Source organism: Canis lupus, chromosome 28 (genome assembly GCF_003254725.2).
Source record: "Canis lupus dingo isolate Sandy chromosome 28, ASM325472v2, whole genome shotgun sequence".
NCBI classification, from domain to species: Eukaryota; Metazoa; Chordata; class Mammalia; order Carnivora; family Canidae; genus Canis; species Canis lupus.
In genome coordinates this window covers 17,980,511-18,124,689 of record NC_064270.1, presented here as the reverse complement: position 1 = coordinate 18,124,689, position 144,179 = coordinate 17,980,511, and the positions used below count along the sequence as shown (strand labels likewise).

The 144,179-nt window shown below is 38.0% G+C and overlaps 1 protein-coding gene and 1 long non-coding RNA gene across 10 annotated transcripts; both read right to left on the bottom strand.

Annotated features, from left to right (window-relative positions):
* Positions 1-54,869: 54,869 nt before the first annotated feature.
* Positions 54,870-55,318, bottom strand: LOC112672303 (peptidyl-prolyl cis-trans isomerase NIMA-interacting 4-like). Its single transcript, XM_035707950.2, has one exon. The coding sequence runs from the start codon at positions 55,268-55,270 to the stop codon at positions 54,875-54,877; it is 396 nt and encodes a 131-aa protein (XP_035563843.1). The 5' UTR covers positions 55,271-55,318; the 3' UTR covers positions 54,870-54,874.
* A 13,652-nt stretch (positions 55,319-68,970) lies between these two features.
* Positions 68,971-134,586, bottom strand: LOC112672304 (uncharacterized). Of its 9 annotated transcripts, none has more exons than XR_007406819.1 (6): positions 134,363-134,586; positions 131,246-131,311; positions 90,254-90,353; positions 87,367-87,612; positions 86,181-86,311; positions 68,971-69,113 (listed from the first exon to the last, which is right to left on the bottom strand). It is a non-coding gene; the product is annotated as an uncharacterized LOC112672304 (long non-coding RNA). The 9 variants fall into 9 exon arrangements; XR_007406820.1 differs by having other exon boundaries at positions 87,367-87,592; XR_003144173.3 differs by lacking the exon at positions 131,246-131,311 and adding an exon at positions 90,902-91,001.
* Between the last annotated feature and the right edge of the window lie 9,593 nt (positions 134,587-144,179).

Below are 144,179 nucleotides of genomic sequence, written 5' to 3'. Positions count from 1 at the left end.
GCTTGAAGTGGCTCTTGATAGATGGATATGGTTCAAATTTGCAGATTTCTATTCAGCAAGATCATTGTGTCATGGCATTAGAGGAAATGCCATGTACCCCAATTTGGGGATTTCCATAGAGGAAATCTCCAGTACCCCAATTTGTTCCCTTGTACTGCCTTCAGGGCAGTATCCAGACACCCACAAAATATCATGACTCCTATAACATAGAATGGTTTTACCTATTCTTCACCTTCATACACAAGGAATCATAGAAAAAGAATCACAGACATAGGTACCTTTTTGTATCTAACTTCTTTCATGCATTCCGTGCCTATGAGAAACATCTTCATCATGTCACATAGCTCTAGATTGTTCAATTTAATTATTTTATAGTGTCTAATTGAATAAGCCAAAATTTATTTATCTACTCTCTTGATGATAGATATTTAGATTGCTTTTTTTCTAGTTTGCATCTATTGTGACCATTTTTGTAATTGTCCTTCAGCCATCTGCTTTTATTTATTGAGAGTATACTTAGAAATGGACCTACTGAATTATAAGGTAAGCTTGTTTTACTTTAATTGAAAATACTTGTTTTCCAAAATAGTTACAAAAATTTGCTTTCATAGCATCAATGTGTGAGATGAGATTTCCAGGACCCCATATCTTCATCAACAGTATTGTTAGTCTTTTGAATTTTAACAAATTTAGAATTGTCATATCTTCCTGATGGATTGACCCCTTTGTCTTTATAAAACATCCTTCTATAATTCTAGTTATATGTAGTGTGTTAATGTTTGTGATTAATGAATTGGATTAATGAAGTAATGATTAATTAATGAATTAATTAACATGCCTCAAATTAGTTACTAGTATTAGCTTTTTAAAAATATTTTATTTATTTATTAATTTATGAGAAACACAGAGAGAGAGAGGAAGAGACATAGGCAGAGGGAGAAGCAGGCTCCATGCAGGGATCCCTATGTGGGATTCGATCCCGTCATGCCCTGAGCCAAAGGCAGATGCTCAACTGTTGAGCGACCCAGGCATCCCACTAATATTAGTTATTAGTATAACTGGCCAGATTTCTTTTGGTTAGTGTTTATAAGGTCTTATGTTTTTCAATCTTCTGCTTTTTCACTAAGATGATTCTTGTGTAAACATCATTGCTTTCATCCTACCTGAAAGTCTATGTCCTTCAAATTCATTTATGTTCAATGCAATTGTTAGTATTTTGAAGTTTAAATTTGTAGTATGTCTACTTTTCCCATTTGCTCTTTGTTCTTTTTATTTGCTTTGGCTCCTTTTTTCTTGCTTTTGTTTATATTAATTATTATTATCATCATAAAATACTCCATAACTAGAGTGATGTGTTTTTAATTTAGGATTATCTGAGACATTACATCACCACACATAAAAAAAATATTATTTTAATTCTAATGTAAATTTTGAAAACCCTGGAAAATGAAATAAACTTATAAAATGTTAATTTCATTCACTTCCTTCATACTAATGTGCTATTGCTGTCCTGTACTTTAATTTCAAATTTAAATCACACAAAGTGGGATGCCTGGGTGGCTCAGTGGTTGGGTGCCTGCCTTTGGCTCATGTCATGATCCCGGGATCTGGGATTGAGACCCACGTCGGGCTCCCGGTGCATGGAGCCTGCTTCTCCCTCTGCCTGTATCTGCCTCTCTCCTCTCTCTCTTTGTGTGACTCTCATAAATAAATAAATAAATAAATCTTTTTTAAAAAATCACACAAAGCATTTTAATTATTGTGTATGTAACTAATATTACTTGCATTCACTCACAAATACATTCATGTACTGCTTTTCATTACCTCTTGCATTACCATACTTCCATTTATATCATTTCTACAATGAAGAATCTGGTTTACTATCTTGAATGGGGATAGGACTGTTGGCATAAAATTCCTGTTTTTATTTTCCTCAAAATATTTATTCTACCCTAAGTTTTGGAAGAATATTTCTGCTAAATATAGAACTTAAAGCTGGAAGCTATATTCTTTTAAATCATTCAAGGTAACATTTTATTTTTTCTTGCATTGTCTCATTCACAAATCAATTGTCTATGTTTTGTTGTATTATAAATGGAAATAGTTTTCCATTTCACTTAAAAATTTTTAAGTTGGCTTTTAATTTAATTTTTTTCAATTAAAAAATTATCATGTTCCTATGTATATTTTTTCTTTGATTACTTTGTTTTCTTTGATTACCCAGTCATCAATTGGAAACTTTTGGCTAACAGCTTTTTAAATATTGTGTCTGCCCCATTCTTTTTTTTCTCCATCAAAACTATAAAATGCATTAAACTATAAACTATAAAATTTATTAAATATTTTGACCATGGTCCGTGGGTCATTTCATTCTTTTTTCAATACTTTCCATCCATTTTGTATCTTCATGCTTTAGTATGGATATTTTGTTCTGACTTATTTTCCATTTCATTAATCTTCTATTCTCCTGTGTCTAATATGCTATTAAACACATTTTTTAATTTTACTTATGATACTTTTAGTTCAATAATTTACATTTGATTGTTTTTATAGGCTGTAGTTTTTGGTGCAATTCTTTATCTTACCTCTTTTTAAAAAAATTAAATCTCAATTATTTAAAAACCTATATCTGAAAACTCTAAATCTCAATCTATTTTTATTGTGGGGTTGGTTTGGTTCTTTGGGGTTTTTTCTCCTACTTTATTGGATTTTGATCTTCGTCCTTTCTCCAAGTGTATCTGCTATTTTTATTATAAATTCAATTCGGTCCACATGGACAAGAGCTTTCAGAATCTCTGGGATGTTATCTTTATCCAGAGAGGGACTGATGTTCCCTTGGCAAACAATTCATGTAAGAGAAGATGGCCTTATTCCAGTTAGCTTTTCAAATGGCTCAGGATTGGTGAAGGCTGGTCTATATGGAATGCTATTACTGTTTCAGAGCAGCCTTCTAACTCTCACAACTAAAAATCTGGGTTTTGCCAAAGGTCCAAATTCTTATTGCTCTCTGCTCCAATTTTTGTCCTCTTAGCACTGTTAGATAATCAGCTTACCTTTTTAATTTCTTTACTTTCACTTTCTGCAGTCTTATAGTCCTCTTGCTTCATGAAGATTCAGAACCAAATAATACCTGAGAAGGAAAGTGATGGTAATTACCAGGCTTCCTTCTCCAGTTTCCCTATTCTCCAAAATTTTGGCCTTGATCATACCAATTTTTAATTTTCATATTCCCTTCCTTGGAGACTTCTGAAACTCAAAATCACCAATTTTGAGTATCCTTGCAGCCCAATGATGTTTAAGAATGGCAAAAGTGTTAAGGAGAAAAGTGATGGAGAAAGTCTGACTTACTTCATTGTGCTGCCAATTTCTTGGCAGTTGCCAATTTGATGGCTCATGACCCCTCAAATCGTGACCTTCTCAATTGCTTTCTAATGCCTTCAGACAGGTGTTTGGTATTTCTTTCAACTTTAATAGTTGCTCTCTGTAGAATGGTTTGACAAAAGCTACTCTGTCTTAGCTGAAAGCATAAGTCACTTGCAAGGTTTTTAATTTTGTCAACAAATCAGACATCATGGTGGTCAATTAGGAAAAGAGGCCAAACTGAATATATCAATCAACCTGCTATTCATTTACTATGACACTATAAGCAAGAGGCAAAAAGAAGAACTGGCTCTCCAATGTTCCATTGATTTCCATAGAACAGTACTAGGAATGAGTCAAGTAGAAGTAGCAGTTGGGGGAATCATTTCACTATGAAGGCACCCGAAATGAAAGGATCTTGTCTCTCTGTAGACACATGGACAGAAGGGAAGGAGGCGGGGAGGACTAGAAATAAAAAAGCACTGAGTCTAAGTGGAGGAAATATGCCTCACTCAATAATGTGATCTATGTAGTGGTATCAAGAAAGTGCCTCACTTGAGGCCCTCATAAAAAGGTTTCTGAATGGAAGACACAGATTTTGAATTCAGCATCCTCCAGGAAACTGCTATGAACACGCTATACACCAAGTCTGGTGTCTTGCCAGGTGAATCCTTGAAAAGTCCTATGAATAGGTCTGAAGGATCACACATAAGCCTAGAACCAAGCTCATCCACAAGGATGTAGTTTATGCCTCAGCTTCCTCTACTCTCACTTCTGTTATTTTTGTTGTTATTATGCACTTTAGTATAGCCCACTTGGCTAAGTACATTCCATTACCTTCTGATTCATTAGTCATGTCTCTCTATACAGATAACTCTGTGCATGGATAATCCAGGCCCTATTTGTAGAATTGGTTAGCTTCAACCAAAATCGGTTTCTTTATGGACATTAAATATTAGTATTCTGCATGTGTTTGTACAAAATATGCTATATGTATATACTACATACACATATGTATGTATATATTATGTGATATATATACTATCATTTGTTATCTGTATGTGTATATACTGATAAATATATATGTAACATATATATATACATATACACATGATTTGATGGATGCTTTTCTGTGAGAAATTCCATAGACAGACTATAGATTATTTTAATAATCTAGTGGAATGTTGGAGAAATAAAGTTTATAAACTTGTTTTTTATCATTACCCGGGGTATCCCTGGGTGGCTCAACGGTTTCGCGCCTGCCTTTGGCCCAGGGCGTGATCCTGGAGTCCCGGGATCGAGTCCCATGCTGGGCTCCCTGCAGGGAGCCTGCTTCTCCCTCTGCCTGTATCTCTGCCTCTCTCTCTCTCTCTCTCTGTGTGTCTCTCATGAATAAATAAATAAAATCTTTTTAAAAAATCTTTACCCTCTTCTTCTTGTAAAAGGAGAAAGTGCTGGAATCAGGTGTCTGTCTCTGGATGATACTGAGGATCTTCTATCCAAAAGCATGAGTATTCTCCTAACTTCTTTTTATATCTTAGGAGATATAGTCAGCCCAGGAATCTAACTCAGTACATCAACTCTACAGTGTGATATAGCAACCAGTGGTGGTGTAGCATAGCTCTTTTTCTGGACATGAAACAAGAAAAAAATATTTTTTAACAAAGAAATGCTATGCAACAGAAATACAGTATGTTGTTGCATCCCATCTGCTACTCTGTGCAGAGAAGGGCTTCCCCCCAATCCATTTCTGTTAGTGCTGTATTATCATCATTGCTCCTGAATCAGATTACTAGTATATATACAGTATGAGGAAATAATGACATTTGGAGTTTCTATTGATCATACCACAGCTAAACCTCCCTGACCTAGTATTTCTCAAATTCTTCGTATATTTTAACACTTCAACAAAATAAAAATGGCTCACTTGCCCCCCACCCACCACCTCCACCACAGCACACAAACCCACTACCTGGTTTAGTCAGGAGCCAGGGCTGTATGCCACCATTAAACAAAGGAGAAAAAGGATACAGCAAGCTATGGGGATGTCTTCAGCCTGCATATCAACATTGGTTGCTGTCATTGCAGCCTTGTTGGTAGCTACAAACATACCTGGACAATATCATGAATGTGGAAGACAAGATTAAATGTACCAGGCCTGGGCCTTTATCTTAGCGCCAACCCTTCCCCTGTATTGGATCACTGGTTCTGAGAACCAAGGTCTGTTCAATGATCTTAGTGTCCCCACAACCTATGAAATAAGGCAGAGTAAATGTGCTAAATGAAGATTCTCCATAAAATTCAAGGTGTGTGTACATGAGGGGTGGCAAGTAAATGTCGGCAAGAGCATCTTGAATTTCTCTTGCAGGCCCTAAAATGAGGCTGATTTCTACATGACATGTTGCATAAGTAAAAAATCCTGAAGTTCAACTTAGTAGAAGGCAAGATGTTTCTTTGTCTCTCAAAACTAGTACGATTATCTTGTGAGTCTCCTGGGATCAGAGGGTATTTCCACCATATCGGTTGAGTCTTTCCTCCTATACTCACAGTGTTTTGCAGGAATGATTGCATAAAAGGAATTTAATTTTTCTTTTTGAGTGAAAGATTTGTAAATATGCCCCAGCCTTGACTCCTGCTTATAGGAATACAGAGGTCATGGAAGTGGGAGTTCTCCTGCAGGCCCATCCTAAGGATTTTTGAATTATCTCCTCTGTTTTTCTTGGACATGGAATGACTTGAAGATAACTTGGCACTTTATTGCCATGCAATACTTGGCTAGGCCCACATTTCCCATTTTTTCCTGAGCATGTACAGCTCAGCTGTAAATCTCAGGCCACTCTGTATGCAGTCTGTTTAGCAGCACAACAGAGAAAACATTTGCAAATAAAGCATCTGTCCTCTCAAAAATCAATCCATGTGCCCAGAGCTGACAAATCATACAGTATGTAAACACAAGCAGTGCTATATGAAACAGACATGGGCTCTAACCATAGCAGAGGGTTATTTTTATGAAACTTTTTAGCAAGAATTACTGAAGTGCAAATAATTTCAGGGTTTTTCTTTGGTTGTTTTTTTAAAGTATGTATTCCCTTGAAATAAAATCCATATGGTTACAAAAAAAGTACACAAATCAAATTTACAGCCAAACAAATTTTCAAAAAGGAAAAATACTCCTCCAACATACACACAGATCAAGAAACAAAAATTACCACTTCAGAAGTTCCCTCCCATTTCCCCTTCCAATTATTTGTTACCGCTCCCCCTGGACAACTAGAATCCTGAACTTCAAACATCATACATTAATTTTTATACAAAATTTTATACAAAAAATTTTAAAAAGGAATCATGTAATATGCCTTTTTTTGCACATTATTTTGCTCAACATTGTGAGGTTCGTGTATATTTTTGGTTTCATAGTTTATACTCAATTAAGTCTAGTTTCTATTACCTGAATATACCACAATGTATCCATTCTACTTTTAGACATTTGGGTTGTCTTCAGTTTGGGGGCTTTTAAGGATAGTGTTGGTGTGAACGGTCTTGCTTTTTTATTTGGCAAACATGCATTTTGACTTGTTAGGCACATAGGAATGCATTTCTGGGTAAAAGTTTATGGATATAATCAGCTTTTCTAGTTCATGACAAATAATTTTCAAAAATAATTGTACAGATATATTCTCCTTCAGAAGAGTATATAACTCCCAGCTGCCTTGTGTCTTCACAAACACTTGGTACTGCCTGTTACATTTTACCATCCTGGCAGGTATACAGTTGCACTGCATGGTGTTGTTGTTTTTTTTTTTAATTTTTATTTATTTATGAGAGTCACACAGAGAGACAGAGAGAGGCAGAGACACAGGCAGAGGGAGAAGCAGGCTCCATGCACTGGGAGCCCGACGTGGGATTCGATTCCAGGTCTCCAGGATCGCGCCCTGGGCCAAAGGTAGGCGCTAAACCACTGCGCCACCCAGGGATCCCCTGCATGGTGGTTTTAATACACACTTCCCTGATGATAGAGGAAGCTGAAAAACTTTTCAATGTATGTTGGTCATTTGAAGATCCTTTTCTGTGAAGTGTCTGTTTAAGTTGTTTGCTCATTTTTAATTGATTTCTTTTCCCCATCTGATTTGTACTGTTTCATGTGTGTGTGTGTGTGTGTGTGTTGTGTGTGTGTGTGTGTGTGTATCTTTTGCTATACCAACTCCAGTTTATGACTTGCCATGGTATATTTTGATTAACAAAAATTCTTAAGGTTAAATTCTTCATTTTATTACCTCATCAGGAGCACATTTTGTATCCTGTTCATGAATGGTCACTAATCATCGTCATGAAAATACTGTTTTTGTAAAAGTTTTATTGTTCATCTGTTATAACTACTGTCTATCTAGAATTGGTTTTATAAAGAGTGGGAGATAGGGAGTCAAGATTTTTTTTTACCCTATATATGTCTAATTAATCTAGCACTATTTATTGAAAAGACTGTCGTTTGCATCACAACACAGCAGTATTGCTTTTTTTATAAACTAAGTAGGTTTGAGAATCTCTATCTCATTATGCTGATTTATTTCTTTATCCTTGGACCAGTAACATACTGTCTTCATTACTATAGCTTTGTAATAAGCCTTGATATTTGGCAAAATAATATTCCATATTTATTGTTCTTCTTCAAGTTTATCTTGGCTATTCTTGAGCTTTGTATTTCCATACAAATATTAGAATCACTTTGTCAATCTCCAAAAAAAATAGTGATAGTTTTATTGAAATTCTTTCAAATCTATAGAGCAATCTAGTATGAAATGACATTTTTATACTATTAAATTTTCAATTCATAACATGATATATCCCTCCATTTATTTAGGTCTTGTCTAATTTTTCATAGTAATATTTGTAACTTTCAGTACAGAAGTCTTGCACATCTTTTATGAGGTTTATATCTATGTTTGGTTGTTTTTTGAAGCTGTTGTTATGGGTACAGTTTCAATCTAAGAAATCATGGGGGCACCTGGGTGGCTCAGTGGTTGAGCATCTGCCTTTGGCTCAGGTCATGTTCTCAGGTCCTGGGATCAGTTCTGCATCAGGCTACCCATGGAGAGCCTGATTTTCCTCTGCTTATGTCTCTGCCTCTCTGTCTGTGTCTCTGATGAATAAATAAAACATTTTTTAAAAATCTAAGAATTGTGAGCTACCCCATATGTTCTGAGAAAGACATTAACAAACAAGAGTCAAACAGTGAGAGATTCATCTATTCACTAACAGGTCATTCTAAATATCTAGTATGGACAGTTAGATGCGCAAGTAGAATTGGGATTCTGGAATTAGATGGCTAGAATTTGAGTGTTTACCATTAAGAAATGTGCAATATTGGACATTTCATTAATATTTCTGCGCATCTACTTTACCTAGAAAGTGTGAATAATAGGGGTGCCTGGGTGGCACAGTTGGTTAAGTGTCCAAATTTTGGTCTCTACTCAGGTCATGATCTCAAGATGGTGGGATTGAACCCCACATGGGGCCCCTGAACTCAGTGTGGAATTCTCTCTCCCCTCTTCCTCAGCCCCTCCTCCCTACACTCTCTCTCCAATAAATAAATAAATCTTAAAAATATAGGAATAATAATAATATATAACTCATTATGTATTAAGAGGCTTGGAGATAGTGCATGTCAAACATCTAACACAGATCCTGGCATATAGTAAGTGCTGAATAGATGCTGCTGCTGCTGCTGCTGCTGATGATGATGACGACGACAGTAGTGGTGATGACAGTGTTGACCACCATCATATATTTGTGAGTCTTGAGACAAGTTTTCCCCTCAAACAGCCACTGATATTGTTCAGAACTCATCATGTATGTTCCAAGGGCCTTGGGTTATCTTTATCTGCTATATTCATATTTGCATAGGTACTGAAGACATGCATGTGTTTTTTCTCTGGCAAACCAGCAATTCACTAAACACCTCCTTGACAGTCATGTTAATTAAAATACTATATTGATACATTTAAACCAAATAACATGATTTAGGAAGAAGATCTTTATATATTTACTACAAAAGTGTGAGGCTTGATTCAGATTGGAAACGACTAACCCTTGGAGTACATAGAAATCATTGTGGAAAGTTGGAGTGCATTGGAATTATCTTGGAAAGGGTAAGGAAACAGGCATATCTGTCTTGTTTATTTTTCCTTTATGGACTTATTTTTTTTCTGTATGTACAAAAGCATTTCTCTGAATGCACAATCTTTTATAGATTACTGATTTACTTATTTTTTAAAGTAGTTTGATAGCTATTGAAAGTCTGATTCTACTTGCATTTTTAAATATCCTCTTAAGAATTTCTTCTGCTTCAACCAAGCTTTTATATACAATACTACATGTAATAAAGCAAAAACCCTTGCACCTCTTTGCATTTGTTCCTGTTGCCCCCTCTTCCCAGACTGAATTGCTCCATCCTCATGCACTGTGTCTGGCAAAGAATGCCACACCAATCACAAGCCCTACCTCATCTCTACAGTCTTGCCTGAATTAAGGTGTTTTTTTCCTCTCCTAAAACCTTATACATCTGATTATGCTTATACAGGTTTAGGCTATATGCTTGTGCAATAATAATTGCAGTAAAAAAAAAACACTCTAAAATATGTTGATTCTTTACAATGTGGCAAGCACTATCTTAACTATTTTACAGATAATATCCTATTCAGTCCTCTACAAAAGCTTCGCAGGACAGACACCATTATCCCATTTTACATATGATTAAACAGAGGCACAAAACGCATCGGTACTGTTTAATGGGAATGAGTGCTATTTTCAGGATGTAGCTTAAAGAAAGTGTGTGGCTCTCACATTCTTTCGTCTCTTCCTCAGTGGAGTGTCAAGAGAAACAGAGAGAAATTAGAGTGGAAATCTCTTATAAATAAAGATATTTTCCAACAGATCGGTAAAATGTGCATATCTGAGAGCATATCTGTGTGACACACACAGGCTCGCCCGGGAAATCTTTATTACTTTTGTTGTTTGCCTGTTAATCTCTTGAATCTCTTGGCTTTTCACTCCCACAGACTCTCATTCCCACAAGAGGCAGTCTCAATGACTATATTAGTCACAAAATGTGGTACACCGCTTTTGGGATTTCTTTCTGGCTTAAGCGCCCCTTAATTATGAAAAAAAATTCCCTGTAAGGGGGCCTCTGTCACTTTTGAGGTATCAGGCACTGACTCAGTGCGGGACCAAGGCAATTTATTCTGGGAATTTAGAAGCAGGATTCAGAGGCGCTAGTAAGTTTTGGCAGCTTGTAGAATTGAGAAGTTAAATTATGAAATCAGAATAAGAGTGGCCACATTTGGCAGAGTCACGCTTAGCAGAGACAGCCAGTTTAGAGAGAGGAGATGATTCTATTTCACTGAAACAAATCAGAGACTAGAGGCCTTATATCTCTAAAGAAAGTGAAATAATAGCTTTTCCTCCTAACTTTTGATTTGTTGGTTCAATTCCCCAATGACCTAATATTTACGGATTTATCCTGGAGTATCTGAAGCATTCCCTAGATCCTTCTAACATACCAACCCCCCCCCCCTTCCTTCTATCACTTTTTTTTTTTTTTTAATTTTATTTTTGGTATGTCAACCTGATGCTTTTCTGTTACTTGCAGCCAAAACCAGTCTTAAATACATCACAAGACCATTCTTTTTTTTTTTTTTAAGATTTTATTTTATTTATTCATGAAAGACACATTGAGAGAGAGAGAGAGGCAGAGACACAGGCAGAGGGAGAAGCAGGCTCCATGCAGGGAGCCTGATGTGGGACTCGATCCCCGGTCTCCAGGATCACTCCCTGGCTGAAGGCGGCGCTGAACCACTGAGCCACCCGGGCTGCCCACAAGGCCATTATTAAGAGAGTTGTCTTTTGTCCCTCCCTCACCTTGGAGCCCTCCCCAGACTGTCCTTTGGCAAAACTATGGAACAGAGGAGGCAAAACCATGTAAAATCTGTCGCCCCAATCTTTCTGCTTTTTTCATATCTTTTACTTCCATCTGTCTCATCTTAAATGTACTCAGTACACTCATGCTTCAAGTTTAAACGCTACTATTCTCGGGAAATGTGCATGTTAAAACAGAAATCTAGGGATCCCTGGGTGGCTCAGTGGCTGAGCTTCTGCCTTCGGCTTAGGTCCTTGATCCCGGGGTCCTGGGATGGAGTCCCACATCAGGCTCCTGCAAGGAGCCTGCTTCTCCCTCTGCCTGTGTCCCTGCCTCTCTCTGTGTGTCTCTCATGAATAAATAAAATCTTTAAAAGCAGAACACAACAAACAGAAATATGAAGATGCTATCTAATACAAATAAACCACTACAAATATAATCCATATAATAATGTTTTCTCATATTTATATAGGATGATATAAGCATATACCTTACCTCATATGACTTGCAAAGCAATCCTGACATGAATATTTTTCTTGGCTTTTTGTTGTTTGTTCATTTCCGATGCTGGCGTTATGGTTTCAAGCACAGAGTTGACAATGCTCACCTCCACTCCCACATAAAGACCAGAGTGTGGACAGTGTAGCAGTTGTGAGGCTACCAGCTATTGTCCCTATTTAACCGAGGAACATTAATGCAAAGAAAAATGACATGATTTGCTCCCAGAAATATACATAGAAAACCAGTGTATGAGTTTGACCCATTCTTCAAAGTCAGTGCCTTTATGACACTGTTGCTTTCTCCAGCTATTACGGTAATCTCGCTCTGCTCTGAAATTTATATAGCTTGAAGCACATTGTTCAGGTCTCAATTCTAGATCAGTTTCCCCTAAGTGTTTTTTTATTTTTTAAAGATTTTATTTATTCATTCATGAGAGACACAAAGAGACAGAGAGAGAGAGAGAGGCAGAGACACAGGCAGAGGGAGAAGCAGGCTGCATGCAGGGAGCCCGATGCGGGACTCGATCCTGGGTCCCTAGGATCATGCCCTGAGTTGAAGGCAGAGTTAAACTGCTGAGCCACCTGGGCTGCCCTCCCCTAAGTGGTTGTTTTTTTTTTTTTTTTTCAGGAATAGTATTTATAAGAACGTTAGGTGATGGGGGGGAAAGGTGTGTGTGTGTGTGTGTGTGTGTGTGTGTGTGTTGCAAATGTAAGTTATCCCCTCATATGAGCCAAGAAAGACAGACTTAAACAAATTGCATTTATTTACTGCAGGACATCTCAGAGGCTTTCATGTGTTAACATGCCCTTATGGATTTACTTTTTTTTAAAAAGCCAATACTATCAGGTGTTTACTAGACCCCGGAATTGGGAAAGGGCAGGGGTAGCCTATCTATCATGATTTCTTAAAACATCATTCCTATAAATATAGTCCAGGAAATGCTGGTCAAGCTACTTTCATTATTCTTTCCTCAAATTACCTTTATTGGTGTGTCTGTGTTTAGCCATACCATATAAAAAATTTAGAAAAATGATCAAAGTTACCCTAGCCCTTAATAATCCTTATGTGCAAGGTTTCTAGAAAAGTGCTCAAAGACTCACAGAATTAAGGGACTTATAGGGAGCTTAGAAAATTATTTCCCTAATGTTTTACATATGGTAGTCATAGAGTAATATACCAAGTCTAGAAATGGTAAGCAACTTGGCCCAAATTACTCTTGGAGTTAGTGATTGAAGAAGGGTGAGAATCTAGCTCCTGACACTGGCAGCTCATTCATCTTTCTGTCACCCCACAGGACTGCTCACACTGTATTGTCTAGAAAGGAATTGCCTTCTGGGGCCAAGATCTCTTAAAAACCTCCAGGATATATGCCACATAGTCAGAATTGAGCCATGAATGAATCAGGTCACCCTTCCCTCCCTCTCTTCTGAGAATAAGAGAAAGTCATACTGCTTCTTTCCCCATGGATATCAACAAGTTAAAATTATAATTGGAAAATGAAATTTAATTTATGCTTTAGGACCACAGAGTGCAGGTTAATAAACAGTTATTGCTATGTGGGTATTAGCATCATCCCAAAAACAAAACAAAAAAACAATACAATCAATGAACAAAGAAAAAAATCCCAGCAGCTTTACAAAATATAGAGCAGGAATAGGGGTAGGTAGATTTCTGGAATGATAAGTAGCTAAGAAGTGAATTCTGAACCCCATTCAAATAAATATTATCCTGTGTAAAAATGTTTAAAGATGGATGGGAGACTACTTGATTCTCTATTCTTAAAATAAAAATAACAGGATCCACACAAAGAGTTTCAGGAAGAAAGATTAAAATAAATGAAGAATTTGGGAAGGTAGAAAGAGAGTAACCACGGTTTCTCACTGAAAACAAGAAATCAGATGGTGTGTATTTAGACAGACATATAATGTATTGATTAATGGCTAAATGGCATCACTGTGTGAGACAAACATTTTTTAGTACTCTTATTTAGATTCTCTTATTAATCCTCACAGTATCACTAAGCTAGAGATCTTGGTGTGATCCCAGATCAGCACAATCAGCAGCACATGGCAGCCAGTTAGACCTGTAAATTCTTGGTCCCCACCCTAGTATTTGAGTAACAGAAACTCAGCAATGGGCACCCTGAACAGAGCTCTCCAGCTGATTCTCACACACACTGAAGTTCGACTATATCCTCACCATGTCCATTCTAAAGATGGGAACACCAAGAATGAGGCACAGGATGTAATTTGCCCCAATATCACTCAGCTTGCATGCGGTGCATGGGACATTTGGACTCAGGTCTTTCTTTTTTTTTTTTTTTTTTTTTAAGATTTTATTTATTTATTCATGAGGGACACAGAGAGAAGGAGAGGCAGAGAGACACAGGCAGAGGGAAAAGCAGGCTCCACGCAGATGTGGGACTCGATCCCGGGTCTCCAGGATCAGGCCCTGGGCTGAAGGTGGCACTAAACCGCTGAGCCACCTGGGCTGCCCGGACTCAGGTCTTTCTAACACTAAAACCCATGCTCTGAACCAACAGGCTCTGAAAACAATACAACCAATACAATCTATAACCCTTCTTTGATACGGTGTTTGTATTTCTGGCTTCCATGGAGATTTGGCTTCTAAGCAAATAAGGTATTAGGATGGAAACTGAATTCTCCCAGGAAAGGGAACAAGGGAAAGAAGGTAATAAAGCCTTCCTACCAGGCCACAGAAAGAGACAGCTGCAGAATCTATTCACCTCCATGAAACGACTCACCAAGAGGGAGGCGTTCAGCAAGGCAATTGGGGTGAAAGCCCTGAAAAATGCCCCAGTCTTTCCTTGCCGGGTTTATGAACCGCTTTGGCAGGCTAACAGCAGCACATTATATGTAATTGCTGGTTTACCCTACCTTGTCTGCCTTTTATTTTCACAAGGAATCCTTGTTATTCGGTGGAATTAGTAAAGGAATCCATTACATGCTGGCTACAAAGACTGCACAGTATTTATTCCAGTAATAAAAAGTCTAATTTTGCAATAACATGGCAATCTTTGGAAAGCGCTGGCTGATGGAATCCAAGTCTGGCAAAATCAGCCTCTTTTGGTGGTGCTTATTATTACGGTGCCTGTGAGAAGGGGTGCATGGGGGGCTTGCTTGCCAAGTAAGCACTTTTACCAAACAAAACAAATTCTCTTTCACAGAATCCTAAAATGGGAAAAATGGGGAAACTGCCATCAGGCTGAGAGAGCAGAAACACCAAGGGGGTGGGCTTGTAATTAATGTGGCTGAGGCTCACTGCATTTAGTGTCCTTGGCAAATGCACTGACTGGTTTGCCACCTGGTCCTATTCCTCCCTTCCTGAGCCATCGGCAGGTGTCTCGTGCCATCAACAGGCCTGTGGTCTCCCAGCACCTGTTGGTGATTCGTGAAAACCGACCCGCACCAAGCAATTTATAGAATATCAGAGCTTGAGGGGACCTGAGAACTTGCCTCTTACAATCCTCTTATTTTACAGGTAACTGACAAGTTATCAAAGACACAGCACCAGGACTTTAAATCATGTCTCTCGGGTGTCTTTCCCCTTTCTTTTCCCATAGTTTCATCAATTAATGTTGTTTTACACATCACCATTTCTTCGTAGAACAGCGTTAACAGCAGATCCCTAGACCACATTAGAGTTGTACCGTAGATTCAGTATTCCTTATTTCATCAGCGGAAATCCCAGCGGTGTTCATTGATTAGGATAGCAGTTGCTTCTTTCTTGATCTGAAAGATGTTTTAAAATTCAAATTTCTAGTCTGACAAAAAACAGCTGTGCGTCTCTTTCCCAAAGTCTGCCAGTGCTAGACTAAGGACAACTTATTTTTCTCATCCTTCCCATGCCTCCAGAGGCAGGAACTACAAACTTGCTTGCCTTTATTTCTTAAACAATGGCTTTGGTGCTGAAAGAATTTAATAAGTGTGCTGCAAAGCCTTAGTTCTGATTGCAAGAACATGAGACTGATCTGTTGTGACTGCATATAAAACTCGCACTCCAATTAACCCGGAGACTCTAGGAACTCTGAGAGGCAGCTTCATTTCAGAGAGAGATCCCCACTAAAACACAAACTCAGGCTGCTACCAGTGGGAGGGGGCATTCTAAAAATTAACCGGAAATGACTAACAGCTGTACCAACCAGAAAGTGTGAACATTATAAGGCACCTAACATGGTAATAAGAACGTAAACAGACATCACAGAAAGTGGGTTATGGCTTCTATTCTTTCACACCCACTTTTAATGTAGCAGCTACTCTTATAAAGTAACAGTGATTATTTCATATACCCTTATTTGGTGTAAAATGCATAGTAGATCCTTAAGATTTCAGGATAACTAAATATAAGCCCACTTTATTAAACTTGTATTGAAAATTCTAAGCCCAGGTTACCTTAGATTTTAGCCAGTGAACATCAAAGTGAAGGATTGACTCTTAATCTATATTTATGAGGAACGGATGGTGTTCTTGTTATCCCGCTTACTGAGAGAAGTCATATATGAGTTGGGCTTGTGAGAGTTTCTGTCTAGGTTATGGCCATTAGTAGTCATTAGTAATCATTGTGTTTGAAATGTGTAAGTAATTATTCGTAGCGGCTAAGTTCAGTCAATGAATTCATTAAAACCTCTGATAAAGCATAGCTCAGTTAAAGGACCATTTAGTTACTTTGATTGGTGGCTTTGCTTGTTCTTGCTCACATGCTGTTGCCTTATCTTCCACAGCCTGTGATCTTGATCCCTTCCCTCCCTTTTGACCTTCCCTGCTACCTTCTGGGGAACATCATGGCCTTCAATGAAGGTTCTGAAACAAAAGCGATATATCGACTCACTAAATCCTACTTAGGCTCCTTGCATATTATTAGGTCGGTGGAGTCTGTATAAATACTTGCAACAGCATCATCATGTGAAGAAAGAAACTTGAATATTGTATTTCAGAGCAAGCTTTCACCCATCTCTCGGAAGCAACAGTTCAGAATCTAAGCGACATTTAATGGAAAACACATATAAAGGAACATGAGGTACTAGTTTCTTGATAACCAGTCCTTCTAATCCACCCAATGCTACCCACTGCATAATACATATTAACACTCACACATACTCCTTTACACACATAGTAACATCTTAGAATGCCCAAAAAAGGGTAATTTTTGTTGCTGACACTGTTAAAATTATAGTTATTTATATTTTATGTAGATTCCAGGCATTCTACAAGAGACTGTGACTTGAGGAGGATCCAGTGCCTCCACTTAGATGATATAAACACTAAAAGTACCTTCTTCACTGATCTTAATTTGGACAGAATAAACATGCCCACTGGTCAGAAGGATGAATGTTAGCTTTGATGCAAGCAACTTCGTCTATAAAGAAAGAATCTTTCCACTATGATTCTTCTCAGATGAGATTAAGAAATCTGTGATTTCTGTAAAGGATGGAAGAAATGTAATTGTGAATAAACAAGCATGTGGGCAATCCTTTTTGAGACTCTGCTCTAATGTAACCACAACAGAAAGCATAAGAGAGTGTAAAGTTTTTAAATCACTGTGCTGTTCCATTTCCCACATCCTTGTTCTGCAACAGCAGTGCTCTTTAGCTGTTCCTCCTGCCACCCACATAGCAACTTATTCATGTGTAAAGGTTAAAGCTGAATAATTATCTTAGAAACACATAAAAGCTACACAGCCTGATGTGTTCAGCACATAATATTGGAGGGAGTAAGGGACAATTTGTACACATGGAGCAAGAGAGATGAGAGAGATGCGGGGAGGGTGTTGAGGTTCTCTGCTTTGGATGGAATTGATTTCTGGAAAAAACAACAACAACAACAACAAAAAAAACCTGTGCCACTGAATTTGATAATGGCCATGAGTTAGCAACTAGGCACATCTAACCCTATATGACAGAAAGAAAGCTTTACTTTCCAGATTTCCAACCATCTTTCCTCCAAGGACAACTCATGTTAACATCAGATATTTTGAACTCAAAAACACAGGTGTACTGATTAACAAATGAAGATTTAGAAACGACAAATACCCACCATTTTCTTCGAGGTGGGTGGAACTGGAGGGTATTATGCTGAGTGAAGTAAGTCAATTGGAGAAGGACAAACATTATATGGTCTCATGCATTTGGGGAATATAAAAAATAGTGAAAGGGAATAAAGGGGAAAGGAGAAAAAAAATGAGTGGGAAATATCAGAAAAGGAGACAGAACATGAGAGACTCCTAACTCTGGGAAACGAACTAGGGTGGGGGAAGGGGAGGTGGTCAGGGGGTGGGGGTGACTAGGTGATGGGCACTGAGGGAGGCACTTGACGGGATGAGCACTGGGTGTTATTCTATATGTTGGCAAATTGAACACCAATAAAATATAAATTTATAAAAAAAATAAGAAGATTGATTTAAGTGATCTAGCTTAGAATTTCCGTCTAGAAAAGACACTCATTTAGGCACACAGTAGGGGCAAAGTAAGTGCTAGTTGAGTGAAATGAATTGTACCTGGGGACTAATTATGTCAGAGGTGAATTGTTGCATTGGTTTAAATTAAAAAGGAATATATTTTGCGAGAGTTCCTGAAATTCTTTAGATCTTGGTGAAGTAGTCACTGCTAACGAATTGGGAAGTAGTCCTGGAAGATATAACTTACCTTAAAAAGAAGATAGATTGGTTAGTGGTTGAATATCACTTTAAAGCAGAAATTTTACTTTCCTTACAAATAAACATGAGATCAGTGCCTGAGTATAGCCTATACACTGTAGCTGAAAGAAGATCCTGATGAGATACCCAGTGTTTATATTATATATTCTAATGGTAAATTCTATTTGCTTTTTAATTTAAAGGGATGTAATGGCACCATCTCAGATAATTTCTGTAAACATAATCCCCTGCAGCACCATTTTATTTTATGGAATAGCAGACAAGTCTCCTGATATAAACTGAATGAAAACTCTCAACACTTTGGCATGACATTTATTGATTCCTTATTACTAGTCCAAGTTGAGAGAAAAATGAAGGGTAAAAATCTAAAACCCTGAATAGTATAATATTAGGATCACAAGAGATCTGATGACATATTTTATATGCAACATTGATATTACAGCTGACATTAAATAAATCCTCAATTGATGCCTAATTCTATTAATAGGGAAATTACTGCTCCACAAAAAGTCAAATCTCAACCAAAGCTCGCTTCTTCTCAATCAGCTTTCAGAACATATTTGCCATTTTAATTTCTGAATTGGAAAATTGTCATCTGAGTTAACAATGTCTACAATGTATGAAGGCAAAATTCCCCTGATTCCTGGTCACTGGGCATGTTTATCGGTCTCTGGTCATCCTTGCCTCACTTCTAGTCACTTTTCTACCTACCTTAAGCCACAAAAATTTAGATCTACAGGTATGGTATCTCCTTCCTTGTAGAATTTTGGTGCTTCCTCTGAAACTGGGGCTACATAGACAGAGGTATCCTGGGCTTAGAAATGGTTTCAGAATACTTGTTCATTTACAAAGCGTTCACCCATCTTGAATGGATGGACTTCAATGAGAAAAGGGTAATATTGATGAAGATGATGATGATGGCTGTAACAGCTCACATGTTACAGTCACTGTGCTAAGCACATAATCATCACAACAGCTATTACTCTCCATTTATAGTGGAAACCAAGATGCGGAATGGTTAAGTAAGTGCATGTCAGAAACTAGGTCTAAATTCAGATGTGACTGATTTATATGCCCTTGAGCACTATATATTTATTCATGAGAGACACAGAGAGAGAGAGGCAGAGACACAGGCAGAGGGAGAAGCAGGCTCCATGCAGGGAGCCCGACGTGGGACTCGATCCTGGGTCTCCTGGATCAGGCCCTGGGCAGAAGGTGGTGCTAAACCACTGAGTCACTGGGGTTGCCCCCTTGATCACTATAGAATGTTACCACCCAAATGAAGAAATCAGAGAAATAGTCCGTAACCTCCAACCCAGATGACTCAATGGAAATTTCCCCGGAAATTTTCTCCCTGATGCTTTTCCTCCAAGAGATTTAGAGATGTTCTCTTATTATTATGTTCTTGCTTAGTTTTCTTGAAAGCCACACAGTGGTGATGTGATACTGTTCTTACTAATTAGGTGAGGAAATGGAAGTAGAAAAATATGATTAGGGTTACTGATGAGGTCTATAACTGAATTACACGTATTACAGTCCACTTTTCTAATTTAGGTATCTTTTTTACAAAGAATTATTTACACCACATTTAAAATATGTAATATACATATACAAATACTCTTTACCATTTACCATTTATTTTATTTCTAAAGTGTTTCATTCCCAAAGTTATCAGTAAGTTACTGTGCACCTGCCTTTTTTCAGCATGCTTACACGTAACACGGCTACAGAGAAAATGAAAGTTTAAATAAAACTCAGTGTTTGTGTGAAACCATGAGAGTGGAAATGAAATGCTCTACTTTTATTTGTGACAGTGAAAGTATTACAAGACCCACAGGATTTCCCAATCTGTTCTAGTTATATTGAAAATTCAGTAAATTCATAAAGGCTTGGAATTCTTAGAATTCCTCTCATTTCAGAAATTTTCCCTTATTGTACTTGGTCAGGCAAATTATTTCTCTAGCGTTGTTGTTGAAATGTGAGACCATTCTTTGATGCCCCTTTTGGCTCTGCTGAGGGACTGGAGTCAGGTGGAGAAGGAGAAAAGAACACTGGATCATCAGCCTTAATCAATAACCTATATGAACTTCCAGCAGAACAAAATCTCAGCGAAAACCTCTTAAATTCAATGGAACTTTTAAAAAGGCATTTCTTTGTTGATATTAACTTTGAAGGCTACTTAAAATGTTTTTTATTCCAGGGGGAGTAGGGTAGGGGTTGAGATGGTGCTGGTGCTTGAATAGGGATGTTTTCTTTTGATTTTATTATTTTAACATTATACTTAGCAATGTCACAGAAGTAATGCATACTTATGTAAAACCTCCAAATAATGCAGGAGCACTGGGAATTACTCAAATGGAAAAGATAAAAATAAAAAATAATACTGAGAACATACTGGTTTGACATTTATTTTTGTCATTCACCCTTCTAAGCACTTCACATGGATTATAACCTCATTTACTCTCCACAGCCTTCCCAGGAGACAGTATTTTTAGTGTCTTCATTTTATGGATTAGAAAACCAAGAGTTAACAAGGCTTAAATGATTCATCTAAGACTGTACAACTAGTAAATTGCAATTAAGCTGTAACTTCGTGCTTGTGTACTTTCAAAGTGAATGCTATTAACCACTAGTTTATTTTGTCTGTTTTTTTTCTGTGTTTTTCTTTCCATTTTCATTCAATCTTTCAAAATATGTGCTCCTCCAAATTAGCAACAGCTTAAAAGTCAGCCAAAAATACAACTTTGACTATAAACAATGTGAATGTCTACTAATTATTTTTATATCTTATTACTTTTTTAAAATTGACCATTTTGTTCCCTTTTCCTAATTTTTCCCACACCGCACCCCCTGCTTCTGGCTACCACCAATCTGTTCTCTGTATCTATAAGTTTGGTTCTTGTTGTCATTCTTGTTGTTAAGATTCCACATATAAAAGTGTTCATAGGGTATATGTCTTCCATATACTTCTCAAATGAATGCTATTAACCACTATTTTATTTTGTATAGCTATTTATTCCATGGGAAGAAACCAAGTCACTATTCTAAAGAAATCCATCAAACTGCCATGGAAGAAAGAAATGCAGACCTGTCTAGTCTCTAAAGAAATTATTTCCAATGGAAGAAATCACGCATAAGAAATTTCAATCCCAATGTACTATTTAGGAGAATGTTATATGCAGAAATAGAGGCAGTGTCCATAATATCCACTTCGGTCTTTATTTTGACACTACTTCCTGATTCTAAATAACCTTTTCTTATATTCATAGCTCACACATATTGAATACTCTAGATATTCCCGGAAACGTACAATGAATGGATCAGAAAAGCTATGATTTCTTCTCCCCTTGAAGTATATCCCAAGCTACCATTAATTTCTCTCCTGCTCTTCTTTTACTGAATTCCCACACTGTGTGAGATTTTGTAACTTGCTTCCAGAATGACTGGTAATGGAAATTAAGAAAAAAGTTTTAAGGATGCAACTTGGTCTTTTTTTCCTTTACTTCCCTATCTATGTCAGTTTTAATTTTATCACCAATTTTTTTTTCCAGATTTTATTTATTTGTTTGAGAGAGTAGAAATGGAGATAGCAACAGAGATAGCAAGAAAGAGCACCATTAGGGAGGAGAGAGAGAAGCAGACTCTCCGCTGAGTAGGTAGCCTGATGCAGGGCTGACTGGATCCCAGGACCTGGGATCATGACCTGAGCCTACGGTAGATGCTTAACCAACTGAGCCAGCCAGGTGCCTCATTTTACCTCCAATTCTTTCTAGATCTCAAGGACTTTTATATCTAAAAGCAGGAAGTGAGAAAGGGGTGGCCTTCAGAGAAAGAGCATAGTTCCTTATTACCAGTCTACACTACTATAAACAGAGATAAAGTATACTACTTTGGCTTTCATCATAGCCACTGTCTCTTTAAGGCAAAAATAATGAATTTGATAGATCTTGTTCACTCCACTACTTCTATGAGGAGTTGCTTAGCAACCACAGGACATTGGTGAGAGGGGGATGTTAGAGCAGGTTTCAGAAAGAAGGAACTATCATTAACTGCAGATGTTAAATATGATCCATCTCCTACTTCCTTTCTTTTGTGTTACCTATTGGTCAGTTCAGACCCAGAACTCACGGTTCACTATTCAGTCCTTTACCCTTCAAGCCAGTGATCTGATCAAACTGAAAAAAATAAATTGTTCATAGAGCTGAGGGAGTGTCATGCTTACAAATAACAATGCCCTGTATGGATACTATAACAGATATTTCTCACATTTTTCAGGTGAGAAAAAAAACCCTAATAACCAAAAGCCCCAAAATATTTCAATAGTTTCATTCGCTAATTTTCACTCTGCAGTTGGATTTTGGACCTTTTCTCCTGCTCATAATATGGACTTGACCTCATTAGAAACTGATTCTATGAGTTTTTTAGTCCATGGGATAATAACATCGGACTATTTCTTTGAGAACCCGATTCCCTTGAGAATCTGCTGCCACAGGATTCTGTTATTATTGTTTTACATATTTAATGTTATGTATACATAAATGATTGTCAGTAACCTTTATTTGATCAATATCTCTTGATGATTTCACATAGTTCTACTTTTTAATTATGGAAATAGATATTCAACTTGCTAAAATAATTTAAAGATCATAAAGTCTGGGAGAGCAAATTTACTTCATAAAATAAGTAGTAACCAAGAGAGCACAGATTTTATTGTGTATTTACTGTGTGCCAGGCTCAAAGCTAATTGCATTAATAAAGCATTCCATTTAATTCTCATGGCAACCCTTTAAAGTAAGTACAATGATTTTAGCCACTCTTTAAAAAGGAAACAAAGGTTTACTATCTTGTTCAAGATCATAGCATTTTTCAGTGGTGGAGACAGTGAGTGAACCTTCATACGCTTACCCCAGGAAGCCAAACAAGGAACCCCAGTGGTGGTCTATGTTTCAAAATGTTGACTGTTCCACAATTTATTCTTCAAACATAATAGTAGGGAAAGGAAGGAAGGAAAGAAGGAAGGAAGGAAAGAAAGAAGGAAAGAAGGAATGAAGGGAAAAATATTATTGTCTGGTATTAGGGTTTAAAAAAATAAGAAAACAATAAAACCATGCCCTCATCTTCCAATAACTGTCACAGAAAGTCATCAGTTTACTTCTAGGCGATGGAATCCAGGACACATAAGTGTGAAAACATAGAAGATATTTATGGTATGGTAAAAGCACTTTCTCTTTTTTTGTCAGAACTAAATTCAAATCAAGGCTCTACCTATCTATCTCTAGTTGGGCTGAGTGTTTTAAGCTCTCTACACTTCAGAGTCATAATCTGTAAAATGAAGTTTACAATACTAGGTTTGTATGGGAAATTGAGATTCTAAAGTAAAATTGCATTATTTGTTTCCTATGCATACAGGAATTTAGCAAATACTGGTTAATATTATTTTTGGAAAATGAAATAATTAAGGATCTATGAAAATTTTAAATAAGACAGGAAATAGTCTCTATTAATGGTAGGAGAAATCCACAAAACCGTTCATGGCTGATTTCCATGGTTCTCTAATCACTTATACTTATTTCATTTTTCTAAAAATTATATAATCAATTCTTCAAATCCAAAAGAAGTCTATAAACATAATAATCATCCCTTCTTAATAACACACTTTCTGTGTAGAACACACTGTGCAATAGCCTATGTTCAAGTGCAAATAGAACAAAGTGCCTTTCATCAAGGATTATAAGAGGGAGAAGGCACATGCACAAGTAGATACAACAAGGCAAACAAACAACACTACTTAATGGAGTTTATTTAGAAAGGGAGCTTTCACTTCTGGCTAGTGTATCAGGAAAAAGTTCCCAAAGGAAAGAAAATATGAACAAGGCCTCCTTAGGTGGGCATTTGTAGGTGATCTGGTGGTGGCGGCTTTTATTTATTTTTTCCTCCATACAGTGACTAATTATCCCTCCTGCTATAAGGGAGTCTTATGATCTTATTTTTATTTAGGGGACTTGCTCTCTCTCAGTTTCAGCCCTTGAGGTCTGGTGGTGCTGACTTCATTTGGTTATGTGTAAGCAGCTGGTAACTGTGTGGGCCAGTCAAGAGAGTGAGTGTTCCTGGCCATAATACTTAATTCAGGGGTAGACACACTAATTCATGACAATCAGGCCAATGAAGCCCACTCTGGCTTTGACCCAACAGAATGCTGCCTCCCTCTTCTATAAGATTGGTATGCTTCCTACTGCAATGTTTCTACGTCTAGGAATCTATTCTCACATCACTATCGTTGATGATATCATTTAAGCACTGAGCTTAGCCATGCTGGAGCTAAACCTCCACCTTTGGACTTAACCTGTGTATTTTAGGGGCACCTGGGTGGCTCAGTCGGTTGAGCATCTGCCTTCAGCCCAGGTCATGATCCTGGCATGGAACCCTGCATCATGCTCCTTACTCAGCAGAGAGGCTACTTCTCCCTCTTCCTTTGCCTGTTGCTTCCTCTCTCTCTGTGTCAAATAAATCAACAAAATATTTTTTTTAAAAAAATTAAAAGGAAAAAAGTAAATAACCTGTGTATTTTAATTATGTAAGTCTGTATGTATTTTTCCCTACCCATGTTTGTTGTCTTTGTTTTTTTTTACTTTTTTGTCATAACTGATAAAGAACCTGGTTTATACTCACAACTGATACAGCTTTGAAGACCAAGTAAAATTTCAGCACATAAAGAGAGTGGAGAAAGACATACCAATAGTGAGAACACTATAGGCAAGGGTAGTGCACTCGCCAAAGTGCTCAGGAAATAGAAATATCAGGTCACCAGCCTGCTTTTCTATTAGCAGCTGAAACGTTTACTTCCCTTCAGGAAGGCTTTGTGTTGGCTTCCTCACCCCAGACAACTCCTGCTGTTTGAGCTACTGGGACCCACTGAGCCATTTCCCCTTCCACAAGTGAGGAAGAACGTGTTCATCCTTGTTACTGAGCTAAATGACTTCCATTCCCATGTGGTTTAGTGGCAGGGACCTGCTCTACCATCTGTAGGACTCTGGTACCAAGCTTTTCACATGGTTTCTGGCCTTTCCTCTTTAGCCATCTAGACTCCAATAAAGAAGAAAAGTAATTTAGTGTTTCTGTATAAAGAGGCAGCTGTGGTCCTACCATATGGCCTCATAATATTAATTAGGTGTGATGAATCTTTCTACATTCACAGTTGTGTGCTGAACCTGAAAGGTGCTGGAGACACATGCTTGGCAAGGTTCATCCCCCAGCAAACAACTCTCAGCTAGACAGAGTACCAGGACTTTTGTCTTACCAAGATATTTCTCCCTTCACACTTGTCCTGAAGAGCTTGATGAGTATGTAAAGCAAGGTGCATTTAATTAGAGAGAAGGAACACAGACTTCCTTTCCGCAAGGGGCAGCTCACTGCCTTTCATTCTTCTCCAGGGCATCAGTCTTGAGTCTGAAGAGACTGCCATATTCAATATCTGGCCATTAATAGAATACCTTTATCCTCCTGCTCTGAGTCAAAACTTGACCCACTCATTAAAGACTCCGTTCTGATCTCACCTTTCTGATTTAGTTTTCCCAAAACACATCAGCTCCCATGGGTAGGGAGAGTGAGGATGATGTGTCACACATAATCTGTCACTAATAACACAGCCATTTGTGAATAATTCATATTTTTTCAAAATTTAGACCCTACAGAAACATCATCCTCCACTGTCTTTGTTATGTGCTTTATTTACTGGGAGAAATAGGGTAAGGGCTACAGCAAATGTGGTCAGAAATTGCAGGTAAGTGTGGTCAGAAAATCCTCTTTTCTATTTTATATGTTCCAAATCTCACAGTTCTTACCTTCTTCACTCCTACCCCCCCCCCCCCCCCCCAATTCCCAGCTTTTACTTGAACTGTCAGAACCTCCTAACTCATTTTTCTCCTACCATTGTCTGATCACCACTCTGGACTGTAACCTACCTATAAACCTCTCCAATGCTTCCAAAATGTAAAGGAGATCATGTCACTCTAAGTATTATAACCCCCCCAACGACTAGTCAACCATATTAGAATAAGATTGTCCAGCAGCTTCTATATGACTGGCCCTTACTTTCTCATACTCTTTTCTCAGCCCTCTGTCCTTTGCCATTCCACAGTAAACAAAATGAGCTCCTAACTATTCCTTGAACACATTAAGTGTCTTCCAGTCTAAGGGCCTCTGCACTCACCACTCCCGAGAGGAATGTTTATTCCCAGATATTCACCTAGCTTTCTTCTCCCTCACCAAACCCATGTCTCTGCTCATAGACCAAGTTCTCAAGGAAACCTTTTTTTTTTTTAATATATTTTTTATTGGTGTTCAATTTGCCAACATATAGAATAACACCCAGTGCTCATCCCATCAAGTGCCCCCCCTCAGAGCCCGTCACCCAGTCACCCCCACCCATCGCCCACCTCCCTTTCTACCACCCCTTGTTCGTTTCCCAGAGTTAGGAGTCTTTCATGTTCTGTCTCCCTTTCTGATATTTCCCACTCATTTTTTCTCCTTTCCCCTTTATTACCTTTCACTATTTTATATATACCCAAAATGAATGAGACCATATAATGTTTGTCCTTCTCCAATTGACTTACTTCACTCAGCATAATACCCTCCAGTTCCATCCACGTCGAAGCAAATGGTGGGTATTCGTCGTTTCTAGTGGCTGAGTAATATTCCATTGTATACATAAACCACATCTTCTTTATCCATTCATCTTTCGATGGACACCGAGGCTCCTTCCACAGTGTGGCTATTGTGGACATTGCTGCTAGAAACATCGGGGTGCAGGTGTCCCGGCGTTTCGCTGCATCTGTATCTTTGGGGTAAATCCCCAGCAGTGCAATTGCTGGGTCGTAGGGCAGGTCTATTTTTAACTCTTTGAGGAACCTCCACAAAGTTTTCCAGAGTGACTGTACCAGTTCACATTCCCACCAACAGTGTAAGAGGGTTCCTCTTTCTCTACATCCTCTCCAACATTTGTTGTTTCCTGTCTTGTTAATTTTCCCCATTCTCACTGGTGTGAGGTGGTATTTCATTGTGGTTTTGATTTGTAAGGGAACTTTTCTTGATAATACTATTTAAAATGGCACCTTCACCACTCATTATTCCTTTCTCATCAGAGAAGTCAACATTACTTGACATTATCAGACTACACAATTGTTTAATCTGCCTTCCTCACTAGAATATAAGCTCTATATCCATCCATCCATGATGGCATGGATGTTGTAATGATTACTACGTTGTAATGTCCCCTTGAACAGTGTTTGAACAAAGTAATTGCTTAATACTTACTGTTGAAAAGCCTGCAACATGAATTATCTATTTGAAAGCCAATAATGTGTCTAACATTATTAAACATGGCCAATTGTTGTATGTTCCCTGGAGTAAAATAAACAATGGTATCCAATTATGACCGTCTATTTATAATAATCACACTGATGTTTAGAATAATATGTGGAGCATAGCAAACACTATATGAGTATATACACACAGATTTGTTATGTAATATTAATATAATACTCACAAGTCTCTGAGGAAGGCACTGTAATTGTCTCCATGTTAAATATATGAAAACCAAAGCACATGTAGTTTAAGAGATTTCCCCATGGTAATGCAGCTAATCCATAGAAAAACCAAGAGGAGAGGCCAAGTAAGCTGGCTCCAGATTCTATAATTCTAACTAGAAGGCTATACTCCTGTATTACTAAGTTGTTTGGAATAGATAATGCTTTAGGACAGTGGTTCTATCAGTAGCAATTAATCAATTACCATCTTTATTGTTCTCTTTACCATCTCATCCCATCAACCCTACTAAGATAATTTGCTGTGAGTAGTATCTGGGAGTTCTATAGCCCCACAGGGCTACACACATAAGATACACAGAGTACGAATTTGTTGATTGTTTAAAATTCAGATACTCTACAGGGACTAATCTTAACAGCTACTTAAGCTATGTCTTTATTGACTCCTGGTTGAGAATAGAATCCTTAAAAAAACAAACCCAGAATAAGCACCTAATTATGGTACAAGAAGAAAGGATATGTGAATATGGAAGGGAAGAGAGAGTACTTAGGGCAAATTTGATATCCTTTACAAGTTTGCTTTTTAGAGTTTCATTTCCTTTTCTCTCTCTCTCTCTCTCTCAACACAAAATGGGGCAACTTCTCTCTTTTGAGACAAATGTACCTGGAGTCAGAGTTTCTGGAATGGTAGAAAACATTGCAAGTAATTCATATTTATGTATTAGCACCTTCTCATGCTTCTGTGAACTAGGAGTCTGCTTCCATCATGGATTTTCTTCACTATTCCATTTGCCTGTGACAACACCTTGCCAGACATCAACATTATTTGTATCTTCAAAATCTATTCTGAAAGAGTAGTTTTTCATAGAAAATGTTTGCAATAACAAATGCTCAATAATCATTTTCACTCTCTTGCTGAAATATCTAAAACGGTGACATAAATTGAATTAGTCACTTATAATACTATTCAGATTATGTTTTTTGACCTTTCCTATTTGGTATAAGGTTCTTTTATTTGAAAGGAATTGCAATGGCATTTATTGGACAATACAGAGGTCTGTTAGAACTAATTTTAGCCTTTCCTCCTATTTAAGCAGCATAGAAAAAATGTTTCTTTTTGGGAGCTAAAGTATTCCATTAGATTAACTTGCCTTCCTTCTTCTGTGAGCAAATGTTATATTCTGTTTAGGAGGTCATGAGTCAGAGATCCGGAGATCTCAACTAATCCTGATGTGAAAATTTTTGCTATGACCCCAGAAACCTTCCTCAAAATGTCTTGCCTCGATAGTTGCAAAAGATATCCAGGATAAGAACTGAATTCACCAGCAAGGACCTCTTTGGTTGCCCTTAGCTTCTGTGTGATTTGCAGAAGCAATGTGGTTTTTTGTTTGTCTGTTTGTCATGTTTGTTTGTTTTATTTTCCCTGAAGGTTTCTTGTTTCTCTTTTTTTTCTTACCGTATTCACAATCCTAGTCCTTGGCATTTCTCCTCCTGCCTTCCCTTCACTTTCTACCATCTCAAGTAGAATAAACTTTATAAATAGCAATTTGACTCAGTCTCCCCTGGCTTAAGCTGAGGAAATAACAGAATACACCAAGTTTCACCCTGAGAATGTTAAATATGTTTTTAAAATATAGTTATCTCTAAAATAATCAGATAGCTAAGTGCTAAATATTGAGGGAAGATTGGATGTGTGCATATTGTATATGTGTGTGAATATATATAATGAATATATCATATATTATGTATATTATATATGTATCTATATAATGCCATACACACACACATAAAACACACACACACACATACTTATCTTGCCTTGGCTTTGCCTTTGTGAATGTATAAAGCCTAGTCATGTAGTACAATTTAGATAAGCAATGCCCTCTTTAAACACCTGGGGCCTTCTCTAAATGATGCCACCACAAATGTTCAATTGAGTCAATTAAGTGAGAAAATCAGGCAAAACAGCTATTTGGTACCACACAGACAAAATATGGGCTAATTAACTTTTCTCACTTAACTTGTTTGAGGATCATATGGATTTGATCCTGTAGCAACAATCTAGGAGTATAGCCTTTCTGATATTTACCAAATATCTATTTTTAATTCTGTGAAATCCTGTGTATTATCACAATACTTTAAACCTATTTTCCAGCGAAAGCTCTATGGCATATCATTGTTTAAAGACTTTCTCCAAGATTAAATGCACAAAATATCAAGTTATGTCTTAAAAAATACATGATTCTCTTGGTATGTACCTGTGGGGATTGCTGTGCCTTCTCCGCTCCATCAGGCTATAAGCTCCATTTTCCTGACTACATATTGAAATAGTCATCTACATTCTCCACCTCATATTTTTCACCTCCCATTTATTCCTTAGCCAACTGAAATCTAGTTTCTTCTTTCATCATCCCTCTAAGACGGCTCTCTCAAAGGTTAGCAATAATCTTTGTATTGTCAGATGCAATGACTTTTGCTCACCCTTTATCTGGTTTCAAGTCTACATAAGTTGACTGTTTTGAGTACCTCCTATTTGAAACTTTGGCATTTATGCAATCACACTCTTCTCTTCTAGTTTTGTAGGCAATCTCTCAGAATCTTTCACCGGTTCATTTATCTCAACCTGTTCCTTAAGAGTAGGTGTCAAGATAAAGTCCTGTTCTTTCACCCTCATCTTTCCTCACACAACACAATTTTTGCTCATAGCTAAGTTTAGCTATTTCTAGATATGAAATCTCTGCCTATGTGGGTAGCCTGACAAATATAAGCCTTCAGCCTGGATCTCTCTGAGAACTATAGTTGAAGTTTTGAACTGCCTGCTAGGCATTGCTATCTGGATCTCATAGGAAGACTAACTAGGAGGCCATATCAAATTCTTTATCTCTTTTCTCCAGATGTGATCTCCTACCTCTTCAGGGTAAATGGATATTAATATGTTCTATATTAATTATACTCTTACGAGTTAACACATACTAAGTTGTCCCACTATTTTAAGAGCTTCAGTATAATGCCATTGAATCCTTGTAGCTACCCTTCAAGGTAAGTACTATCATTATAATTTTTTTAATGAGACACAGAAAATTCTCTAAGGTCAACTACAGAGAGGCGACCTACCTAGAGAGAACAGAGCTCATATTAGGGGAGACCATATGTGCAGTGTGGCTGAAAAATAAGGAGAGAAAAGGAGAGAGAGCTCAAGTTGGCAGCTCTACCTCTTCTATGGCGGAGTCAATCCCAGATGGTGCAGGTACACGGAATGGGCCCTGTCATGCTTGAGGAAAGAGAACCATGCATTAGTAGCTTCTAGCTGACCTGGTATATCTCTGGCTAAGGCACCCATTCTTCAGAGCCTCACATGGGAGCAGTTAACATCCTACATCTTGTATATTCGATAATGACCCACTCTCGCAGAGTCTATGCATTTGACCTGTACAAACTTTAAAACAGGCAACTACCATTAACACCTGATTTTTTTTTAAAACTCTCTACATTGCTTTTAGTGGATCAGTTTTGTGGTATACAGTGCCCTTTTATGAATTTCTTTTCATTTGATCCCTTTAAGAGCCAAAGACTTAAAGTAGAGCATGAGCTATTTTTCCATCTACGGATAAAGAAACTGACTGAGCTCTTGCATTTGCCTGATGGTCAAAAAAGACAGAGCTGATTCTAACTTTACCACTATTTAACTAATTAACTTTAGCAAACCACTTACTCTTTGGAATCACCTCTTCTTTTCAGGGTGCCTTTTTATCCTAACATTCTGAATCTAAGATTCTCAAGTAGATGGTATGGTTGTGATACTCTTACCCATTCCCTCTACTTTTATTGAGGTGGAGGAGGAAGTAAAGACAAATGTCTAACAATCTTCATCACTATTTGACCTTATCTAATTTTTGAGTTCTTGTCCAAAGACAACATTCTCAAAAGATGTGAATATTCCATTCCTCTTCTGAGAAGAAAGTCAGATGGAAGCAGCCATTGTTCTGAAGCTGTACTTAAACTAGGGACAGATTTGCGACCAAGTCTGCAGGCATTTAAAAACATTATATTAAAAAATAAAACATTGTATTTATAGCCTCGACATCATTCTTTGCTTCTCATAACTGGTTTTGGTAGTAGGCACAAAGAATACAGCCATTTTGATAGATCATTTTGATAGATCAGGTTGCCCTGGATGTGCCAAATTCTAGCACTTTCAGGGTGACTTGCTCTCCCAGACAGGAAGAAATGTGTCAGACAGAAAAACAAAAATACAGGTCCCTGTGGTGAGAAGCTATCATGTTGTTCAGGAAATGTCCACTGGAGCTAAAAATAAGATTAGAGAGGGAAGTGGATGTGGGACAGGTTGTGGACAGTGAAGCTACACACCTGGGGGTAAGGACCTTCTGCTAACATTGTTCCACCCAGAGGAAGAATGGATCTAAGGACCATGCTCATTCCTCTGGGAGTTTACCAAGACTAAAGCAAGTCCTAGGAATTGTACCATGGTCAAAAGTATAAGAGCTCTTATGTTATAGAGTTAATATAAATGTAAATATATCAATGGAGCCATGGAGCTGGGAATAAGATTTTGGTTCACTGAATTTTCAAGTTTGACAAAAATACATACATACATAAATAATTCTGGTGTTAACACTTGATGAAAATAGTTTTCTACAGTCTGAGTAGCTTTATTTGTATCAATGAGAATAGTCCGGTAAATGTGAATAAATAGATGTTTGATACTTAGGACTTTGTAAGGCATTAAAATAACCTTTCTGAGAGTTAATTTTCCTGATATATGGGCTAAAGATAAAAAAAAATACATGGGAATCTGAGTTGAATGTAAATTTAGTCCAGGATATACACTGACTTTTTAAAATATCCTTAACAAATCTTCCTTTACTGATTTTTGTTAAATTTTTTTAAAAAAGAAAAATGTACAGACATGAGTAAGGATAACTGAGAAATCATGCTTTTTCATATTGTACTCCTTTAGGTTTTTATCCTGCTGAGTTAATAAAATATGGAAATACTTGGAACTTCAGCTATTCTCTGAGCAGGATTCCAAAGATAAATTAGAACAGTTAGTAGAAACAATGTGAATGAAAGAGGACAGTTTTTTGGCTTGAGCAAATTAGACTAAAAATATGCAACACATTAGAAAAGAGATAACTTTGTCTAATAGAAGGGAGATTAGTCCTAAAATAATTACACAAAAATCATAATCACAAGATAAAAGTTGGCTGTACCTCTCCAAGCTCTATGAGGGCAGAGGGAATTTAGGTCAATGAAATGTGAATATTACATGGCTGTTTAAAAGGCTATCCCTGCTGTGGAGATGGACAGATCAGGCTGTTTTTGTCTCACATCATTAAGCCTAAAATCATCTCACTCACTCTCCTGTCTCTAATTCCATACTAATCAAGCAATCCTTCTGATTATAATTTGGTTTCCCGCATTGGTCTGCCTACAGGGTGAGAATGCATTGGCCATGCTTAAGCAAGTATTCCAGTCAGGGCAACTATACTTCTTATTGCAAAATAATGAATTAGTATCCATATCCACATAATTTTTATGAAAAAAATGGAGCCGTCTTGTGATTCTATAATCTAGTTTGTATACTCAGAAGATGAAGGCCCATAGATATTGTTTCGTCACAGGGTGGTTTCTCTGTGCAGTTTCTCAGAGCAGAGCAAGTTACCCCCATTCCCTTTAAAAAAATTATTCTATATGTTGGCAAATTGAACACCAATAAAAGATAAATTAAAAAATAAAAAAATAAAATAAAATAATTTGTCAGAGAGAGAGACAGAGACTTAGAAAGAGAGCACAAGCAGGGGGAGGGCCGGAAGGGGGAGAAGAAGACACCCCACTAAGTAGGGAGCCTGATGCGGGACTCAATCCGAGGACTGTGGGATCATGACCTGAGCCAAAGGCAGATGCTCAGTGGACTGAACCACACAGGCACCCCTGAACCCGACTTCCTAAACTTCAACAACACTCTTTGTGAAGTCTTCCCATTTAAGACATTTTTTTGCTATTATTCCTGACGATTAGCCCAAAAATTCTCACAGGTAAAATTTTCTAGTGAGCCCTCAAAACTTCAACTATAAAAGAATCCAAAAGGTTGATGTCTCTCATTATTGCTTATTTCGATACTTCACTGATGAGATGGAAAGAAAGGAAAGGATGATTCCCGCCCCCCCCCCTTACTGAACATCATTTCTGAGATTATTCAGCAATCTCACACAAAACCCAGCTCTAAACTTCCTGAAAAGAGGAAAGATCAGAGACAGAGGGGCATGAGACAGATCATGCTGTAGTTTGGGGTTGTGTTTATTGTCAGAAACTCTGGGCTATCACTACGTACATTTGAATTCTGGCTAAGTTCTATATGATCTACAACAAGATGCATAGGTTTTTCTATGCTTTAGTTTCTACATTTGTAAAATGGGGTCACTGATAACACCTACATCACAGGATTGTCATGGTAGTTTAATTACATAAAAAGTTTAAGTTAAATGACCACATACTCTTTGCACATTAAAAAAAAATTATTGCACTTACCAAATGTGTTAGATGAGTGGCAAAAAAACACTATTTTTAAAAAAAGAATCTATTTATTTGAGAGAGAGAGAGAGAACATGCATGTGCACAAGCAAGGGAAGGAAGGCGGGGGGAGAGAATCTCAAGCAAATTCTGTGCTGAGCATGGAGCTGGGCATGGGACTCCATCTCACAACCCTGAGATCATAACCTCAGCCAAAGCCAAGAATCTGATGCTTAACCAACTAAGTCACCTAGGAGCTCCTAGAATAAAATTCTAGACCCTGGAAGAGTGGCCTAAAATTCCAGACACTAGTACTTGATCTACAAGATTTATAGACCTTTGGTACCAATCTGAAACTTCTGGGTGTCTGCTGGAACACAGTAGTGAATTTAGGCCCTGTTAAACCCACATTAGAAGTCTCCTCAATTCATTCGCTAGGGTTTCCATGAAGCAAGGGCAGTGTATATGGACAGAGGATTTGTCGCTGTGCAGTGCTGTTAGACATGTTAGTTCTGCCGACATTTTCTTCCTAACTTGTCTTGATCCACAGACACTAGTCTACTCTACTGGGTCCAGCAGAAGAGCCAGAAAGGCAAGTAACAGATGAATGTGTTGATTTCTAAGATTCTTCCAATTCTCAGATATGGACTGTGAATCGTGTCTCTTCATGAACATCCAAGCAGTTGACCTTCCCCCTCACTGATCACTGGTCTCAGAGAAATCCGAATGCTTATGCCAACCAGTTGATATTCTTCCAGACAATGGAAAACCTGATGGCCTGTTGTTGCTCTGTGTTATGATGTCAGTTCCCACAACTTTGGAACAAAAGGCCCAAAGTTTTAGACTTGTGCTATTTAAGCATTTTATTATCTGTGGGCAAGAAAAGCTTGAGATAAGTTTTATCTAATCTGTACAATTTTATTGTCACATACTAGTAGACCATACTTGAAGAGGAAGTGTTCAAAAAATGATAACTTCCTTAGCATTATCTGGACTTGTCTGCATCTTAACATGTCAGCAACTGTTATTTTACACATCTTCAATGAAATAGAGATAGCCTACTTGGGCATTTTCCAGGTGATAGAAGGTGAAATGACCAAAAATAGAAGTATCCTGTCTTTCCAAATTACTACATCTTGCATATAGTCTGTCAGCAGAGTTGCCCTGGTCTTAAATATTAAAATTGGAAGAATGTCAGCTGGACTGGATGTTTGCTAGATTCGGGGTGATGTAAAGTATTTTAAAATTTGTAGTGATAACTCTTGCTGTAATGTGCTATTTTGTCTCAATTGGGGGAAACAATTACATTTCAGTCTTATGTATAAGACTTCAAACGTCTTCTCACGTTACCATAACTCATACTTGTGCACCCATCTTTACAACTTGTAATACTACTTTTGTGTAGTAAAAGTGAATCTCTTCATTATTTCCTGATATACAGGCAGGTCTGGAAGCCCCACTTTAAAAAAATATGCAGTGAATGCCAAAATTGTTTTCAAAAAGGTATTTATTCTTACTACTCGGGTTACAGAAGAGCATCGTGCTTGCTTTCTAGCATGCCCGGCTTTTACACTTGATAAATCTAAGTCATTCTGTAAAATTCACAGGAAGTGCAAATTTATTTTTGGAAGAATAGTGGTTTGGGAGTAAGAAGGTGAGCCAGAGGTATTAGCTCTTCATCCTAAGCATCTGTGATTCTAACATCTTCCCAACTCCTGCCAACCTCCTCAAATTCTTGGTCCTCCAGGATGTCTCTCTTCCATAAATAGAAATGATCTTGCATATAAAAATCTATCTAGCAGTTCAATAACGACATAAGAGCATAGTTCTTGTTTTTATTTGGAGTCAGTGGCCTCTTCAAACAGTGTTGGAATGCACCTGTAGTCTCCAAAAGCATCCGAAAATTCTATTATCCAGATAGTTTCATTTGTCTAAACATTGCTGTTCCTTATCAAAAGCACACATCACCCAAGGGACCAAACACTGCTAGTAACATCTTGGTGAGGGTATTAGTTTATTCAGTTAACACTTGTTGAGTGTTCATTATCTGCCAAGCATTGAACTAGTGGAAAGATGGCTTTCTTAGGTGGTGTATGCATGTCTTTCCCTGAAACATCCTGTTCATATTGCCTGAAGAAGCAGGATTCATAGTCAAGTTTATGCACAGAAGTTTGCTCTGGGATAGTGACAGAGAAGGCCTTATTTAAATCCAACTCATGAACTATTTAACAATCAGCAGTTCCATGAATTTAACTCCTTGACCTCCTTGGCTCATTTATAAATAATTTGCATGGCAGCTTCAGTTCTGTGTTTGGGGAGTAAACTGAAATCTATTTACCAAAATGATTAATGTCCACTCCTATTCAGTGATATAAATATATATTTTAAAAATTTATGTTTTGTAAATAACTTGCTCGCTTGAAAATTCAGGTGGCTGGAACAAGACTGAGAAGATGTGATTTTGTTATCTGTGTTCAATGAGTCCTGAAGTAGAAAGGCCAGTAAAGGTATTCAAGTTCACCCCCTAACTCTATATGTAAGGCTTGAAAAAGAACTGGGGGCTGACACTCCAGGAACTCCTTCAACATCCTCCAACACAAGGTTCTCTAAGATATTTGTAAATATCAGTTTCTCCTAAGATTGTTTCATTCCTAATTTTAGCCAAAGGAGATGGGGTAGGTGATGGGAACAATAACATAGATGTCAAAAATAAGGGAATGGTCTTGTCCAAGTCGAGTTCATTACAAAAAAAAAAAGGAAATTTGAAAGTTCCTTAAGTGCAGTGTTAATAATTACTAACATTTGTACTGCTACTTTTGTGTTTTGTTATGATTGCCATATCTGTGTTCTACTTTGCATACTAACGGACAGCTTGTCTTCTCTGCCATGGATATGAAACCCAACAGCTAGAATTTTTATATCATTTTACATTTTTTTTCATTTTTTCATTAATGAGTAAATTGTTTGAACTTTGTGCTAAGTGAAGAACGATGTTTTTGGGACCCGAGTCTTCTCTGTGTCACCAATGGACTTACTGTGTGATCCTAGATATATCCTTCCCCAGCTCTGTGACTCCATATCCTCTTTGGTATAAAGAGAGAGAGAGACAGTGGTCTCTAAAATTCCTTCCACCTTGGACAATTCAGACTTGTGATACTCAGGCACCAAGGCCCCTCATTGGTGGTTTGATACAAGGCTGAGGACAGTCTCAGGGACTTGTATTTATTCATCTCTGTGTGCAAATATCAGTAAGACTTTTTGAGTTGTTTGATAGGGTCAATTCTCTGAAGAAAAAAAAAAAAAGAATTGAAAATAAAGGTTCAAATCCTTCTCCCCTGCCTCCAGCTATGCTGCTGCCAATTCATTTTTAAAATAAAATTTAGATATTCTACTCCTGCTTTAAAAATATTTTTGATTTTTTTTGGGGGGGAAAGTCAAAACTTGTAAACAAGGCCCCTGAGACCCATTGAATGCAGTTTCAGAATATCTTCAGAAGCTCACTTTTTTTGTTAAGAAATTCACATTTTTCAGAGTCCTCTAGTAAATTCTCCCCTTTCTTTTCACATTCCAGATATACTTAAATGTTCTCAGTTCCCTTTTCAGGTTTGCCATGCTGCCTTCTCCATTTTTCCAAGGACTCTCTTGTCCCCTGTACCTGGCCAGGGTGACTCCCACACATCCTCTACATTTCAGTTGCTTTGAGGTATGAATACCTTACTCTCTAGAGAGACTGCTTCAGGTACCTGTCTTACTGTGGTCCTGCAGCTCTCTGTATTCCTGTCCCTTAGGTCCTATCTCTTAGTGCAAGGGTCACCTACATTTATTCATTTCTATTTTATTTTCTGATGCAGCTGTTAGTTCTTAATATAGAACAGGATGTACAACAGGTGTTCTGTAATATGTGTGGCATGAATGAATGAAGGAATGGAAGTAGAAAGACACTTATAAGGCTTCGTAGTCCAAAAGATATCTTTTTCCATATCCCAACCATCCAAGGTGTTCTATGGCCTCCCCTAGACACAAAAACAAGGACACCATCTCCAAAATGGCTCAGATCACCATTTTGGGTACAGCTTCCTGAACACCTCTACTAAACACTGCTTGTATTAGGTCATTCTTCTGTTCCAATATGTTCATTGTCACCCTGTTTCCACCCATTTCTATTGCATTTCTTTTCCTTTGGCTGGCATGAACCATTCTTCATTACAGCCCCTACAGCCCATTCTATAATCCTTTTCTTCTTTTCAGTTTGTACCATTATACTCCAAACATTGGAATACTCTACCATCACATCCACATATTAATGGTTATTCCCATTTCTCTATATTCTCTATATTCAGATATGATCTTCTATTTGGCATGAGAATTCCCTTCCACCAATTCTAACCCTTTTCACTAACAAGAACCATTGTGAAACTTTCGTAGATCATTTTAACTAAGCAGCTTATTAGAATCATTTTGGATGTTAACAATCCAAAATACCTCTACATCTGGGATCTCAAGTATTGTGTTTGTCCAAATTCAGTTTACAAAATTTTTGTTTGACCCATAATATGCTTTTTTAATTTTTATTTTATTATTATTATATATTTTAGAGAAGGAGAGAGAAGAGGGGCAGGGGGAAGGATAGAGGGAGAGGAAGAGAGAAAAAGAGAGAGAGATAGATAATTAAGCAGGCTCTACATCCAGTGTGGAGCCAGACATGGGGCTCGATCTCGTGACCCTGATATCATGGCCTGAGAAGAAATCAAAAGTTGGACACTTAACTGACTGAGCTACTCAGGTACCTCATAATATGCTTTTAGAAAAGTGAGATTACCAAACGATAAATAGAAAAGCATTTGCACAAAAGTAAAGATTTGGTTTAGTAAGGATTAGGGGGTAAGGATCTCTACAAAAACATCAGGACATCTGGCAACAGTGGATAGGACCAGAGTAATAATCATTTGATGCTGAGATGCCTCCGTCCACTGTTAGATGGCCTGTGACCTATTCAGTTTCACCTATCCTCAGATAGCCCTTCTTACTCATGGATGTTAGTTGCCTAGCCCCTGTGAGAGCTTGAGACACTTATATAGGGTAGTTTGGGGAGTGGTGTAAGAAGAGAATTACCCATTGAGTGAAGGACAATGCTCACTATGAACTCCCAGCATAAGTTTATTTCCCCTGACTTTTTTTCTCTTAAGATTATTCAGGGGACACTAGTACCAAAAGAATTTATGATCTGTGTTTTGTTTGTACAGAGAATTCACATACCCTTGGTTGCCACTGAGATAACAGGGAGGTACAATCAGAGAGAACTTTCAAAAGGCTTCAAGCTACTGCCTAACAACATATGTTCTCTTAAAAATACAGGAATTTATAAAAATGCCAACTGTTGGAATTTCAATTTTCTGTTATAAATCATTCTCTCTTTCTTTTAATTTTTTTGACAGCTCAAAGCTAGCACACATAATTATTTCTTGTTAGATACTGAATAGAAAAGCCCAGAAGATATTGGGGGGATGACAGGAGACCCATAAGTAATGAAGGCTTTCCTGCATAATAGCAATATTGTTGTTCATACTATGTGATAATTACTAGTTATTACTTTTTTTCCAAAACACAACACAGTTCTGATCTATCTGTGCACAATTTAGAGTGGCTAGAATTCCCTTTTTTTTTTTTTATTGGAGTTCAATTTGCCAACATATAGCATAACTCCCAGTGCTCATTCCATCAAGTGCCCCCCTCAGTGCCTATCACCCAGTCACCCCATCCCCCCCACCCACCTCCCTTTCCACCACCCCTTGTTCGTTTCCCAGAGTTAAGAGTCTCTCATGTTCTGTCTCCCTTTCTGATATTTCCCACTCATTTTCTCTCATTCCTCCTATCATCCCTTTCACTATTTTTTATATTCCCCAAATGAATGAGACCATATAATGTTTGTCCTTCTCCAATTGACTTACTTCACTCAGCATAATACCCTCCAGTTCCATCCACGTCGAAGCAAATGGTGGGTATTTGTCGTTTCTAGTGGCTGAGTAATATTCCATTGTATACATAGACCACATCTTCTTTATCCATTCATCTTTCAATGGACACCGAGGCTCCCTCCACAGTTTGGCTATTGTGGACATTACTGTTATAAACATCGAGGTGCAGGTGTCCCAGCGTTTCACTGCATCTGTATCTTTGGGGTAAATCCCCAGCAGCGCAATTGCTGGGACATAGGGTGGCTCTATTTTTAACTCTTTGAGGAACCTCCACACAGTTTTCCAGAGTGGCTGCACCAGTTCACATTCCCACCAACAGTGCAAGAGGGTTCCTCTTTCTCCACATCCTCTCCAACACTTGTTATTTCCTGTCTTGTTAATTTTCCCCATTCTCACTGTGTGAGGTGGTGTCTCATTGTGGTTTTGATTTGTATATCCCTGATGGCCAGTGATGCGGAGCATTTTCTCATGTGCTTTTTGGCCATGTCTATGTCTTCCTCTGTGAAATTTCTGTTCATATGTTTTGCCCATTTCTTGATTGGATTGTTTGTTCCTTTGCTGTTGAGTCTATAGAATTCCTTTCATCATATGATTGCTGCAAGTCTTATTTGTGAATACTTCCCAGAGTATTCAGTGGACAGTGAACAGTGGCTCAGTCAAGAGACAAAGAAGGGAAAAAAGAAGCCTCATAAACCTCACAGTTGTAAGATTTAATTTATTCTTGGGGCACCCAGAATCAGGGAAATACATGAGAACTGAGAGGTGGAAGATTTAGACAATAGTACATTGAAGCTTTTTCCAAATATATTAAATCTCTGAATATAGTCTGGATTTCCTTAGGAGTTAGTGAGTTCTCCGTCACAGAGATGACTGAGAAGACAATGGATGGCCATTTGTAGGTGAAAAGGTACTGAAGCATTTAATATAGGTTGGAGTATACCTTCTCATGTTACTTCTAGACCATTCATAGTTGTGTAAGGCAATTCTGCCTCTCAGACTCTAAAAATAAATCCATCATATTTATCTAAATTTTAATAGTGGTCTATACAAGCTGGTGGGGTTTGGATTACCTTTAATTTCTCAGACTTGCTGAATTTTTCATATAGGCACTTACAATTTCTAAACAGAAAAAAAAAATACAAGTCCTAAAGAGAAATCCTCACTGTTTTTGTTGGGTTGCTGAAGGAAGCCAGCACCGCTACTTGAACTTAGAACATCAAAAATAAAACTTCAAATTTTGGGAATAGCTAAATGTTACAAAAAATAGATGAGATAACTAATGCAGCCTCCAAACATAATTTAAATACCAGCTTCATCATCCAGTATGTCCTGGTTATCTCACACAAAAACCCAGCTTCGCTCCTTCCAGCATTTTCTATAGCATATCCTTGAGCTACCACCTGCTTAGCTACTTATGACCTAGAATTAATTAGCATCTTCTGTGTATTTATTCTGCCTTCTCAACTAGACTGTAAACTTTGAAAAAGCTTTCCCATGACAGCAATTAGCAGAACACTTAATGGACTTGTACGTATATAATTTAAATGCTTCTAGTGTGTGCATGGCCATTTTCCAAACAAACATGGCCATGTCTTTGTCAGTTTTTTTCATCTTTATAATATAGATCTCATCCAGTTGCAAACAATGCCTAATGACAGATACATTAAAAGGTATTTGCAGAAAGTTTATGCAGATATATTGACATTTTTTCCAACAAAAGCTTTCTGATGTTAAGTCATCTTTCCATAAGGTGTGTTGTCTGTGTGCGTGTGTGCGTGTGTGTGTGTGTTTCCCCAATATACAATAATGGAACAACAACCCCCACACAATAATCAGGAACTTATTTGCATTACCTTTTAGAATTAATTATATTTATTTCTAATTTTCTCTTGCCTCTCTCAAGCTAAACAACTAATTTTTGGTTAAGTTTAATGTTCTTTCTGTCTTTGCTATTATTATTTTCTTTTTCACTTTCCCAGAACACACACTAATGAGAAAAGGAGGCATAATATGTATATCAAGGGTATATTGGAGATCAGGGTTGTCACTCTTCAGAACTGATGATAGACTGATAGATGATAGATCATAGATAGATAGATAGATAGATAGATAGATAGATAGATGATATATACAAATTTAAGGAATGTTTTATGAACTTATGTTTAGGGGTATAGTCAAAAGATACTTAGAAATGTCATTTGTTTCTATTAAAATATCTTTTTCAAAAAGTATATTTTTTAATAAAAAGTTTTAAATCCAGTCTACTTAACATACAGTGTTATATTAGTTTCAGAAGTAGAATATAGTGATTCAACAGTTCTATACAATACTTAGTCTTCATCATGGTGTGAGTGCTCTTTCTTAATCCCATTTACCTACCTACCTAGATTTTAAATGAAGGGCATTGTGCTAGACCAGGGTTAATGCTAATATTGGTCTTTCTTGGTGTGCTTACATCTTCATAATCACATTCATTTTGAGATAAAATAATTGAAGCCAATAAAGCTCATCCAAATTTCTTTGGAGAAAATGTAAAGAGGTATTACAATAGAATCTAGTGGTACAATTCAGTCTAGCCAAGTTTCCACCTTCACCCCAGTGGCACTTAGGTAATGACTGACCAGTGTGGGCACAAATGCCCAGTATTTGCTTCAAAGCTGGACTATGCAGGGATCCCTGGGTGGCGCAGCGGTTTGGCGCCTGCCTTTGGCCCAGGGCGTGATCCTGGAGACCCGGGATCGAATCCCACATCGGGCTCCCTGCATGGAGCCCGCTTCTCTCTCTGCCTGTGTCTCTGCCTCTCTCTCTCTCTCTGTGACTATCATGAATAAATAAATAAAATCTTAAAAAAAAAAAAACAAAAAACAAAAAAAAAACAAAAAAAAAAACAAAGCTGGACTATGCTTATGGTATAATTTATACTTCAGAGCTTCCCAAGGGATCAGCCTAAGGCTAGACCTCATCTGAACCCATATATTTGCTGTTTCTTCCCCTTCTCTAATCTGCTTCCCTCCCTCACAGATATCTCTAGGGAGCAGTCCTTTGATAAATTGCTTGCACACAAATCCCTATTTTGGGCTCTTCTTCCAAGAAATAAAACCTAAGACAAATAACATTAAAATTAGATTGAAAAACTGAACTCTGTTTCTTGACAATCAATCTTTGATAATAACATCCATAGTAGATAAGCATGTTTAGGATAATCATAATGGAGAGATAATTGAGATTTTTACTTTGGACCGGTGTCTCTCAACCAGAGCAATTTTACCCAACAAGCAACATTTGGCAATGTCTGGAAACATTTTTATTTATGAGAAGTGGGGTGAGGGGAAGGATGCCACTAGCATCTAGTGCACAGAAGTGAGAAATGCTGCTAGATATTCTGCACGGCACATGACATCCTCTTCCAACAAAGAATATTGGGCCCAAAATATCAATAGTATTACTATTCAGAAACCCTGCTATAGATCCAACACACTTTTTAATCCTGTGCACCTGCCTGTGTGCATGTGAATGTGTCTATATAGCCTTTAAGTTACACTACAAATCTAAAGAGAGTGTATCCATTTTTGCTTCCCTTACATCATGGGTTTTTATTAAAGCCCTACAATTTAGAAGTACAAAAAAATCTACCCAGACATAGCTTGGGATGCATTCAAAAAATATATAGGGACATGTGATTGACCAAGTCAAATTTTCTTTTTGAGCAGATACTTAATTTTCTTCACGGAGATAATTGCTACTTTCCTCTTGCTTTGCATTTCCCATCCTGTGTGAAAAAAAGGATTAACTCATATCTAGCCTGCTTTGAATCCTGTACCTATAAGGCAATTATCTGGATGTGGGTTTTGTATTGTTTTTATTTGCAGGGCACAATGAAGTTAGGATATTTTGTTATAAATGTACTTATGTAACTATTATGAATTTATGCATATATATAAATATGCCCACTTATACATATGTGCTTATTTTCTATGATTATGGTCATTAACATTAAAAGTCTTAAATAATTTGAATCCTTTCTTTTGTCAAGAGGAAATGAATTAAGTTTGAAATTCTATTTTGTGATTTCAGAACTGGCACCCTCCTTTTATATACCCTTAGTATGCCAGGGCATATAGACCTCCCTCATGCCCAAAATGCAACAGTGAATGTGATTTCTGCCACCATAATTCTGGTCCATGACAAAGCACATTCTCATTGTGTTTAAAATATATCCTTCAGCTCATCCCATGCAGGGGTGGTTTGAAAGGGCTGGCTCTTCTTTGTGTTGGTTCTGAATCCATCTGGCACTCCAATGTAACAGATTCCTTAGATTATCTGAATGCCAACTGATAAAGGAGGTGCTGGTGGACCCGCAGCTAACAGCTACCTCATGGCTTTTAGTGGGGCTGCACAGAATCCAGTAAAGACTTGGCTTGTGGGAAACGGGGAACTGCAGATGCAGCTTAGGCAAAGTCAATTTATAAAAATCCAAGTTTACACAAATGCTGAATAATGGACAGATTATAGAAAATAATTCTTCCTTTTGTGGATTTAATGATAGAGTTCCTTTAAATTGCATTATCCAAGTACATTTACAATATAACTTCATTTTTTTGAAAGAAATCATACAGAATATTCCAGGAAATGGTTCCTTTTCTGCACTAAAATTATAAATCATAGAAAGTGTTGAGAGAGACCTTATTGATCATGCAGCTTAAATTTTAACATTTTAACTGTGGAGAGAAGTACTCAGAGAGGTTCAGTACTAAACAGTCCAGATGCCTTCAACCTCATGGAAATTTTGATTTAATAGCATCTGTTTTATAAAGTGGTCACACACATCAAGGGTCTTGGCCTGAGCTAATGCTGACTTTCCTGTGCAGAACTTTTCTTCCTCTGGTGAATTTACACAGCCATTGTTGACTCTGGGAATCATGACTCCCTAAGGGCTCTTTCACAACTCTTGAGTCTGTTATTACCTTCAATGCCACAATTATCAGCCTTTCTAGGGAGATAATCAATCAACTTGATGGTTCAATAAGTGCTTGTTAAATTACACTGCACCAAGTTTGTTCACCCATCCATCCACCTGTGCTAGACTCTGGGGAGCATGGTGAAAAAATATAGAGGTTTAAGTAGATCAGATACTCTCTTGATGAGTTTTTGTGTCACAATTATAATGCAAAAGCTAGCTATGGCCACAGAACTCCAAAACATTGCCTTTATCTGCTCTCTGAAGCTTGAAGCTCTTTAAACAGTAATGAGCATCCTTGAGAGGCAACAAGTTTTTAGGAAAACCAAGTTGTTTAAGCATTTAACTGGAGTGGAGACTGAGGGTTGACTCAAGTACCAGGATAAATTGCTGGTTACACATCCATTGTTCTGGGCCTCAATTATGCTTGTCTGCAATACAGCTCTTTCTCCTTCTTTCTAGCAATAGATCCAGTCTACTTGGTTATGGTGGTTGGCCAGAACCTAGTCTAAGCCAAATTGAATATCTCTACCCTTGGACCATATTGATTGATTAAAAATCAGCTCATTATACATGTTGTACCAGCTCAGGCATTCTCTAAGACTTTTGCAATGGGATCTGGGATTTTTCTCTGAGCCTGGAGGTGCCAGTGGCTCTGCTTCTTGCCAAAAGAAGGAAACAAAATTCCTAATCTCCAAGAAATAGAAAGAGCTTCCATTCATGAGAAAGTCTATGTCTAGAAATGATTAAGGATGATCAAGTGCTTAAAAATACACATTTTAAAACCAGTCTGCCTCATTTCAAATCCATAGTTCTCCATGAATTCTGAAACCTCGAATGTTATGTATCTTCTCCTTAGCTCAGTATGACTCTAGGTGTGATGAGGATACAGTATCCACCTCATAGGACTGTGGTAGATCAAAGATGGCCTCAAATTCTTTGATATTCCTTTCACTGAGAATTGGTAAGACTCTGTGATTGTTTTAGAATCCAGCAAAAGTAGCATTGCACCAGTTTTGTGGCTCAGGCCTTAAGAATCTAGCAACTTCCACCTTGTCTCTCTTGTAACATTCCCTTTCATACTCCTGAGCCACCTTGTAAGAAATTCAACATCTTACTGGAGACATCATGCAGAAAAGTTCTGAAATTGTATGGAAAGTAAAGGGGACCCCACTGAGTCCAGTTCATCACCAAGTGAATGTTCATGGAACCATATTGGATGCTCCAGATTAGCCCTGTTTTAGTGGACAATTACCCATGCCTTATGGAGCCATGACCTACCTGAATTCCTGACCCCTACACACTCAAAATATAATAAGATCGTTGTTGTTTTTAGCTCCCAAGATGACCAAAACAATAATTTTAAGATTAAACAAAGCTCTATGAATAACGCCTGCCAATAGCAATGTTCGATAAACTAATTATCATTGCCATGGTTCTGATCTGTTCTGAATTCGATTAATTCACTCCTTAGTAGTTAGCTATTCTTTTTTTTTTTTTAAATCCCCCTATTTATCTGTAATCAATTTAGAGTTAGGGTCTTATCATTTGTGTTCAAGTGGGTTCCTACTAATTCAGTATTTAAGATTCCTGAGATTCTCATTCTATGTGGATGATCCATCACACAAGTTACACAGAGATAAATATTTTTTTCACTTTTGTTCTTTTTAAATCACTATTTTTTCTGTTACTGGCTACAGATCTGTGACTTCATAATAAAACCAAACATAAAAACAAACTACCCCCCACCTTACAAGGTCATAAGTTCTGCCTTTTACTTTTGTCTTATTTTTTTCCCATTAGTATATAATTTGTGGGAAACAGAACTGTCCATGTTATCAAGTATGTCAATGAAGACTACATCTTTCACATTCCTCTGTACCAAAACAATGAAACAGAGAAAGAGAAAAAGAGGAAGAAAATAGTAATTTGCTCAATGGAGAACAGATAGTAGTGACGGTGGTACGCTGATGGAACCAAATAGTAGTCCTTAAGGTTTTGAGGAAATTGAGTAAAGTGAGGTTATACACACCTATTATTAGCAGATCTCAGATGGTATGTCCAAACCCTATCCTTGTTCATAAGCAAGAGTAGCAGGGAGAGAGGAGATTTTATCCTACATTTTTAGAGGAATTAAATGCTGTATTTTTCTGGATGGGTTTTTGACAAATGTTTTCTTAAAAATGCATCAACTTGTTTGCTTTGGTTTGTTGTCTTTTCTAAGTGAATCTGAGAGATTGGGGTGAGAAGTGGGGCATGGGGAAAAGGGAAGGTATAAGAGCTGTACTGATTGAGAGTGATTCAGGCCAGAGACTGGCAAAAAAAAAAAAAAGTATATATACATATATGTATGTATACTGTCTTTATGTGCCATTTAAACCCATTTAAACCCATATGAAATGGATATTCTTCATGATAGGCACAAAAACTCCTGGTTCTCTGCTAGGCACATGTATACATATCTTGCAAAGGAGGGGACTCTACCATCCTCCCAATTAACCCTATTACTTGTTCACTGGAACATGAAAGCTCTTTCATGGAAATAAGTAATTTTTAGGGGAAGAAGGAGATGTATATTAGACATGAATAGTTATCTAGATAGCATCATTTCCCCATTCTTCCTTCTTAACAAAGTCCCTTAAGTAGCCTGTGTGCCTGGAGGAAGATGATCTCATTCAGAATTCTCAGGGTAGAGCTGATTGGCAGAAAGGAAGGTAATACTTTTAAAACAGTGCTTGTTCTAGAATGGGGCATCTGACTTGGTCCAATAAGGCTGGAAGAAAGATCATTTACTCCTTAATGATGAAAAATGACGTTTAATTTTAAATTTTTAGCTGCTTGATGGGAATAAACAAATAGGTAATCCAAATTATTACTGGCAACTATGTTTCCATAAGTGCAACTATCCCAATGTTTAAGCCAGTAGTGTAATTGGAAGAACAAAGAAACAGGACCCTAATAACACTAGTGAGCTGTAGAATTTACATACCCAAATCCTTCCCTGATACAGGACTTATTATACTTAAAATGTCATTTCCATAATCTTTAAGGCAGTCAAAGAAGGTGCTTCTGATACTTACAAACCAAAATCTTCCTAAACTCGGAAGGAAATGACACTGGAACATTAAGAAATCATTCCTTATTTCCTGCAATTAAATTTATATAAAGAAGAGAAAGTGAAAGAACATGTAAGGACTCAGGATGACAAAAGACAGGACAGAAAAAAGGAGATCTAAAAAGTCACAGAAAGTGGAGACTGGCTGAGCTCAAAGAAAACCTCCATAAATTCACAATTTCCCCACAAGCTGTTTTAAAACTAGCTAACTCTAGACTAGAGGGCTGCTGCTTTTATTCTGTAATAATTTCTTAAATCCCTATCATGCACTTAGAGTAGTCAAAATTATAGAGACAGAAAGTAGGATGGTGGTTGCCAGGAGCTGAGAGGAAATGGAGGGCAAGGAAGTTAGTGTTTAATGGGTATAGAGTTACAGTTGTATGAGACAAAAAGAGTTCTGGAGAATGAAGGTGGTGATGGTTGTACAACATAACGAATGTATTTAATACCACTGACTGCACACTTAGAGATGGTTAAACTTGTAAATATTATGTTATGTGTATTTTACCACAATAAAAAAGTATAAGAAAAAAATCCACACCATGTATTAAGCCAATAGAAATGCAAAAGATACATACTTAGCTGTCAAGAAATTTTCAATATTAAAAAGTCCATAATAACCTCTAAATTTTTTATAGTTTCTTCTACTTACATTATTTCATTTAATGCTTAGAATAACATTGTGGGCATGTATATATTTCCCCATTTTATAGTCAGTGACTCAGTTTCTATAGTCATATAAAAAGGAATCTGTGAAGTTAGGGTTTCAATCCACCTTGTTTTTTACACTGCACTACCATCTTTGGATATTAAGATTCTCTATCACATTGGGTATTGTAATCCATTTTGTAGAGGAAATTTCTGGGCAATACAGTAATAACAGTACTCCCCCAAGACCCAACACTTTGATACCAAGAAAGAGAATGATATTTTGGTATGACCACATTGTTTGTTAGATGGAGGGGTATAATCCAACATATGATCAGCAGTCACAAGAACTGGAAGAGAGAAAATGGTCCAAATTGTGATTGAATCCCTTAGCTTCAGATTCTAAAGACAGTACTACACCAGAACTAGCATCTTAGTGCCTGGAAAGGGACCAGACCAAATCCTTTGCTTTATCATGTGTCACATCTTTTCTCAGAGGAGAAGTAAAAGACACAATTTTGAATCACAATTCCTGAGAGTTATTAGTGCACTAAGTATCAGTGAATGAGCTCTGCTGGTTGCAAATAAGACTGACAGGAAGCTGTACTAATTGCAGCACAATTAGCTAAATAATGGAGGAAAGGCAAGGTAATGAGTTGGAGAGTGAAGAAAAGAGTAGGCAAAGGTACCATGGATCATTATTAGTGGATCATTTGTGATTTTTTTTTTTTTTTGCATGGTTCCATTTACCTGTCATGCTCCATCTAAGACTTTTGTATAGTTGACAATTGCCCATAGGTTAATATTTAAGCAATATAACATGTGATATATAATCTCTTATAATCTGGCACATATGAAACCTGTCTCTTCTTATCATCTCCTTCTAGCATTATATGTAGTTCCCTACATTTATCAGATCTCTTATATCTTTAAGTTTTCATTAATTACTATTTTTTCTGGCTGGAACATTCTCTTTACATCTCTTGGAAATATTAACTATTAAAATGCTTCAAATTCTTATCATTCAGATAATGGTAAATAATCCACTTCTAGATTTACCTGCTGTCAACATTATTGAAGCTCTTTTAAATATTCTATTCATACTTTTTTTTTTTAATTTCTTGTCCATATGGGCAATTCCTGAAGATAGCACTATGTGTTGCTCACTGTTTCATTCCCAGTACCTGATTTGTCATAGTTATTAAATATTTGTTGGATAAATTCTGAATGACTTTATACAGTCCTCTAAATATTTATGCACTTACTTTCTCATGAATAACTTGGCTGTCAGAAAGGACAGAGTTTTCTGCACTGGTTTAAGTTAGAGCTCATATAATTCAAGGAATATTTTTGTATTATAAGTCTATGATTCAGTGTGTTACTAATAAAAAATTAAATTGCATGCACCTTATTGTTAGAGATGGCAGAGTGAATACATATATTTCTATTTAATCCATTCCCTAAGCCACATAAAGATGACAGAAATGTTTTAAAGCATGAAATACTATGGAATAAAACAATGGGGGATAAGACAATAAAAAGATTTCAGAACCTGGAAACAAATGGAAAAGTGAAAACTGACTTAGCAGATCCCAGAAATCTGAATTCTGTGCTTAAAGTGAGAAAACCAAGAAGAAGCCTTATGTATAAACCCCTAAAAGATGTAGGACTTGGGGAAAACAAATAACTTAGAAGTGGGGTTTAGCATGGGAATAAGTGTCTTGTCTGAAGATCTCATTAGGAAAGAGTAAAATCCATAGATAATCTACCTCATAATGTGTAGTGACATGGCTGATGAGTTGATGGCTAGAAGTCTATTTTCTACAGCGGGCGAAGTAGGTAGTGTTTTCATTTGGGATTCCAGACACATTTTTTTTTGTTTGTTTTTTTGTTTTTTTTTCCAGACACATTTGAATGAAAAAATTCATTTCTGGGAAAATTTTAAAAGAGGGAGAGAGAGAAAATAAGTGAAAGTTTCACAGTAAATGTTGAATGTCTTTTCCAGTCTTCTCCTATATGATTCCCAGAAAAGTAGCAGCCAGTTTATACCCACCAAATGGGAACACTGAAGCAATTCTTGGGGATCTGACCAACTGGAGCTAAAAGACTGAAAAATACTGACATTAATGATTCTCAAAAAAACAGCCAATTCAGATATGCTAGAGTTAGGATCATACTGAATAGCTCCAATCAAATACACAGGGTTTCTGATCAACTCTATTCAAGCAAAGACAAGGCTTACTAGACATTTGAAACAAGCATTGGCTATGGAAAACAGATACCAAAGCTAAATGAACAAGTAACTCTTCTCCATTTTAGTTTCTTTAGTGTATTACTGTCCATAGTTTCTTTATTAATATTCTCAAAAAGATTAAGTAGCTATATTGCATCTGTGCAACAAGAACAGAAAGCTACCTAAAGGAACATGCATAGGATGTACATGAGATCTTAATGATAGAAAAAAAATAGAACATTTAGAACATAAAGTAAGGAAATAACCTTAATTAAGGAGAGCAAAGCAGAAGAAAAGTGACAAAGAATAGAAGGTAAATGATTCAGAAACTGCAATGTCTGAATAAAAAGCAGTCCAGAAAAAAGAGAGAGAAGAAAATAGAGGGATGATATCATCAAAAATGTAAACTTTTTTTTCTAGAACCGAGAGGCATGAATATCTAGAAAAAAAGACACCAAAGAACATTACTGAGAATTTGAAAACATGAGTGATAAAAACAAAGTTCTAGAAGCTTCCAGATAAGGAGAAAAAATATTTACATAAAAATTATGAATAATAATGGCTTGGAATTTCTCCCAAATTAGCAACTTCAGCTGTTAAAATGGGATAGAAAAATGTCTTCAAAATTCTGAGAATTTTTTTTCCAAAAGAACTGTATATTCAGATCGTCAAGATACTTTCAGTTGTGCCAAAAAATAAAAAAAAAGTTACCTGCTATACACTCTGTCAGGAAGTTACTGGAAAAATCTTATACTAATCTGAGGGAGAAAACTGAGAAAGACCAAATGTAATTCAGGAAATAGAAGAGTCAGCAAAAGAGGTAAAACATTTCCCTATAATGTCTTAAGGGGTTTGCACAATGACATTTGTTCACTAGATTTAGCTATTTTTTTTTAGAATGGAAATGGCTGGAAAGGAGATATTTCTTTAAGAAAATTAAATTCATAAAAATTTAATTTCATTGCAGGTATTGAGAAACAATTAGCTCAGCTAGTAAAGAATTTGGGATTGGATCACTGATTTCCTCTTATACAGGAAAGGAAACCAGCCATATCAAATACTACATGTCTCATTTATGAGCAGTGTTAACATGGTAAGAATAATTTAAATAATAAACATTGACCGATTTTCACTTTACAACTATGTCAGAAGGATGTTGGGGCAGGGATAGTCAGGATAGTGATGAAATAAGTACATTATTATCTTAGTCTACAGACAATTTTTTTAAAAGAACTAACAATATAAGCTTTACTTAGAGATTTTTTTTCCTCGTATGTTGGTAATGACTCTTCTGTGTATTCAATCAGGAAGAAACACTACATTCTTCAACTTGATCTCTCAGCAATGTTTATCACTCTCTGAGTCAGTCAAGGAGCATAGAGGAACACCTATGGGAAGTTCTGAAGGAACATGGCAAGTGTGAGAGAGTCATATCATTTCTGTACCAACTGGAGTGATAGAATTCAGTCACATGGCCATTTCTAGTTGCCTCAGAGGTTGAAGCCTAGCTGTGTATCAAGGAGAAATAGGAAACAAATTTTGATGAACAGTTAGTATTTCTGTCACAATTTGTGAAACTATTTGATTCTTTAAGTCCATGTACAGCCTACTGTTTCAGCTATGATATTTTTCTTTCTTTCTTTCTTTCTTTCTTTCTTTCTTTCTTTCTTTCTTTCTTTCTTTCTTTCTGATAGTCATACACACACACACAGAGGCAGAGACACAGGCAGAGGGAGAAGCAGGCTCCATGCACCGGGAGCCCGACATGGGATTTGATCCCGGGTCTCCAGGATCGAGCCCTGGGCCAAAGGCAGGCGCCAAACCGCTGCGCCACCCAGGGATCCCAACTATGATATTTTTCTAAAACGATAAGTAGACCAGAAGGAGTCTGGCATTGTTTTAATTATAAAATTTCATGGAAGTTACAAAGTACTTCTTGTCTGGAGTAACTTTGTTCCGTGCTTCCTATAGGGGAAAGTCAATGGTCTTTCCTAAGAAGACAAACTATAAATTAAACAACCTAATCCTAAAATAAAGACAGAGAAGTGGAATTATCTCTATTTTACATAGGGAACAACTGGATTCTTGAATAACTGACAGACACAAAGTTGGTCATTTACTCATTCACTTCTCTGATATTTATTAGAGCGTCTACCATAGGCCAGTCATCATCTATGTGCAACAGATATGGCAGCAAACAATCCAGACAAGCTTTCTGCTCAGATGAAATGTTAATCCTAGAGAGGTTGTCCAGGGCAGAATGAAGATTCTAATTCAGGTCTTCATTCTGAAAATTCAAAAGATCCCCACCAACTCCTGAGGTGCTTCTTTGGCTCATACATTTCCTATATCGCATCTCATCAGTTGCACTGAAATAAATTCTCTGCAGCTATACAATCAGAGGGAACTTCTCCTATTTACACAGTCAACAAAAGATGCAAATTCTCTTTGGGAGAATTTCTGTGAGTCAAAATCACACCCCTTTTTTCCCCTTACCAGCTTTTGAATGATGCTTCACACCAGTGAGAAAAAAAAGACATGCACATTCTCTTTCTGGACCTCCATTGCTTTCCTCCAGCAATTACAGAGGCACTTGTGACAGGCACTTTTTTTTTCTGGCTGCCTCTAAGACATGTTAGGCATGTTCTTCTATTCAAACAGACCTGGGATAGTCTAGTTTCCTGTTATGATGTCTGTAACATATTTATCTAGCTGCCTGAAAATTCACCAATTGTTTCTGTTTACTTCATTTGGGAAAACATCACCCTCCAACATCCCTACTTGCACTTACATGGTGTATGCTTAGTGTATTAGTTAGTGTTAAGTTTAGTGAAAGAGAATCTTTTACAGAAGAGTTCTAAACTTGCACTGAACATAAGAACAGTTACAGGAAACACAAAAATTCTAGAAGAGCTGTCCTTAGGGGATAATCATTCAACTCATTGTTCAAAGCAGGATAATTTTGAGAATGAGAGATGATGCTGTTAATGTCAGTGATATTGAGATCACAAATATAAATAGTATCTTGGACCAAAAGGAAATGTGAGCATTCAAGAGTAATTTCACTTTCTTTATCCATTGATGAATGAATGGGTAAACAATATGCGGTACATACATCAATAGAATATTACTTAACCTTAAAAAGGAAGAAAATTCTGATACATGCCACGGCATTATGCCAAGTGAAATAAATCCGTCACAGAAGGGTAAATGCTATATGATCCCATTCACACGAGGGTGGTCAAATTCATAGAAGCAGGGAGAAAAATATGATGGTTGCCAGGCACTGAGAGGAGGGGGAAATATGGACTTAATGTTCAATGAATATAGAGTCTAAGTTTAAAAAGATAAAAATGTTCTGTAGATAGATGGTCGTGATGGTTACACATGTAAATTTATTTCTTTTTTTTTCAGTCTTTCATACCGTTTTATTTTCTCCCTTCAACCATAATAATATGATATCCAAATTTTGTCCTGATTGGAGGGTCGGTAAACACAGGCTTATCTGGACCACTTACAGGCAAGGCAAATGCTGCTTCTTGAAATGGTCCCACCATGGAACCTCTGGTCATCCAACCCAAGTCGCCCCCTTGCCTGGCTTTATCTTCACTATACTGTGTGGCCACTTCATTGAATCTCATTCCAGACTTTAACTTTTCCATGGCTTCCATGATTTTCCCACGTTTTTCACACAGAATGTGTCCAACTTTTATTGTATTACCACCACCTTTGGGACCCTGGACCTTCTTGTCAGAACTTTCACTCCCAGAGGTGGCTCCCCCTTTCCCCCCTTTCCTGGAACCGCTCTTTCCCTTGGGCGGCATCTCCGAAAACTGAGACCGAACCCTCAATGGCTTCCTTCGCCGCACAAAGTCCCTGTAAATTTATTTCAAGTCACTGAACTATATACTTAAAGATGGTTAAAATGATACATTTTATGTTACATATATTTCACCACAATAAAAAAATGATTGACTTCACTTTATCTATTGGGAAAATGTTAAAACTAGGACCTTCATCCCAGGCATAACACATCATGATCCTAATTAAGAGTCATAGAAGTTAGGGTGTGGTTGAATTACCCAGTGTTCCCCTCTGTTATCATCATTTGAAGGACAACATGAAAAATCCAATGGAGATTTACTCCTGGCAAAGCTGGTCAGAGAACTCAGACAACCTTCTCACCTCCCTCCTCAACCTAGACTTGAGTACAGACCAGATATTAGTGACCATGGCAGGCAAAAAATCTGTAACTAAGACAGCAGATTTGCTGGCTGCTCCAAAGCAAACTCTTTGGTTTGGCTGCTGGCTCCCCCAAAGCAAACTGCTTGATTTGCTTATTAAAGGAAGCAAGGTGTACTCTCTCTTCCTGAGAGTCAGAGGCCCAAAAAGCCAAGAGGGAAAAGATCTAGGCGATCAAGAGGAAGCTGATCTTACACCATGTGAGTTTCAGATAGTGGCCCAATCTGCCTTTCTATTAATGCCTCACAGATGTCAGGTTCTTCCCAGGCTCAACAATCACCCCAGAAGCCCCCATATGCTATATAGCTATATCAAGTGAAGAGGAAAACATAAAGGGGTGAAAGAGAACTGAAAACAGATTCCTCTCCAACAAAAAACACTTTTAACCTTTGCTTTTCCTGTAGCCTCGTAGACACACAACAAAAACATTTTCTATCCCTTTAACATCCAACATTGGAAAGTATCACATTTTCTTCTTCACCTTGTGGCCCATCATTTTCTACGCATGCCATTCTGTTTCCCATTTACTCCTGAGGTGGTACACAAAAGAAAGAACCATTTGGAGTGCACATCACAAAGAGGGAGGGGGGTCATGGTCCTTAGATGCAAGGTGGACTGTTCTGGCACTGTGTCAATCCTGCAATCTACTTTCCTTTCTCCTGACCTACACTGATTAACTGATTCATATGTCTATGACCTCTAATCCTTAAGCCCCAACTTTAGAGCAAGCTAAAGTTGGGGCTGAACACAATGGTGTTAACTTCTGGTTCCTGTTTTCCATAAGAATCCATGCCACCTGCTTCTCCCTCTGCCTGTGTCTCTGCCCCCCTCTCTCTCTCTCTGTGACTATCATAAATAAATAAAAAATTTAAATTTAAAAAAAAAAAAAAAAAGGGATCCCTGGGTGGCGCAGCGGTTTGGCGCCTGCCTTTGGCCCAGGGCGCGATCCTGGAGACCTGGGATCGAATCCCACGTTGGGCTCCCGGTGCATGGAGCCTACTTCTCCCTCTGCCTGTGTCTCTGCCCCCCTCTCTCTCTCTCTGTGACTATCATAAATAAATAAAAAATTTAAATTAAAAAAAAAAAAAAAAAGAATCCATGCCACCACAGCTTAGGGGTTCCATAAATGCCAGTGCTCCTGAGAATGTCCAGGTTCCTGCCCCAAGGGATCCTATTCTATAATAACAATCTATAGATTCTGGAACAGCTGGTGTCAGGAATGCCTCCTCACAGGCCCTGTGGGGCCTCCGGGAGGAAAGAATTTCAAGAAGATTAGAGGATGAACATGTTCTGAAAGACAGCACACAGTTAGCCTTGACTGCAAATTGGGTATTTTATTGCATTTGTCTGATGGATAATCACAGATAAAGACTTTGATCTTTATCCCCATGGCTGCAATAAGAAAAAAGGCAGGAACTCTGTGTACTACCGTTTATTTCTTTTTTCTGCAGTTCCTGGAAAACAGAACCCATTAAAATGCTCAGAAGAATCTCTCTGTTGTCTTCTTAAGCATCAAATCAAGTGCTGCTGTGTGTTACTGCCCCCACCTCCCTCCACTGCCATGGTAAGAAGGAGAGAGGGAAAGAATATGAGAGTCTTCTCCCTCAGCAGAGAGATTCATGGATAGGGAAGAGGAAGAATGTTAAAGGGGAGAGAAGAGAAAGAATGGAGGATTAGATGCTGAGTATCAGAGAAAAGAGGAGGAAGAGAAATTACTCTGGCCATTGTTGCATGGCAGCTGGAATGCCATGATCAGATCAGGGCTTTATTTCTCGCACACAGGACTCTGAGGGCCTATGGCCTGGAGTGGCAATGTCAGGAAGGTTTTTCCTCCCTCTGTAATTGTACCAAGTGGTGAAACATTCCACAAATTTGAGAACTGAATCCAAATCAATCAATCAATCAGCATGTAGGGAAGCAGTAGCAGAGTTCCAGGAGCCTGATAGCCTAGCACGGTGCTCCTTCCATCCCGCGATGCATTTAACTGAGTCCACTTGTTATCTAATCAATATGATTAGTGATGATGTTCATTAAGGACAAAAGGGTAACTTTCATCATAAAATGAAGATTAATGTTAACTTTTATGTGCCCTCACTAAGAAATCAGCCAAAGACCAAATGCTTCAAAGCTTGAGATAAATTCTGGTGTGCTGGAGCAGATGTGTATGGTTGCACAGGGCACACTGATGTGCTAGCACCCAGGGCCCAACCCCGAGGGAGGGTGTGGGTGCAGGACCACACATATTTCATCCTGTTTTGACAGACTTCAATGTAATCATGTACCATTGTATCCAAAGAGGACAACACACAGAATCATTTAGTTTTAATGTGAGTTTGTGGAATATTTTACATGTTTAACATATTTAAAGTCTTAATTCTGTATCTTAATTTTCTCATGTTTTAATGTACTGGCATACCTCAGAGAGATTATGAGTTTGGTTCTAGACCACTGCAGTAAAGCCAATATCATAATAAGGAGAGTCAAATAAACTTTTTGGCTTCTTAGCATTTATAAAAGTTACATTTACACTATACTGTAGTCTATTAAATGTGTAATAGCATTATGTCTAAAAACAATGTATATACCTTAATTACAAAATACTTTACTGGTAAAAAAATGTTAAGTATCACCTGAGCTTTCAGTGAGTCATAGTCACTGACCATAGATCTCACCTTGTTTTACTGTGTTTCACTTTATTGTGCTACACAGATAGTGCATTTTTTACAAATTGAATCTTTGTGGCAGCCTTGCATTGAGCAAGTCTGTCAGTGCCATTTCTCTGCATGCATTTGCTCACTCCCTGTCTCTGAGACACATTTTGGTAATTCTCAAATTTGAAGCCTTTTCATTATTATTATATTTGTTATGATAATCTGTGATGTTATTATTTTGATTGGGTGCATCACCAACCACACCCATATAAGATGGTGAACTTAAATGATGAATGTTGCATGTGCTCTACTATACTTCTTATTCCCTGAGATATAACTATATTGAAATTGTAAAAACCTTACAATGGTCTCTAAGTGTTCATGTGAAAGAAAGAGTCACACATCTCTCACTTTTAAAGCAAAGGCTAGAAGCGATTAAGTTTAGTGAGAACGGCACGTCAAAAACCAAAGCAGGCTGAAAGCTAGGCCTCTTACACTAGTTAGGCAAGCTGTGAATGCAAAAGAAAAGTTCTTGAAGGAAGTTACAAGCGTTATCCTTGTGTACACACAAATGATAAGAAAGTCAAACAGCCCTGTTGCTGATATAGAGAGAGTTTGAGTGGTTCAGATAGAAGATCAAGCCAGCCACAATATTCCCTTAAACCAAAGCCTCATCCAGAGCAAGACCCTGACTCTCTTTAATTCTATGACAGTTGAGGGATAACAGGAAACTGGAGAAAAAAAGCTTGAAGCTAGCAGAGGTGGGGTTCACGAGGGTCGAGGAAAGAAGCCATCTCCACAATGTAAAAGTGCAAGGTGAAGCAGCAAGTGCTGATGTAGATAGAACCTGCAGCATGTCATCCAGAAGATCCAGCTAAAGGTAACTACACTCGACAACAGATTTTCAATGTAGACAAAACATCCTTCTATTAGAGAAGATGCTGTAGGACTTCCATAACTAAAGAGGAGAAGTCAGTGCTTGGTATAAAAAAGGCAGGATGACTGATTCTCATATTAAGTGCTATTGCAGCTGGGGACATTAAATTAAAGCCAGTGTTTGTCTCCAAGTCAGATGAGAAGAGGGAGAGGGAAGGGGAGAGAAGGAGGAAGAGTTTATGTGTGTACACCACATTTTAAAAATAAAGATATAAGAACAAAAACAAAACAAAACAAAACAAAAAGCCAGTGTTCACTGATCATTCTGAAAATCCTAGAACCCTTAAGAATTATGCTAAATCTACTTTGCCTGTGTACTATAAATGGAACAACAAAGCCTGCATGATACCACATCTATTTACAACATGGTTTACTGAATATTTTAAGCCCATTATTGAGACCTCTGCTCAGAAAAAAAGATTCCTTTCACATTCCTACTGCTTACTGACAATGCACCTGATCACCCAAGAACCCTGATGGAGATGGACAATGAGATTAATGTTGTTTTCATGCCTGCTAACACATTATCCATTCTGCAGCTCACAGATCAAGGAGTGTTTTTGAATTTCAGTCTTAATATTTAAGAAATACATTTTGGCTGTAACTCCTCTGATGGATCTGGATAAAGCAAATTGAAAGCCTCCTGGAAAGGATTCAGCACTTCAGATGTCATTAAGAACACTCGTGATTTGTGAGAAGAGGTCAAAATATCAACATTAACAGGAGTTTGGAACAGGTTGATGCCAATTTGAGAGGTTCAAGACTTCAGTAGGGGAAGTAACTGCAGATGGGGTGGAAATAGTAAGAAAACTAGTATTAGAAGTCCAGTCTGAAGATGGGGCTGAATTTGTGCAATTTCATGATAAAACTTTAATAGATGAGGAGCTGCTTCTTATGGATGAGCAGAGAAAGTGGTTTCTTGAGATGGAAACTACTCTTGGTGAAGATGTTGTGAAGACTGTTGACATGACAACAAAGGATTTAGAGTATTATATAAACTTAGTTGATAAAGCAGCAGCAGGGTTTGAGAGGATTGACTCCAATTTTGGAAGTTCTGCTGTGGGTAAAATGCTATCAAACAGCATCACATGTTACAGAGAAATCATCCGTGAAAGAAGTCAATCGATGCAGCAAACTTCATTGTTGTCTTACTTTACGAAATTGCCATAGCCACCTCAATGTTCAGTAAATGCCACCGTGATCACTCAGCAGTCATCAACGTCCAGGCAACAACCTCCACCAGCAAAAAAATTATGACTTGCTGAAAAGTAGAATAATGGTCAGCATTTTTTTAGGGATAAAGTATTTCTTAATTAAGGTATATACACTGTTTTTTTTAGATGTAATGCTATTGCATATTTGATAGACTCTAGTAGAGTCTATCAAATATGTACTGGGAAACCAAAAAATCATTCAACTTGCTTTTTTTGTCATGGTCTGGAAATGAACTTGTATATCTCAAAGGAATGTCTGTAACCTTAACATTGCATGTACCCTAAACCCCACTTGATTTTTGAAATGCCCTGTGTGTGTGTGTGTGTGTGTGTGTGTGTCTTAATGGTAGAGAGGGAAAGTCTTAAGGTGAAAAGAATCCTAGGTTGAAGATTAAATTGCATGAAATGTTAAGAATTGCCAGGTTTGTTCACCAGCCCTTTACTTATTTACTTTTGGATGGCAACATAAGTCCCAGAGCAATTAATTATGGGCCTAGTCACTGGAATCACATATTTACCAGGTACAATTTGTAGAAATAGTTAAAACTTCTGGAAAGGAAATAAACCCTCTAAGGTTGTCTCAGAATCAGGTACATCGGGCATGGTTTTTGAATGACACATGTAAAAGAACGACCCCTAGTGGTAAGAAGCCAAAGCTACAGGATGTAATTAAAGAACCTGCTCTGCCTGGGTTTGAATGGAAACGTATTGAGTTATAAAGCAACGTGAAGCATCCTCGAGGAGAGCACACAGCTGCCTGGATTTATCTCTAATAGTTTAGCAATCCCACTGGAGTAATTCCAAAGGCCCCGTTCCCCATAGAAGCCTAGACTTAGACCATCAGCTTGTAGGGAACTTTTCTTCTAACTTCTCTTTCCAAAGAGCAACACTATGCACAGTATTACTTTCAGTTATCCATCCAACGTTTACCTGAAAGGTTCCAGTCACAAAACACATTGTGGTCAGCATTTATCTTCCCCTTCCTCTCCCCCCCGCCCCCCGCATAACAACAAACTCTATTTCTTGGGGTGGGGGTGAGGCTTCCTTCATGTGCCTAATTTTGGGGAAGGGGTAGGAAGCAGAGATTACTTTACTTCTTAATATAGACATGGGATGTAGAAGATCTTTCCTTTCTCAGCTCCTTTACATCTAGGATCTAAGCATGAACTAAGAGTAGATAGTTGTATATTCCTGCTCAGGAATGTGGAACTAGAATGAGGCAGTGATTTACAGTGGCAGTGGGAGCATGCAGAGTTCATGTCTAGCAGATGGGGTGTGTCTGATGCATTTAACATATCGTGCCATGGCCAGATTATATCATCCTCAAATTTTGTACTCCCTTGATTCCACTCCTTTCCAAACCTCCTCCTCCAAACTTTCAACATCTTATAACATCCCAGTAAACCTCCTGCTTAGGCAAAATTGGTTTCTCTTACTTGCAACCAAGAATCGTAATGTCCCTTGTCTACTTCATCACTGGGATGATGAACAACTTCATGTTATATATTCCCATCAGACCTGGTGCTGCATTCTTCTGCAATTTGATATTCCTTTGGTCTAACGTGAAATTCTTCTTCAAGTGTTCACATTATTTTTTCAAAGCCTTAGTATCTTCATATTAACATTTCTGTAAGGATAGAAAACCATCTATATAAAGTTGAATAACTAGAAGACAATTGCCTAGATATTTTCATTAGTCTGAGGTGGTGGTGCTATTATTGTTGAGACAACGATCTTCCTCATAGTATCTCATAAAACTTGTTGACCTTATGGTGCCCCCTACCATCTTGGAAGTAGACAATGTAGTGGCCTTAGTCAAGCTCAAAGGTATAAGATGTCTTATTTTTCCTTCCTTGAAGGAATCTTCTCTAATTATCCAGTTATCTAACCAACCTTCATCTACCTCCCACCTACCCTTAATCACCATGCATTCCATATTTCACAGCCAAGGACATTAAAAGGAAAGACGGAAAAAGAAAATTTGTCTATTTTTCTTCTAATATATGCCTCCAGAATCCCTGACTTTCTTGTGTCAACTAGAACTTTTAAACTTTCCAGATTCATCAGGACACGTACACTACCTTCGAGAAAGCTTCCCCACCTCAGTTAATGATAGTCCCCTCTAAGTATCTCCACATAAAAATGAGACTGGACAAATTATATAAATCTTCCATAGTAAATAGAATACAAATGGATCATGGAATTATAATTAGATTTCAAACACCAAAAAGGCCCAAAACTCATCTTGGAAATATAGGAAATTAGAGGAGGTACCATACACCAAGAAGGACTTCTAGCCAGGAGAGAAGCAGGCTCTGACCGGCTAATAATCTTTAGTCCTACAAGCTAGAGAGTCAGCATGGCTCATTCCAACTCAATTTGACTCTTTTTTTCTAAGATTTTATTTATTTGAGAAAGAGAGAGAGAGACAGTGTGAGAGCATGAGCAGGGAGGAGCAGCAGAGGGAGAGAGAGAAGCAAACTCCCTGCTGAGCAAGATGCCCAACACCAGGCTCTGTCCTAGAACTCTGAGATCATGACCTGAACCAAAGACAGACACTTAACTGACTGAGCTACCCAGGCACTCCTTTCTCATTTCTCTTTCTTTTTAAACCTCATTAAAATTCTATAAAATTTCTATCCAGAGTGAGACATCTTAAATTCTCATTATGAGAATTTGCATTCGAAAATCAATAGTACCCAGAATTGTCAGAGAAAGACTCCATGCACAGTTGTATCCTTACTATCTCAAGAAAAAGAACTTGAGCAATGTAAGTTTTTGGTGTTCTACAGCAAGGAGAGGTTAACCAGAAGATGAGTGTAAGCCTAAGTTATTTGCCTGAATTTTCAGATTACCAGTGCTCCCATGTATTTCCTTTTCCAATTCTATAACAGGAAATGAACAGCCTCCAAACATCTTCCTTTGAACAAACAGTGCTTTAATTGCTTCAAATGCATCTTTACGGCAATTACGGTGGATCTGCTAAAAACCTACAACGCATTTAAACAAAGCTTTCAGAAGCAATCAGTTGTCCTATTGAACAAATATGGACAATAACTTTTTTGTAGCTGGTTGTTACTACTGTACATTCATCAGAACACAAAATAGTATATCACACTGAACTATTCTAGAAATTAGCATCAGATTGAGCTATGTGGGGGAAAAAGTTATCAAAAAACTCAAGTGGCCTTATAAGTATAACAACATACTGGAAATTTTGATAGCAAGATATTTCCAAGGAGTCAAATTATCTGTAGAAGGCAAAAAGGAGACAGACTATACATAAATGCTATGCATAAATGGTCCCACAGCTGCTAGACTATGTCTCCCTCCTACAGTGCTTCAAATGCACACATTAACACATAACCTCAAATAATATTTACCTTCATGGTAAATAACCATGACTCAAAACATGCACACACCTACACGTGATTTAATCCTACAATTTAATCCAGTTTAATATGTTCTTTTTTTTTTTGCCTTGATATCCTCTACATAATTTCCCCCCTTTTGCTATTATTGAGGAATAAAGTAAATATGTAAATTTGTACATCACAAAATCCATCGATTTTGAGTGCACAGTTGGCTCAGGCTTGACAAATGTTTACACCTAGGTCATCACCCGAATCAGGATATGTCCAACATACCAAAGCTTTCTTTGGGCACCTTTTTAGTCAGGCTTCTCTCGTACCCAGACAAATACTGCTCTGATCTCTTTGACCATACATGAGATGTGCCTGTTCATAAACTCAATATAAATAGAAGCATACAGTGTGAGTTCATTTGTGTTATCTGATGCATTCAACTAAATTCATTTTACAGCTCACTAACGGGTTGCAACCTTCAGTTTGGAAAAAAAAAATGCTGTAATGCATACCATCAACTGGTGTGCATCTGATTGCTTGGTGTGTTTTTTAAAAAAACAAACCACTCAGGCCTCTCCCACAGAGTTTCTGATTAAAATGTAGATTACCGGGACCTACTCCAGGCCAACTAACGCATACATCCTAGCGTGGTTCTGATGCAGGTTTGTTCAAGGACTACATTCTAATATGTTTTACAACCAGGTTTTTCAATCACTCTAAACAATGCTTTCACCATGTCACCACCTCTATCCCATCTAAGAAAATACAATGACTCCTTGTTTACTGCCTACTGAATCAAACCAAAGTACCTTCACCTGCCACATAAAGCCCTCCATCAAAGGGTCTTGCTTTCCTGGCTGATGCAGCTTCCTATTACACAGCACCGAGGATCTCCATGGTCATCAGTCTCCTTAGTGACCCCTGCTGCCCATTCAGCCCCGCACTGCAAAATCTAATGCTAACTTTTTCCTGCATTCAAGAATCTATCCATGCTCTTTAAATTGAATAACAGTCTCAGATTTGTATTCCCTGGAACCCGTGTTGGTGGTGGGTAGGTCTGTAATAGTCAAGTATGTAAGGCATTGGAGCTTCCTTCAGGCGATTGATTGACTTGTGTTAATTCTCCTCCACAAAACTGTGCTCTGTGTGATTTCTCTGTCAGAGAGAGCATCCTTTGGCCCTATCACCTTGTTAGAACAATGGTGCTATATGGTCTCCTGGGTATATTTGGAAACAGTTTGGTCTCATTTCTCCTTATGCTTTTGTACTCTGCAAATAGAAGAAGTAAAGGCCCTTAAGTTATGGCTAAAACAAAAGCTGTAGAAATCTATCACTAAAGGTAAAAAAAGAAGGAGCAGACTAAAAGAGAGAAGCCTGGGGAAGCTAAAGGCAAATTTCAATTTATGATCCTATGTTCTAGTCTCTGCTCTCTGACTCATATGAAACACAGTACAAATGCATGTTGATACCAGAGTTCAAAGCACTCTCTCAGTTATGTTCATTCATATAGTCATTCATTCATTCATTCTCGCTTTTATTCACCCAACATGTATTCTTGAGAGTACAATCTATGGTCTCTCAGGCACTTGTCTAGGCACTGAGACCCCAGCTATGAGTAAAAGAGTCTTTTACATTCAAAACAAAGGCTCTTACATTCTAGCAGGAACATGCAGAGAATAAACCTGTAAATATATCGAGTGACAGATCATAAATTTAGGTGAGAGGAAAAAAAGAATGCATTATTTACAAATGGTGATAATAGAAATTCTCCTCAATAAGGTAACATTTTAACAGACTTGAAAGAGGTGAGAGAGCAAGCTATCCAACTACCTAGAGAAGAGAAGTTCGGGCAGGAAAAAGAGGAACTGCAAAAGCCTTAAGGTGGAAGCCCTATTAGTGTTTGATGATCACCAATGAAGCTGTTATGAGGGAGCTCAGAAAAATACCATGATGCTAGAACACAAAGATCCTGGTAGGGCCTTGTGAGAACACAGCCACTTACTCTGAGTCAGTTAAGAATGAAATGGAGGGTTTTGAGGTAAGGCACACATGGTACATTTTGTATTTTCATAGATTTACTCCTGCTAGTGTGTTGAGAGAATAGAACACAGGGAAATCAAGGAGTAATCAAGGGAGGCTGTTACAGTAAACCGAGTATACAATGATGATAACTTGCATCAGGATGGCAGGATTGAAGGGGCTAAAAAAATGAGAACTATGAATATATTCTGAAGGCAGCAGTGACAAGATTTGTGAAAGTGTGAGGCACAAGTACAAGAGGGTAATCTAAGATAATTCCAAGGCTTTTGGTCTGAGGGGCATGAGAGATGGGCTCACCATTTCCTAACACTGCTGGAGCAGGTGGCAGAGGGTCTAGAAAGTAATTGTCCAACATGTTAAGTTTGAGGTGCCTTTCAGACATCCAAGTGGTGGTATCCAGAAGGCAGAGTACATAAAAGCATGGAGTTCATGTGATATGTTCAGTTCTGCAGTTTATTTGATATGTTCAGTTCAGAGACAGGTCTTGGATTTGTCACTGCATAGATGGTATATAATAGTCATGAAATGGGATGGCTGTACAAAGAGAAGGAATGATATCTATGGAATGAGCCATTACCAATATATGACTGTCAGACAGGTGCGGAGAGGCCAATAAAGGAGATGGAAAAGTAATGTCCAGTGATGGAAGAGGACAAACAGGAAGATGTGGTGTCCCAGGAGCCAAGAAAAAAAAAAAGTAGTTTAACAAGGAACATGTTAATAAGGTCAAATACTCCTATAGGACAGTAGGATGAGGACTGAGAATTAACTACTGAATTTACAAATATAGAGTTCATTAGATTTTAACAAGAGAAGGTTCAGTGAATGTGTAAATACTTACAGAAAGGGGTTGAATAGAGAATTTCAGGAGGTAATTGGAGATAAAAATTATAAATAACTCTCTCAAGGATATTTGACACAAAGCAGATGAAAAAATGGTGGAATGCTTGAACTACCCAAACAAGTAAGTAGGAACAAGATACATACACATATATCTCATCTCTCTGTCTCTCGGTCTCTCTCTCTATATATATATATGTGTGTGTGTGTGTGTGTGTGTATGTATCTGTATATATATATATATATACATATATATACAAATATATTTGTAAGCTTAGAAAATCCAGTTGAGGGACGCCTGGGTTGCTCAGTGGTTGAGCATCTGCCTTTGGCTCAGGGTGTGATCCCAGGGTCCTGGGATAGAATCCCACATCGGGTTTCCCACAGGGAGACTGCTTCTTCCTCTGCTTGTGTCTCTACCTCTCTCTTCTGTGTCCCTCATGAATAAATAAATAAAATCTTAAAAAAAAAAAAAAGAAAATCCATTTGAGAGAAAAAAAAAAAAACTGAAGATGCAAGAGAGGAAGAGAGAGAATTCTTGAAGTGGTGTACCTAAGGAGGAGACAGGAAATGGGATCTGGGTAACAAGAGAGTTGCTAGCCTTTGGAGCATGAAGAGCTCACCTATAACATCAGGAAGGAAAAGTAAATGCATGGGTGCTGATGATAGATTTATGGTTGGGGGATTCTATAGAACTTCTCTTCTAATCGTTCCTGTTTTCTCTAGGAAATAAAAATCAAGGCCATCAACTGAGATTGAGCATGAGAAAGAAATGTTGGAGGAGCAAGAGGAAGTGTGTCTCCAACAGGAGAATGACAGAGTAAAAGGATTTCCAGGCAGCCCTGAAGGCCTATAGGACAGTCATGAGTGTGCAATGTCAGTGGTTGCAAGACTGGATGACCTTGTGTCAGTTCATCCTTATCATTCCCATCTTGCAGATAGAATATATTCTATGATGAGATGTAAGTTGCTAGAAGGCATATTGGCATCAGAGGTACCCCAGGTCCCAGTTCACTGCCCCCTGCCTATATACTGTTTTGTTTTGTCTTCAGTTTTGCACATGTTAGTTTTATTTCCCTAAGCAGACTTGAAACTCTTCTGGGATGGTAGTGTGTCTCCAATGCCATTGAGACTTTTATGGGACCTCATACTGTAAATGGCATAACATGTGTAATTCCACTATTTATGTCTTTAGCAAGTTTTTATTTTCTAGCTGTAAAAACTATGGCAGATGGGAAGCTTCCTGGAGCCTATTCCCTTAGAGAATGATATAAAGTGACTATTCCTTAATTATGGAGAAAATCAATTTAGGAAAAGGAGAATCAGTATATGTAAAGGATAGCATGAGTGTTCACCCCTTTCCATCTCTAAGAGTCTGCATCAAAGAAGAAGGAGACTCCAGATGAGCACTCCCTTTGTTTTAGATAGAAATAGCAATGGGGTATTATTTTAGTAAACTTCAAAATGTTGCAGCTGGACTTTATAATTACCTCAAAGGAAAATAAGTCCAAAGGTTTCAGAGTCACTGATAGCAGATCCCATTGGAGCCTATGTGCTTGATTCTAAAAGCAGTATATATTTTTTCTATAATGTCAACTAAAGATCTTCTCCCTCTGCCCCTTTAGTTAAGCCAAACTACTTACCTCTCTCCTTCTCAGGCTTGAGCTTGAAGGAATGGACAGGCTCTTAACTACAGAGAACAGACTGGTGGTGACCAGAGCAGAGGTAGGTGGAAGGATGGGTGAAATATAAGTGATGGGGATGAAAGAAGGCATTTGTCACAATGAGCACTCGCTGGTGTATGGAGGTGTTGACTCACTATATTGTACACTTAAAATGAATATAGCACTGTATGTTAACTATCCTGGAACTAAAATAAAAACTTAATAAAAAAATAATACATTTCTGAAGTCTCTAACTCGGCACACTAACTCTCAATGAACTGGAAAGCAGTTGTTCCTAAGAGATGGTCTTTCAAGGTCCTTAGCATTATAGATGTGATAGGCCTTGCAATAATAATATAAACATTAATTGGAAAAAATAAGAGTCTGAGCTTTTGTCTCCATTGTGAATAAACAATTTACTCATGGGACTGAAGGAAAACCAGATACAACCTCATTGGTATCTCAAAAGAAACTCAAAATTTATAATCTGACTGGCTTTATTTTGAAGTTGATCAAAAACTATTTTTTAAAAAACACATCTAATTCAAGTCACTGGGCTAAAACAGGCAATATATAACAATGAATTTTCATATACTCCATTGTTCAAAAAGCACTGGTTTTGGAAGAAGTAGTTTTAAAACTGAGTCTCTGTGCCACCTACTCATTCCATGCTCCAGCACAATGTAGTTTACTCCTCTGAGCCAAGCTTCATAACCTGTGAAGTAAAGATAATAATATTAGGCTCTGATTTCTGGTCTAGCATGTAAGAAGCCTAAAAGTCTTCATTTTGTCCTAACAACAAGTAAAAGGCTGAACAAATTGAAAAAAAAAATCAATAATTCTTCTTAGCTCTGGCAAAGAAGAGAGGTCACAGGGCAAACCACTCACCCCCAAATTGGAAAGACACACAGGCAGATAATAGAGATTTATAATTTATCAAAGCAGAAACCTCTTGCAGAACCAGTATGGGAGTAGAATAACATGAAATGTAATTAACAAATTGCTGGAGGCTTAGCATGAATAAACCTGAGATATAAAAATTTCAGGGGATCCTTTTATTAGGCGGGGGGGTGGATCTTGGCATTGAGGAGTTTTACCTCCAGGAGTTTCTTGCAGTGAAACAAAGAAAAATCACCTCATGTTTCCATAAAGGGAGGGGTGGGGGGGGAAAGGAACAATTTTGAAATATACAACATTGTATTCTTAACAAGGCCTGTTCCAAGCAAAAACTATTTTACCAGAGTCTAACATGCTGGAGTTTATCAGAGCCTAAACAACTTGGAGAAAGGAAATACCTAAGTCAAGCTCTCTCCAGCCATCCTGTCTCACCTAAAGGTTGGTGGTGGGGTAGTGGGGAGAGGCATGAGAAACAGAAACGAAGTTCACAGTCCAGGGGCACAGACTTACCAAAAGACTGCTAGCACATCAAAGGACCAAAGAAGTCTTCCTCTCCCCCTACACCTTATCACTACATTACTAAAGGTCAATTTACTTCAGTTCATTTTACCCAGCATATCATGTCCACCTTTCAATAAAAAATTACAAGGCAAGCTAAAAGATTTAAAACAAAAAGAAAAACACAGCTTGAAGAGACTGAAGAAGCATCAGAGCCAGAGTGAGATGGCAGGAATGTCGGAAGAATCAGATCAGGATTTTTTTAAAACTATGATTAATATGCTAAGGGATTTAATGGAATAAGTGGAAAACATGAAAGAACAGATGGATAATGTGAGCAGAGAGATGAAAAGTCTAAGAAATAAAAAGAAATGCTGGAGATCAAAAACACTAATAGAAATGAAGAATGTCTTTGATGGGCTCATTAGTGGCTGGACATGGCTTTTTTCAAAAAATAAAATAAAACAAAAACCAGCTCTTTGAAAAGATCCATAAAATCAATAAGCCTCTAGCTAGGCTGTGAAAAAGAGAGAAAACACAATTTACTAATATCACAAATGAAAGAAGGAATTACTACAGATCCCATGGACATTAAAAGGATAAAAAAAGGAATTTATGAAAAACTCTATGCCTAAAAAATTGATAACCTAGATAAAATGGGCCAATTCTTTAAAAGACACATCTTTCAGAACTCACACATAAAAGAAGCCAATCTGAATAGACCTATCACTATTAAAGTAATTGAATAAATAATAATCTTCCAGAACAGAAAGCACTAGCTCTAGATGGGTTCACTGGTGAGTTCTATGAAACATTTAAGGAAAAAATTATATCAATTCTCTACAACCTCTTTCAGAAGATAAAACCAGAGGGAATGCTTTCTAATTCCTTCTATGAGGTCAACATCACCAAAACCAAAACCAGACAAAGACATTACAAGAAAAAAAAAAAAAAACCTGCAGATAAATATTTCACAGGAACACAAATAAAAAATACTCATCATAATATTAACAAATTAAACCCAATAATGTACACAAATTATGCAAATCACTGAGTATAATACATTGCAAGTATACAAGACTGGTTCAACATTCAAAAATGAATTACTGTGATATATCATATCAAAAGCCTAAAAAAGAAAAAGACATTCCTGTTTAAATAGCTGCAGAAAGAGCATTTGACCTATTCATGATAACAAAAATAATAAAAAAAAAGACTGTCAGCAAATTAGGAATAGAGAGAAACTTTCTCAACTTGGCAAAGAATACTTATAAACCTATACATAATATCACCCTTATTGGTAAGAACTAGAAACTTTCTGGCTAAGACCAGGAACAAAGAAAGGATGTCCCTTCTCACTACTGCTTTTTAACATTGTACTAGAAATCCTAGCTAATACAATAAGACAAGAAAAGGAAATAAAACCTGTGCCAGTTAGGAAGAAAGAAAACTGATTTTGTTTGCAAATGATACAATCATCTGTGTGGAAAATATGAAAGAATTGAAGAAAAAAAACCTCTTGAAACTAGTAAGTGACTAATAGCAAGTTTTTGAACTATAATGTTAATATACAAGAGTCAATTATTTTCCTATTTACTTGTAATGAACAAGTGTTATTTAAAATACAAAACACAATACCATTTATATTAGCGTCCCCCAAAATAAAATGTTTCAGTATAAATCTAGCAAAATATGTATAAGATCTACATGAGGAAGACTACAAAACTCTGAGGAAAGACATCAAAGAAAAACTAAATAAAATGGAGAGACATTCATATTCATGGATAGAAAGATTCAATATTGTCAAGATGTCAATTCTTCACAATTTGATCTACACATTCAATGCAATTCCAATCAAAATCCAAGTAAGTTATTTTGTGGATACTGACAAATTGATTCTCAAGTTTATTTGGAGAAGAAAAGGACACAGAACATCTAGCGCAATACTGAATGAGAACAAAGTTGAAAGACTAATACTACCCAACCTCAAGACTTAGTATAAAGCTACAAAAATCAAGTCAGTGTGATATTAGTTAAAGAATGGACAAATAGATCAATGAAACAGAATAGGGAGCCAGAAAGAGACCCACATAAATATAGGCAACTGATCTTTAACAAAGCAACCAAGTCAATACAAGATAGTCTTTTCAACAAATGGTGCTGGAACTCTCAACATCCACATGCAAAAAATGAATCGAGATACAGACTTTAAACCCTTAACAAAAATTTACTCAAAATGGATCATAGACTTAAAACTAAAATGTAAAACTATAAGACTCCTAGAAGACATAATAGGAGAAAATCTCAATGATCTTGGATATAACAATAAATGACCTTGGCTATGGTAATGACCTTTTCAATACAACACCAAAGTCAAAATCCATGAAGGAAATAATTGATAAGCTGCACTTCATTAAAATTTTAAAATTCTGCTCTGCAAAAGATGATGTCAAGAGATGAGATGATAAGCTACAGACTGAGAGAAAATACTTACAAAAGAGACATCTGATAAAGGACTATTGCTCAAAATATACAAGGAATCCTTAAAACAATAAGAAAACAACCTAATTTAAAAATAGGCTAAAGATCATAAAAGACACTTTACTAAAGAAGATATAAAGTTACAAGAAAGTGTATTAAACGTTGCTCAACCTCATATGTAATTAGGGAATTGAAACTTAAAAACAATGAGGCACAACTACACACCTACCTATTAGATGACCAAAGCCTTAGACACTGACAATACTAAATGCTGGTGAAGATGTGGAACTCTCATCATTATGCATATGAATACAAAATGGTACAATCACTTGGAAGACAGTTTTACAGTTTCTTACAAAACTAAGCATACTGGGCAGCCCCGGTGGCGCAGCGGTTTAGCGCCACCTGCAGCCCAGGGAGTGATCCTGGGGACCCGAGATGGAGTCCGGCATCGGGCTCTCTGCATGGAGCCTGCTTCTCCCTCTGCCTGTGTCTCTGCCTCTCTCTCTCTGTGTCTCTATGAATAAATAAATAAAATCTTAAAAAAAAAAACAACTAAGCATACTTTACATAATCCAGCAATCACACTGTAATTACCCAAATGAATTGAAAATATAAGTCCACACAAAAACCTGCATAAGCATGTTTATAGTATATTTACTTGTAATTCCCAACATTTGAAAGCAACCAAAATATCCTTCAGTAGATTAGTGAATAAATGGTACACTAAGACAATGGAATATTATTCAGTACCAAAAATTAATGAGTCATCAAGCCATAAAGAAACATGGAGAAAACCTAAATGCATATTACTAAGTGAAAGAAGCCAATAAAAGGCTACTTACTGTAAGATTCCAAACAGAAGGCATTCTAGAAAAGGTAAAACTATGGCAATTATAAGATTAATGGTAGTCAGTGGTTAGGCAGGAGGGAGGGATAAAACAGAGTGAACAGAGTGTTTTTAGGGTGCAGTGAACAGAGAATTTTTAGGGTAGTGAAACTATTCTGAACAATAGTACAATGATAGATACATGTCCTTATACATTCATCAAAATCCATATAATGCACAACACCAAGATTGAACCTTAATGTAAACTATGAACTTTGGTTGATAATTGGTTCTAGAATTTCTGCTCCAGAATCCCTACTAGGCTAGAGGATCTTGTTTCCAATTAATGATTTAATATGTAATGCCCTAACTAGATTCAAATTCCATGAGGACAGCAATCCAATCTGTTTTGCTCATAGCTGAATACTCATCATCTTGCATAGTATGAACAAAATAGGCATTTGTTAAATAAAACATATGGAAAGTAACAGGCAGATAAAATAAATAATAGCACAATCAGATGTTTTTTTAAAAGAGAATTTAATGAAAGAACCACTAAAAGTGTGGGCAGGTTTAAAGGAGCCACCAAATTATCTTAAGGTACCTAGCAATTAGCAGCAGTGAGAAACCATTGCTACATCTAGACCTGGAAAAGCAGGGGGAGAAACAATATGATCAAAGCATAATAATAAGTGAAGCAGTGCAAGAGTTGCCACCTGCAAGGGAATGAAGTTATAGAGGGCAGAAGCCAGTGCCGGAAATGTGTGCCAATGTAGGGAGGAAGTAGGTAAGAAAAACCCTCCTCTCTCCTGCATTAGTATCCTTCTTGTGTATACCAATGGTAAACCAGAAGTCAAGAATGCATAATAGAGTTCATAGAAATCAGTCTCTCGGGGTCCCAAGGCATGCAGAGAACAAATATTAGTGAACTGGGGGAAGGAGAGGTTGGCGATGGACAATAATCAACACAAGGATGATGTTATTTAGAAAGGATCTTTGATATCTTAATATTGGATAAGAATAAAATGCAAATACATGGAAAAATTTGACAAAGGAGAAGTTTCCATCTGTTCATTATTCAAGCAACTCTGAAAAATAAGATGCTAGTAAATCTGAAAGAGTTGGAACACCATCCGGAATATACAGAATTAATAACATTTTGCTGTAAAGAATTGTCGTTCTAAATTGCTAAAGGTGTGAAGAAGCAGTTTGTCCTTTGGCATCCCCTTTAATCTAAATATACTCAGTAAGAAAATGATACAGCTCAAACTTCCTTCTTCCACCTCAGAAGCCCAGCCCAACCACTGCTCAGTTCAACCAATTAGTAATTTGCAGGGGGAAACATGAACCAATTAATGCTGATGATTGCAGGCCACTAATTGGCTACTGGGCTGTCGGAGCGGCTTTGCAGTTGCTAAATCAAATTGATAGCTAAGGGCCATGAGCTGTTCAGCTGTTTGCTCTTCTCGTTTGGGACTTCAAGGCCAGGGAGGAGGAGTGGTTTCCCATGACATTTCAGTCACTCTGTCATGACCAGCCCATCATCTTCATGGCTGTGCATGGTCAGTATATTTACCCATAATTGTGGGGTTGGTTACAAGACTGTGGCTCTGGAAAGGCACGAGGCTGCCACTCTTGGGGAGATGTTCTCATCCTGTCTGACAGGCAGCAAGGCATGTGAGGTGAACTGTGAAGTCGATGCACTTCTGGAGAAGCAGTGTGACTTTTTTGGAGGCCACACAGTTGGAGGCTAGAGCAAAAGTGTAATGGGTCACCAAAGAAGGGGAATCCATCAGGGGAGCTGCTCAGACCCCTTAGAGGCAGGATGCCTGGGGCTGAGTATACCCAATACGTCCAAGTCACTGCTTGTCTCATGGATACCTTGTGCCATCTCTGATAAATGAGAGGATTCATTAATGAGCACTGCTGGACTTGACAGAAGAATATGTGCTATATGACATTGATGTAAGGATTCCAGTTTTATAAACATATACAAACTCACAAGAAAGTAAACATCAAAATGTGTGCTGTTCCTTTCAAAATAGTCCTCTTTGAAGGCATGTTACTTACTCCAAAGATGCTGTAACGTCTCCAGTTATGTCTGAGCATCTTTTTGGAGCATAAAAAAACAAATATTGGCAGCTCTAAAAACAAATACAAAACAAAAACCAACCAACCAAATAAAACAGCTCTTAATGGTTTACAACAGTGTTTCTTAACCAGGGACCCTGCTCCACCCAGCCCTTTTGTCCCAGCCCTTATTCACCCTGGGACATTTGTCAATGAATGGTGACATTTCTGGTTACTACAACTAGGAGTGTGGAGGGGGAAGATGCTATTGACATCTAAGGAGTAGAGACCTAAGGGGTGCTACTAAACATCCTACAATGTACAGAACAACCCCCAAAACAATGAATTATCCAATCCAAGATGTCAATAGTGTCAAGGTTGAGAAGCCCTGATTTACACTGATTTCTTTCAAGAGGAAATTTGGTTGATTTTGTGGAACTATCTAAAGGTCAGTCAGAGGTAAGTCTGGTGATTAAGGAGGTCCACCAAGCTGGAAAAGCCATTCCTGGACTAAAATAAGGGTAATTATAGAGTAATGAGACTGATTTTCTTACATGATAATTTCTAACATGGAGTCCACACAAAGAAAGGTTTCAAGCAATATTGCCACTCATTTTTTAATCCTTCAATTCATTAAATATTTATTAAGTATTTAATATGTGCAGGAACCAATTAGCAAAACAAAATTCTTAGGTTGAAAGAACTCTTAGTCTAGAAGCAATACAGGGTAATGTACCAGGCCTGTCTGATAAAGTAAACTCTTTTAACTCTTTCATTATTCTTTCAAAAGGTTGCTTCCTTTTTTTAAGACTTTATTTATTTATTTGAGAGAAAAAGCAAGAGAGAGAGAGAGAGAGAGAGAGAGAGCATGAGCAGGGTGAGGGGGAGAGGAAGAAGCAGATTCTCCACTGAGCAGGGAGCCCAATTTGGGGCTCAGTCTTGGGACTCCCAGATTATGACCTAAGCTGAAGGCAGACACTTAACTGACTGAGCCACCCAGGTGTCCCAAAAGGTTGTTTCTTATGAGGATTATATAAATTAAGAAACACAAAACATTTCTCACAGTTACTTGGCACATAGTAAATACTCAATATTTGCTAAATACAAATTATTAATATTAAAAATGCAAAAAACATATGATTTTCCAAATGGATTCCTTTGAGGAATAAATATTCTTTAGAAGCATACCTTCAGTTATCCTTGTAAATACACACATACTGCCAATTGTATTTTTAGGCCATGATTAACAATGTTTTCCACCAAGAGAAATATGACTACATCCTCATTGGATTTGATGTAACAAATCAGAAAACAACAGCAACAAGCATCTTGTAGATACTTGTCTAGCCTTTCTAATCTGGAAGGCGCTATACAGGTAATGTCCTAGATATAAAATAATACATGCAACTATCTCTGCCTTCATCTGACTTTTAATAATCTTGAGGAGACAAACCACAAGATAATTAACCAGGAAAAATTAGCAGGGGCCACAAATGGCAGAGAAGTTCAAAAGAGGGCAGGATCCTTATAGGTTCCTAAGAGGAACATGTCCAGAGGACAGTATCCAAATAAGAATACAACAGACAGACAGACAGACTTTGGCCTCTGTTTTTCTCATCCATAAAGGTCTCAGGAAAATAGAAGTGTATCAAACCATGACTTACGAAGAAGGTGCCAGAAAATTCTGCAATAAGATGATTTTGTAATGGTGTTTTTTAAAGGGAGAAGAAAGGAAGGGCCTGAACCAGTTGGAAGCTAAGAAGTCAGTCTCACTATTAAAATTAGTAGTTAAAAATTACTATTTATTTACTTATTTATTTATTTATTTATTTTTCATTTATTTATTTATTTTTAAAAGATTTTATTTATTTATTCGTGAGAGACACACACAGAGAGAGAGAGAGAGAGGCAGAGACACAGAGGGAGAAAGAGGCTCTATGCAGGGAGCCTGATGTGGGACTCAATCCTCCAAATCTCCAGGATCACACCCTGGGCTGAAGGTGGCACTAAACCACTGAGCCACCCGGGCTGCCCTAAAAAATTATTTTTTAAATGGTAGTAGTTAAAAATTATTTTAGACTGAGCAGATGGAGTCAGAGAGGGCCCCCAGTGACTCACTGGAGAAGCTCAGGGCTCCACGTGTTATGAACCTCAACATTATCATAAAAAATGCAGCTTCTTTTCTGAGCAAGAAGCACCTTGCTGATACTTTCTGAGACTGGACCTACATTGAATATTCATGAGTGTCTCCTGGAATGCCTGTTTAGTATTAAGCAAAAGAAGGGCTAGAAAAGGTGGTATGTAAATCAAATCTCTGCATACCAAATTCTACTTGAAATGAACGAAGGGGGTTCATTATTCAAAGGAACTTTGTAATAAATCCTTATGAAAAGCAAGTAAGGGATTTTTGGGATTGTCCCAGCTTGACCATCTTCTAACTGTGGGACTCAGAATAAGTCATTTCAACCCACTGAAACCTATTAGGACTCCACATTATAAATGAAGAGACTCTTACCTCAGCCTCTCCCAAAAGGTTGTAGTAAGCCTCAGGGGAGTTAGTTAATGTATGTGACAGTACCTTGTAAACTTTTAAACTGTGAGCCACTTCAATTTCTTGAAGACCTCTGATTTCATCTAACAGGCTGTTTTACAATGACTGCTTCCTACTAAGCTGAGACACGTTTTAGGGTAAGAAAAGTTTGAATTTGCCAACATCATATGATAAACCTAATTATTTCAGCCTTCTCTGTTTATGAAATGGTATCCCTGAACTAATCTTGGATCAGGAGCTTAAGACCTAAACGCTGTGAGCCAGTTGTCTCACCTTGAAAACACCAGGAAAATTACGACAATTTCCTCTATAGAATGTTGGTACAAAAGAACAGGCTAACAAATGGGAAGATATTTTTAAGTGAATAGTATTATGCTCTTAATATATAGGGAAGCAATATTAATTTCTTTTCTTCTACTGGAGTTATAAATTTGAGTTAAACTTGGTGTTTACATGGAGGAGGCACATCTTGGCAGGAATTCACATTGCTTCAGGAGAACCTCTTCCCATCCCTGACCACACATGCTCCAGGGTGTGTCTCAGGGATTGAGTAGGTCCATTTTAAAGAACCTTGTGGCACATCTTCATGAAAAGCACATAAAAAGTTATGGATTTTCCCACCTTTACTGTTTTCTGAGTATGAGAAAACAGAAACAAAAATATTCTGTGCTGCCATTTATCTATCAGGGACTATGCAGTGATAAAATTCTATAGCTGATAGAAGCCTTATCTGAACAAAACCTGTATGTTTATGCTTTGAGGTTTCCAGGAAGTAAGGAACTCAAATAGTGATTATTCTTAATAGTGTTCTATTAAACTAGACTATTAAACCAGACTATTTGGTCCCTAACAGGAATTGCTTGATGAAAAGGATGAACCCAGGATGGCTCTAGCAGACCAGCAGACTAATTGCTTTATAAGTGTTTTAACGGAGTTTCAAGAGGCAGTGCAAACCAATGGTCCATCAGAGAGAAAAGTAAGACTTTCTCCTCTATCTTCATTCTCACTGATTAAGCTCTCTGCCCATAGGCTAGCTGTAGGCTCCATGTCCAAAATGTACCCAAACTTCTCTCCATTTCATGTCTTAGTAGCTTCCAGACAACAAATGTCTGGAACAACAAATGTCCCAAACAGCATGTCTGGTTCTTCTTCATGATGAATTTCAATGTTTACTTTTTAGTTTCAAATATATGCTTATTTGTGAATCTGTGTTTGATTAAAAAAAAAAAAAAAAAAAAAAACTTCTATAATCCAAAACTACCAAATACCATAAACTGAAGGAGAAGATATAAAGTCAAGCCAAAATCCAAGTCGATCATGAATACAAGGGACAATGATTAACCACCTCAGCATGTTGAGGAAAATCACAATATCACTGATAATGAAAGAGTATGTTATGCAGAGATCTTGAAATCCATTCCTTCTCTCTTTTGTTCATTCAACCTATGAATCACTCCTCCTGTCTCAGACACTGTTCTAGGTTCTGGGTTGCAGTGGTAGTGAGCACATTAGCAGACTCAGTGCTTTCTGGAAGCTTAAAAATGCAGCTAGAACGAGTTGGGGAGGTGGGGGCAATACACGAATGAACATGCAAGGAAATATGGGTGGCAAGAGCTGTGTTGAACCCAAGCAGGCTAGCAAGAGTTGTTCCTCTATCAAAAGGCCGTGAAACAATGGAATATCACTCAGCCATTAGAGACGACAAATACCCACCATTTGCTTTGACGTGGATGGAGGGTATGTGGAACTGGAGGGTATTATGCTGAGTGAAGTAAGTCAATCGGAGGAGGACAAACATTATATGGTAATTAATTTGGGGAATATAAAGAATAGTGAAAGGGAATAAAAGGGAAAGGAGAAAAAATGAGTGGGAAATATCAGAAAGGGAGACAGAACATGAGAGACTCCTAACTCTGGGAAACGAACAAGGGCTGGTGGAAAGAGAGGTGGGTGGGGGGTGGGGGTGACTGGGTGACGGGCACTGAGGGGGGCACTTGATGGAATGAGCACTGGGTGTTATGCTATATGTTGGCAAATTGAACTCCAATTAAAAAAAAAAAAAAAAAAAAAAGGCCGTGAAACAGCTCAGTGAGTAGCTGGGAGGCCTACCAGCACGAAGTTTACAAAATATCTGATTTCAGCAAGGTATCATGGCCAGGGAACTCTGAATCAGGGATTGGCACCTGGTCCAAGCCTCTCTCCTCTATGCCATGCTGTGTTGAAGAGTCTTATTTTTGTCATATTCACATGACCAGACACATGCACGTTCTGATGCATAACCTATGGTATCAGCAGGATATTAACAGTGACACTCAGGGCAGCAATTCACCGAAGAAAGATGGAAGGGTCTAGAGCTATATGGAGTCGAATTTGAATTCTAGCTTTTTCTGCTTACTGTCCCTGTGAACACTGATCTCTCTTGTGCCTCTGTTTCCCTTCTGTTAATAATAATCCATAGATGATAGGTTGTTGAAGGGGGTCCAAGGAAGATTTAATTTTTGTTTTTAAAATATTACCTCGCACAAGATTGCAGGATTGGTTGAGTAAGGAAAATCCTATTTGGTAGAAAGCAGATTGTGGTAATTTGCAAAGAGTGTTTTCTATTAACCATGATATGAGAGGCAATTAAATCCCAGAAGAAAAATGTTGAAAGCTCAATATCAGCTCTTAATATGCTGGAATGTTAGTTAATGACTTGGTTAATTTGTGGGAAGTTTTGTTCTTATTTGTTTTTTAATTCCAGTATGGTTGACATACTGTGTTATATTAGCATGCAATTACTGTGTTATATATTGAGCTGTGCAATATAGCGATTCAACAATTCCATATATTACTCAGTGCTCACCATGCTAAGCATCCTCCTCCCCCTCTTCCCCCTTCTCCTTCTTCTTCCTCCTCCTCCTCCTCCTCCTCCTCCTCCTCCTCCTTCTTCTTCTTCTTCTTCTTCTTCTTCTTCTTCTTCTTCTTCTTCTTCTTCTTCTTCTTCTTCTTCTTCTTCTTCTTCTTCTTCTCCTTCTTCTTCTTCTTCTCCTTCTCCTCCTCTCCTCCTCCTCCTCCTCCTCCTCCTTCTCCTTCTTCTTCTTCTTCTTCTTCTTCTTCTTCCTCCTCCTCCTCCTCCTCCTCCTCCTCCTCCTCCTCCTCCTCCTCCTCCAGTGTACTCTTCAATCCCCATCACTGATTTCACCCAGCCTGCCACCTACCTCCCCTCTGGTAACCATCAGATTGTTCTCTATAGTAAAAAGTTTGGTTTTTTGTTTGTCTCTTTTTTTTTTCCTTTTAGTGTGTTTTGTTTCTTAAATTTGATTTGGGGAGAATGTTCAGCTTTGCCTCTCCTTTATAATCTTATGGTCAAATTATAATAAATATGTATAAAAATATTTCTATCTTTAAAAATTGAATTATAAGTGTTTCTGAAGCTATAGCTGAAAAAAAAAGAAGCCAGAACTAACACTAATCTTAAAATATCAGTCACACTAATTCTGAATGATAAAAATCTGGTCTCAGGGGATTTTTATAGACCCCCAAATCAGTTTGAAGGTCAGGTCACCTACATCTAAGAAGTACTAAACAAAATCAGCCAAGTTTCCAACATGGTAGAAAGTGTCCTTCCAAGGAAATAGGAAGAAATGAAATTGAGTTTCACCACACAAATGTCTGCTTATTTTTTGGAATTTTATGTATATCCGTTGTCAGCTGAGGTTCTGAAAAATAGTTTATGCATGACTAAATGTTCATGGGGAATCAGTAATTTATTTTAATTTCTATGTTTTAGGCTCTTTAATTAAAGGAAGTCAGCTATAAGCCTCAATTTGTAAGGTTGTTTTGAAGTTTTAGAAAGACACCTTAATTCATGTGTCATAGGACTCGCACATAATAGGCACTCAATAAAACTTAGATATCATTATCATGATTGTTCCTCCCAAGAAATTTAGTTCATAAAATCATAAAATAACACTGGCACTAAAAGAATACTTCATGAAAGCAAGAACTGTTCTGCTCATAGTTTTTAGAACCTTGTTTGGCCAATGCCTGGGAAGTAATGGGAGGGAATCTGTTTCTAATTACAGTATTTTCTGTATGTCATTTGCTTAAAAAAATTACCTCAAACTCATTTACAAGTATTGAAGAAATATTTAAGAAATATAAATTTGGAAAGGAACTCTTGTATTGGCTAGCTTAGGACTGCCATGTGTTCTGGCCAGCCTTGATCACACAGAATGCAAGGCTAGGGTATCCAGCATTTTGCTCATTTTAACTGACGCTGTCTCTCCCAATTCTCCAATTCCTAAATAAAAGGAATATCTTCTAACCATATGGTCAGTGTTTACCAGGAAGCCTGTTCTGGCAATAATTTCTGTATCTATATGGATCCAGGACGTCAAGGAACATTCACCGGAGAAATGAAGACAAGCCTCATGCATGTCCATCACTACCATAGAATGTAGCAGTGTTTCCTCCACATTGTAGGTTTCTTTTTTTTTTTTTTTTTTTAAGATTTTATTTATTTATTCATGAGACACAGAGAAACAGAGACAGAGACATAGACAGAGGGAGAAGCAGGCTCCTCACAGGGAGCCCGATGTGGTACTTGATCCCCAGACCCGGGATCACACCCTGAGCCGAAGGCAGATGCTCAGTCGCTGAGCCACCCAGGCGTCCCCACCTGGGAAGGTTAAATGAATGCTTGACACAGGAGCAGTTCTGTGTGTTCACTCTCCAGGGAGTGAACAGAGCGAGGAGAAATTATATGGAACTTCAAAAGTATTTTTAGATACCTTTCCTATGCCCTTTTACTGATTCAAAAGTATATGAATTGTTTTTTCTTCCTTGACCACAGGGTCTAGAGAGTTTTTCTGTATTTTACAGTAATACTCCTGACTTGTGAACACACATGTAGGTTTCTGGATGGTGACTCAATAACTGTAGAAATTTTAAATCGGCAAGTCTTTTTGTCCTGAACTTTATTGACCTGGGATCTTGAATGGATATCTCTTGTTTCTCTGAACATGAAGCCAGGAGAGCATCTTCCAGTAGTTTATTCTGCTGCCAGGAGAGCATCTTCCAGTAGTTTATTCTGCTGATTGCTTACGTGTATCACTCAGAAGCAAGCTGAGATACTGCTGAGTGTTTCTTTTTGCTTTGCTACTTCTGTTTCGTTTCTCCTTTCTGTTTATTGTATTTGTTTAATGTGATTCCTACTAACGATATTATGGGATGCAAATTAGCTTTGATTGAAAACTCCTACAGATACACATTTGCCTAAATATATAGTCCATTCCTGTAAGACTCTTCCTCAGAAAGGAAGAGAATGGGAGGATGTATACTGAGTTAATCGCAGCCTTAGTTACCTTTCTGCTTTAAGAGTTAATAACTATGTGGGAGCAGGATTGGGGGTGGGAGGAGTTGTTCTATTTTCAGCACCTTCAAAACACACAGCATAGTGCTGGCTTTGGCAGCACTTATACTAAAACACACAGCATAACCTCCATTCTAACAGCCCCCAGTCCTTGAACCTGCCCACTTCCCTGAACAGGCAGGGCTTTTCCATGCACTGCATTCCTCAAGAACTGCCAGTGGAGTGCAGATTGGTTTTAATACCCTATTAGCAGTTAGGGCAAAGCCAGCCTCTCTTCTCAGCCTACACACTCCATACCTCTAGACTCGTTTTTAATCAATTACATTTTACCTTAAACTTTGCAATTTTCCAGCAAAGCTGCCTCGTAGAGTCAGAAGCTAAGGGGTTTACATCATGAATGTTAGTCAGAAATCGATGTCCTGTACAGATACTATCAGCCCTGTTAATATCTACTAGCATCATATAAATCTTAGTTAATGGGTTGTCTAATCTGTATACTTTTTGCAGTGTGTTCTACTCTAAAGTGGTGCCCTGGCAGCATTTTCTCTGGTCATTGGAGCAATGTCACCCATATAGAACAGTAGGACAACCCCCACCTGCACCCCACCCCACCCCACAGACTGTTATACACAGAGCGTGGCCACCACCATCTAAAATGGTTTGGATTAATAGTTTTTTCGTTAAGAGTCAATAAACAAGCTCCTAGGTCCACGCAAGCTTCTTACAGCAAAAGCTCAATGTTGCCATTCATCATTGCCACCAGAGAACCAGAAATTCCATTTGTTTTCTCTGCTGCTGACAAATGTAATTTATAGGCTTTAAAGACCTAATTATTTTCTGCGACGCAGGATTAAATCTGAACACTTCTTACTGGAGGGGTGAAAGAGGTAGTGGATATCTTAGAAATCTGGAGCCTCCAAATTCTAGGTCTCAGATTCTCAGGTGAGAGGAATTAATGGTGATAAAATTGCAAGTTCAGACCAATAATACAAAAAGAGGGCAAAAAATAATGTTCTCATACAACCAGTACTCTGGAAGCATTTACTGCTGGTGCTCATCCCAGGCCCCTTATACCTTTTCGGGGCATCCATCCCCTGATGTCCGTGTTCTTTTGAATCTTGTCTCTGGCTCCTTTTCAGGAGGGCTGCTTTATCTTCCAGCACAGAGCTAGAAGTACCTGGAAGTTTACTTTCTTACTTCTTCCCCAGGCATTCCTTAGCCAATGACTACTTGGCATAAGGAAATTAAAACCCATCTCCCTTGCCTTGATGAATTCACAATGAGCTCAGGTGTAATTTACACCCCAGAGTTCCTCTGCAGGATGACTGGGGCTGGTTCTTTGCCTGAAATAGATTCCTTACTTGGCTTCTTCCCTTTCCTTGTTTTTGATTCTCCACTTTGACCAGTATCTCTGGAGAGCATTTCCTTAATAAAGCACTTGACTATCTCTCATAGTCTCAGAAACCTGCTTCTGGGCCACCCGTCCTAAGACACCCCCCAACTAACCCCATTATGAACAGAGTACCAGTGGGATGCTGAAAAGGAATGTTAGAAGAAGCTATTATTGTCCAAGAAGATAGCAATGACAATAAGCCCTCACAATCTGTGTTTATCCTATTTAGAGTTTCAATTTGGCCAATTATCTTCAAAGTTGGTTTGATATGTGAAAGCTTCCTAGAGAAGCAGACTTTGGTCTATATCTCCTGTATCTGAGCTATTGCCTAAGTGGGCTGGCTAGCACAGCACTGCTTAAACACAATTTCTGGCACCACCTGGGTCCCCACCAGAGCAAGTATAAGCATCATTCCCTGGCCTTGAAGATCTCCCGATATCCTCTTACCTCCCACCTAGCTAATTTCGATTTCTACATGTTTCAGCTTATGTCTTCTATGCCCCAGTCTATTCTGACTCTTTGCCCCCAAAATGTTTCAGCTTCATTCCAACCTCAGTACCTTTGTTCATAGTCTTTGTCTACTTAGAATGCTTTCCCTTCTACCAGCTACTAATCTACCATAATTTAATTTTGATCTTCAGCTCTTGAATTCTTCTAGAATATATATATCTCCTTTCTCATTGGCAAAAACTCCTTTGCCAATTTCTTTCTTTCCAAGATTGTAAGCTTCTCGAGTGTATTAAACACCTATCTTTTTTCTTTCCTTTACTGACTAGCAGAAGGCTATTAGCACTAGTCATATTTTTAAAGTACAGTTACATCTATAATATTATTTATAAATTATACTAAATGATGTAAAAACTTACATCTGTATTTGTATAAAATAATTACACACATAGGATGAAACAAAATTTTAGGCTTCTGTGGGTTTTTGTTTCCAGAAATGTCCATAATCTTAGGATATAACCCTGATCCCACTAAATTATCTTCTACTCCACTTTATCCTGAATCTGATGCCTAAAAATCTACCCCCGTCATTCATGACTTGGGGTTAAGCATGGTGTTCTGCTGATTTTCTGTCAGGTGCAGCGTTTCTGAGTTGGGTAACACATTGAGCCACCTACATTAATAATGACTCTCTTATATGTTTGTCATTCTATGATATGAGGTGTACAGAGTCATGTGGGATGACTTGTGCCTTAAAGATTGAGACAAGGAAATAAGTAAATGGGAACAAGGAGAACACAATACGATAATGTCAGATTACAAAAACCTCACATTACAAAACCACCTACCAAATTAATAGAGTTGACATTCAAGCACACTAGTCTTGTAATATGAGGTTTTTCTCCCCACCAAATGTTGCATACATTCTTGGTGTTATTTACTTGGAAAACACTTTACTTAAGTTTTCCTTTGATTTTAGATTAGCTCAATTTCAGAAAACCAAGTTAGGAATGAGTGTGCTAATTTAAGATGTCAAGCCAGTGGGGAATTCACTGGAGACCAGGAAACGGACTCAGACAATATCAAATACTTGATTTTCTCCACCTCTGCAACTGCAGAAAATAAAAGTCTAGCTAAATCCCTTTGTTGGTCACTTGAACTTAAACTGCAAAGGTATAAGAGAAACGTACCATAAGCCTTAATAAGCAGGTAACATTTATCTACAAACAAATTGAGAAAAAGGAAATAGATCAAACTCACCATTCAAATCCCCTGTCACTCTATTCACATTGATAGTACTGGTTTGCAATTTTAGGGGTGCATCACTATACCATGAAAAGTTTGTATCTTGTTTGGGTTGGATAACTTTACCATGTCTCCAACATTCTTGTCTGGAAAAGTGGGGGAAATCATATTCGATTAATTCCTTTCCTTCTCAATTCTATTAAGAGAGACTAATTTTTAAAGGTTTCATTTTAAGCAATAAAATATGTTATAAATTTAAATATAATAAAAATCTTAAGGAATTATGGTACTCTGATAGTCTTGGATGACAACTACTCTTTAAATACTAATTTCCTGTCTTAGATTTTCTGTATCTTTATATTGTGGAGAAATATATTTCTCATGTAGGAGACTGGCATATATGCTTGCTTTTTATATGTGAGGAGAAACAATTAAGAATGTCTTTTATCTTTCTGAAAAAATATATGGATACGGTGAGCTCATTGCATCATTTTAAATGACAACAACTATCTCTCAGTAACTTGTTTTGGGGAAGCTAAGTAATACCTTAAATGTTAAATATGCTCTTTGGCAAAGTGAGCTGATGTCCACAGTGACTCGAGCACTAGTTATGATCACAGACTAAGCTGCTTACACCCCACTCCAGTTATGGAGATATAGGGATGTTAAAAAAAAATGGCACTCCCAGCTTCAAAATCAAAAAGAGCCAATATTTACTGAGCACCTGCTGTATGCCAGCTTTTATAGCTTATCTCATTTGATTCCTACAATGCCCCTCTATACAATCATGATGATTGTCTCCATTTTATGTAAGAGGAAATGAGGCCTCCAAAATTAATTACTTGTTTAAAGAGTCATTGCCAGCAAAGGTCTGAGTGAGAATCCAAACTAAGCAGTAATGACACCACAGAGTTCTCACCCCTTACCACTGGATGGCACAGCCTCTCCTGAGCAGCTGCCTTCACCTGCCCACAGGGTAAAGGAGTCAGATGTTCTACACATAGGACTGTCTTATACAAAAACATGTATCCAGTCATGTCTTAGTTTAGGGGAGAGCAAACTAAAAATAATGGGATTGGACAGAAAAGGATCTATTACTCAGAATGTCAAAGAGTGGGTTTGTGGGAAGTAAGAACAAGTCAGAATATATGGAGAGGGGGAGAAAGACTAGTATGAGAGTATCTCATGGCCAATTACTTACCTGGAAGAAGAGAAGTCAGTTTGAGGTATATACGAGACAAACTTTCCAGAACATAATGATCCAATTAGGAGAAGGAGAATCCATAACTATTGGATGATTTGCCTTATCAAGTTCAATAATTATATCTGAGAAACTTCCAAATCCTCAAGATTCTCTCCTGGTCATGTTCCTTTCACATTATGATTAGATGTAGATATGGCAGAGGTAACCATTTTTGAAGTAAGCCCTGAAAGATATTAATAAGATCTGCCAAAAAGGATTATTTATTGTTTTATCATTTACTCTTTAAGGAAGGAAAACTTCTATTTAAAATGAGTGGTCCATTAGATGAGCTCTGGATTTAAGTTACGCTGTGTTTAGAATCACCTGGACAGTGTAGGATGCCACTACTTTGAGATATAGACGAGGTACGTGATAGTTTAAGAGCAGATATGCCTTGAGGTAATGTGGGGAGAGAGCAAGATGAAGTCTGGCCTCACATAATTTTATTCCACTTCTCGGTACAGGGTAGCGATATAGAATGGGAAGGCTATACAAAGGAAGGGACATTTAATTGAACATGTACATGTTTGCCCTAGGCTGAATATGCTCCCCTCCCCCAAATATGTCCATGTCCTAAACCTCGGAACTGGCACATGTTGCATTATGGGGGAAAAACAAGGAATTTGCAGATGTGGATTGAGCTGAAGATTTTGAGATTTTGAGATGAGATTATCCTGGGTTATGCAGGTGAGTCCAGTGTAGAAGAGAAACATAGGCGAAGTCAGATTCAGAGAAAGAGATGTGCTGCAAGCAGAGAAAGAGTTTAAGGAGATGCCTTTTGAGATGAAGTAAGAACCCCAAGTCAAGGAATCCTTGTAGCTGGTTGCTAGATTCAGGAAAAGGCAAGGACATGGCTTCTCTTCTCAGATCCTCAGAAGGAACCAGTCCTGCAGACACCTTGACTTCAGTCCTGTGAAACAGATTTTGGTCTTCTGACCTCCAGAATAGTTAGGGCATAAATTGATGTTGTGCTTATTTATTTTTTAAAGATTTTATTTATTTTTTATTCATGAGAGACACAGAGAGAGAGGCAGAGACACAGGTGGAGGGAGAAGCAAGGCTCCCTACAGGGAGCCCCACGTGGGACTCGATCCGGAACCCTGGGATCAGGCCATGAGCCAAAGGCAGACGCTCAACCACTGAGCCACCCAGGTGTCCCTGATGTTGTATTTAACCCACTAGGTTTTGGTCATTTGTTACAGCAATACTAGGAAACTAATACAGTGTTCAAGGGGTTGCCTAGTCTTTACTCCTTACCAGCCCCTTTGCCTCTCTGGCCACCTTTTTAATCACCTCCTTAAATCAAACCCTTTTAAATCAGCAACTTCTGCTTCTGCTCACAACAATCTCCTTCCAGCCCACAACTTCCCTTTCCTAGACCCTTGCTACATGAAGCTGATCCTTGGATCAGCATCACTTGAGAACTTGTTAGAAAAACAAATTCCCTGGTCCTCATTAAATGTATTGGAAGTCTAAGTGCTTTTTATAACATGACAGGCTGTAGCCAGCCTTCTCCGTAGAGTGCCTGGTGTGGGAAAGACAGGCAGGCAGGACTCCATTTTTAGAGTAAGAAATATTCCACTCAGGATTGGTGGCATTACCAGCCTCCACCCTCACCTATCTCTTTCCCTTCACCATGGTTTTATTTTGTTTTATTTTTTTAATATTTTATTTATTTATTTATGAGACACAGAGAGAGAGAGAGGCAGAGGGAGAAGCAGGCTCTATGCAGGGAGCCCGACATGGGACTCGATCCAGAGACTCGATCCCGGGACTCCAGGATCACCCCCTGGGCGGAAGGCAGGTGCTAAACTGCTGAGCCACCCAGGGATCCCCTCACCGTGGTTTTATATGAAGGACTAGATTGTTTGCTGAGACATCATCACCCACCCTTGGACTCTCCTCCAGAAAGATCACACGTTTTCCTTTGGCAAATAATGTTAAAGATTTCTCTCCAAGGGCCCACTTTCTCTGTGCAGGAGCACACAAGTAGTGAAAGGAGGTAGTTGGGAGTGAGCTACCCAACTAGCTCAGCTGTTTTGGAAATAGTTCACAGGGCACCTGGGCGCTCAGTGGTTGAGAGTCTCCTTTGGCTCAGGTTGTGATCCAGGGGTCCTGGGATCTAGTCCTGCATTGGGTTCCCTGCAGGGAACATGCTTCTCCCTCTGCCTACATCTCTGCCTCCCTCTCTGTGTGTGTCTCTCATGCATAAATAGATAAAATCTTTAAAAAAGAAAGAAAAAGAAAGAAAGAAAGAAAGAAAGAAAGAAAGAAAGAAGAGAGAGAGAGAGAGAGAGAGAAAGAAAGAAAGAAAGAAAGAAAGAAAGAAAGAAAGAAAGAAAAGAAAGAAAGAAAGAAAGAAAGAAAGAAAGAAAGAAAGAAAGAAAGAAAGAAAGAAAGAAAGAAAGAAAGAAAGAAAGTTAGTTCACAGTTACTCTGAGCATGGCCCCAGGCCCTGCCTCCACATTTCACTCTCCCTGAGGGTTAATCTCATCTCATCAGGGCATCTCATCAGGTGACCTTGAGCTGTTCCTGCTTTATTTTACCTTTCAGGCTGACACCATTGGCTCTCTGTCTTCCAATATTTACTCAAAGTAATCTGCTGCTGGCTGCCTCTCTTGATTTGTGGCACTATTATAGGGTCATTATTTTTACATGTATCTTCTAACTTTAATATCTTCTCTTTTCACATGTAATAGTCATCACTAGACCTTCATCCCCATCCCCCAAACCCTATAAGAGAGGTAGCCCAGTATGCTTTCCTTTGGTGGTGAAACCTTTCTAGCTTCAGCTTTGTCCTGTTGAGGAACCCTAAATATAAATTCATGGTGTGGCCAGCTCTTACCCAAACTCCACGTCTATTCATCCAGTTTCTGTTCCACAGCCCTGCATGCATCCAGAGGGTCTTTCCTCATATCTCCCCTTCTTCCCATAACCTCCATTTCCTGACCACAAGGATGAGTGAGTAAGAAAGGATTATTAATAAATCTTGGAAATTATGTCATATCCTTCCCTCCCTCTTCTCTCTGAACTTTCAGTCACCAAAACAGTGTTTTTTCTCCTTCGCCATGTCTCCATTCCCATATTATTCCTAAGCTTTGACCACCAGTCCTTCTTGCCTGAAATACTATATGTGCACTTGACTGCTAAGACATCCTATCTCTAGCTCCCATGTTCTCTTCTCACGGTCAAGCTCTGATCTCACTTACATCTTTAAGTTTTCTCATCTCTTGCTGGCCTCAGGTGAATATACACTGCTTAGTCCACCATTCATTATCAAATCTCTACCTGGATGGTCTTAAATGTGGCCATTATATGCAGCACACTGGAATTTTTTAATTAAAATATATCATCGTTTCACTTTCATACCTGTGGTGTTCCCATCTGAGAATTTCTTATACATTCCTCCCCTGTTCCACCCGGAACAACCCACACTCTTCTTTCAAAGCCCCTAAAATATCTTATCTTTCATTTTATATTTTTTTAATCTTACCAGCTGGAAGCCATGTTTCCTTTCTTTTCATTTCCAGAGCTCTCTATACGTCTTGTTTAGTTCTGATTCTATTTTTCCTTGAATTATATGTATACATACCCTAGGGAATAAATTTCTTTAGGACAGGGACCATTCTTTCACACTTCAGTACATTGCACATTTATAAGAGTTCAATAAATTTAGACTGAATTAATTAGAATCGACAGTGCTTTTTAGGGTTCCTGAAAGTACAATTTAGAATAGTAGCTAGTATGTGCTTCCTTTTCACAGGTCATGAGCATATGGGAGTTAACACATTACTTAATACATTCAGCAACAAGAAAGTTATAATGACAAATTAAAAATACATTCCCAGAGTTAACATATGTACTGAAGGGAGTGAATTGTTATTCCAAAAGTGAGCTTGTGTCTTTTCCTCTGCAAATTGTCCACTGTACATATTCTAGATTATTTATCTTAGATCAGCATTTGAATTTATAAGTTGGAAGTTCTAGATGATCCAACATATCATCTAAGTCCCTGAAGGTACAAGTTATTAAAATACGGTTGATTTAAATTATTGTATTCTCAGTATAAGTGTCATTTATTTTAATATAAATAAAATAGATTTTCATCTTAATTCCTGGTGGATGCTTAAGGCTCAAATTTGAGGGTTTTCATTTAATCTCCCCAAAATTAGCCCCCAAATTTCATCACCATCAACAGCATATATACACTTTTCTAATAAGCAAGGGGCTGATTGTTTTATAGGCATTAGCTTATTTAGTTCTTAAAACAGTCCAACTTTATAGATAAGGAAACCAGGACTTCCAGAAGTTTGGGTATTACCCGAGATATCAGAGCTAATAAATTTTAAAGCCAGGATTCAAAGTGATGTTGTGGTTTGTTTTCTTTTTTTTTTTTTTTTTTTATCTGTTTGCAGAGCACATAATCTATAAAATTGGACTTAATTCACTAGAATTCCCTTCCTTCTTTGATGTCCCCTTATAATTTTAGAGACTTCTCAGGTAGTTGTAAGCCTACCACTGTCTAGGAAAATTTAAAAGCACTGTTAGAATTTCAGTTGATTGACCTGGAGAATCAATGAATCAAACAGACACACATCTCCATGTTCTATTTATGTGATATGGAAATATATCTGGATTCTCTTTCTCTCCTCTCATCATTAGAATAGTTTCAAATACCTAGTGAAAGGAACCATATATGGTGCAATTCTGTTAGATTTTTGCTTTTGCTTCTATTCTTCAAAAGGAGACCCAGGGGGCTCTTGAAATGTCTACACCTGCAGCTTGAAGAAAGCATCTCAGCCTGGATGAGTTCCTCTGAGAGATTATGCTCACCCATCTGTTTTCATAAAATTTTAACAGCAGACAGCAAATTCATATATTGTTTTAACTTAATTTTTATTCAATCTGTTGTCAGAAATCTGACTTCTACAATCTGGTGGCAGGTGCGTAGTAACAAACACACAATGTGGTCTCCCCATGCTTCCCCAAGGAACCGTTCATGAACACACTGACTCTACATGTGGCAGTAATTAGGACTCTTGCTCAATGCAGGCATTGATTCCTGGAGCTTCCCTTTTATTCTGCAAGAGCCCAGAGGTGAAATATTCCCTTCCTAAACACCACAGTTCTCATTACTCAACCCAGGCCAACAATCAGGGGTTTGGCCTCCCATTGGCTTCTAAAATCTAGAGCCCAGGAGGCTACGGCCTTATACCACCACTTCACTGCCCCCAGCCAACAACAAGAACAACATCTAGAGTTCTAGTCCTTGCAGTTAAAGCCCCTGTAGTGAACTCTTGAAATTGATAGTAACTATAGTAACTATTCCATTATCATTATAATTCATTTTAAGCAGGAGGTAGGGATGCCACTAGCTCACATATGAGACCAAGATTACCATAGAGGTAGAAGTTACATGATCCTAGTTGTAAAGGTTAGAGAAATAGTTTTCAATGCTGGGAAGTCTTTAAAAAAAAAAAAAAAAGTGCCCAGACTCAGACTCTACCAGTACCAATATTTCTAAATAACAGTGAATGGCAAAGAAACAGAGCAACCCATGGTTCTCCTGCTGTGGTTCTCAAACTTCACTGTGCCTCCAAATGACCAAATGGACATGAATTTCTGGGTCCAATCCCTAGAGTTTCTGATTCAGCAGGTCTGGAGTGGAACACAATAATTTTTCTGGACAAGCTCCCAGGTGGTACCCATACTCCTTGTCAAGGCCCACACTATTCTTGGGGTCCTCCAATTCAGTTGCACATTGGAATCCTCCAGGAAAACAATGAAAAGACATAGATCCCACCCCAGGGCAATTGAATCACAATGTCCATGGCTGGATTTAAAAATTTAGTGTCTTGAAGAGCTTCTTGGGTGACTCTAAAGTGAACCAAGGTTTGAGAACCACTACCATTGAATCATATAGCTCCCACTTACTGTTGGACCTATTCTCACCCTGTTCCTTCCATTTCCAAGGAACAGGGCAGGCCACTTTACTCAAGCTTGGATCTTACCAGGTCAGGCACCTGCTCTAATCAACTTTTCAACTTCTAGGCAAGAATTTTAGAGAAATATAGCACTGTACATGGTGTTTCACGCAATGGATAGTGTAAAAAGACATCAATCTCTCTTAGGAAGAGAAATATCTTCTCTATCTATCCCCATAGCACTATCTTCCTCTCCTCCAGCCGTTCCCTTGGAGATACTATGTCCTTTGGAGCTCAGTGATGGATCTGTCAGAGATCAGGCAAAGACTGAAGTCGCTGCTGTGTGACACACAGAGGAGTGCATTCACAGCCCTCCCAGCAGCAAAGGGCTTCAGCTAATTGCTCTATACTAAAGAGGTACCTCGAGTCAAAAATTCCACTGAATTAATTGGCAACTCCATTATTTCTGCTGAAAATAATGGCTTGTTGTGGTGCTGAGACTCAGCTGGAGAGAACATACCACAACAGAGTAATTAACTGTGTCCCAGCACTCACTGTTGTGCCTTCCCCTCTGTAGCTACGCAACGCTTCTTACCTGCCCACCTAGTGTGTCTGAAATAGAAGTAAGCAGCACTGGTGACATTGCTTGAGCAATGCTCCTTATATATTTTCAAATGAGATGAGAAATGGCTTGAGCTTGGGCATGTGGATGGTCAACCAAATAAGCAAAATAAATCATGTTGTCCAAAGGACTCAAGAGATTCCCCTGTTTTCTTCAAAAGCCTAAGAGCTAGAAATTAAAGATTAGAGGACTACAGAACTTCTGGGGAAAGTTGGTTTTGGAGACTTCCTCATTCTCTGGCTGATTATGAAGATCATTTAACTTAAACTACATATTCCCTGAGTTCATTTTGGGTATCCATGCAATTTAAATTTTTCTGACTCTGAATGTGTTAGCTTGACACAGTTCTCTTATTTACTTTGGAAAGGAATTGGAGAGGAGTGGAAATGAGATAAAACTCGTTAGAAGGGTTTTCTCTCTCTCTCTCTCTCTCTCTCTCTCTATTTTCTAGCCTATTTGTCTAAACCAGGGATTTCCAACCTCATAACTTTTGACACTTTGAACCATGTAATTCTTTATTTGGGGGGTTTGTCTTGTGCATTATAGGATGTTTAGCAACATTCTTGCTCTCTACCCACTAGATCCAGTAGCAGACAATACCTGCCCACTCCCACTCCTCTCACCATCCCCCACCAGTCTGACAGCCAAAAATGTCTCCAAGGTTGGAGGGAGGTGGGCAATGGGAAATTGTCACTGTTGTGAATCAATGATCTGAAACACCACCTATCCTTGACAAGTTTCTTGTGGGTTTGTAAGTGCTGGCACTCGTAAAGAGTTTTATACTTTAAATGTGCTCTTGTGTGCATTGGTCTAGTTAAGCCTTACAAAGTGATATTCAAGGTTGAGAAGAGAACAGATGATTCTGAAAATCATACCTCAGATTCATGACAGAGATGGGATAAGAACTTGAGTCTCTATATTTACAACTCCACACTCTGTTACTGCTATCATTATAAGTGGGGCACAAAACTAACCTGTGATGTCAAATTGACATTGAGGATTGTGACTCTTCAGACCCTCTAAGCTGCAATAACATTCTGTATGACACAACTGATCTCATTCCTATGGACTTTCATACTAACTAGAATCTGCAGTGGGTAGTCAATTTCTCTGGCCATGTTGCCCTTGTGGCCTGGCAAGTATTGGAAAGAAAAACATAAGCTGAAGGGAAGTGATGATACATTATCCAGTCTTTACTAGCAGGTCTGTGTCAAATTTAAGTGCTTTCTGAAGTTATTACTAGTATAGTCTCAAGAGTCAAAGCACATTCCCATACCCATGATCTCTGAACCTTAGTTTCCTCATCACATAGCTATTTTATTTTAAAGATTTATTTATTTATATCAGAGAAAGAGTACACCCATGTGCAAAAGTAGGGAGGTGGACAGATTTCTGCTGAGTGAGGATCCCAATGTGGGGCTTGATCTCAGGATCCTGATATCATGACCTGAGCTGAAACCAAGAGTCAGACACTTAACCCACTGTGCCACCCAGGAGCCCCTCAGATAGCTATTTTAAAGATTAAGTATGATTGAGACACTTATCCAAAAGCCCTGATTTCATCAGATTAGTTGTTCACTCTGGGCTTGTCAACAATCAACCCTAAGGCTATAAAAGTTAAGTGAGTTGCCTAAGGTCACAAAAGCAGTCAGGAAAGTTACTGACTTCCTACACAACCTACATAAAGCTCTAGTTCCTCTCTGCTCAGGCTTTTCCCATGCTATCATTTTAATGAACTAATATAGAACTTAAATCAGGTCTCCTCTTTCCTAGAGAAGACAGTACCAATGAATGGAATAAGCCCAGTTAAATGGGTTACTTATTGTATTCAATAAACTAGTATTGGGCGTCTTCATTGGGCAAGTCATTGTACAATGCTGCCTCTCTCTCGAGTTCTCTTTTATAAACTACTTCTAGATGATACCCAAAGTTTACAAAAGTATCTGGGGAGGCAGGGAGGAATCTGGTACATGTGTGCCCACGATGTGCATTTACATTCCTACATTTGAATTGTTATGCTATTACATGTGTAAGCTTTATTTTATTAACTGTCCAGACATATGCAGACACACACCCAACCACAGCTCTCATTTTTCTAATTTTCAAGTAGTCTGTTCAGTGCTTTAGTCAATTTACAGAGACTGATAACACCAAAAGAGTTGAACTTTCTTTTAACTTCAAAGATATAGCTTTTGGCTTCATTACTATGATTGGTTACTTCTCCAAGTGAAAGAAAGAGAGTAGCTGATTATGTTGATGAGTAGGAGTTTTTGGTTTTTGAAATAAAAATCTAGGATTTTATGTGAAAGGATTATTTATTCTCATTGGATGTGGCTTGCCTAGATCTAAAAAATGCACAATGCTTTCACTTTCCAGAGGCTATAAGGAGGCCTCCTTAAACTTGCCTTATATTGATTGGAAGAGACTTGAATAATGCCAGGATAGGTCATTAGAGAGGTGGCTTTAATTTATGAAGAGATAGCGATCAATGGGTCAACTGTCAGCCCCAAGTCTGATTTACATGTCCCAGCTATTTGGGACCATTATGTTGATCAAGCTGTACATTTAGACTTATGCAGATTTTTCTATCTTTTACTATCAGAGTTGTCTGTTACACTGTTTCATTTATTATTTGTCCTTCAAGCCTTCACCTAATCCCTCATCCCAAGTGGAAATATCAGTCAACAAGCCACTAAATATTACATCATCTTAAAAATTTTTTTCAAACTTCAAACACATCTGTTGAACCTGAATTTTAAAAGCCACAGTCCTCTGAAAAGAGTGTTGGTGTTGGCAGGAGTGAAATCTTTTCTTTTTGAAGAGGTATTTGTTTTGCTGTTGTTGTTTTTATAACCCAAATGAAAACATGGGCAACAGTCTCTGTGTTACTCAGCAAATAAAACTTTCATTCTTCAGCGTTAGCTACAAACTAGAAATGAAGAAAATTCGTATTTACCTTCTTCCTCTGGTTATTATAGACCAACAGGGTTTTCACTTTGAGAAATGTCAAACTGTTCTAATCCCTCATTGCATATTTTAATTTACAAATCTTTTATTTATTTGCATGTTTTTCTTACCTTTCTTTAGACTACTAGACTACTGTAAGCTTTGAGGTTTGTATTTACCTACTTAGCCCCAAATCTTTTTCTGTCTTTCTTTTTTTTCTTTAAGAACTTCACTGGTGCTTTTTACCATTTTTAGTTGGGAAAACAAACAAAGCCTTTGTAGATTGTGTCAGCCCCATGTTAAGCTTTAATTTATAGAGTGACTTTGAGATTTGAAACAAGGTAATTGGCAGAGTACTGAACACTGTGGGAAATGTTTTACATGAATAAAAAGAAGGGAAAGTTAGTTAACAAATATTTGTTTAACAACTGCTGTGTTCAGAACCTTGTGTTCAGCAGCTCAGAGGTGGTGCAAAGAAAACAGAAGTGCTGAGAGGCCTACTGCATAAGTGGGAGCCTGAGGACTGAAAAGACATGGGGAAATGATTTACAAAGACACATAGCAGAAGTCCTGAGTTATTTAAAACAAGCAGAACAAAAGAAACAAAATATAATGGTAGGATGAGTATCAGATTTATGCCCCTACACCTGTGCTCAGAACATGGCTTCATCATCTAATAGCCACATGAACTTGGGAAATACACTTAGACTCAAAAAATATCACTTTCTCATAAGTAATATGGGCTTCATATTCTTTATGTAACAGGGTCAGAGGTAATATCTGTAATGTATTGTGCATAGTGTGCTGGCACACAGGCAAAGAGAGCATGGTACCTGGTAGTGGCCATGGTGGGTATAATCTCTGTCACTGTTGTTGGCGCTGCTATTACCAGTGCCATCACTGCTTTCATTACTACAATTGTGATTTTAACTGCTTTATCCTTCCAATCATTGCCCATTCATGCAGAAGGAACTAGAATACTTCACTTCTGGCTAAGGGATATGCAACCACACATGTGGGTTTTTAAAATTAATTAATTAACTAATTAATTAATTTTTAAAGATAGCAGACTTTTAAAAAAGATTTTATTTATTTATTCATTAGAGACACACAGAGAGAAAGGCAGAGGGAGAAGCAAGCTCCATGCAGGGAGCCGGATGTGGGACTCAATCCCAGGTCTCCAGGATCAAGCCCTGAGCCAAAGGCAGGTGCTTAACCACTAAGCCACCCAGGCATTCTGCACATGTGGGTTTTAAACTCCACCTAAGAACCAATCTGAAGATTTAAATTTACAGTGTTCCATTCTGTAATTCTAGAAGTCCTACGTAGAAAAGTGGTCTGGCTTTCTAAGTAAAGGAGGAAAAAAGAAAGCCAACACACAAAAATTCAAACTAAGCTTGTTGCAGGTACAATGCCAAGGGTGTCAGTAGTAGTGTCTCCTATGGAGCATCAGGATAGTCACCATTATTGAAACCTTTGAATGTGACATGCTCTCTGTTAAGCAATTTACAGAAACCATCTCAGGTATCTCAGAGCAATCTTCTTCTTTCTTCTTCTTCTTCTTCTTCTTCTTCTTCTTCTTCTTCTTCTTCTTCTTCTTCTTCCTCTTTTTAAGATTTTATTTATTTATTTATTTATTTATTTATTTATTTATTTATTCATGAGAGACACAGAGAGGGAGAATGGCAGAGACACAAGCAGAAGGAGAAGCAGGCTCCTTGCAAGGAGCCTAATTTGGAACTCCATCCCAGGACCCTGAGAACATGTCCTGAGCCGAAGGCAGATGCTCAACCACTTGAGCCACACAGACATCCCATCAGAACAATCTTCTAAGGCAGAAATTATAGTTTTGCCCATTTACTAATAAGAAACTACGACTGGGAAAGCCTACTCTACTGAGGTCATTATACTGACCCACAGAGCCAGAATTTTAAAATCAGTATCCATCCACAAAATATTTAAATGCTACTCTAGCACCCCCATGACTAATCTCCAATCTCTCTTAAATAAATAATAAATATAGTGTTATGTGAATTACTTCTGAAGAAAGCCAGTTTCATTCTTCTCTATTGATTTGTCTTGTTTTACATTCATGATATGGCTTTCTCTGGACTTTATCCTCAAATCCCTGAAGTTTTTGTCATCTCACAAGAATCAAAGGGATCTAAAGCAGGGTCCTAGACCACTGCTTCTTTATTATTCTGAAGAACCTAGTCATTGGATTGCTCCCTAGCAAAGAGAGTTACACAAACAGCATCTAGGATGTTTTCGATGGCCCTTCCTTAATGGCTGAATGCTTGATTTTGCACTAACAGCAACTACCATCAAATCACCCAAGTGGTATTATATCCCCAAGCTATGGTAGAAAGGGAGATTTCACTGGGCTTTTTACATCATGGAGAATTGTATGGTTTGTCTTCACAAGAAGAGATATATTTTTTAAATTGGTTATTCCTTTCCTGCCTGCCATGCTTCTGTCGACATTATTTTCCATGAGATTTCAGGATACTTCACTCACCGTGACAGTATCCAACACTACACAGGTTCTGACCAAGAAAACTACAAACAGTGAAAGATGCAAGACATTGGGTACAGTCTCTCATGAACAGAATACAAGTGTAGAAGAGAGAGTGCAGTTCTTACTATTTTAGATGAAGATGTGCTTACAATGTATATTTTTAAGTTATTCCTGTTCTTTAATTGGACTCTGTTGGCTTAAAAATATCCATAGTCAAGAAAGAACACTTCCACCATGAGAAAGAAGGAACAAAACAAAACAATATCCCATTGAAATGAAGCTGAGACTGCCCCAGTCCAGGTACTCTCAACCAAGGGAAACAGAAGTAGCGGAGGGGTTGCAGTATTGCCTAGAATGGTTGACTCTCACTATCAAGGGAGATAGATACATAGTGGAAACAAGAAAGAGTATGGCAAATCTTAGAGGATCCCCTTACACATTAGAACTGTTTTTTTCAAGGATAAATATTAAGGGAAGACTGCAGGAATCCCATATAAACACCACCATCACAAGCTCACATCCCTCAGGAAAACTTCCAGTTGCTGTACTTGCTGAGGGCAAGTTGAATGTGGACTCAGGAGTGGAGAAAGTTATCATAAATACCAATTATGCCCTCGGTGCCAATGACAGAAACAAAAATTATAGCACTGACCTATTTATTTTGTTTTGGTGTTTGCCATGTATATACGTACCTATATATCCATCAATTTTTGTAGTCATCTTATAAACGAATTTTCCTCTTCATTCTTCCTTGGCCCCATTATTTGACATGTGATGGTATACTGATGGTTGACTATACAATATAGCCCACAGGTTACAGAACATTAAGACAGGATCATTATAATGGCCGTGAGAACACTCCCCACAGATCCCTAACCACGAGGTGTGTAATTGACCAAGGTCCTCAGCTACTGTGCTCTAAAATCCAAAGCTGCATTAGTGCTGAGGCCATGCCTTGCATGAAGTGTTCCAATCCAATGACTGAACATGACAGCAGTGCTAAAATAGGTTCTTTCCTAGGCGACATGCAGAATTTTGGCTCAGGACTCGTCATAGGCCTCCTGAACTTTCCTTGGACAGCACAGCAGCTCAGGGTGCTCCCACTCAACTTCCCTTCCCCCTGTCCTTCACTGAGGTGTGGGACAGGATTCATACCTCCATCATATCCTGACACCACTCCCAAGTTCTCCTAGCTCCTTCATATTGTTTTACAGGGGTTCCTGGGAAATCTCTTGAAAATATAATCTATAAATGGTTTAATATGCATAGAATTATTGCATATTTAATCCCATCTTGTTTTCTGCTTTCTAGACTAACACAATCATCATAAAATAAGAATAAACATCATGTAGCAAGTCTGGGTTTAGAATAGGATAAAATAGCCATGTATTTCTGGGCTAAACTTTTTTGATAAGGAAGTAAAAGAGGCATATGAGGAATGGGATATTAAGTTAGGAAAGAACTTCCGTTCCTTACATTTCTTTTAAGAACTAGAAGTTAGAAAGAAAGCAGTTGTGGGTAGTCAAAGTGGTAGATTTTACAGATGACTGTGAACATCTTTCACCTATTTTCCCTCGGTCTTGTCCATGGTCAGTGGTACAGAGGGTCTGACGTTGGTGGTGTCATCAGTACAAACTGTGTGTATGTGCTTAGCAATAGCAGCTTGAGAGTTTTCAGCGACCATTTGTCAGCAGCAGAGTTGGTATCATTCGTGCTGCCTAGCCAGTATCCCTGGCCTTCCAGCATTCTCAGATTGTGTGAGCTTTCATAATTCCTGCTTTGCTTCCGACTTCTATCATTACTTCTTCCTATTCACAAGTAAGACCATATCAGTCTAGGTTTTTATAGGAAACAGATGATGGGATCAGTAGGATGGATAATCAAGGGTAGTTTAGAGAAACACTGTTGACAAAGTGTGGGCAGCATTAAGAAAAAAACTGCAAAGAACAGAGGAGTGCTCTGCAGCGAGCAACAGCAGAGTCAGCATCTCTACTCTTCTGAGGAAGCAAGGGTAGGAAAGATCACCAGGAGTCAGAAAGAAGGCTTTAACTACTGGAGACAGCTCCAGCAAGAAGCATCAACACGCGTGGAGGAATATAGCCAGTGCAACTCACAGCTTATCTGGGAAGGAGCAGGGGCTTTAAACAGTGATATTTTCTTCTCAACTTTCTACCCTCCTTCTAGTACTGTCCATTGACTGAACTCAGCTGGAAATCGAAAAGCAAGTGAGTCTGTTGATGTATCCCACAGCAAAAAGGATGAAAAATGGTAGACAACAGGTCTGAAGAAAGAGACCAAATTCACCCAGTACACTGACTGAGGAGGGCAAATGTTACTGCTTTTGGTTGAGCTTCATTTAAAACGTGAACATATTTTCCTTGACACATCTACAAGCAGAACCCTCTGGCAGCTTTGACCTGATTCATTGATTATGAAATGGGCTTTTTAAAATGTTTAATAATGTATAGTTTATACCATAGTATTCAGAAAGATGAGTGAGGCTATTACTTTTACCATTACTTTGAAAAATATATTCACCAGACAGAGAATTCTGTATTGACTGTTTTTCTAGCACGTTAAAGATGTCATTCTTGGGTCTTTGGTCTGCAGAGTTTCTGAGGACAAGTCAGCTATTTTTCATATCATCATTCTTCTGTATGTAATATATTTTTTCCTGTTTGCTTTTAATATATTCTATTTATCTTTGGTATATGTAGAAATATATATAATTAAATATATATAAAATAAATGTATTGAAATATATAATTAAATATATATTGAAATATATTTATTGTAATATGTGTGTATACATATATTATATATAATTTCAATTTTAAAGCTGTGTTTTAAAGTTCAATTTTAAAGTCGTTTTTGGAAGAAACACATATCCAGAGCAAGTTACTTCTTTATGCAGAAAGTGGAATATCCATTTGTAATTTATTTTGTAAGAATACAAATTCTTGCCAAGTGTTTTAGGAATTGTTCCAACATTGCTTTTGAATAAACCATTCTTCTAAATCTAGAAGTTCATTTTATCATATAAACAAAAAAATTTATTTGAATCTCTTTCTTATATCTAAACTTTGCCATTGGTATAATATACGTGACTACATTCTTTTAGTTACTACCTGTAACTACCTGTGCTACCTGTGTTTTTAATATCTGGTACTAGGTATCATTACTGTACTTTTACTAATTAATGCATGTATATATAACATATTTCTTCACAAATTTACTTCTAGATAGTATATTTTGTTCTTATACATTACATATTCTGTTACATTATATAACAAGGTGTTCATTGTAGTCAGAAAGCTACGGAATATTTACATTAAGTGTGGGTGATATGAAATTATCATTTCATTTTTAATATCTTTAGTTGTATCATCCGGTTTTCCATGTATATTATCATATCATCTGCAGGAAATGATGGTTCTTAATTCCTGTTTTCCAATTTTAACACCTCTTATTTCTTTATAAAAATGTAATCTACAGGGCAGCCCTGGTGGCTCAGCGGTTTAGCGCCACCTTCAGCCCAGGGCCTGATCCTGGAGACCTGGGATTGAGTCCCATGTTGGGCTCCCTGCATGAAGCCCGCTTCTCCCTCTGCCTGTGTCTCTGCCTCTCTCTCTCTCTCTCTCTCTCTCTCTCTCATGAATAAATAAATAAAATCTAAAAATATGTAATCTACAGAATGGGAAGAAATATTTGTAAATTATATATCTGATAATTCATATCCAAAATGTATAAGGAATTCCTACAACTCAGTAAAAAGAAACTGATTAAAAAAAAACTGATTAAAAAATGAGTAAAACAAGTAAACAGATATTTCTCTAAAGACATATAGATAGCCAACAGATAAATGAAAAGGTGCTCAACATCACTAATCATGAGGGAAATGGTAATCCAAAACACAGTGAGTGACCATTCCACCTGTCAGGATGGCTATTTTCAAAATAACAAAAAATAACATGTTGGTGTAGATGTGCAAAAAAGGAAACCCTTATGCATTACTAGTAGGAAGGTATATTAGAGCAGGCACTATGGAAAATAATATGAAGTTTCCTCAAAAAATTAAAAATGCAACTACCATATGATCCAGCAATTTCACTTCTCAGTATATATCCAAAAGAATTGAAATCAGGATCCTGAAGAGATCATCTGCACATCCATGTTCATTTGTGAAGAAATATGTTATTTACAATAGCAGAGACATGGAAACAACCTAAATGTCTGCGAACAGATTAATAGATACAGAAAATGTGGTATATGCATACAATGGAATATTTCTGTCTTTTTTTTTTTAATTTCTCAGTCTTAAAAGAAAGAGATGCCACTGTTTGCAACAACATGGATAAAGCTGGAAAACATTATGCTAAATTAATAAGCCAGGCACTGAAGTACAAATACTGCATGATACCATTACACGAGGAATCCAAAATAGTCAAACTCCTAGAAGTAGAGACAGAATGGCAGTTGCACACACCTCATGTGGAGGGGAAACAGGCAGGTATAAAGTTCTGGTTACACAAAACGAATTAAGTCTTAGACATCTACCATATTGCCTATAGTTAACAATAGTGTATTGTGTAGCTTAAAATTTGCTAAGAAGGTAGATATTATGTTAAGTGTCTAAGGTATAGACTGTAGAGATGATTTCATGGGTGTACCCTTATCTCCAGGTTCATCAAGTTGTATACATTAACTATAGATAGCTTTTTGCATGTCAAAAAATTTTAATTAAAAAACTACACTGGTTATTTAAATATTTTCTGATAGTATGCTTTAAATTATTTTGATAACTTGGTATTCATTAATTCTCCTCTTCTATTCATATGAAAAACTGCCCTTTGTTTTCATGTTTTGTGTGATATCTTTGTGGGGTTTTAGTATCTATATTATACTAGGCTTCAGCAAAAGATTAGGAAACTCTTCTTTTTCTGTGCTCTGAAACAGGGAATCAGGGAAGCACAGTTAAAAAATACTGCAAAACATTTCACACATATCAGATAGGAACAGTAATTAAAATGTTAACAGTAATTAAAAATATCAATTCTGTACTTGGAGAAAGATGTGGAACCTTGTTCTCTGCTAGTAGGAATATAAATTTATAGCACCAATTTGGAGAAGTTAGTCAATCCTAGTAAATATTAAGATGCACATGCACTCCAAGCAATCAATTACACTCTCAGGAATACAACAGAGGACTTTTTACATTTGCTTGTAAAAAAGACTTTATAAAGGCATGTTTTTAGCACTATTGTCATAAAAGAAGTTCCTGAAACAAATGTCTATCAATAAGGGAGTGGATAAATCAATGGTACCATAGTTATAGTTGAAATAATTAAGGTAAAGCTCTGAGTAGCAACATAGTTAAATATCATAATGTGGAAAATTTTTAAAATGTTACAAAAAGATATGCACAGTTTAATTTTATTTACATAAATTATTTAAAATATGCAAAAATCATATATTTTTGGAATAAAAATGTAGTTAATCTATAAAGACATGCACTGAATTAGGAATAGATGTTGGGATTTAATGCCTTGTTGAATTTTTAATGCCTTTCAAACATTTATGGAAATAGCTTTCTTCTTTTTTGGACTACAATTGTGAAATATACCATTTGATCTGATTTTGAAAGATCATTACATTCTTGTTCTGAAACACATTTTAATTGCAAGTGTTATTTTAACACGTTTCTATATTTTACTTATTTGGAATTTTTGCACTGACATTCATAAGAACAAATAGACTATATTGTTGCTTTTTTTAACATTTGTTTTAGCAATAAATATTATACCAACTTTATTTTATTTTATACCAACTTTATTTTAAAGAGTATTGAAATACTCCTTCTCATCTATGTTTCAGTGAGTTTAAATAATATTTCTCTATCTCTTCCTAATGTTTCGGTAGTATATACCTAAAAAGCCATTGACTCTGGTACTCTTTTAAGGATAGCATTTGAATAATTGTCCACTATTTCTCTCTTTAGCTATTTTGTCATTCTCTTCTGCAGGTAGATTTACTAATTTATATTTGCTAAGAACAGCACTTCTTCTACGTGGATTTTGAATCTATTTGCACAGTCTTGTGCTAAGACATTTCAGTTTAGTAACATTGTTTGTCTCAATATTAATTTCCCTATGCCCATTTCTTATTTTATATGTGTGCTTTTTCCCTACTTTATTTTTAATTCAATGTATAATTTATTTTATTTTCTTTGGGTTTTTCAAGTGACAAGTGAATAGATTTATTATTTTCACTACTTTCTCTTTTCTAATTCATTTTTGTTACACCCTTATTATAGTTCTTCAACTTTTTATAGGTCTTTATTATTGGTCATTTTCTAACTTATTGATATGGGTTAAACTTAATTTGGGTTAAACTTAATTTGGGTTAAAACTTCATTTGTTTTTACTTTTGTTTGAATAAATATATTTTTGCATTTGCTTTAGCTATATCTCATAGATTAGAATATAAGCATTTTAAAATTTTGCTTTCTATAAATTCTGTGATTTCAGTTTTTTTCTCTGTTGTTTTGTAGTTTTATTAATTTATTAATAGTTGATTAATTAATTTTGACTAAAGATGGTCAGTCTTCTGTGCCATCTCCACTTTTTTGGAAAGCATTGAGATATTCTTTATTACTCATTATAAGATCAATTTTACTAGTACTCCAGGGCACTTGGAATGTGGTATATTTTCTTTTTCCATAAAATATATCAGATGAAAGTAGCTAGATTCTTTAAGACCATACTAATCTTTTCCCCTTTTTTAACTACAATCTCTAGTGGATATAGATGTGATTTGACCTTATGTTGGCTATGCCCTCTAAATAGTGTTTATTGATAAAAGAGTTTTAAAGAATTATATAATAAATATTATGGTAAGAGGAAATAATGTGTTCTTCTTTTTAGAGCATCTGAGATCAGTCAATAGATTTACTCCTTGTTTGTCACCTGTGGAGAGTTGTGTTTAGAGAAAATCTGGGAGACCGGCATATTCAGTAATTCCTAGTACTTACTCCAATGAGAATGAGCAGACTTGTTAAAAATAATAAACAGCACACAATTATACCCATATGCATACAATTATCCTATTCCCTGGATCCGTTCCCATTTGTATAAAGCAGTCTGTAAAGGGTAGTAAATGCCATCATTATTTATAAGACTAGCTTATATGCTGTTTTAAGTCAGAATAAGCAAGCTTTAAAAAATTCCTTTCTATTTTGGTATTGTGTATATAAAATGAAATGAAATGTACATTTTTAGACTCACAATACATTTCTTTTTCAAGATGTGCTCATTTGATCTGGAAAGGGCTCAAATGTGATTGCATATTTCAAATATTCCTGGAGCACCAACACATATTTAACTACCATTTGGAGAGTGTAAGTGTGGAAAATAAGACATTTGGTGTTTAAAGAGGAAAACCCTTGAACTCAGAGTCTGCAGAGCAGGGCTGTATCTCATCACTATAACTATCTGAGTGACATTGCAAAAATGAGACACTGTCTTAGTTTTGCCATCTGTATAACAGGAGTGATTGCCATTTCCCTATATACCTTAATGAACTAGTTCACAAACAGAATGAGATTAATTTTGACAACTCTGAAGCCAAAAAAAACTTCTAAATTCAAAATGGTGGTATTGATGTTTTCCCAAACCCCTTTCCTCAGAAGAGATGAATTTGTCTTCTGCTCTGCTTCCAAATTCTTTATGAATGAGAATTTCTAGTGAAATAAATGTGTATTTATCTTTTATACATATTTAGAGGCTTTTCCTTAACATTTTGGTTACCCACTCAAAATCAGAAAGTTTACATTCCAAGTTTATCTTCATGGAACTACAAATGCATCCTGTGATAGCTAAAGTCAGGTTGTCTGTACATGTATTTCCATTCATTTCAGCAGGAATGCACTCCTCACATGTTATTTTAAAAAATATAACTTGTGTTATGTCCCAGGGGTATTCAAAGTTAAACTGTGTCCTCCAAGAGCTTCCAGTCTAATGTAGCTAATCTTGATATTTTTCTCTTCACAGAAATACCCTATAATAAGCACAGGCATGCAGGGTCCCCATATGAGAGCCAAGAAGAAAATGGAGTCTTCTAGGGTAACATTCATGGTATATTAGCCTTAAGTTAAAATAATTTTAAAAACTACTGAGACATGATGAGCCCATATGATGGGAGAAGCCTCAATTCTCAGAATTAACTGCCTTAAAGAAATGGAAAGGCAGTTTCTGTCAAGCCTTCTCCAAGGTAGTGACTGGGATATAGGAAACGTGCAGGCAAATAAAACCAACATTAGGCATGAAGGAACGATCTGCCGAGGACACACTAACACGTATTAATCTTTCTGAGTGATTAGCTTACAAATACAGGGTGAGAAAAGCATTTTATTTCCTTTCCTATGTTTAAGTTTATTTGCTTTGTAAAATGCAACACAACCATATCCAAGAGCTGAGGTTCTGCTTTAAAGCAATCTCCTGTATATCGTATTATTGTAACGTGTTTATTTTAATATAAAAGTTTCCTGCTGAGTGTGTGTGGCTAGGGCTGTGTTTATCCAGGATTTACATTAAACCTTCATGTCATAAACAAAACACAAAGCAGATTGCTATATGCTAACAGCACAGACATCACTCTTTTAATGTTTTTTTTTTTTTTTTTTTTTTTTAATCTCTCACAGCCAAGTTACAAATGGTAGAGTTTTAATTCCCCTTCCTTGGTTGGGATCACCATCAAGCTATAGGACCCTCCTGAGTGCACCCTCGTGGTGTTCATCAGCAGGAGAGCTTATAAATATCAATGCATTTTCAGCTACTGTGTCTGAGCAAAAAGGATCTGGAAATATTTAGGTGTCCAAATGCACAGTACAATAGCATTCTCCATCTCTGTCAATTATGATTTGGGAAAATAAATCCCTTCTAATTCTGAGCAGCTTCAGAAAAGCTATTTATTGTTAACAATTATTCTGGGGCTCCAGAATATCTAGGCAGCTGCACTGTCCTCATATGCCTCTCCCATGTGCCAGTATCTGTGACGTGGGTGCTACAATTGGGTTCTTAATACCAAGTCTCATTAGATCCACTTTTTGTTTGGGGAGTTATTGTATTCATAAGACTATTTTCTTTAACATGCATTCACTCATACCCAAACCTGAGTGTTTAATGGAACACAGGTGACTCTGTTAACTATCATACTCATTAAATGGAATAATCCATAAATAAATAACATGAAAACAAGTCATTTTTACACTCAGATGCTTTTTTCCCCTAACCTCTTTCTCCCATTTCTGTTCATAGTTGCTGTTGAACATTACCCTGTCAACTCTTCAAGTATTTGACTACAAAATATGCTTGGTAAATAATGTAGGGAGATTAACTAAATGGTACATAATTACCACAAATTTAGAGTCCTGTAAAAGAATATATTTTATCCATGATTAGAAGGCTTACAGACTTTCCAAATCCATTTTAATATATTTGACAGTAAGCCATGGGAAATTTTAAACAGCAGACAACGCTTATTCAGAATTCATAATAACTCAGCCTTAAATTATTGTATTATTAAAGACCGCAGCACATGAAGCTACTAATTTGTTTCCTTTTCCTGAACACACATTCTTCCTCCTAGCACATTGTCACCAACCCCCACCACCACCAACTATAAACTTTCCTATGCCGAAAGCTGCATGAAATTGGAATTTAAGTTGATTTTCAAACTTTGCCACTCTAACAAGATATATCCAGTTCTGGCACACAAACAGGTCAATTAAGTAAAGCAATGAAGCAGTACAGGAAACTCTAAATTTTTTTTTTTTCGTCTTTACTTAATTGGTACCAAGGAAGGCTGGGTACACTATCTCTAGTGGGGAAAAATGTCCATGCAAGTAATTGTCTGAACAGCTTTGAAATGTCACTAGGAAAAAATAGAAAACAAAAAACAACTTGATCTTCTCATAACAGGGCCAAGACCCACAAAACTGATAAGGAAACTGGGGAAATTTGAACTATTCTTTTAAAAACTGATCATCAAAAGGATCAGAATTGATGAATATATTGTATCTCTAACCACTCTTTTTGTCCAAAAATGTATGTTCATTTTGGAGCAGCAGATACCATCCCTACCCCACTCATGACTCCTTCTTGATGCAGATGCTTCCACTAATAATTTGTGGCAGTGATCCCCTGGGACTCTCTGCTGAGCACTTCCTCTGGCCATGGGGTTGTGCTCAGTCTCCACGCAGGGAAAACTAGGCCTGCTGCAGAGTTGACATCCCAGGAGCTGCGCTCAACAAGTGAATCAGCCTCCTTGCTAATTGAGTGATACAGCTCTGACCGTGTCCAATATCATCTCCCAAAGAGCCCCAGCAGTGTGCTACTCATTCATGTATCCTATCTTTGGCTTCCTCCCCTTTCCTGCCTCATTCTCCACTTCTCCTACCAGTACTTCCTGGATCATTCCTCGAATAAACTATTATTTGCAATCAAACAGATCTCAGTATTAGGGAATCTTCTTCGGGAATCCCCTATACATGAGAAGAACAAGAGTATGGATTCTGGAGTCAAAATATCTGGGTTCAAATCTTTGTTTCCATCAGAATAGTTGTGCGATTTGGAGAAATATATCTATCCTTGCTATGTTTTACATCAGTTTGTTCATTGTTGTGGTTATCACATGGAATGATGCACGTAAAGCACATCTAGAAAAGGACCTGGCACATAGCAAATATCAAACAAGTTTTTAATATTAACTACTTTTATTACTATTACGTTATAGCCAAGCATTGGGCTAAATGCTAAAAATAAAACACACAAACAATGATAAATAAGATAGGTATTCTGACTTCCATTCTTATGTTGCTCACAATCTAAAGGAAAGGCAGAAAAAAAAAATTAAAAAAAAAAAAGGAAAGGTAGACACACAAGAGACTAAAATCAGTTAGACCTTTTTAATAGTTGTTTATAAAATATCATTTCCTTTTATCTTCTGTGAATATTTAGATGAATTTCTATTTGACATGCACATATGCTAATCTCAAGGGATGGCTGAGTATAAATATAATTTTTGTTATTCAAGTAATATACTCTACAACCTTTACAAAACTAACACTTAAAGAATCTCTACTTTAAATTAAATTTAGGAAATGTAGATGCCCTGATTAGGTGATTTACATATTTTATGTGTCAGATTTCCTTAAAATAGAGCTAGCCCAGATTGAAACAAGTTTTCTAAGCACCCGTTGTAGCCTCTATTCATGTCGTGGTCTTCCATTCATCTAGTAAGTAAAGATGCTCTAAGGGGAAAATGACAAGGATGCTATCTATTAGATTAATTGCTAAGCTAATTCTATCATTCTATTCTATCAGAACATTTTCCTCATTTATTCCTGGAAATACTGAAAGACAATTCTCAAAGGAACCCTTCATATCCCCACGGACAGCACTGTTACAGGATGACAAGGAAGAGATGGACAGAGGAGCAGGACTGCTGACATCAACGCAGATAAAGCAGTGCACCGGCTACGCCTCCGCATGTGCCCCATTTTCTCTTTTCTTATTTAGAGAGAAACACACCTAGTGCAAAAATCTTAATGAGGAGACTTTGTTATCCATTGGGCCAGGACCCAATCGGCTTCATGCTGAACCTATGCTCGTTTCTGGGATGGAGTCCAGCGTCAGATGCCATGTCAGTATTTTAGGAGAAAAGTATAACTGGTCCCTGGCCCAGATCCAGAAATGAGTCAATGACAATAAGAGCACCAGCTCTAATTAGAAGGGAAAGCTGTTTGTTCCCCCTCTGTGCTGTCTCCTTCACTTCCTCCAGTCCCCTTAAATAACGATAACATTAATAATAAATTTTAAAAGAAAAACAAAGGTTTTATGACCCTGGTTCTCACCAACATCTTGGAGCTGAGTGCTCCAGATCAGACACCAAAAAAGGACAGGGTGCTTGCCCCTTATGAGGTGCCTTTCTTTTCTAAAGCATGTTTATAGACCGACTAAAGCTAGTGTGAACTCACAGGTGTGACTGGCTCTATAGATGATCAGTCCCTTTAGTCCCTTTGAAAAACATATGCATTTGAAGCTTTTCTTCCCTTTGAACATGGAACGCTGATAAAAGAAATTTTGTTGTTGGTAACACGGAGACCTGCCGTTCTAGAACTTGAAAGCCCACCTGCACTTTAAAGTTGAAACCTCAGCCTAGCCCCTGGGGGGAAAAATAATAAATTAAAAAGAGCAGTTCTGTTCTGCTTTGAGAAAAATCTCAAGTTTCAAGAGTGAATAATTAGAGAAAATCACAGTTTTGCCTTGCTGCTTTTTCCATTTCTGTGTTCTCCTTGCAAGACCTTGACATTATTGGAAACCATGGTCTATTCTTTCCTTCTAAGATTATGCAATTCAGCTTGTGGACACTCCCTCACGGCTGTGGCTCAAAAACCTCTGAGCATGGCATCTGTGCCACATGGCTCTAGAAACTCATGGTTAGACCATTCATTCTCAATTTATGTTACCTCCCACGTGCATCCTAAGGTGACTTTGTCAGGACTTAAGGCGACTCACAAAATCGTTTTTCCTTCAAATTATGACAGTATTTATTTCTCAAACTTCTCATTTTGAAAAATAATTAACTCATCTTGGATCCAACCCAGACAGAACAGTTCAGCATTCACTGACCATGTGCCCTGGGCCCTTCTCTCTTTGATTCTACTCTTTTTTTTTTTAATTTTTATTTATTTATGATAGTCACAGAGAGAGAGAGAGGCAGAGACACAGGCAGAGGGAGAAGCAGGCTCCATGCACCGGGAGCCCGACGTGGGATTCGATCCCAGGTCTCCAGGATCGTGCCCTGGGCCAAAGGCAGGCGCCAAACCACTGTGCCACCCAGGGATCCCTCTACTCTTCTTTCCACTTAGAGTACTTGACCCAAATATCCATTCTTTTGTTTCAGTAATGTTATAGTTTTGTCCTTCAAAATCCAAATCATCTGATTCTTTTTTTTAAATATTTTATTTATTTGAGAGAGGGAGAGAGAGCACCAACAGGAGTGGGAGCAGGGCTGGGGGCAGGGCAATGGGAGAAGTAGACTCCCCACTGAGCAGGGAGCCCTTCTTGGGTCTCAATCCCAAGACCTGAGATCATGAACTGAGCCAAAGGCAGGTGCTTAAGTGACTAAGTCCCCTAGGCATCCCCAAATCATCTGATTCTTATTCCAGGAAGCCTTCCTGATTTTCCCACCTAGTGGGATCTTTGCCTCCTCACTGAACTCTAGCACACTCTCTTTTCTTTCTTTTACACTGAACCCCATTCCCTTTCCTATTTGTAGAAGCCTCCCTGTTGAGGATCTCTCAGGGACAGACTGTCCTGAAATACTTCTATTGTGATCTGAAAACCAATCATTATTGTTGCACTCGCTTATTAGAATATTTATGTATGAGGAAGCTGTTTACCTATGGTCATATTTCCCAAGGTTAAGAGATATGCAAAACCTCAGTGAAGAGCAGCTTGGTATCTCTATGATTTATGGGATATTCATGATTTATCTTTTTTGTTTGTTTATTGGTTGTTTTGTTGTTTGTGTGTTTCTTTTCCTTTTGGAGGACTGAAAACATTGTAATGTGCGTGTGGTGTCCAGTATCACACCCACCCAGCCCATATCTGGTTTGTGTCCTGGGGTTGTGAACTATTCTGTGCAGGGTGATAATGCTATCCTTCAAGGCCCCACTGTGGATCTCTCTCTCTCTGCCACATAGTCTCTAGCATCTAGCTCAACCCAAGTGAAGGCAGAACCTGCAACTGTAGGCCTACTAAAACCTTTGAGGATAAATCTCAAAAAATGGGGGATGGGAGCCAATGGATAAATATCTGAGCCTCTTATTCTCTGTCAGGTAACTCTAGGAGGTACCTGTAATAACTCTTAGAGTTCTCTGTGGAATCAAGTCTTCATTTCCTATAGAAGCAACCTTGACAATGACAATCTTACTTGTTTTCCTCACTTTTTTGTCTCATTCTTCTCTATTCCTTTACTCCTGCTTAAAAGGATTTCTATCCAAATGAAATACCTATAACCAATCCTTTGTATAAGGGAAAGCCAAACTTGGAATGTAGAAATGGCCCTAGGAAACAGACCATCATAATAGAATTCTGATACCAGATCAATTTGATGCCCACAGAGACCCCACTGCTGATGGTAGTGTAATGATAACATCTGATGTGTTGAAATATCGCAACTATTGAGCTTCTAACTCTTGGTAGAATGGTATATATCACAGATATAAAGGCAAACATTAGTTTAAGCAGTAGTTTTAGCATTTGGACAGTTTGGGTAAATTAGCAATTTACAGCATAGTGGAACTGGTTGGCTTTTAATACCTTAAAGAATGAAAATGGTAGGATCCCTTCAGATAACTATAGCCTCAGGGTATGCTGTGAAAGCAGGAAGTTTTCTTGGCAACATTAAAAAAAAAAAAAAAAAAAAAAAAAAGAAGGAAAACAAAAGAAAAATATTTCCTGCAGCTGGTGAGCAGCTGATTTTAAAAATCATGCCAGAAGTGGGGCACCCAGATAGCTCAGTTGGTTAAGTGTCCGGCTCTTGATTTCAGCTTGGGTCATGATCTCAGGGTCCTGAAATTGAGCCCTGTGTTGGGCTCTGTGCTGGGTATGGAACCTGCTTAAGCTTCCTCTCTCCCTCTGCCCTTCCCTGCTTTCCCTCTCTTTCTTTCTCATAAAAAAAAAAAAAAAAAAAAAAATCATGACAGGTAATAAATGTAGTCCTGGCCTAAATTTTTTTCCACATGTGTTCTTTTCCAATGCCTTTGTGGACTCATCAAGTGAACATTTTCCTGGTTCATTATGTTGTTCATCAACTTGATATGGAAGGAAAAACAGACTTGAGTAAGGATTCCATTGACTCCATCTCCCAGCTGAACCAAGGACCTGGAATAAGCAACTCCAGAAGACAGAAAAAGAAAGGTCTAGGGGATAGGCATACGGATGAATCTAAAGATATGGCACAGAGTATGCCAAATTTTGTGTCTTACTTCAATGTCCAACAGAGAATTTCAACTGTGGATGAGGCACTCAAGAATCAGGTGGATTAAATAGCTCATCCAGTAGATGTCAGCCAGCTTCTGTCCTCAGCCATTCTAGAGCTTATGCAACAGTGCTATGAGGGGAGCAGCCGTGGTGGCAGGCGTGGGGGCTCTGCATGAGCTCTCCCATCAAAGCTGATCTATGCACAGCTGCTGATAAATGCCCAACCTGTAAACAATAGTAGCTGAAGCTGTGTGCTTAATATGGGACTATAACTCGAGAAGGCCAGACAGTCTCTTGGTAGCCAGTTGATTTCACTGAACTTATTCAACCTTGAAGAAGCAGTAATTCTTCCTTATTAAGAATGACAATTACTGGGGCACTTGGCTGGCTCCATTGGAAGAGCATGTGATTCTAGATCTCTGGATCATGAGTTGGAGCCCCACACTGGGTGTAGAGATTACTTACAAATAAATAAATAAACTTTTAAAAATGACAACTACTTCGTGTATGGGTTTGGCATCCTATCCTACACTATTCCACCAGCCGCATCATCAATGGGCTTATAGATTAGCCTAATTTCGTGACATGATCCAATAAAATATTGCTTTGAACCAAGTGACTCATTTTATTTTATTTTATTTTATTTTATTTTTATTTATTTATGATAGTCACACAGAGAGAGAAAGAGAGAGAGAGGCAGAGACACAGGAAGAGGGAGAAGCAGGCTCCATGCACCGGGAGCCCAAGGTGGGATTTGATCCCGTGTCTCCAGGATCGCGCCCTGGGCCAAAGACAGGCGCCAAACCGCTGCGCCACCCAGAGATCCCCATCATTTTAAAGCAGATGAGATGTGACAATGGACTCATGACTAGAATATTAACTCTTCCCACTATATACTTTGTCACCTCAAAGCAGATGTCCTGATAGAATTTTAGTAAATTATTTTTTTAAAGATTTTATTTATTTACTCATGAGAGACAGAGAGGGAGACAGAGAGAGGCAGAGACTCAGGCAGAGGGAGAAGCAGGCTCCATGCAGGGAGCCCGATATGGGACTCGATCCCAGGACTCCAGGATCACACCCTGAGTTGAAGGCAGTCGCTCAACCACTGAGCCACCCAAACATTCCAGAATTTTAATAAACTATTAAAGGTTCAGCCAAGGCACCAGCTAAGGGATGATGCATTATGGGGTAGAAGTAGTCCTCAAGGAGGCTGTGTATGCACTATACTAATAGCAGAAACCATAGCTAGACTATATCAGATAGGAAACTTCAAGATGGGTATATAATTGGCCCTTCTTATTATTCTCAGAAACCAATTACAGAATTTGTTCTTTCTGGCACCACAATGTTACACTTTGCTGGATTAAAATTCCTGTTTTCTGGCAAAGAATATTTCCACTGAGAAACACAATGAGAATTCTATTGAACCCGAAGTTACAAATATTGCCAGATCCCCTTGGGCACCACACTCAAGTAGCACAGAAGGCAAAGAAAGATTGGGGTTATCAACCCTGCATATCATGAGAAGCTGGCAGCTGCTATTATAAGATGAGAACTTACTAAAATATAATTTCAGGCATTACGCTTGGTCTTAACAGTGAGTAGAAATTACAACAAACACAGTCTGACAAGTGCAAGAGAATCAAGGGATTATCTCTCAAGGATGAAGGATTGGTCATCATAGCATGTAAGCAATCCTTATGGACAGATTTTCTCCTTGGAGGTGAGGAAAATGTAGAATGGATAGTGAAGGAGGTACATCATGAATATCAATTTCACTTTCAGAACCACGGAGCAGGAAAGCTTGTAACATATTCAATTAAATTCTTTGCCTTTCTTTTCTTTTTCTATTTTCTTTCTTTCTTTCTTTCTTTCTTTCTTTCTTTCTTTCTTTCTTCTTTCTTCTTTCTTCTTTTTCTTTCTTTCTTTCTTTCTTTTCTTTCTTTTTCTTTCTTCTTTTTCTTTCTTTCTTTCTTTCTTTCTTTTCTTTCTTTCTTTCTCTCTCTCTTTCTTTCTTTCTTTCTTTCTTTCTTTCTTTCTTTCTTTCTTTCTTTCTTTCTTGTTTCTTCTTTTTTTTTCTTCCTCCTCTTAGAGGTCCTTGCCAAATTCAGCTCTCGTTGCTGTGAGAACACAGCAACTCAATAGTGAATTTTCATAACATGCCTCTATTGAAATGTTTACCTTTTCTGCCTCACTGCTCTTACTCTCACTGTTGCTTCCTGAAATTATTTTCCAAAGAAATCATCCCAAATCAAGTCTTGATCTCAGGTTCTGCTCTTAGCAGCATCGTAACCAAGGCAAAGATGTTTACATTTGATAAGCACATATATTTTGAAATATGACACACATGTGATTTCAAAATAAAATTTTCTTCCTGGAAAATCTATTGTGCTTGTGGCAGGTTCCCTCTAACAATGCTCTAATCAAGTTGTCTTTAACATTTTCCTCAGCTTAACCAAACTTTAGACAGGCTTCTGCCTGTCTCTAGGCCCCTGACCTCCCTTTCTTTAGATTATTTACTACAGAAAACTTGTAATTTCAAATTATTTATCTGTTCCTTGGAGATATATATATATATATATATATATATATATATATATATATCTTATATCTTATATATTACATATGAGTATGTATATTATATATATTTTTAATATTTTATTTATTTATTATGAGAGACACAGAGAGAGAGAGGCAGAGACACAGGCAGAGAGAGAAGCAGGCTCCATGCAGCGAGCCCAATGTGGAACTCAATCCCAGGACCCCAGGATCACGACCTGGGCCAGAAGGCAGACGTTCAACCGCTGAGCCACCCAGGCATCCTGAATATCTATATCTATATCTATATCTATATCTATATCTACTCTTTCTTAAAATATATGCTACACTCAGAAAGGTAGTTGCACAAATTCCTTGTCTTAGCACATATTGCTCTTTCCATCTTGAAAACTTTCCCTTTCCAGTTTTCATTTGAGTCTCATCCTTTAGGTCTCAATAAAGACATTACTTCCTTTGAGAAGTCTTTTAAATGGCAAGTCTGAATTAAATGTTCTCTATGTATTGTACTTCCCTGTGTATCTGTTTGTCTCCCTACCTCTACCACCCTTCCTTCAAACTGTGAGGATCACAGTTCCCAAACTACCTAGACAAGAAATAAATAGCTGCCAAATGAGTGATTAAAACATCTGTCTCCTTATCATAGTCATATATTACCTTCAGCTGATTAATATTTTATCAAAAATAACAGAGGATAAAAAGAAGATTTACTTTATAAAATATATTTCTGATCTAAAGGAAACTTAAGAATTTGAGGAGGCTTTATTTTTGTTCCATTGCTATGCCTTTCAAGAAATTACCACAAACATGGACATCCACTTTCTGGTCTCTGATTTATGTCTTTTCTCTTAATACAGGAAAAAATAGTCCTCAAAGGATAAATTACCCAATGATTCAGAATGATAGCCAAGGCTCTGAAAATACAGCAATCTGTTAAGGTCAAATGTCATAAAAATGATTTCCATTGGCACACTCATATACCTAATGTCTTCATGCCTCAACACCATGAGATTTACATTATCATTCCCATTATACAGATGAGGAAATGAGGCTCAAAGACCTGTGAAGTATGGCCCTGAGTCAGCTAGCTGCTCTGCAAGTCTCATTATTTAATGTCATTATGTTGCCTTTTATTTAATAACAATTGCTCACCCTGGTGTAGGGTGAAGGCTGAGGAACTGCCATACCATAGTAGGCTACAAGGGTATTATATTTTCCCACAAATGAGTGTATACACATATATGCATGTATAGTCAGAAGAACCCAATATGTCCAAAGCTAAGATAAATTAAAAATCCACATTTCATCTCTTTTTAAAGCTGTATTGAAATATAATTGATATTTTAAAAATCACACACATTTAATATGTACACATTGATGAATTTGAATATAATGCTTAGAACTGATACCGTCACCACAATCAACATAATAAACACAACCATTATCTCCAAAAATGTTCTTTATTGTGTCTACATGTGTTAAGAACACTTAATCTTAACATGTGTTAAAATCGATCCTCTTCACATATTTTAAGGTGCACAAAAGCAGAGGCACTGAGGTGGCTCAGTTGGTTAAGCATCCTAGCTCTTGGTTTCAGCTCAGGTCATGATCTCAGGGTCATGAAGTCAAGCCCCACAACAGGCTCCACACTCAGTGTGGAGTCTGCTTGGGATTCTTTCTTCCTCCCCTTCTACTCCTCTCCCTACTCATTCTCTCTCTCTCTCTCTCTCTCTCTCAAATAAATAAATAAAATATTTTCAAAATTAAAAAAATTAAAAACATAAAGTACACAATACCATATTGTTAACTATAAGCACTACATTATATAGCAGATCTCTAGAACTTATTCATCTTGCATTACTGAAGCTTTATATCCATTGAGCAACAATTCTCCATTTCCCTCTTCCCCAGGCCCTAGCAACCACCATTCTCTTCTCTGTTCCTGTGCATTTGACTATTTTAGATACTTCATATAAATGTAATCATATAGTATTTGTCCTTCTGTGGCTGGCTTATTTCATTTGGTATAATATCCTACAGGTCTATATCTATGTTGTCACAAATGGTGAGATGCCCTCTTTTCTTTTTAAGGATAAATGATATTCCTTTTTTTTGATAAATAATATTCCATTGTAAGTATATGCAACACTTTATTCATTCATCTGTTGATGGATATTTAGGTTACTTCAAGGTCTTGGCTATAGTGAATAATATTGCAATAAACATAGGAGTGCAGATATCTCCTCAAGATCCTGATTTCTACTCTTTTAGCTGTATGCCCAGAAATAGGTTTGCTAGATCCTACGGTTGTACTATTTTTCATTTTTTGAGGAACTTCCATTCTGCTTTCCATAGTGGCTGCACTCAATATACATTGTCACTAACAGAAAATAAAGGTTTCAGTTTCTCCACATCTTCTCCAACACCTGTTATCCTTTGTTGTTGTTGTTGTTGTTTTTTATAATAGCCATCCTAATAGGTGTGAGGTGATATCTCATTATGGTTTTGATCTTCATTTTCCTTCTGGTTAGTGATATTGAACACACCTATTCAAAAACCTGATAGCTATTTATATGTCTTGTTTGAAGAAATGTCTGGGTTTTTTAAAAGATTTTATTTATTTATTCATGAGAGACACAGAAAGAAAGGCAGAGACATAGGCAAAGGGAGAAGCAGGCTCCCCATGGGGAGCCCAATGTGGGACTCAATCCCAGGACCTCGGAATCATGACCTCAGCCAAAGGCAGACACTCAGCCACAGAGTCGCCCAGGTGCCCCAGGAGAGATCTATTCTTTTTCCCATTTTTAATTGGATTATTTGTGGCCTTTGTTTTGTTTTTGGTTCACTATTGAGTTGTAGGAGACTCTTACACATTTTGGAAATTAAACCCTATCAAAAAGATGATTTGCAAACATTTTCTCCAATTCATAAATTGACTTTTAACTGCCTTTGATTGTTTCCCTTGCCGTGCACAAGCTTTTAGTTTGATATAATTCCACCTATCTTTTTTGCTTTTGTTCCCTGTGCTTTTGGTGTCAAATCCAAGAAATTATTGCCAAGATCAATATCACGATTTTTTTTTAATTTTTAAAAATTTTTTATTTATTTATGATAGTCACACAGGGAGAGAGAGAGAGAGAGGCAGAGACACAGACAGAGGGAGAAGCAGGCTCCATGCACCGGGAGCCCGACGTGGGATTTGATCCCTGGTCTCCAGGATCGCGCCCTGGGCCAAAGACAGGTGCCAAACCGCTGCGCCACCCAGGGATCCCAATATCAAGATTATTATCCCCTGCATTTTTTTAGGAGTTTTACACTTTCATGTCTTATGTTTAAGTTTTCAATACATTTTGAGTAGATATTTCCATCCAACAATTTCTTTGATGGCTTTCTACTGTGTCTTATATTTATATCCCCTTTTTCCCTTTCTCCTTGCTTCCTACAAATTCTTATTATATACAAACTTTCTTGAAAATTAAAAATGCTATATCATTTATTGGATTCTCAGTGTGTGCTGGGCACTCTGATAAATATTATATATGTGAGATATATATATATATATATATATGATAAATACATTGTATTTGGTAAGTATACAATGTATATGTGACATATATATGTACATTTCCAATTAAATCCTCCACAATCTTAGTGGGTATTAATAAACCCCTCACTTTATAGAAAAGGAAATTGAGGTTTAAGATGTTTGGAAAACTTGGTTATGATATATAATTATGTAAATATTAGAGAAGGGTTAAAAGAAGCAAATTCTGGCTAGGATATTAGTGATTACAAATGATGTGTTTTTCCAACAAAATAGGATTTCATTTTAATAGATGAAAATTAATTTCCCTCCCAGAAAAATATTTATATTGGTTAGAATCTAGGCATTGTAGTATTAGAGGCAGGAACTCTGTCTGGTTTCCTTCAACATAACGCTAGAGCATACTGATGCCTCTTTGTATGGTGGAGGTCTAATGCTCAAGTTGTGATGGTTCAAAGCACCCATCACCAAAGCTGGATCTAGAACTGTTACTTAGACCTCAGTTCAGTGCTGATGCACAACAATGAACTGCATCTTATAAAGAGCAGTGAATTTGCAGGGAAAAGTAGTCCTACTTTTGAAGCCATGTTTGTAATCAGTGAAGCACTGGTTTGAGAACTATACTGATCTTAAAATCACTCCAGGATCCTCAACCTACAGTTTATGTAAAGTAAAACAAGTTACTTAATCTCATTGTGCTACTATCTCCCTATCTATAAATTGGAGATAAAATTCATTCTTTATGTTGGAAATATTTATTAAAATCATTATATACATCTACTATGCCTAGAGCATAATAATAATATATACAAATCTAGCGTGGCCCATGGCATACTGTTAGAACTCTGTAAACAGTGCTTCCTTTCCAACTGTGATATAAGGGAAGAGGCTATGGAGAAATAGCAGACTCAGGAGGGTAGAAAGATTGGGAGAATTTGTTAGAGCTGCTATGTGTTCGTTATGTGAGAAGAGGAAGGGAAGCTGGATCTAGGCAAAGTGAAAATTATAAAGAATGGTAACAGACAAAAAATGTGAGTCACATAGGTGGGTCAAGTTTTTGTTACAGTTGAATGCTATAAAGGAAAATCCAGTAGGAAATATAGTTTAGGGCCAGATAAGGGAAGACCTGTCACTTGCCTAAGGAGTTTAGAAATACTTGTGTGTATAACATGAGGGGCTACCGATGGAGCACAGGGATGTCATAGTGTCATGACTATGCATTTTCTTCAGGAAAACTAGTAGAAAAGCAGTACTGAAGACTGATCAAAAGAGCAAATAGGTTGTAGGCCAGAAGATCATAAAATTATTCAGAGCAATGTTCCAGGCAAAACTACTGAATAACTAAATTTTGGCAATGACTGTGTAGGTAAGGTCACTAGGACATTACAAGATAGTGGTTAGCAACAGTATAGAAATCAGATCGATTATGACATTGGCATTTTGACACTAAGATTGGGAACAGAGTGGCATCATTAGTAGAAATAACTGTGTTAGAGTATACTATAAGGTTTGGAGTAATGGTTGGTTTCTGGATGTGAGCTTTCAAGTTCCAGAAAAATTTATAAACATAAGTTTATAAAAGGAAGGCAGGAAGAAACACAATCCTTAGTTGGGGAGAGAAGCTGAATATTAGATCCCATTTACATATGATGAAGGATAGTTGGAAGAAAGAGACGCAGGGGCAAGGACCCCCCTCTTCCCCAAACTTCCCCCAACCTGTCCTAAGAGGAAACCACCATTAAAACAATTTTACACCACCCTGGAAGGAGCCCTCCACCTTTTCCCATGACAAAACAGATTGGATGACATGTGCATGGAGGGTTAATCAGATTAAAACAGCTCCCCAACAAGCCCATAAAAAATGCTAAACTTAGAAACTCTGGTGGCAACACTTTTGGATCTCCTCCCGCTTTGGGAGCTTGGTACTGTCACTTAATAAACTTTACTTTACTATCACTCAGTAAGCCTTGATTTGCTGCCCACCTACATTCTTCAAAGTGGTATGACCAAGAACTATGGGCACCAGAAGAAAAGAAATCCTGTAACACATAGAGGTTGTAATGAAATCTGTGGGGATTAAGTGAGGGGATAATAGAAATAGATTTACTTAAGGGCAGGTCCACAGAGATTATATCTGAAGTAGAGGAGAAAAGATTTGAGATTGAGAATAGTTTTAGTACTAAGATGAATAACAGAAGATATGGAAGCCAGAGTAAAAAAAGTAGTTACAGGAGAGATTTTCCAAGTTGGATAGGAAACAAAAGTGATGATGAGCCAAGTGGTCACTGACTTTTTTGGTGACTCAACTTCACAGAAAGAGAACTATTATGGACTAGTAATATAGAAGCCAAATTGTAGAATTTAGGTATAAGTGGGTGGAGAGCATATGAAGGCAATTAGTGTAGAACAATAGTTTCCAACCAGAGGCAATTTGGCTCCCAAGGGACATTTGGCAATATCAGAAGATTATTTAGTTGTCACAATGGGGGTAAGGGGCTGCTACATCTAGTGGGTAGAAGCCAAGGATGCAGCTAATCATCCTACAAAGCACAGGGCAGCCAGCCCTACACAACAACTGTCACTAATGAAGAGGGTAAGAAAAAATGGCATAGAATTAGAGACTTATTGTGCATTTGAAAGAACAAGACCAAAACTATGTTTCTTTCTGTGCCATTAGGTAATATTTGCAGATATAGGTAAAGTAGAACTTGAAAAGTAAACATTAAATGTTTAGTTGAGAGGTTTTACTGATAGAACAATATCTCATGTGAGATGGATTGAGATCAAGTCAAGGACAGGTGTCAAGGATTTCCCATTCTGGAGCTTTACTGTCTTTTGTATGCCCACTCAAACAATTATTTGACCCATCCATTTGCCTACTCCCTTGACTACCATGTTCTTGTTCCCATTTTCCTCTCACTCAATTTAATCCTATAGTCATCATTATAACCACTCTTTCAAATGATCATAACTCCTTGGATCTTCACTTTTTCCATTATATTCACCTATAATTCCACCAAATATTAGTAAAACCCTAACAGCCCCACTTTTGATTTATAATATCAAATCTTAAAATGGACCCTAAACATTATCTAAAACCTCTTCAATAGCATGTTTACGCTTCAGTTTTCAAAATTATTTCATACATCTTACTTACCTCTTTAAACTTTCTTTACCATTTCCCTTATTCAATCTCAGTTGATGACATAGACTCAAATTTCACTTAGAAAATAGAAACAGAAAAAACTCCCTCAAATTTCTACCACCTAGTCTCCCATCTAGCTGCATTTACTTTGAAATCTTTGCCTCTCATCCATTTGCAACAAAATAAGTACCGACTCTCATCAAAGGTCAACCCCTTTACTTGTACCCTATATATTTTCTATCTCTCCTCCCCTCTTCTTCTTCTCTTCTCTTCTCTTCTCTTCTCTTCTCTTCTCTTCTCTTCTCTTCTCTTCTCTTCTCTTCTCTTCTTTCTCTTCTCTTCTCTTCTCAACTCCTTTTCCTTCTCTTCTTCTCTCTTCTTCTACCTCTCTCTCCCCTTTGCTCATTCGTATACTTTTTCTCTCCTTAAATATTTATCTAATATGGACACCTGGGTGGCTCAGTGGTTTAGCATCTGCCTTTGGCTTAGGTCATGATCCCAGGGTCCTGGGATTGAGTCCCGCATTGGGTTCCCTGTGGGGAACCTGCTTCAACCTCTAATTGAATTGTATTTATGTAATACAATTTTCTGCCTTGTTTTTTACATAATTACTTTTATTCTCTACTGAAATATTCCCATCAGGGTATTTACATACTACAGTCATTTCATATATATATATATATATATATATATATATATATATATATATTTATAAAAAGTCTTTAATTTACATATCCCTTCTTTTACTGTCTTACTACCTCTCTTTGCTCCTGAAGATCAAAGTGAATGAATTTTCTATACTTACTGCTACACCACCTCTCTGGTTTCTATTAAACCCACTCCAAGTAGGCTTCATGACCACCATTCTACTGAAGCTGTTTTTGTCAAGATCAATGACATTTCCATCTTACCCAGTCCAATGGTCCTCAAATATTCTCTTACTATACAATGTATGTGATTATATTCACGATTACTCCTTGAAATGTGTTCTGCTGAGTATCAGAACATCACACAAACCTCCATCCTCAGATCATTGCAACTTGGTCTTTCAGTTTGGGTCATCCTCCTCTGCTCAATTTCTAAAAGTTTTTGTCTTCTATTCTATTTGCTCCTTTGTCAATACGCTCTCTATTCTTCTTTGGCCAATCTCATTCAGCCAAATACTACTTGTATATCAAGTAGTATTAATGTAGCTCAAATGCCATTTCTGAGCACTTTACTGAGCTCAAAACTCAAACTTACTGATTACTGATTGTTTGACACCTTTAATATTTAGTGGGTATCTCAGAATTACAATGTCCAAAGCCAAGCTATACATTTCATCACTGTCAAATGTGTTTCTCCTGTCTTTCATTTTTCAGAAAAAGGCATCAATATTAAGGGATATAATCCTGGGAACCATTCTTTATTTATGTCTGTTTTTCATCTCTCCATCTAAAGTATCAATGAGGGGGATCCCTGGGTGGCGCAGCGGTTTGGCGCCTGCCTTTGGCTCAGGGCGCGATCCTGGAGACGCGGGATCGAATCCCACGTCGGGCTCCCAGTGCATGCAGCCTGCTTCTCCCTCTGCCTGTGTCTCTACCTCTCTCTCTCTCTCTCTCTCTCTGTGACTATCGTAAATAAATAAATAAAATAAAAAAAAGAACTGCTTTAAAAATAAATAAATAAATAAAGTATCAGTGAATTCCATCAGTACTACATCCAACATAGATCTTGAGACTTTCTACCTTCATTGCTAACATGCTAGGCTATACCAAATGATTTGTCTCATGAACAATTTTTATAATCTCATAATTGGTTCTCTGTATCCCCTTCTTTCTCCATGATAACAATACATTCTTCTTCAGAAATTAAGAAAAAGTGTTGAGATTTAAATCCAATAATTTAATCTCATTATCTTGACAAAGCCCTCTATTGGCTTCCCACTGTCTTATAACCAAATCCAAACTCCTTACCACAATCTTAAAAGGTCTCCATGCTTCTGCCCTCCTTTCCAATCCTTTTTCTTCTCTCATCTCTTTCTCCCTCACCTCATTCTTATTCTCTGATTCTTATGCTTATAACTTTGGTTTTGTTCACCAGAACATGCTAGGCTTAAGGTCTTTATGCTCATTGATTTAATTATCTAGGATATTCAGTCTCAATATCTTTGCATGCTTGTTCTTTAAAATTAGCTCAAGTGGCACTTTCCTGATAACTCTCTATGAAGGAACACTACACATACACACACGCATTCTCTGTCATAATGTAATTTATTTTCTTCAAAATGCTTATCATTATCCAGAATTATCCAGCTGTTTTTTAATACAATGTATGTTTTTACAATTAGAATTCGATGTCTACAAAAAGGACATTGCCTTTCTTATTCCTTGTATCCCAAAAACCTAGAGCAGTGTCTAACATATTGGTATTGAGGACATATTGTCATAATGTGTGTATTTCATTTTAAAAACACCAAATAATGAAGAAAAATTATTTCTTTCTCTTAATTGGAGGTAAGACTGACAGGATGTTTTTTAGTAAGATTTAGGTAAAGTTGTAAACGTGCAGATTTTTTTTATCTTTACCTTGGAACTGTATCCTATTCATCTGGCTCCTTTCTATCTGTCACAATGCCTAATTTATGATAGGTACTCATTAGTTATATCTTTAAGCATGGAAACTAGGGGGCAAGAAGTCAGGGTTGAAGCAGGAGAGTTAAGGGCTCAAGAACAAGTGTCATGGATAATTTGAGAGACCTCTTGCAGTTGAGGTTAGATATCACAGATTTGTAATAAAATCCCAGCACCAGGTCACCAGTCCAAGGACGCTTTGCTCTCTCCAAACAATACCAGTATACCTTACATAAGGGAGTTCTTAATAAGAAACCGCAGCCTAAGAAAATTAAATATTAACAGATTTACTTTCTCCATTAGCAGTCTATTGTTCCCTGAGCACCATTTAAAGTCTTCAAATTAAACAGAACCATCTTTGTCTCTGGAGCCAATCTCAGCCTGGTAATCATTTTCCAGGTGTAGGACTGGAGGCCTCTGTGAGATGTCTATATGTATCAGCATCAAACATGGTTCTCACATATGTCCACACAAGAGTTGGCAGTAATTGGCATGTGGGGAGGAAGCACTGGCCCTAAGGACTGAATAACCCCTAGTCAAACATGTACCTGCCAGAAAGAATTGAGGCCTGGCTACAAAAACTGGAAAAAAAGAAAGCATCTTTTGTCTCTTTCAGCATTTCAGAAAAAGGAGACTTCTTATCTGTTGGCAAAGTTACCCCCAGGATTCTCAATTCTTTGGACATCAGAGAGCAGTGAGCTGGGTAGAGCAGACTCTTGAAACTATATTTGTCATCATTCTATATTTCCTACCCAGAGGCTTAAACACACACACACACACAGTTTGGGTGACCTCCATGTGTTTGGCATTATCCTTATTGCCCTCTATAATTTGAAGAATCCAGAGAAAATAGAAGATATACTGTGTTCTCTAATTATGATGGAATTTGTTCCCTAGGAAAGGGCTAGAAATAAATGCATTAAAGCATAGCACTCAGGTATTCCAGAGTGGAAAAATTGTAAGAAAATTAGCTATAATGAGGGACAAAATGGGGAAGAACCAATAGCCTCTGGGATTAATCCAAGTCAAAAATGGCAAATTCAGCCTAGTTCTCAGACAGGTATCCAGGCCTACGGAAACATGGTTGAGAACACAGTAGAGTGAGGAACTATACAATAAAGCTCGTGGAAGTGCCAGAGTCCAATCATTCCATCCAAGTCTCTGTTGGAAGGCACCCTGTAGAAGAGCAAAGCAGGATCCAGACCCTAGATAGTATAGCCTATAGAGAAAAGGAAGGTCAAATGGGATTCAATCAGCCTATACTACTTTTCCACATATTTTGTCCTTCATGGAAAATATGTCTGGGATAAATAAAGTAACAGAAAAGAAAGGATTCTGTCATAATAGTAATAGATAGGTTATCTGTTTATCCACGAAGGCATAATAAGATGGCACCTACAATGACCTGACTCTACCATACCCAGTTCAATAGGAAAGTAGAGTCTTCCAGAGTGGTTGGGATGCTACTTAGCTAGATGTGGGAGATACCGGCAGAGATTCACTGAGATGACAAGTTAGAGAAGAAGATGCCTTGGTTAGTCCTAATCACTGAGGCTTTTAGTCAATGCTTTGCTGACTATTAGAAATAGCTATCCCCACTTCTCTGGAAGAAATAGGATAAACAACTTTTCCAAATCTGTAGCTGATCTAGAGTCATTTAATCAATAGAGTCATAATTAACCCGCACTTTGTGAAAAGCACTTTACCATGATCTAGGGATGCAGCAAGGAACAATAAGTACAATAAATTTTCCCTGTGGAATTCTACAGTGAAAATGTAGCAAGTAAAGTAGTTACAATGTGAAATGATACTAAGGCAGCAGATATCAGGGAGGCTTCCTAGAGAAAGTCCTGTCTGCATTGATTCCTAAAACTTGATAGGAGTCAGTTGGCTGCAGAGAAAATGGGAGAAATGATGTTCTGTACAGGAGAGAGAAGGAACATATGCAAAGCCTTAGAAACAGAATGGAAGTATAGAACATTTGAGGGATGGAAGGAAGTTGAGTATGACTGAGTTGTGGCATGCAATGTGGTTTTGGGGGAGGGAAATTGAAAGAAAGGAGATAGGAGAGGTAAGTGGTTATAGATCATGCAGAGAACCTAGAAGCCTCTTCAAGGAGCTTTGTCACAAGGCCCTTTTCCTCCTCAGAGTTCTTTCAATATTTACTAATGGCACTAAGATCTTGGTACTTGATATTGTAAGCTGTGTGGGTATGTGTGTCCGTGTGTGTACATGTCTCCAGCTAATATATAAGCACCTAGAAGAAAACAATCAGTATTTCACTTCTTTAGGGATATTTGAATGCCCTCCAAGAAAGAGTTTGATCAATATTTTTAATTGATTGGTTAATACAATGAGTGTTTCATGACATTGAACTCATGACTGAGAACCAGATGGATCAAGTCTCCATGCAGATTAAACCATAAAGCTTGGAGGGAGTACCCACAAGAAGAGATAAAATAATAAAAAGAGCAAACAAGGTTCAAGAGAGAATATGACAACATATATAATTAAATGTGAACAAACATAGCATTAATGTTTTTAGCCCTTACCATGTGCTGCTCAGTGTAGTGGTGAGAGAAGGCTCTCTGAAAAGTGATATATTAACACAAGCCTTGTGAAGAGCCAAGGAAAGGGCACCCCAGGTGGAACCACTAACATGGTAAGCCTCCACTCTGAGACATGTCTGTGGGTGAGCAAGGGGCCCAGTAAGAGAGGGAAAGAACCTTAGACAATGCATTGGGAGAATAGCCAAAAGCCAGATCTGGTAGGATGTGGTAAGAGGATGTTCTGAGTAGGTTGGGAAGACACCAAAGGGTTTGAAACAGGCGTGATCTGATTTGATTTTTATTTTACAGAGAACATTCTGGTGGTTGTGTGAAAAGGTGATGGTAACATGGACTTCGGTGGAATAGGGGTAGAAATGGTGAAAAGTAGTTAGATTTGCTCAAAGAATGGATGAAAAATATTAGTCTATTTCTCTAATATTTCAGTGAAGGGTGACATTGAGGTTTGGGGCCTGAGTAAGTAGACATTGAAGACAGAATTTAAATCTGACCTAGGGCTCTTGACTTTTCAACAGGTCTCTTTTTATTACTTCATGATAGTAGAGGCCATGAAGGGATTCTTATCATCTCATCTCAGAGGAAAACAGTGCATTTACAGTTAATATTATGCTTTTAAGTTTTATTTATTTATTTATTTATTTTTGCTTTTAAGTTTTAAAAAGCAAAAGAAGAAGAAGCAGCAACAGCAAAAAGCATTAAAGAGATTTCTTATTTCCCTATTGCCCCCCCCTTCCCTTAGAATTCAGGGTAAAAATAATTATAGCCTAAAAGCCTTAGAGAGGCGATAACTATTTCATACATAAATTGAAGCTTTGCAATGTATGTTTTTGGCTAAGCAGTGGCAGCCATTTTAAATCCCTTTGTTTCTGGGTTAAGAATGGCAACATTTTGCTTATTTAAACTCATGGCTTGGTAAACTCAGGTTTTAGCAGAAACATAATGCATCAGCTGTAGTTTGGGTGTGAACAGAGCAATCTGGAGAGCGATTGCTTTCCGATTCCCGAAATAGCTTTTGGACAGCGTGCTCATTCAGGCTAGACAGATTTCATTTGTTCACCTTGTCTTCATCTAGCACCGTCTTTCTTCCCTGTCCTCTAAGATTCTGGCAAGCACAGAAACCTCCTCTCTCTCAGCTGGGATTTTCAGAGTGGATTTGGGGAGGAATTGTTGTTGCAATAAGAGACTACATCAGGGTCCCCAGGTTGGAACACGGTCCCTAGATGCCCTCCCGGGCCCAGAGGCTCCACTTGGATTCACCCGGCATGTGACTTCCAATGGAAAACCATCACCAAGCCAAATGCATCCAATTCAAGCCCACAATCATTTTGCATGTTAGAATGTGAATTTATTACCTGTAATAACCTTTTGAATCTTCATTTCTTATGGGTTCAAGAGTGATGATGATTTTTTTGTCCCAGTTCCTTCTAATGCCACCTTTATTAATGCCATTACTGAGGTAATAGCCAGTGGAAAAGAATGGGAGCATTTTATTTCTCATCTTCCACTCACTCTCCTTGATAGAGAGCATGGGGTTCAATTAAAAGAACATTGTTATGTAGAGGACAATGAGGTTGTTAAGACCCCTCTCAGTGAAAAAGCAAGACTGGGCCTTAACTCTGCCCTTCATCAGAAAAATCCTCACTAAGACTCTGTTGCATTTTTCCATATCACCATTCTGGGACCCCTCTCAGACTTGGTTAGTTTTCTAAGGGAAATAGAAATGCAGCTTCTAAATATCAGTCATCAAGTGACTGTTTCTAGCATATTCCACCTAACCCAGTGAGTCCTAACATTTGAGATGGGGGAGGGAGAAAGGGGGATGTACACTGTCAAAGGCTATACTATTTGGCAGTATGTTTTGAGAGATTATAAAAAAATAAAGCAAATTTTTAACAATAGGTGGAATGTCACCAGTCACTTGTCTAGTCACATGAAACCCTCCCCATCTTTCTGCTACTGTCAGGTTGGACTCAGTTTCCTTGGGCAAAGTTCACATATGGGTGAAGTTGAAGTGATCAGGTCCCTATTCTTTGGAATGGCTGTGTTCAACCAGCTGCTCTGAGGAAAGAGGAGTGCTGATGGACTTGGAGCAGAAAGAATGGGGGAAGAAGATGTTGGGATGATTTGGAAATGCCCGACCTCTGCCCAAAGGGGTGGACCACATTGGGGAGCTGCAGTGGAGTTTAGAGTAAAAACAACAACAACAACAAAAAAACAAACATGTATGTATTTTAGGCAGCAACAGAATGGTGATATTTCCTACAAGTGGATGGGAGAGAAAGTCATTCTTAAAAAAAGCACATGAGCTTTCAAATGAGATAGACTTTAGTTAATTATCGATTCCAGTACTTACTAACATTGTGACCTTGGGTGAGTTAACCTCTCTGAGTTTCAGAATCCTGGTCAATGATGAAAGCACCTAAGTCACAGAGTTGTTGTGAGAATTATTATTTTTTTTAAAATAAATTAATTTTTTATTGGTGTTCAATTTACCAACATACAGAATAATACCCAGTGCTCATCCCGTCAAGTGTCCCCCTCAGTGCCCGTCACCCATTCACCCCCACCCCCCACCCTCCTCCCCTCCCACCACCCCTAGTTCGTTTCCCAGAGTTAGGAGTCTTTATGTTCTGTCTCCCTTTCTGATATTTCCCACACATTTCTTCTCCCTTCCCTTATATTCCCTTTCACTATTATTTATATTCCCCAAATGAATGAGAACATACACTGTTGTAAGAATTAGAAATTGTTCATGCGAGAATATTTAGCTTTGCGTCTAGTGTTTAGTAAGCATTCAATGAATGTTAGATGCCACAACCATCACCCATACTAAAAATAGATTCATAGTAATTGTACTTTAGGGCCGACCATGAAGGAGGGAGGATAGTAAGGATAACTCTAACTAAAATGGAGACAAAATCCTAGAAGGAGAAAAACAAGTCCATTTAAATATAACAGGAAAATGCTCCCATAAATATTATCAAAAATGTGATACTGACTCAAACCTCTCAAAAGATTCTTTTCCTCATCCGGCTCTCAGGGACCTTAGAGGTCACCTAGTAAATGGGTTTTTCAACATGATATTTTTGTCTCTCTGATTCTATTTCCATCCAGCAAGAATCAATAGTAGTAGAGCACTAAAAGTTCCAAGAAGCCTCATCCCCAAGCATTTCTAAGTCAACCACACATCATAATTAGAGTCATGGCCATACTGGTATTTTATGCAGTAAAATACACAGAAGGAAAGGAATTCCTTGCCTCCTGTTCATTGTAAAGGGGGAAGGTCCAATTCAAGGAACTGTTTTAGGCCTGAAAAGACCATCAGCTTTGGAAGCAGGGAGAAAGGATTGTATCAGAGAGTCTATTACTCGCAGTGATGCTTCCTTAAGAAAACTATGCTGAAGGGTGCATGGATGGCTCAGTTGGTTAAGCATCTGCCTTCAGCTCAGGTCATGATCCTGGGGTCCTTGGATCCAGCCCCAGGCACTGGCATTTTGCTCCCTGCTCAGTGGGAGCCTGCTCCTCCCTCTCCCTCTGTCCCTCTCCACCTTTCTCCCTGTCTCTTAAAAGAATAAATAAAATATTAAAGCAAAAACAAAAACAACTCTGCTGCTTTCTAAAGCTCAGTTTCCACATCTGTAAAATAGAAGATGGTAATATAAGAAGAGAAAAACAAAGATGTGTTATCAATAGTAGATGGAAATTGACCAAAAATGGACTTTTCCAGCAGGTTGGAACTACATGGAGATGGTATTGGAAGTTCTTTCCACAAAACAGCTTGTATTAGTTTCCTATCAATGCTATTTAAAAAAATAAATAAATAGACTAAAGTAGAGTTTAAAACAATATGAATTTATTCCCTTACCATTCTGGAGACCAGAAGTCCAAGTTTGCTAGGAGAAAGCCAAGATGTTGGTAGTGCACGTCCCTCTGGAAGCTCTGTTTCCTTGCCCCTTCTAGCTTTTGAAGGCTACCTGTATTCTGTGGTTGTGACTTCTTCCTCACACCACTCCTACCTCTTGCTTCCATTTTTTGTTTGTTTGTTTAAAGATTTAATTTATTTTTTCATGAGAGACTCAGAGAGAGAGAGGCAGAGACATAGAGGGAGAAGCAGGCTCCCTATGAGGAGCCCCATATGGGACTCGATCCCAGGACCCCAGGATCACTACTCAAGCCAAAGGCAGATATTGAACCACTGAGCCACCCAGGTGCCCCTCCTACCTCTTGCTTCCATCTTTATATCTATTTCCTCTTTTTTTTTTTTTTAGATTTTTAAAAATTTATTTATTCATGAGAGACACACAGAGAGAGAGACAGAGACAGAGACAGAGATAGAGAGGCAGAGACACAGGCAGAGGGAGAAGCAGGCTCCATGCAGGGAGCCTGACGTGGGACTCGATTCTGGGTCCCCAGGATCAGGCCCTGGGCCGAAGGAGGAGCTGAACTGCCAAGCCACCCAACCTGCCCTCTATTTCCTCTTCTATATTTAAATCTCTCTCTCCCTCTTCTGAGAATACTTGTGATTCCCTGTAGGACCCATTCAGAAAATCCAGAATAACCTCCCCATCTCAAGATTCGTGATTTTTCTACCTCTGCATGTACCCTTGGTCCCATAAGGTAACATTCACAGATTCCAGGGATTAGAATATGCACATTTGTCAGCCTATCTCAGAAGCCATTTCCTTATTTCTTCCCCTGTCTGGTCAAAGTAACTGTGGGCAAACCTGCAGCCCAGCATGCTGGGAGGTAGGAATAAGGAGACTTGTGAATTGTGGGATAAGGAGGGGGATACAGAGCCACCGCATAGTTGAACTTTAACAAAGACTTTGAGTAGCCTGGATTTGAGAGGACAGAGATGAGGAGAATGGATATATCATGAAGTGGAAACTGAACTTTAGCCTCACAAAACACACCAGAAGCTGCTTGAAGCGAGCAGGTCATCTCTCAAATTGTATCAGCTCTGAATGGTTTAATCTGCGTCGGTGACTGGCAGCTATGCCCTGAGTAAACCCATCGTGACAGGCCCCAGGATGTCTTGAAGACAAACACAGACATAAATATAACTAATCAATAGTTGGAATTGAACCTTCTGCCGGAAGATAACACCATGAGGGTTAGGACTCTTTCTATAGAGCTTATTTTAAAAACACAAAAAAACCAAGGCGTAGAAGATGAAAACAAGCAAAGACTACCATGTTGTATGAGCTATGCTATCATTATCAATTTCTATGAATTACTGCATATAACTTGATAATTGGATCCCTAATAATCAATATCAGATACGGAGAGTCAGGACCCTTGAAAAGCAGCAAGGTGACTTGGCTTGTCAGAATATATCATTCCTGGAATTCTGTTCTTTTGTTGTATGCTCTTCTTTCTATTCTGACTGTAATTCAATGTTTGTGTGTATGTGTGTGAGAGTGTTGTCAATATTCTTATTTCTACTTTAATAAGGGATTGGCTTACTTACCTAATGAGCTATATGACTGTGGGGAAAGTCTTTCAACCTCTCTGCCAGTTATCCTTTTAAAAAAAAAAAAAAAAAAGAGAGACCACACAAAATGGTCTCTTCAGGGCTCCCATTATTTTTCACCTCACAGCTCACACAGAATAAATGTCATATTGGGGTAAACAGATGAGGCAGTCCATTGCCAGGGGTTCCTGGCCCAGGGGCTCTGCTGTCTCAAGCCTTGTATGTCCACCAGAAGGCTGAAGGAGCCACAGACCCGCACACCTGTAACCTACTGTGATTCAACAATAGGACTCGGCACACAGAGGGTAACACTGCCTGGAAGAATTAAAATCTGTGGGATCACAGCTCTGCTATCTCCTGAACAGATGATCTTTCTCAGCTTGAACCATACTATTTCCTTAAATCACGCTGTCACCAAAGGCATCAGGTCTATGTATAAAAAGATATTGCCCATATTGGTGCTAATTTTTTTTTCTATGCCTCATCCTAACAGATCTATTTTATAATCCTTTTGTTTCATATTTAAGTTGTCTGGTCCTCCAAGCTTGCTTCTTTCTTTCTTTTTTTTTTTTAATACCTGAATTTCTGGGATACATGTCTATTATCAAAATACAAACTTTAAAGAGAAGTAAAGAGAGAAACTAAAACTCCCCCTAAATTCTACTACCTGGAGATGACTACTTTTAACATGTTCTGAAACCTTTCCAGCTTATTCTTTATGCCTATATCATACTCTTGCGTGGTTTTATATACACCAGGTCATCTTTACCTCTCTTTGCCACTTAGTGATTGGTTGTGGATGTGTGTCCATCTTCACTTGTAATGAGTGGATTGTATTACTTTGTACAAGTTAGGCCATTACATATTTATACAATGTCTACTTTTCTCTAATTCAAAATAATATTTCACATAAGCATTTTTGAGCATGTTTCTCTCTCCCTTTTGCAGTTAGTGAAATTACAGAATCAAAAGACATAGACCATTTACGTTTTGATAAAGGGTGATTGAGCCTGCTACCAAAAAGGCATAAATGTGCCCTATTGAAATTTTGTATATTTTTCTGGCATTGTAGTCCTCAAGATTCAGCTGTAGTGTCATTCCTCCAGGAAACTTTTCTCTCCTCAGTCAGAAACGTACTTGTTTTCTTCTCTGTCGTCTGACAGACTCTTCTATATACCTCTACTGCAGTTCACATCACATGTGTGGAACATATTCTCCACGTCTATCTCTTCCAGGGCTGCTGGTCCCTAAAGCACAGAGATCACAGGAGGCCATACACAACACCCTGGCCTCTGGTTTCCTACTATCTGGGCTCAGACACCAGCTCTTACTAGCTATGTGGTGTAGAACATGTAATTTATTTTGTTTAATTTTCATTTCCTCATCTGTAAGATGGAGACAGATGCAATACCTACTTCATAGGATAGATGTGAGAACACAGATAGTGTGTTGTATAAGTCAAGGTTCTCCTAAAAAACAGAACCAATAGGACATCTATCTCTAACATCATCTACCTCCACATCCACATCTGTATCTACCTACCTACCTTCCTACCCAGAGAAACATAATGAGAAGAATTGAATCACATAGTTATAGAGGCTGAGAAATCTCAACATCTGCCCTCTGCAAGCTAAAGACCCAGGAAAGCCAGGGATGTCATTCAGTCTAAGCCTGAAGGCCCAAGAACCAGGGAGGCTAATGGGGTGAATCCCAACCCAAGGGCAGAAAAAAATGAGATAAGAAGTCCCAGCTCAAGCAAGGAGGCAGGAAAAAAGGAAGAAATCCTCCTTCTTTCACCCTTGTATTCCATTTGTGCCTTCAAGAGATCATCTGATAACGCCTACCCACAATAAGAAGGTGATCTACTTTGCTGAGTATGCCAGTTCAAATCTAATTTTATCCAGAAATCCCTTCACAGACATACCCAGAAATAATGTTTAATCTGGGCACGCCACGGCCAGCCAATTATCACAGAAAAGTAACCGTCTCATATGTTTCAACTGTAAATTAGTTAAACTCAGTGACAAAAGGAAGTAAACAACAGAGTGCTCATTTTGTGCCAGACACTGTGCCCACCGTATTTTTGATGAATTACATTCATAACGATTCACTTTTAGGTTATTTTAACAACACCTTACTGGTTTCTTAATTTCTGAAGTTAACATTTTATAATCCTTTGCTGCTTATTTGATCTGGAATACATTTTTGCTCATATTTTCTCTTGAAAAAAAAAAAATGTGTGTAAAAGGTGACTCCCCAGACCACAGCAACTTGGAGTAGCAGAGAATGATAAACCTACAGTTCCCAAAGATTGACTTTCCCACTTTCTCATGCTGCCTAGACCTCTGACCTGTAGGCTAAGTTGCTCATAACAATAATGTTGCATGTTGCTAGTAGGTCTGAGTCAATTTTTAAGCTGGGATTTGGCTGACCACCCATGTGGCTGGCTCAGGAACCTGGAGCATGCAGCCTCCACTCACATCACACAGTGGGGTGGGCTACTGAGAGAGTTTGACTCACCTGCTCCCCTGGAGGCTACCTTCTGGATTCAGGCCACCACACATAACAGTTTTAGGTGTGTCTGATGGCTCTTTTTGTGCTGCTTCTGTATGAAGTCAGATCATCTTCCTCTTTTCTTGGGCATCCTGCCAGCCACCACCTCCCCTCTCTTCATTGGCAGATTCAACCTTGGTGTTTTTCGCTAAAACTATCACTACACCTCCTATAGCTCTCCATTTCCAGTTCTAATTTCTGTATCCTTCTATTTCAGTCTCTAGAACAGAAAAAACCGGAGTGCCTAAGAATCAACTGTGAGAACACAAGGATTGAGGTACCAGTATGTGAAACAGAGGGAATGATGGGAACCGTGGCACAATGGAAAACTCAAATACTTTCTAAGTAAGGTCATGGCCATGGACACATAGGAATACAAGCCTAAATAAAATTGGAATGCATATTGCTAGACTTCTCATTTTTATTTTTCAATAAAGGTAGAACTCTAAACCAAAAATAAATAAATTCCAACTTAAAAATGTTATCAACTAATTCCATTCTCTTTAAGTAGTCCATGATCCAAATGAAGTATGCATAAACCTATCCTCACAGTTATTTTATTCAGAAATAATTAGCCCCATCCAACTGAATATTCACTCTGCGTTGTCATGTCTAGTGGCTCCAGTCTTTCTGACTAAAGTCCCATCCCCATTTCTGTTCCACTGGTCATCACTGTACATCTAAATTGTATCCATCCTTGAGAACTTCTTCCATTGATAGTCCCTTGACATTCACTCAAATTTCTGTTTCCCTTCTATAATTTAAAGCACTAATGTCTGACTTGTATTTTTAGTTATTATATGCAGGTCATACCTTCCCCCACACACATTAGATATGAACTCCATGAGACCAGAGAGAAACACTACATCTCACATTTTATCTTCCTACATGATTATCAGTTACTAAAACACAGCAGGTGCTCCCCTCACAATATAAACTATTTTATAGAGGTAGGGTCTACCATAATACAAGCTAATACTTTTTGAAGACTTATTATACAGAAGATACAATTACAGACTGCACATAAATAGTTTTTTTATTGTTCTCAGTTTGACTCCCTGATGTTCTTAAAAAGAAGTTAAAGATTTCCACCCTGAAGGAGCTATCACAGGGTAAAACCCTCATCTTTATGAGTATTCATAGTTTATTCCTAATTCAGTATGCTGAATTAGGAAACTCTGGCACAGAGGGGTTAGGTTGCTTGTCCAAAGTCACACAGCTATGAATCAGAAAACACCAGTATCTGAACAAGTCAGTATGTCTCCAGAGACTACATTTAAGATACCATGCAGCCTTGAAGGGTAGCAGAATTAGAATGCTGCTGACTAGAGATGATGTGTCCTTGGGGTTAGTGTATCAAGGCCAAACAAGATATGTACATCAGGAAATGAAAAATAGATCTTTAGAGAACTTACTGCAGGGGAAATTTACCTCAGCAGAAAGGGCAAATAAGCCAAAAAGACTGCTCCCCAAAAAGATGGCACCATTCTTGGAGTTCCAATGTTTACCTACTTGGCTGCTCTAATCATGTGATAGAAGAAACAGTGCTCCTTATAAATAATCTTTAAATGTGGACTCTTTTAAAAAAATTAGTTCACATCACAGCTGCTACATTTATTGAAAGCACAAAGGAATCACTGCACTTAACTCTATAGAGAAATAAAAAGTACTAGAGTTTGTTTCTACTGTTCTTTTACTGACTAATGAACAGAATGACAGAGGATAACTGTGATGCCCATAAGGGCACTGCTACCCCAAACTAGTCCTAGGGTTGACTGCCTTCAACCTGTATGCAGCTTAAATCCACAGTCATATCCCATGTTATGCATTAGATGGAAGGTGAGAGACAGTAATATATAACTCTGCTACTGGTTTTAGGAAACATGATATTATTACTCTTAATCTGTGGTGATTTGATCCCAAAACCTAGAATTATCAAAGTACTTTACAATGGCTGGTTGGAAGGCTCCCCCAGGACTATTTACCTGACATAAAAGATGGTAGCAGATGTGCTAGAAATTAGCTTGGCCAAACTCAGGAATTACTCTATCAATACATGTTTATTCAGTCCCTGTGGTGTGACTATACCTGGTTTGGGCACTATATTAATAAATTAATTCTTCGTGGACCAAGTACTAGAGTATTGGCCCTGGTGCTTTGCACTATGAAATAAAGAAGGAATTTAGTATTTATGGAGTTCTGGGAGCTATGTCAGGTACTTTACATGCATTATTTTATTCATTTCTCACAATACCTTATTGGGTGGGCATATTTTAATCTAGGTTTTGCTAATGAGGGATTGAGGCTTTGTGTCCTTCAGGGTTTGGTCAAGAAAACTAAAGATCCTCCAGGAAGTCCTAGTAAAAAATGTTTTTAAACAGGGATTAGAGGCTTGCACCACTGTTGAGATGTCTACCTAGAGAAAGGGAATGAAGAAGCCATTGGTTGGAATTCCAAAATCAGCAAATCTGTGTGTGGAATCCCTTGTAACAGTAAATTGGGAAGTTAAAGATTTCCACCCTGTAGGAGCAATCACAGCAAACATCAGCAATCACAGGGAAGAAGGCTACTGAAGATTTCTCTGTTTTCATCACCTCCATGAGTGCCCCTACAACCACCATACAATGCTGCCAGAACATTCACATCTGCCCATGTCTCTACCTGTAGCTGCCCCAGAGATTAATCATTCTCCTTCTCATTCAGTGTTCAAATCTCACCAATGTAATGAAATCTAACTTGGAATCATGTAGGAATAAGGCTTCCAGATGACATTGTTCCAAACTTTCCCCTGCTACACAGAGGACAATGTAGAAGGGGCTGGTAATGATGCTGAGCTAACAACAAAAACTCAGAAAGATGCTTATAAAACTGAACATTTTCAAAGACATCTACTTTGTCATAAGCAGGAATGTCAGGAATTGGGCTGGTAACAGGCTCATTCTCACATTGTGTTGTGCTGAAGCACCTAGCTCCACAAGAAACTTGGTAGCTTAGGTCACCACAGAAATCATCAAGCAGGAGACACGGTTCCAGTTGGTCTGTAGGGTTCTGATGGATACATGGGCATACCAGGTACATTCCTGAAATGGCTTAAGCAGAAAGGAGTGTGCTGGTAAATGGCAACTTCACTGCAGGACTATAATTCTAAATGTGCTTCTTTGGCATTTCTTGTCCCTGCCTCCAGTCCCTAGCCCACCCTGGATAGTGAATGAGTAATCACCGAAATAATGATAATGACCTGTAACCGACCATGTTTAGAGACATCTGGATCCCTTTGGGCAGGGACAGTGGACTGGAAAGGGCATGTGGTACACTTCTGCCTTCTGTTACACCTGGTGAAAAAACAAGGGGAGCCACAAAGAAAAGTCTAAGAGCTGCAAGAGTTAATGAGTTGCTTCCAGTCTCAAAAATCACTTGTTTAGATGAGGTGGAGTATTTTACTGTTTTCTTTTTAAATGCAATATTTCTTCCTTTTTATCCTATGTCTTCAAAGCTATGTCAGGGAAGGAGAGGGAGGGGGCAAACTGGTAAGTAAACCAGATATTTAGATGTAAATATGAAACTCATTGCTGTTCTGCATTCAAGAGGAACAGGAGTTGACAGTCATTACCCTGAAAACAGCTTTAGCTCACTACAGATTTCCTCTCTTCTCTGCCCATTTCCAGTGACAGAGCCATCATGAAGAAGGATGTTCAAAGACATCACATCTATAACCTTTGCCAAAGGCACACACAATCTTTGGAAGGAAGACTTTTATTTTCCCTGTCACCTTTAATGCTGGATATACCAGCTGAAAGCTGAATTCCAAGTATAAGGTCACTGCATGGAGGCTTCCTAAAGACACAGAGCTTGAAAAGAAATCTTTTCTGAATGTCACTCTTATTTCAGCTCACATTTTTCTGATGTAGCCTAGATGCACTAATTGGCCTTGCTGTAGACAACAGAAGGAAGGAAAGAAAGAAAGAAAGAAAGAAAGAAAGAAAGAAAGAAAGAAAGAAAGAAACATTATTTGCCAGCATCCCTCACTGAAGCATCCATGCCTGTGATGAGCCCAGAGCTCAACACAGAGGGGCTGAGAAACAAACAGGAAATGCCCACTGATGCAGTATCCTTGTTCACATGCTCTATGAATGTCCATGTTCTTTCCCTGGAAATGAATCCTGTGCATTTTGTCTCACTTGGATTTTGAAAGAGCCATTGGAGATCTAAAGCATGAGAATCGGATGAAGATGTATACATTCTGTGCCTTTAGCATTGGGTGGCTTTATTTTTCTCTCTCTCATATTTGACAGCATCATATTTGCCCCATCTCCAGGACACATAACAAAGCCAGCTCTTTCAAATCGGTGACCTACTGACCATACCTATCTGATAGATAGGTCTTACTTTTTCATGAGCAGAATTTTAAAAGAAAAAAGGCTAATTAATTGCTCACAGTGGAAGATTTCATTAAAATTCAGACGATGCATCAACAGGAACCCTCCATCCCAACATAAAGTTATTCAGCTTCTTCTTCCAGTTAGTGAAGCAGACTCTATCCAGTATCCTCCAGCCCTGCCCATTAGACATGTGTGTGGACTCACCAGATGGTCCACAGACACAAGCAGATGGCATTACCTGGGAGTTTGGTAGAAATGCAAATTAACTGGCCTCACCCTAATTGTCCAATCAGAACCTCTGGTGGAGAGGCCTTTGACCTGAATTTTAACAAGATCCCTGGGTGATTCTTAATGCACATTAGATCTTTAAAAACCTTGTACTGTACTAAGTCATTTGCGTGCCCAGCCTTGGTTAGCATGTAGGTTTGTACCTACTAACCTGGCCTGGCAAACAATGTTATTTCCCAGGTTTTATTTAATTACCTTACAAATATGAAATTGATGATGTTTTATTTTCTACCAGGTCAGGCTATATCTGAAGCACTCAGTTGTTTTGTGACCTGCCAGAAAATGCTGACTTGATTAAAAGTCATTGACACATTTAGTTATTAGTCATTGAAGTATCCCTGATTTGTTTTGCTTCAGAGGATCACTGAAAACTGCTAGATTTGTTTCTTTGTTCACTGGAGCTCAGTTATTTCAACACAGTGATTTTATCTCCTCCTCAAAGGGCAGCAAATTGGTCTCAGGCTAAAGTCAATGTTAGAGCAAAAGGCAGTGGTCCATGCTTGCCCAGCCATGCTCCATCACAGGAGGTCCTTTGGCCAGAGCCACTTGCCTACCGTAGTATAAAGTGAGACTTCTCCCAGTAGTAACAAAAGCTTAGCATCCTCCCATCATCTTTCAAAGCCAGACCCTCTCTGCCTCAAGAGAGTAGCTTTAAATAGCAGACCTCAGGCTGATTATAGCTCTACTAGATGCCACGTAAAGCATCTTGGTGAAACTCTCCATTACCATTTGAAAACATCAAATGTTTTAGAAATGCTTCAGGTCTTTAAAAATCTCATCTTCCAATTCTGCCAGGACATTCAGTAAACTAGAATCAAGCCTCAACCCAAAGATTCAGAATCACGATGCCATGTAATGGCATTTCACATCTCTCTTTAGATCACCCAGAGCAGAATAGTCTAATTGTTCATGCTCAATTTATTTGTGCTCCTCGGTTGCACTCACACGGGCAGCGTGGACAGTCTAACGGGAGCGCAGAGTGTAAAAAGCATTCCAATTAGCAACTGGTAGTTACAGTAATTGAAGAATCAGGCTCGAGGTTAAGGTATTGATTCATTTTGATAACATTATATATGCTGTGAAATTCTCTAATAGTTAAACCGCCACTGAGATCTACTGAGGTAATAATACACGCTTCATCATGTTTCACACGACACCGCTGATGTGAGAATGCTTTGTGCTTTTCAGCTCCACTGTTGAGTCAGCCTGTTGGGATTCCATGGATGCTGGTATCTGCTCAGAATTTGAGTGTGGGGCCAAGGAAATTTTCCAATCGATGACTTCAGGATGAATCTGCCTGTGGGCTTGTCCCCTTTCATCAAAACTGGGCTTAACACAGGCACCCTCCTCAGGACGCAGGCCAGAGCTGCTAGAGTCCTCTCTGAGCTGGACAGAGAAACTATCAAATGTTAGCAAAAACTATGGCTCCTGTCTAGATACTCAGCACCAGAAATTGCCTTGGACTATTAAAGAGAAGGTCCAGCCCATAGCAATTACTGGCGTTTGTTCCTTAAAAGTGACCACCTGGGGAGGGATGCATAAAGGGCTCATTCTTAAAGAAAAGGCATCTCAGAAGAATATATTCCTGTAATGTATCCCAGCACAACCAAGAGAGTCCAGCTCAGAAAGGGCACGGGGACTTAAAAGATTAGCATTGGTAAAGTCCAAATGTTCACCTTGGCATTCCAGGCCTCCCAATGCTGGTCTGCGTCTGACTTTGTCTCACCTTGCTCTGCAGCAGGAACACATGGTCCACGTCCTCCTGGCAACACCATGTGCGTGCCTGCCAGCCAGCCAGCCTACCAAGCTTGCTCATAGACCTAGCGCCTTCCTGGAGCACCATCTCATCACTCTTTCTCTATGGATCTGGAGAAAATACATCATCTACCTCATGGTGTTTCTGTACACAATGGTTATTAAAATGGTGCACCAGGAAAAAATTAAATTAAATTAAATTAAAATACAATACAATAAAATAAAATGGTGCACCGATAGGTTTGCTTACGGTAGTGTGCAGGGTAAATATTTTATTTTCCGATGAGTGCTTGGGTTTTATTTGCCAGCAAGAAGACTCGGGTAGAGTGGCTGGAGCGAGGAATCTAGATATTTACCAGCACAAGGAGATGATACGCAGATGCTAATGAAAGCTCTGGGGGTAGTTTTCCGGGCTGTTGAGTGTAATTTCTCACATCTCCAAATGGCTATAATAGGGAAACACCCTGAAAAGAATTCTCTAACGGCTGTGCGAATGCGGCAGAGGATCGTTGGAAAGTTAATGGGCCATGCCAAGCGGAGCTTTCTTCATTCATTCAGTTGGTTCGGTGTAAGGTGGCGGACTGAACATCGGACGCTCTGCACCTCGTTCTTTTTGGTCCTTTTATTCCTCTGCCACCAACCCTCCACCTCTGCCAAGTTACTTTCTCCTCAAAGATCAAGGCTGATGCTCTTAAGGGACCTCTCCTTAGCACGTTCACAAACCAGCTCTACCTCCTGTGTTCATATAGCACCACTGATGGACCTCTGTTACCCAAATTAACACATTTTAAATTAACTCTGTGTTTACCTCCTCCGATAGTTCACCAGATTGTGATTGT

Bases quoted from the DNA above. Each gene is read 5' to 3' on its own strand.
- LOC112672303 (XM_035707950.2), bottom strand. From the start codon at position 55,270: ATGCCGCCCAAGGGAAAGAGCGGTTCCAGGAAAGGGGGGAAAGGGGGA.